Genomic DNA, 140,177 nt, shown 5'->3' with positions numbered 1-140,177 from the left:
CCACCACAACCTAACTGTGACGTGTGCGCATCCTACCCTCACTTCTGCTGTGCACACTTCTCCCACCACAACCCTAACTGTGATGTGTGTGCATCCTACCCTCAACTGCTGTGCACACTTCTCCACCACAACCTAACTGTGACTGTGTGCGCATCTACCCTCACTTCTGCTGTGCACACTTCTCCCACCACAACCTAACTGTGATGTGTGCGCATCCTACCCTCACTTCTGCTGTGCACACTTCTCCCACCACAACCTAACTGTGATGTGTGCGCATCCTACCCTCACTTCTGCTGTGCACACTTCTCCCACCACAACCTAACTGTGATGTGTGCGCATCCTACCCTCACTTCTGCTGTGCACACTTCTCCCACCACAACCTAACTGTGATGTGTGCGCATCCTACCCTCACTTCTGCTGTGCACACTTCTCCCACCACAACCTAACTGTGATGTGTGCGCATCCTACCCTCACTTCTGCTGTGCACACTTCTCCCACCACAACCTAACTGTGACGTGTGCGCATCCTACCCTCACTTCTACTGTGCACACTTCTCCCACCACAACCTAACTGTGATGTGTGCGCATCCTACCCTCACTTCTACTGTGCACACTTCTCCCACCACAACCTAACTGTGATGTGTGCGCATCCTACCCTCACTTCTGCTGTGCACACTTCTCCCACCACAACCTAACTGTGATGTGTGCGCATCCTACCCTCACTTCTGCTGTGCACACTTCTCCCACCACAACCTAACTGTGACGTGTGCGCATCCTACCCTCACTTCTGCTGTGCACACTTCTCCCACCACAACCTAACTGTGATGTGTGCGCATCCTACCATCACTGATGTGCACACTTCTCCCACCACAACCTAACTGTGACGTGTGCGCATCCTACCCTCACTTCTGCTGTGCACACTTATCCCACCACAACCTAACTGTGACGTGTGCGCATCCTACCCTCACTTCTGCTGTGCACACTTCTCCCACCACAACCTGTGACGTGTGCGCATCCTACCCTCACTTCTGCTGTGCACACTTCTCCACCACAACCTAACTGTGATGTGTGCGCATCCTACCCTCACTTCTACTGTGCACACTTCTCCCACCACAACCTAACTGTGATGTGTGCGCATCCTACCCTCACTTCTGCTGTGCACACTTCTCCACCACAACCTAACTGTGACGTGTGCGCATCCTACCCTCACTTCTGCTGTGCACACTTATCCCACCACAACCTAACTGTGACGTGTGCGCATCCTACCCTCACTTCTGCTGTGCACACTTATCCCACCACAACCTGTGATGTGTGCACCTATCAGTCACACATCCTACCCCCAATGCTGCCACCATTCACGCACCCCTCCCCATGAAGCCACCGGTCACACACCACCCCTGCCCCATGAAGCCACCGGTCACACACACCCCTGCCCCATGCAGCCACCGGTCACGCACCCCTGCCCCATGCAGCCACCGGTCACGCACCCCTCCCCCATGCAGCCACCAGTCACGCACCCCTCCCCCATGCAGCCACCGGTCACGCACCCCTCCCCATGCAGCCACCGGTCACGCACCCCTCCCCCATGCAGCCACCGGTCACGCACCCCTCCCCCATGCAGCCACCGGTCACGCACCCCTCCCCCATGCAGCCACCGGTCACGCACCCCTCCCCCATGCAGCCACCCGGTCACAGCACCCTCCCCCATGCAGCCACCGGTCACGCACCCCTCCCCCCATGCAGCCACCGGTCACGCACCCCTCCCCCATGCAGCCACCGGTTCACGCACCCCTCCCCCATACAGCCACCGGTCACGCACCCCTCCCCCATGCAGCCACCGGTCACGCACCCTCCCCATGCAGCCACAGGTCACGCACCCCTCCCCAATGCAGCCACCGGTCACGCACCCTCCCCCATGCTGCCACCGGTCACGCACCCCCCCTACCCCATGCTGCCATCGGTCACTGGGTGACAGGGTACAGGCAGTGGGTGGAAGGGTACAGGCAGGGGGGCGGCAGGTGATGAGCAGGGGGCATTAGGAGAATGTCGGGGGCAGCAGGTGAGGGGGCATTAAGAGAATGTCGGGGGCAGCAGGTGAGGGGGCATTAGGAGAATGTCGGGGGCAGCAGGTGAGGGGGCATTAGGAGAATGTCAGGGGCAAGCAGGTGAGGGGGCATTAGGAGAATGTCAGGGGCAGCAGGTGAGGGGCATTAGGAGAATGTCAGGGGCAGCAGGTGAGGGGGCATTAGGAGAATGTCAGGGGCAGCAGGTGAGGGGGCATTAGGAGAATGTCAGGGGCAGCAGGTGAGGGGGCATTAGGAGAATGTCAGGGGTCAGCAGGTGAGGGGGCATTAGGAGAATGTCAGGGGCAGCAGGTGAGGGGGCATTAGGAGAATGTCAGGGGCAGCAGGTGAGGGGGCATTAGGAGAATGTCAGGGCAGCAGGTGAGGGGGCATTAGGAGAATGTCAGGGGCAGCAGGTGAGGGGGCATTAGGAGAATGTCAGGGGCAGCAGGTGAGGGGGCATTAGGAGAATGTCAGGGGCAGCAGGTAAGGAGGCAGTAGGAGAATGTCAGGGGCAGCAGGTGAGGGGGCATTAGGAGCATGTCAGGGCTAGCAGGAGAGGGGGTATTAGGAGAATGTCAGGGGCAGCAAGTGAGGGGGTATTAGGAGAATGTCAGGGGCAGCAAGTGAGGGGGTATTAGGAGAATATAAGGGCAGCAGGTGAGGGGGTATTAGGAGAATGTCAGTGGCAGGAGAGGGGGCAATAGAAGAATATAGGAACAGTAGGTGAGAGGGCATTAGGAGAATGAATGGGCAGGTGAGGGGGCATTAGGAGATTGTCAGGGGCAGCAAGTGAGGGGGCATTAGGAGAATATAAGGGTAGCAGGTGAGGGGGTATTAGGAGAATGTCAGGGGCAGCAGGTGATGAGGCATTAGGAGAATATAGGGGCAGCAGGGGAGGGGGCATTAGGAGAATATAGGGGTTGGTGAGGGGGCATTAGGAGAATGTCAGGGGAAGAAGAGGGGGGATTAGGAAAGGTTGAGGGCAGGAGAGGGGGTATTGGGAGAATGTAAGAGGCAGGAGAAGGGGTATTAGGAGAATGCAGGGGCAGCAGGTGAGGGGCCATTAGGAGAATACAGGGGCAGCAGGTGAGGGGCCATTAGGAGAATGCAGGGGCAGCAGGTGAGGGGGCATGCAGGGGCAGCAGAATGCAGGGGCAGCAGGTGGGGGGCCATTAGGAGAATGCAGGGGCAGTAGGTGAGGGAGCATTAGGAGAATGTCAGGGGTAGCAGGTGAGGGGGCATTAGGAGAATATAGGGGCAGCAGGTGAGGGGGCATTAGGAGAATGCAGGGGCAGCAGGTGAGGGGCCATTAGGAGAATGCAGGGGCAGCAGGTGAGGGGCCATTAGGAGAATGCAGGGGCAGCAGGTGTGGGCCCATTAGGAGAATACAGGGGCAGCAGGTGAGGGGCCATTAGGAGAATGCAGGGGCAGCAGATGAGGGGGCATTAGGAGAATGCAGGGGCAGCAGATGAGGGGGCATTAGGAGAATGCAGGGGCAGCAGGTGAGGGGCCATTAGGAGAATGCAGCGGCAGCAGGTGAGGGGCCATTAGGAGAATGCAGGGGCAGCAGGTGGGGGGCCATTAGGAGAATGTCTGGGGCAGCAGGTGAGGGGGTATTAGGAGAGGATGGGGGCAGGAGAGGGGGTATTAGGAGAGGATGGGGGCAGGATAGGGGGTATTAGGAGAGGATGGGGGCAGGATAGGGGGTATTAGGAGAGGATGGGGCAGGAGAGAGGGTATTAGGAGAGGATGGGGGCAGGAGAGGGGGTATTAGGAGAGGATGGGGGCAGGTGAGGGGGTATTAGGAGAGGATGGGGGCAGGAGAGGGGGTATTAGGAGATGATGGGGGCATTAGGAGAGGATGGGGGTAGGAGAGGGGGTATTAGGAGAGGATGGGGGCATTAGGAGAGGATGGGGGCAGGAGAGGGGGTATTAGGAGAGGATGGGGGCATGAGAGGAGGTATTAGGAGAGGATGGGGGCAGGAGAGGGGGTATTAGGAGAGGATGGGGGCAGGAGAGGGGGTATTAGGAGAGGATGGGGCAGGAGAGGGGGTATTAGGAGAGGGGGTATAAGGAGAGGATGGGGGCAGGAGAGGGGGTATAAGGAGAGGATGGGGGCAGGAGAGGGGATATTAGGAGAAGGGGTATTAGGAGAGGTTGGGGCGGGAGAGGGGGTATTAGGAGAGGTTGGGGTGGGAGAGGGGGTATTAGGAGAGGATGGGGCGGGAGAGGGGGTATTAGGAGAGGATGGGGCAGGAGAGGGGGTATTAGGAGAGGATGGGGCAGGAGAGGGGGTATTAGGAGAGGATGGGGGCAGGAGAGGGGGTATTAGGAGAGGATGGGGGCAGGAGAGGGGGTATTAGGAGAGGATGGGGGCAGGAGAGGGGGTATTAGGAGAGGATGGGGGCAGGAGAGGATGGGGGCAGGAGAGGGGGTATTAGGAGAGGATGGGGCAAGAGAGGGGGTATTAGGAGAGGATGGGGGTATTAGGAGAGGATGGGGGTATTAGGAGAGGTGGGGGCAGGAGAGGATGGGGGCAGGAGAGGATGGGGGCAGGAGAGGATGGGGGCAGGAGAGGGGGTATTATGAGAGGATGGGGGCAGGAGAGGGGGTATTAGGAGAGGATGGGGCAGGAGAGGGGGTATTAGGAGAGGATGGGGCAGGATAGGGGGTATTAGGAGAGGATGGGGCAGGATAGGGGGTATTAGGAGAGGATGGGGCAGGAGAGGGGGTATTAGGAGAGGATGGGGCAGGAGAGGGGGTATTAGGAGAGGATGGGGGCAGGAGAGCGGGTATTAGGAGAGGATGGGGCAAGAGAGGGGGTATTAGGAGAGGATGGGGCAGGAGAGGGGGTATTAGGAGAGGGGGTATAAGGAGAGGTGCGGCAGGAGAGGGGGTATTAGGAGAGGTTGGGGCGGGAGAGGGGGTATTAGGAGAGGATGGGGCGGGAGAGGGGGTATTAGGAGAGGATGGGGCAAGAGAGGGGGTATTAGGAGAGGATGGGGGCAGGAGAGGGGGTATTAGGAGAGGATGGGGGCAGGAGAGGGGGTATTAGGAGAGGATGGGGGCAGGAGAGGTGGTATTAGGAGAGGTGGGGGCAGGAGAGGGGGTATTAGGAGAGGATGGGGCAGGAGAGGGGGTATTAGGAGAGGATGGGGGCAGGAGAGGGGGTATTAGGAGAGGATGGGGGCAGGAGAGGGGGTATTAGGAGAGGATGGGGGCAGGAGAGGGGGTATTAGGAGAGGATGGGGCAAGAGAGGGGGTATTAGGAGAGGATGGGGGTATTAGGAGAGGATGGGGGTATTAGGAGAGGATGGGGGTATTAGGAGAGGATGGGGGTATTAGGAGAGGATGGGGGTATTAGGAGAGGTGGGGGCAGAAGAGGATGGGGGCAGGAGAGGGGGTATTATGAGAGGATGGGGGCAGGAGAGGGGGTATTAGGAGAGGATGGGGGCAGGATAGGGGGTATTAGGAGAGGATGGGGCAGGATAGGGGGTATTAGGAGAGGATGGGGGCAGGATAGGGGGTATTAGGAGAGGATGGGGCAGGATAGGGGGTATTAGGAGAGGATGGGGCAGGAGAGGGGGTATTAGGAGAGGATGGGGCAGGAGAGGGGGTATTATGAGAGGATGGGGCAGGAGAGGGGGTATAAGGAGAGGATGGGGGCAGGAGAGCGGGTATTAGGAGAGGATGGGGCAAGAGAGGGGGTATTAGGAGAGGTTGGGGGCGGGAGAGGGGGTATTAGGAGAGGATGGGGGCGGGAGAGGGGGTATTAGGAGAGGATGGGGGCGGGAGAGGGGTAATTAGGAGAGGATGGGGCAGGAGAGGGGCTATTAGGAGAGGATGGGGGCAGGAAAGGGGCTATTAGGAGAGGATGGGGGCAGGAAAGGGGCTATTAGGAGAGGTTGGGGGCAGGAGAGGGGGTATTAGGAGAGGATGGGGGCAGGAGAGGGGGTATTAGGAGAGGATGGGGGCAGGAGAGGGGGTATTAGGAGAGGATGGGGGCAGGAGAGGGGGTATTAGGAGAGGATGGGGGCAGGAGAGGGGGTATTAGGAGAGGATGGGGGCAGGAGAGGGGGTATTAGGAGAGGATGGGGCAGAAAAGGGGGTATTAGGAGAGGATGGGGGCAGGAGAGGGGGTATTAGGAGAGGATGGGGGCAGGAGAGGGGGTATTAGGAGAGGATGGGGGCAGGAGAGGGGGTATTAGGAGAGGATGGGGGCAGGAGAGGGGGTATTAGGAGAGGATGGGGGCAGGAGAGGGGGTATTAGGAGAGGATGGGGCAGGAGAGGGGGTATTAGGAGAGGATGGGGCAGGAGAGGGGGTATTAGGAGAGGATGGGGCAGGAGAGGGGGTATTAGGAGAGGATGGGGGCAGGAGAGGGGGTATTAGGAGAGGATGGGGGCAGGAGAGGGGGTATTAGGAGAGGTTGGGGCAGGAGAGGGGGTATTAGGAGAGGTTGGGGCAGGAGAGAGGGTATTAGGAGAGGATGGGGCAGGATAGGGGGTATTAGGAGAGGATAGGGCAGGAGAGGGGGTATTAGGAGAGGGGGTATTAGGAGAGGATGAGGGCAGGAGAGGGGGTATTAGGAGAGGATGGGGGCAGGAGAGGGGGTATTAGGAGAGGATGGGGGCAGGAGAGGTGGTATTAGGAGAGGTGGGGGCAGGAGAGGATGGGGGCAGGAGAGGGGGTATTAGGAGAGGATGGGGCAGGAGAGTGGGTATAAGGAGAGGATGGGGCAGGAGAGGGGGTATAAGGAGAGGATGGGGCAGGAGAGGGGGTATTAGGAGAGGATGGGGGCAGGAGAGGGGGTATTAGGAGAGGATGGGGGCAGGAGAGGGGATATTAGGAGAGGATGGGGCAGGAGAGTGGGTATTAGGAGAGGTGGGGGCAGGAGAGGATAGGGGCAGGAGAGGGGGTATTAGGAGAGGATGGGGGCAGGAGAGGGGGTATTAGGAGAGGATGGGGGCAGGAGAGGGGGTATTAGGAGAGGATGGGGGCAGGAGAGGGGGTATTAGGAGAGGATGGGGGCAGGAGAGGGGGTATTAGGAGAGGATGGGGGCAGGAGAGGGGGTATTAGGAGAGGATGGGGGCAGGAGAGGGGGTATTAGGAGAGGATGGGGGCAGGAGAGGGGGTATTAGGAGAGGATGGGGGCAGGAGAGTGGGTATTAGGAGAGGATGGGGCAGGAGAGTGGGTATAAGGAGAGGATGGGGGCAGGAGAGGGGGTATAAGGAGAGGATGGGGCAGGAGGGGGTATTAGGAGAGGGGGTATAAGGAGAGGATGGGGGCAGGAGAGGGGGTATAAGGAGAGGATGGGGCAGGAGAGGGGGTATTAGGAGAGGTGGGGGCAGGAGAGGGGGTATTAGGAGAGGATGGGGGCAGGAGAGGGGGTATTAGGAGAGGTGGGGGCAGGAGAGGGGGTATTAGGAGAGGTGGGGGCAGGAGAGGGGGTATTAGGAGAGGATGGGGGCAGGAGAGGGGGTATTAGGAGAGGATGGGGGTATTAGGAGAGGATGGGGGTATTAGGAGAGGTTGGGGGCAGGAGAGTGGGTATTAGGAGAGGATGGGGCAGGAGAGTGGGTATTAGGAGAGGTGGGGGCAGGAGAGGATGGGGGCAGGAGAGCGGGTATTAGGAGAGGATGGGGCAAGAGAAGGGGTATTAGGAGAGGTTGGGGCGGGAGAGGGGGTATTAGGAGAGGATGGGGGCAGGAGAGTGGGTATTAGGAGAGGATGGGGCAGGAGAGTGGGTATAAGGAGAGGATGGGGGCAGGAGAGGGGGTATAAGGAGAGGATGGGGCAGGAGGGGGTATTAGGAGAGGGGGTATAAGGAGAGGATGGGGGCAGGAGAGGGGGTATAAGGAGAGGATGGGGCAGGAGAGGGGGTATTAGGAGAGGTGGGGGCAGGAGAGGGGGTATTAGGAGAGGATGGGGGCAGTAGAGGGGGTATTAGGAGAGGATGGGGGCAGGAGAGGGGGTATTAGGAGAGGTGGGGGCAGGAGAGGGGGTATTAGGAGAGGATGGGGCAGGAGAGGGGGTATTAGGAGAGGATGGGGCAGGAGAGGGGGTATTAGGAGAGGATGGGGGTATTAGGAGAGGATGGGGGTATTAGGAGAGGTTGGGGGCAGGAGAGTGGGTATTAGGAGAGGATGGGGCAGGAGAGTGGGTATTAGGAGAGGTGGGGGCAGGAGAGGATGGGGGCAGGAGAGCGGGTATTAGGAGAGGATGGGGCAAGAGAAGGGGTATTAGGAGAGGTTGGGGCGGGAGAGGGGGTATTAGGAGAGGTTGGGGCAGGAGAGGGGGTATTAGGAGAGGATGGGGGCAGGAGAGGGGGTATTAGGAGAGGATGGGGGTATTAGGAGAGGATATTATGAGAGGATGGGGGTATTAGGAGAGGATATTAGGAGAGGATGGGGCAGGAGAGGGGGTATTAGGAGAGGATGGGGCAGGAGAGGGGGTATTAGGAGAGGATGGGGCAGGAGAGGGGGTATTAGGAGAGGATGGGGCAGGAGAGGGGGTATTAGGAGAGGATGGGGGCAGGAGAGGGGGTATTAGGAGAGGATGGGGGCAGGAGAGGGGGTATTAGGAGAGGTGGGGGGCAGGAGAGGGGGTATTAGGAGAGGTGGGGGGCAGGAGAGGGGGTATTAGGAGAGGTGGGGGGCAGGAGAGGGGGTATTAGGAGAGGTGGGGGGCAGGAGAGGGGGTATTAGGAGAGGATGGGGGCATGAGAGGTGGTATTAGGAGAGGTGGGGGCAGGAGAGGGGTATTAGGAGAGGTGGGGGCAGGAGAGGGGGTATTAGGAGAGGATGGGGCAGGAGAGGGGGTATTAGGAGAGGTTGTGGGCAGGAGAGTGGGTATTAGGAGAGGTCGGGGGAGAAGAGGGGGTATTAGGAGAGGATGAGGCAGGAGAGGGGGTATTAGGAGAGGTCGGGGCAGGAGAGGGGGTATTAGGAGAGGTCGGGGAAGGAGAGGGGGTATTAGGAGAGGTCGGGGAAGGAGAGGGGGTATTAGGAGAGGTCGGGGAAGGAGAGGGGGTATTAGGAGAAGAGGGGGTATTAGGAGAGGTTGGGGCAGGAGAGGGGGTATTAGGAGAGGTCAGGGAAGGAGATGGGGTATTAAGAGAGGATGGGGGCAGGAGAGGGGGAATTAGGAGAGGTTGGGGAAGGAGAGGGGGTATTAGGAGAGGATGGGGCAGGAGAGGGGGAATTAGGAGAGGATGGGAGCAGGAGAGGGGGTATTAGGAGAGGATGGGGCAGGAGAGGGGGTATTAGGAGAGGATGGGGGCAGGAGAGGGGGTATTAGGAAAGGATGGGGGCAGGAGAGGGGGTAATAGGAGAGGTTGGGGGCAGGAGAGGGGGTATTAGGAAAGGATGGGGGCAGGAGAGGGGTATTAGGAGAGGATGGGGGCAGGAGAGGGGGTATTAGGAGAGGTGGGGGCAGGAGAGGTGGGGGCAGGAGAGGTGGGGGCAGGAGAGGGGGTATTAGGAGAGGTTGAGGCAGGAGAGGGGGTATTAGGAGAGGTTGGGGCAGGAGAGGGGGTATTAGGAGAGGTTGGGGCAGGAGAGGGGGTATTAGGAGAGGATGGGGGCAGGAGAGGGGGTATTAGGAGAGGATGGGGCAGGAGAGGGGGTATTAGGAGAGGTGGGGGCAGGAGAGGGGGTATTAGGAGAGGTGGGGGCAGGAGAGGGGGTATTAGGAGAGGATGGGGGCAGGAGAGGGGGTATTAGGAGAGGTCGGGGCAGGAGAGGGGGTATTAGGAGAGGTCGGGGAAGGAGAGGGGGTAATAGGAGAGGTTGGGGGCAGGAGAGGGGGTATTAGGAAAGGATGGGGGCAGGAGAGGGGTATTAGGAGAGGATGGGGGCAGGAGAGGGGGTATTAGGAGAGGTTGGGGCAGGAGAGGGGGTATTAGGAGAGGTTGGGGCAGGAGAGGGGGTATTAGGAGAGGTTGGGGCAGGAGAGGGGGTATTAGGAGAGGATGGGGGCAGGAGAGGGGGTATTAGGAGAGGATGGGGGCAGGAGAGGGGGTGTTAGGAGAGGTGGGGGCAGGAGAGGGGGTATTAGGAGAGGATGGGGGCAGGAGAGGGGGTATTAGGAGAGGTTGGGGGCAGGAGAGGGGGTATTAGGAGAGGTTGGGGCAGGAGAGGGGGTATTAGGAGAGGTGGGGGCAGGAGAGGGGGTATTAGGAGAGGATGGGGGCAGGAGAGGGGGTATTAGGAGAGGTTGGGGGCAGGAGAGGGGGTATTAGGAGAGGTTGGGGCAGGAGAGGGGGTATTAGGAGAGGATGGGGGCAGGAGAGGGGGTATTAGGAGAGGATTGGGGCAGGAGAGGGGGTATTAGGAGAGGATGGGGCAGGAGAGGGGGTATTAGGAGAGGATGGGGGCAGGAGAGGGGGTATTAGGAGAGGATGGGGCAGGAGAGGGGGTATTAGGAGAGGTGGGGGCAGGAGACAGGAGGGATGAGAGGACATTACCTGGAGGATGAGGAGGCAGGAGAGATCACACCGTGGACGGAGGAATGTGTACCGGAAGTGGGCGGGGCGATATTTCCGAGCCAACGCCTGCATAGCACATGGGATTATGGGTAGTGACTACCACGGTAACTCAGCAACCATGAGCAGCCCCGCCCACTCACTGCCCATTGGTCGCGGCCTCCAGTCACTGCCTCGCCCTCTCATAGGCCGCAATGATCCGTCACTCATTTACCTCCAGCCCCGCCCACTCAATGTCCATGGGACTCAGGTACTCGTCACTCACCAACCCGTCCTGCCACGCCCACTTTCCCGCCCATTGACCGATGTGTACTGTCACTCTCCTCCCTAATGTCCGCGGGCACGCCCACTCTCCTGCTCATAGGCCACAGCTTCCAGTAACTGTTACAGCCAGCCCCGCCCTCTCTCAGTCCCATAGGCTACAACGCTCCGTCACTCATTTACGTCCAGCCTCGTTCACTCACTGCCCATAGGACGCATCGGCTCGTCACAGAATTACATTGCCCCGCCCACTATCCCGCCCATTGGGTGCCGTATCCTATCAACTGCCAATTGCCGGAGGCCACGCCTACTCTCCTGCTCATAGGCCGCAGCTTCCCGTTACAGTTACATCCAGTCCCGCCCTCTCTCCCTCTCCTAGGCCGCAATGCCCCGTCACTCAACTACCTCCAGCTCCGCCCCCAGCATGCTGCCTCCCTTCTCTTAGCCATCATTAGCCCCGCCTACTCTCTAGGCTGGCTCCCTGTGACGTCATAATCAGCGCTAGCTCAGACTAAGCCAACATGGCGGCGCCCATAGGGAGCCGGGAACATGGCGCCTGCCCCATCCTGATGCTGTGATGTGTATAATAATAATGGGTGATGTGTGGTCACAGCTGCTGTGTTACTGACCGGGCTGCAGCCACCTAGTCTTCATATCCCAGCACACACAGTGCCAGCCATGGTGGAGAGCCAGTGTGGGACTGGGGGGTGATGGGCCCATGGGGGGAATGTGGTGACAGGGGCCCATGGGGGGAATGTAGCGACAGGGGCCCATGGGGGGAATGTAGTGACAGGGGCCCATGCTCAGTGCTGCGGCCGGCCACCACAGAGGCTTGGCGTACATGCAGGATAATGTAGCAGAGTTATAGCAGCAATGCCGCACTACTTTTGCACGCCCTTCACCCCCCCCCCCCCCCCCCCTCAACACCTCAGCGCAGCACAGGGCTACGATCAGGCACACTGACATGTGGGGGGGATGCTCAGCACAGGGCTACGATCAGGCACACTGACATGCGGGGGGGACGCTCAGCACAGGGCTACGATCAGGCACACTGACATGTGGGGGGGATGCTCAGCACAGGGCTACGATCAGGCACACTGACATGTGGGGGGGATGCTCAGCACAGGGCTACGATCAGGCACACTGACATGTGGGGTGGATGCTCAGCACAGGGCTACGATCAGGCACACTGACATGCGGGGGGGGACGCTCAGCACAGGGCTACGATCAGGCACACTGACATGTGGGGGGGATGCTCAGCACAGGGATATGATCAGGCACACTGACATGCGGGGGGACGCTCAGCACAGGGCTACGATCAGGCACACTGACATGTGGGGGGGATGCTCAGCACAGGGATATGATCAGGCACACTGACATGTGGGGGGGATGCTCAGCACAGGGCTACGATCAGGCACACTGACATGCGGGGGGATGCTCAGCACAGGGCTACGATCAGGCACACTGACATGTGGGGGGGATGATCAGCACAGGGCTACGATCAGGCACACTGACATGTGGGGGGGATGATCAGCACAGGGCTACGATCAGGCACACTGACATGTGGGGGGATGCTCAGCACAGGGCTACGATCAGGCACACTGACATGTGGGGGGGATGCTCAGCACAGGACTACGATCAGGCACACTGACATGTGGGGGGGATGCTCAGCACAGGGCTACGATCAGGCACACTGACATGTGGGGGGGATGCTCAGCACAGAGCTACGATCAGGCACACTGACATGTGGGGGGGATGTTCAGCACAGGGCTACGATCAGGCACACTGACATGTGGGGGGGGATGCTCAGCACAGGACTACGATCAGGCACACTGACATGTGGGGGGGATGCTCAGCACAGGGCTACGATCAGGCACACTGACATGCGGGGGGATGCTCAGCACAGGACTACGATCAGGCACACTGACATGTGGGGGGGATACACACTGACATGCGGGGGGGATGCTCAGCACAGGGCTACGATCAGGCACACTGGCATGTGGGGGGATGCTCAGCACAGGACTACGATCAGGCACACTGACATGTGGGGGGATGCTCAGCACAGGGCTACGATCAGGCACACTGACATGTGGGGGGATGCTCAGCACAGGACTACGATCAGGCACACTGACATGTGGGGGGATGCTCAGCACAGGGCTACGATCAGGCACACTGACATGTGGGGGGATGCTAAGCACAGGGCTACGATCAGGCACACTGACATGTGGGGGGATGCTCAGCACAGGACTACGATCAGGCACACGGACATGTGGGGGGATGCTCAGCACAGGGCTACGATCAGGCACACTGACATGCGGGGGGGATGCTCAGCACAGGGCTACGATCAGGCACACTGACATGTGGGGGGGATGATCAGCACAGGGCTACGATCAGGCACACTGACATGTGGGGGGGATGCTCAGCACAGGGCTACGATCAGGCACACTGACATGTGGGGGGGATGCTCAGCACAGGACTACGATCAGGCACACTGACATGTGGGGGGATGCTCAGCACAGGGCTACGATCAGGCACACTGACATGTGGGGGGGATGCTCAGCACAGGGCTACGATCAGGCACACTGACATGCGGGGGGATGCTCAGCACAGGGCTACGATCAGGCACACTGACATGTGGGGGGGGGATGCTCAGCACAGGGCTAGTCCGCCCCGCATGTCAGGCCCGACCCCCCCACTGCAAATGTACAAAAACATCTGAAAATAAGATAATACACAAATAAAAAGACTCAACAGAAATCTTTTGTTTTTAAACTTTATTTCATATCTTTAATACATAGATTTTGCTCTATATTTAAATACTTTACTATGGACAACATGGATAAAAATAGTCGTAGTCCGTAGAGGATACTGGGGTTCCATTTAGTACCATGGGGTATAGATGGGTCCACTAGGAGCCATGGGCACTTTAAGAGTTTAATAGTGTGGGCTGGCTCCTCCCTCTATGCCCCTCCTACCAGACTCAGTCTAGAAACTGTGCCCAAGGAGACGGACATACTTAAAGAGAAGGAAATACACAGTGGTGAGATTTCAACCAGCACTCACATGACCAAAGGAAAACCATGCCAACAAGTCATGAAACATGAACAGCAACAGCTGAACCAATACTTAACCACGTAACTATGCAGGAATACGAAACACTGGGCGGGCGCCCAGTATCCTCTACGGACTACGAGAAAAGGATTTACCGGTAGGTAATTAAAATCCTATTTTCTTTTATGTCCTAGAGGATACTGGGGCTTCATTAATACCCCTTTTACACTCGCAGAAAAATCCCGGGATATTGCACGTGAACGCGCATCATCCCGGGATTCTTCTCAGTGTAAATGGGTACAGGGACAATTTCCCGGGACGACCATCCCGGGATTTCATCCCAGGTCAAAAGCAGGGTTGAACCCGGGACCGTCCCGGGAAGCTGGGTAGTGTGAAAGGGTCCGTCCCGGGATTCACTATCCCGGGATTGTTAAAAGGACTCGGATTGGAGCTTTCTTGGGCTTAGAAAAGCTGATGTCATCTTTTCTGAGCCCAAGGCCATTTCTAATGACATACTAATGCATTTGCAGGGATATCCCGGGATCAGTGTAAATGGGGCTGTCCCGGGTCGATCCCAGGTCTTAGTGCAGTGTGAAAGGGGTCAGTCCCGGGAATGCATCCCGGGAAGCATCCCGGGAGTGCGAGTGTAAAAGGGGTATTAGTACAATAGGGATATACCAAAGTTCCAAGTACAGGAGTGAGAGTGCTGAGGGTCCTGCAGAACTGAGTGACCAAACTTGAAGTCCTCAGAGGCCAAAGTATCAAACTTGTACAACTTAGCAAATGTGTTCGAATCTGACCAAGCAGCTGTTCGGCAAAGTTGTAGAGCCAAAACACCCCGGGCAGCCATCTAGGAAGAACCCACTGAATGAATAGAGTGGGCCTGTACAGATCTTGGAACCGGCAATCCTGCCATGGAATAAGCATGCTGGATAGTAAGCCTGATCCAGCGAGCAATAGTCTGCTTAGAAGCAGGACACCCAATCTTATTGGATTCATAAAGGACAAACAGCGCGTCCGATTTCCTGTGACGAGCTGTCCACTTCACATATATCTTCAAAGCTCTCACAACGTACAAGGACTTTGAAGAAGCCGAGGAGTCAGTAGCCACTGGCACCACAATAGGTTGGTCGATATAAAATGCAGACACAACCTTAGGAAGAAACTGATGACGTGTTCTAAGCTCAGCTCTATCTGTTAGGCGCGGCAGTGTTCGGCCGTGCCCTGACAGAGCAGCGGTCATGGCCGCCGTGCCTCTCTCTCTCCCTGCTTCCGTACGGCGCCTAGCAACGCCGGGACGCCGTGCACGTGATAGCCGCCGGGTCCCTGGCAACGATAGAACGCCGTGCGTGCAGGGCCGACGGGTCCATGGCAACGGGGACGCCACACGTGGACCGCGTTCCCTGTTGCCATAAGATTACTCACCTGTTCTCCCCTGGACGTGCAGCAAGGCAGCTGCACGACATTCATCAATTAGGCTCTGTACTGCCATTGGAGGGTTCCCTGTTATATGCCTCCTCAGTGTCTCACACAAATGCCGGTGATAGCTTCCTGTATGCTGTTCCTGCCTTGTAGAAGTTTGTTCCTTGTCAGCTGCATCTGGTCGATCCTGCTCCCTGCCCTCTTGTATTCTGGAGTTCTGAAGCCAGTCCTTGGAATCCTTCTGGTCCTTGTGAACCTGTTACTGTCATCTGGGGTTCTCGCCCGGTTTCGTGAGTAGCGGCCTTTGCCGCGTGTTGCGGCCTAGGCCGCTTAGTATTTGCGTTTCTTTGAGTTGGTGCTTTTGCGTAGGTTTCCGCTTTCACTGTCCTCCCCGGAACTCGGCGGTGCTGTGTGGTGGAGTGGACAGTGGTATCCTTTGTAGTTCTTTTTCCTTTGGTGGCGTGCCGCACATACGTTTAGTTTTTAGGTAGTTAGTAGCCTCTAGCTTGGTTGTTTCAGTTAGAGGTCTCCTTGTTATTACCCTGTCTCAGTTCACGCTTTGTCTCTCTTTAAAACCTGGGGGCATCGGAGTTGGGCAGACCTAATCCGTCCTTCAAATGCGGCTGCCGTGGGCCAAAGAAACCATAGTCATTCAGGCGTGAATTGACAACACGGGTAAGACAACAAAGGTAGGGTGCTAGGGGCTATTTCCATTCCATTTCCCTATCCCTGCATCACGTCCTGGTGCTCTGGACTCACGGCATAATATCTCCCGTCCTGAGCATCTGGATCGTAACATTATCACCGGCCCACAAAAAGGGGTATCATTTTTTTCCCTTTGTATTGGTGGGCCTAGAACTTCAGCCTCATGAATACGGCAGTTTTAGGGCCAAATCCCAGTCAGATTCAGGAACAAACTCAGATGGTTCAGGACCTTACTCTTCGGGGTGAGATCGCAGGAAGATCTTTTGCGAGCCTCCCCGAGTATGGTTCCAGAACCAAAAATGCATTTACCTGACCGTTTTTCGGGTAACCGAAAAGATGTCTTTAATTTTAAGGAAGCTTGTAAGATTTATTTTCGTTTAAGGCCCCATTCCTCTGGTACTGAGTCTCAACGGGTCGGGATTGTGATGTCTTTACTCCAAGGTGATCCACAGACCTGGGCTTTTGGGCTAAGAGCGGATGATGCTGCCTTGTTATCAGTAGACGCCTTTTTTAAGTCCTTAGGCCTTTTATATGGTGACCCAGATAGAGAAGCATCAGCTGAGAGCCGACTGTGACTGGAATGACCCGTCCCTGCGCAGTCAGTTTCGCTTTCTGTTTGAAGTTATTAAAGACAGTCTCCTTCAGTACCCCGCTCCTGAGACTCTAGACAAACTCATGGAGCTTGCTATTAAAATTGATCGTCGTCTCCGAGAGCGGAGGGCTGAAAGAGGAACAACTTTTAGGCCTAGTCCATGTGTATATACTTTTCCTGAGGACGTCGAGGAGCCCATGCAAATGGGTCTCTCCCGGCTGTCCCCAGAGGAAAGAACCAGAAGGTTAAGTTCTGGTCTTTGTTTGTATTGTGGTGGCAAGGGACATATCGCACGTAGTTGCCCGAATAAGCCGGGAAACGCTCTGACCAAGTGAATTGTGAGGGGGTTCTCTTGGGTCTGCAGTTAATCTCCTCTAATGATTCTTTATTAGTTCCTGTAAAGATTTCCTTTGGTAGCCTCAGTTCGTTGGTGTCGGCCTTTGTCGACAGTGGAGCTGCAGGAAATTTCATGGATTTAGGTTGGGCTAAGGCTTTAGGCGTTCCGCAGATTCCTTTGGATAAACGTATCACCATGCACGGCTTGGATGGTGGTCCGCTTTCCAATGGGGTAATTACTCACCGCACACCTCCAGTACAACTGACACTGGGGGCCCTACATTCAGAAAAAATAGAATTTTACCTTATACATTGTCCGGCAGTTCCAGTAGTTTTGGGTCACCCCTGGCTTGCCTTTCATAATCCCACCATAGATTGGCGGTCTGGGAAGATTTCCCAATGGGGTCCCTTTTGTGTAAAGGAGTGTATTTCCCATCCAGTCCGGGTTGCGGCAGTTACCCCAGAACTTATTCCTTTGGAATATCAGGATTTTGCCGATGTTTTCTCCAAGGGTAATGCGGACGTTCTGCCTCCCCATCGGTCCTATGACTGCGCTATTGATTTAATCCCAGGTGCCACTTTACCTAAAGGGAGATTATATGCCCTGTCTGGGCCAGAAACCACGGCTATGGATAATTATATTCAGGAGAGCCTGAAAAAAGGCTTCATTAGGCCCTTGAAATCTCCATTGAGTGAAGGGTTCTTTTTTGTTGAGAAAAAAGATGGGTCGCTCAGACCATGTATTGATTTTCGGGCTCTGAATAAAATTTCTGTTAAAAACACCTATCCCTTGCCATTGATTTCAGTACTTTTTGATCAGTTACGCTCTGCCGTCATCTTCTCTAAGATCGATCTTAGGAGCTTACAATCTCATCCGAATAAGATCTGGGGATGAGTGGAAGACGGCTTTCAGCACACAGTCGGGTCATTATGAAAATCTGGTGATGCCGTTTGGGTTGTCAAATGCTCCTGCGGTATTTCAAGACCTCATTAATGATGTTCTTCGTGACTTTCTAGGGAAGTTCGTAGTCGTTTATTTAGATGACATTTTGATTTACTCTGAGTCTATGGAACAACATATTATCCATGTGCGACTGGTCCTTCAAAAACTACGGGAGAATCATTTATACGCTAAACTGGAGAAATGTGATTTCCACATCACAGAAGTGTCCTTCCTGGGGTATATTATTTCTCCTAAGGGGTTTTTCATGGAATCGGAAAAACTCCAGGCCATCCTTAATTGGGCGCAACCCACGAATTTAAAAGCAATTCAGCGCTTTTTAGGGTTTGCTAATTATTATAGGCGTTTCATTCATACCTTTTCTGATTTGGTCGCTCCTATAGTAGCATTGACTAAAAAAGGAGCGGACCCTTCCAATTGGTCGCCTGAAGCGGAGTCTGCCTTTCTGGCCTTGAAGCAAGCCTTTGTCTCAGCTCCTGATCTCAGGCACCCTAACCCGGAGCTCCCCTTTATAGTCGAGGTAGATGCCTCAGAGGTTGTAGTGGGGGCTATCCTTTCTCAGGAAGATCCGGAGTCTCAGGAATTACACCCTTGTGCCTTCATGTGCAGGAAATTCTCCCCTGCAGAATCCAACTATGATGTTGGTAATCGAGAATTGCTGGCAGTTAAATGGGCTTTCGAGGAGTGGAGGCATTGGCTGGAGGGAGCTAGGCATACCATTACAGTGTTTACTGACCATAAGAACCTGCAGTATATTGAGTCAGCTAAACGGCTTAATGCTCGGCAGGCACGTTGGGCATTGTTTTTTATTCGTTTCAGGTTTATCACCACCTTCAGGCCCGGTTCCAAGAATACGAAAGCTGATGCCCTGTCACGTTGTTTTCTTCCGGTTCACAATAACCATCCTGCTACTACCCCCATAGTTCCATCATCTGTCATCCGGGCAGGCCTCACACAGGATTTATTTACTCAGTCCAGCTTCAACGGCAGGCTCCCAAACTTACTCCTGCTGATCGTCTCTTCATCCCTGAATTTCTGAGAGGCAATGTTTTAGCGGAATTTCATGACAACAAAGTCTCTGGTCATCCAGGTATGACTAAGACCTTGGAGTTAGTCTTTAGCTCGGTGTGGTGGCCTAATCTTTCTAAAGATATAAGGGAATTTGTCCATTCCTGTCAGGTTATGCACGGCATAAGGTTTCTCGTTCTTTGCCGATTGGGCAACTCATACCTTTAGCCGTTCCTCTCAGGCCATGGTCACATATATCCATGGATTTCGTGGTGGACCTTCCTCTTTCAGCCGGATTTCGAGTCATTTGGGTGGTAGTAGATCGTTTTAGTAAGATGGCTCACTTCATTGCTCTTCCCCGATTACCCTCTGCTCAAGGGTTGGCAGTCTTGTTTCTCCGCCATGTGTTCAGGCTCCATGGGTTGCCCAGGGATATTGTCTCTGATCGGGGTCCGCAATTCATCGCCCGTTTCTGGAAACGTTTTTGTGCCTCATTATATATGAAACTCTCTTTAACATCTGGGTACCATCCACAATCTAACGGACAAACCAAACGAGTTAATCAGTCGTTAAAACAGTATTTACGGTTGTATTCGGCCAAACTTCAGAATGATTAGTCTGAATTTCTTCCTTTAGCTGAATTTGCCTATAATAACTCTTGTCATTCTTCCACCAAGGAGTCCCCATTCTTTTCGGTCTTTGGCTTTCATCCTAGAGCCAAATCTTTTTTCCCTCATTCTCCAGTCTCCTCGTTGACCTTAACCTCCCATCTCAGAATGATTTGGAGAAAGGTGCACTTTGCCCTGAAGAAAGCTGCCTTCCGAGAAAATACATTTTCTGATAGGCTCCGACGTCCTTGCACTTTTAAGGTGGGAGATAAGGTGTGGTTGTCAACTCGCAACACCAAGTTCCGACAACCCTCGGCTAGATTGGGACCCAAATTTATTGGACCATTCCTTATTATTAAGAAAGTCAACCCAGTTGTTTTTCGGCTACGTTTGCCGAGATCACTCAAAATTGGCAATACTTTTCACTGTTCCCTTTTGAAACAGTATTTTTCTTCCAGGAGATTTCCTCGGAGGACTTCCCGGGTTAGACTTCCGATGGATGTTCAGGGGCAACAAGAGTTCTTGGTGGAGAAGGTCTTAGATTCTAAGCTTTCTCGTGGCCGGCTTTATTTTTTGGTCCTCTGGAAAGGTTATGGCCCTGAAGAAAGGTCTTGGGTGTTGGATAAGGATGTACATGCTCCTAAACTTAAGAAGATATTCTTTCAGGAGTTTCCTCAGAAACCCGGCTCTAGGGGTTCTTTAACCCCTCCTCAAGGGGGATGGGGTACTGTTAGGTGCGGCAGTGTTCGGCCGTGCCCTGACAGAGCAGCGGTCACGGCCACCACGCCTCTCTCTCTCCCTGCTTCCACACGGCGCCTAGCAATGCCAGGACGCCGTGCGCACGATAGCTGCCGGGTCCCTGGCAACGCTAGGGCGCCGTGCGTGCAGGGCGGCCGGGTCCATGGCAACGGGGACGTCACAGGTGGACCGCGTTCCCCGTTGCCATAAGATTACTCACCTGTTCTCCCCTGGTCGTGCAGCAAGGCAGCTGCACAACATTTATCAATTAAGCTCTGTACTGCCATTGGAGGGTTCCCTGTTATATGCCTCCACAGTGTCTCACACAAATGCCGGTGATAGCTTCCTGTATGCTGTTCCTGCCTTGTAGAAGTTTGTTTTTGGTCAGCTGCATCTGGTCGATCCTGCTCCCTGCCCTCTAGTATTTGCATTTCTTTGAGTTGGTGCTTTTGCAGAGGTTTCCGCTTTCACTGTCCTCCCCGGAACTCGGTGGTGCTGTGTGGGGGAGTGGACAGTGGTATCCTTTGTAGTTCTTTTTCCTTTGGCGGCGTGCTGCACATATGTTTAGTTTTTAGGTAGTTAGTAGCCCCTAGCTTGGTTGTTTCCGTTAGAGGTCCCCTTGTTATTACCCTGTCTCAGTTCACACTTTGTCTCCCTTTAAGACCTGGGGGCATCGGAGTTGGGCAGACCTAATCCGCCCTTCAAACGCGGCTGCCGTGGGCCCAAGAAACCAGTCATTCAGGCGTGAATTGACAACACGGGTAAGACAACGGAGGTGGGGTGCTAGGGGCTATTTCCATTCCATTTCCCTATCCCTACATCACGTCCTGGTGCTCTGGACTCACTGCATAAGATCTCCCCTGTCCTGAGCATTTGGATCGTAACACTATCTTCATGAAAAACCAAGTAGGGGTTCTGGTGTGACAATGCCCCCAATTCTGACACACGACTTGCTGATGCCAAGGCCAACAGTGTGACAGCCTTCCATGTAAGACACTTTACATCTAGCTCCTGTAAAGGCTCAAGCCAATCCGACTGCAGGAACTGTAACACCACATTAAGATCCCAAGGTGCCATAGGGCGGTTGGATTTGAAGAACCCCTTTCAAGAATGTCTGAACCTCAGGGAGAGCAGCCAATTGTTTCTGAAAGAAAATGGACAAGGCCGAAATCTGGACCGTTATGGAGCCTAGGTGTAGGCCCACATCCACACTAGCTTGCAGAAAGAAGAGGAAACGCCCCAGTTTAAACTCTACCACAGGAAACTGGATTCACACCAAGATACATGCTTAGATGTTACTCCCTTCCTAGCTTGGATCAGAGTAGGAATCACCCTGTTTAGAATCTCCTTCCAAGCTAAGATCTGGCGCTCAACTTCCATGCCATCAAACGTAGCTGTGGTAAGTCTTGATAAACAAACAGCCCCTGTTGCAGAAGGTCCTCACAAAGAAATGAGGCCTCGGATCCTCTATGAGTAATTCCAGAAGATCCGCGTACCAAGCCCTTCTTGGCTAGTCCGGAGCAATGAGGATCGCCTGAAGCCTTGTTCTTTGATTCTACTGAGAATCCTTGGGATGAGTAGAAGTGGAGGGAACACATATACTAACTGAAACAAGCACAGAGTTACCAGCGCATCCACGGCCACTGCTTGCAGGTATCTCGACCTGGAACGGTACCGCCTGAGCTTCTTGTTGAGACGAGAGGCCATTATGTCTATCTGAGGTACTCCCCACTGGCTTGTAACCTCCGCAAACACCTCCAGGTGGAGGCACCACTCTCCTAGATGGAGATTGTGTCTGCTGAGGAAGTCTGCTTCCCAGCAGTCCACTTCTGGAATGAAGATTGACGACAGAGCCAATGCATGTCTTTCTGCCCAGAGAATAATTCTTGTTACCTCCGACAGTGCAGCTCTGCTCTTCGTTCCGCCCTGTCGGTTTATGTAGGTCACCGCCGTTACATTGTCCGACTGAACCTGAATGTCTTGATCTCTTAGAAGATATGCCGCTTGTAGAAGGGCATTGTATACTGCTCTTAGTTCCAGAATGTTTATTGGAAGGATGGCTTCCTGACTTGACCACTTTCCTTGGAAGTTTTCCTCCTGGGGTGACTGCTCCCCAACCTCTAAGGTTTGCATATGTTAGAAGAATCCAATTTTCAATCCCAAACCTGTGGCCTACGATCAGGTGAGAAGTCTGCAGCCACCAGAGAAGTGAAATTCTGGCTTTCAGTGACAGGCGTATCCGCTGGTGCATGTGAAGATGTGATCTGGACCACTTGTCCAGGAGATCCAGCTGGAAGAATCTTGCATGGAATCTTCCGTACTGCAGTGACTCATAGGAGGCTACCATCTTCCACCAGAAGGCGAATGCACTGATGAACCGATACTCGGGCTGGCTTCAGGACATCCTGGACCATTGACTGGATCACCAACACTTTTTCCAATGGAAGAAACACTCTCTGAACTTCCATGTCGAGTATCATCCCTAAGAAGGGAAGTCTCCTTGTTTGCTCCAAACGTGTTTTTGGAAGGTTCAGAATCCATCCATGATCCTGAAGTAGATGAGTTGAGAGAGTAGTACTCTGCAATAACCACTCCCTGGAAGATGCTTTTATCAGTAAATCGTCCAGATATGGAATTATGTTCACTCCCTGCTTGCGGAGGAGCATCATCTCTTCCATGACATTGGTGAACACCCTCAGTGCTGTAGAGGCCAAATGGCAGTGCCTGGAACTGATAGAGACAGTCCTGTAGTGCAAACCTTAGATAAGCCTGGTGAGGCGCCCAGATCGGAATGTGAAGATACGCATCCTTGATATTAAGGGATACCAGGAATTCCCCCTCCTCCAGACCTGAGATTACTGCTCTGAGACTGAATCTTGAATTTCAATACCCTCAAGGGTTCAATGATTTTAGGTTCAATATCGGTCTTACCGAACCGCCCAGTTTCGGTACCACAGATTGGAGTAATAACCACTGTTCTGTAGTTGAGGTGGAACTGGAACAATGACTTGTGTTTGCACCAATTTTTGAATAGCCTCCTGCAGGATTGTACTGTCCTCCTGAGAAGCTGGTAAACCTGATTTGATGAATCTGTGAGGTGGGAGTTATTGAAACTCCTGTCTGTATCCCTGGGCAATATCTTTTACCCAGGGGTCTAGGCATGATGTCGCCCAGATGTGACTGAAATCTTTTAACCTTGCTCCCACCTGCCTGGTCTCCAGGCAATGAGGTCCACCGTCATGCTCAAGGTTTTGAGGAAGCAGAACCTGAGGTCTGTTCCTGGGAACCTGTCACTGCCAGTTTTCTGGATTTTCCTCAACCTCCTCTAAAGGAAGTGGAGGAACCCTGGGACTTCTTTTTAAACTTTGCAGCCCAAAAGAACTGCAGTGTAGGTGTAGGATATGATTTCCTAGCTCGTGTAGTTGCGAAAGAAAGATATGTCGACTTACCTGCAGCTGCCTTGGATATCCACGTAACAGGGCCTCACCTGTGAAGAGCAGGATCTCCACTTTTCTTGGATTCTGTGTTAACAGTCCATTGGCTTAGCCACAGTCCCCTGCATGCCGAAACTGCCACAGTTGTGGCCCTTGCATTAAGCAGGCCAGTTTCCTTCATGGCCTCCACCATGAAGCCTGCGGAATCCTGTATGTGATGTAAAAAGATGTCAATGTCACTCCTATTCATGGACTCTAAATCATCTAGTAAGGTGCCTGACCACTTTACTATGGCCCTAGAAATCCACGCACAGCCACTCCTGTAGCAGTGTATAGTGATTTGAGCGTAGTCTCAATCTTGTGGTCAGCCGGATCCTTTAAGGAGGCTGTACCAGGAACAGGTAAAACAACTTTATTTGACAATCTAGACACAGACGCGTCCACAATAGATGGGTTTTCCCAATTCTTCCTATACTCCTGAGGGAAAAGGAAAGAAATGAGCAGCCTCTTAGGGATTTGGAATTTTTTCTCTGGGTTTTCCCAGGTTCCTTCAAATAGGGAGTTTAACTCCTTTGATGCAGGGAAGGTAACCGAGGATTTCTTTTTTACATTAAAATAAGATTCCTCTTCCTGAACAGGAACCTTCTCAGTTATCTGCAAAATATCCCTAATGGCCGCAATCATAGCTTGTACCCCTCGGGCAGGAGCTGCATCTCCACCCAGATCCACCTCACCATCCCCTGTATCTGAGGCATCGGTATCAGTGTCAGCCTGCATTATCTGGGCCAGTGTACACTTTTCTGGACATGTGGGTGGGGTGAGAGGCGCAGTTGTGGGGGCTGAATCCTTATTCATCAGATCCTCCACAGACTTTCTCAAAAACTGTGTCTCTTTCTCAGTATGGGATAATCTGGTAGAGATATTTGATATCATACCCCTTATGGAGTCCACCCAAACGGGTTGACCCAGAAGCCTGAGGTGTACTGTTTTGAGTACACAGCAGGGATTCCCCTGGAGAAGATAACACTCTGCAGTACAAGACACACAGGGGGTCATTGTGACCCGTTCGCTCGCTGCTTTTTGTCACAGTCGAGCAATTGGGTCCCTACTGCGCATGCACCAGCCAGCCGAAGGCCGTATCAGGGATGCGATTGCCTCTGCCTGATTGACAGGCAGAGGCAGTCGCTGGGCGGGAGGGGGCGGAATGGAGGCGTTTGGTCGCCGTTTTGTGGGAGCGGTCCGGCCAACGCAGGCGTGGCTGTACCAAACGGGTGGTGGGCCGCAGCTGCAGAGCGATGACAAGCTCTCGGCTAAAGCTGTGCTGGCCGGGAGCGATGCCTTTGCACTTCTGTGGGGGGCCGGCAATGACATGCGGGGCGGACTATCCCTGTGCTGGGCGTCCCCCCGCATGTCAGTTTGATTTATCGTAGCTGTGCTAAATTTAGCACAGCTACGATCAACTCAGAATGACCCTCACAGTCCCTTGACATGGTAATGTGGGATATATGCGCACACACACACATGAAAATGTCAGTTTCCCCCAGAGTACCTTCAGACAGTCACAGAGTATGAGGAACCAGCCACACAGCGCCCTATCTGGCTAATAGTATAAAAGCCCGGCGCTGACTAATTAACCTTAATAGGGCAGCCAGTACCATTTAATTACACTCCCCCCTCTATTACTCCCGGGTACTGCAGAGGTATGCTGGAGTTGTCTGGAGGGGCAGCGCTTCTGTCAGCATCCTGTAGTGAGATTTGCAGGGAGAAAATGGCGCTGGTGAGCTGCTGGGTCTGCCCTGAGTGGAAGCCCCGCCCCCCCTCTAATGGCGCACGGCTTCCCACACTTTTGTTTATACTGGCCTTGTGGTATTATGTCTGACAGCGGGACACAGCCCCAGTCAGACCAACGTAGGGTAGTCTTGCTGGCTCAGAACGCCCCTCATAGCGCTGACATACAGTTAATATGTTGCTGAGCCTTCCTGGAGTGCAGCCTGAAACCAGAGCTGCGCTCCCACCATTGTGCCGCCATACCCACCGGCGACCCACTACTCTTCAGTCTTCTGGCTCTGTAGGGGTGGCGGCGTGCTGCTGGAGTGTGCGGTCGCCATGGTGGGGCTTGCGGACATATCCCTCAGGAGCTCAGTGTCCTATCAGCGGAGTAATGGAGCCAGTAACTGTGTATTAATTCGGCCATTCTCCCCCCTAAGTCCCACGAAGCCGGCAGACTGGTGCCAAACAGCCTCCTGTAAAAAATTAGACTCTAGAAAACAATAAAACTAAGAAAACTCCTAGGAGCTCCCCTAGCTGTGACCACTGAGTCTGGTAGGAGGGGCACAGAGGGAGGAGCCAGCCCACATTGTGAAACTTTTAAAGTGCCCATGGCTCCTAGTGGACCTCTATTACATAAGAGAAATATCCTTTAAAGCAGAAACAATTCAGGTTATGTTTCAGTTTTGCAGATAAGTAAAACAAATACATATCAGGAGCCAAAAGCCTATGGGGGTCATTCAGACCAAGCCGCAATAGCGCCGCGCAGCAGTTTGCTGGTGGTGGCAAAATGCACGTGCACAGCGGCTGCGCAGACACACATTGTGGTCGCATCCCTAGGGGTAAATGCGGGCGGGCCAGGACCATTTTCCGGGGGGCTGCGTGATGTCACATCTGCGTTCATCCCTGATTACCCCCCTATAAGCTTCCAGAGTGCACCTCATATCTCATCTTTTCCAAGTTACTACAAATGATATGAGATCGGTAGCAGCACTACTTTCAGGATTATTACACAGAACACACATAAAGGCTGACACAGCAAATAACAGTAACACATACAAGGGATTAGACATAAGGAAGCATAATAATCATTCTCTTGGTGTTTAACATAGCCTACGTTGTATCTCTCTTTCCGGACACAAGTCTGCAGAGGTGGAAAGACCTGCTGGTGAGAAAATTGTCAACTCAAGCGGAACGTGACCCATCAACAGCTCCCCCTTCATTTTCTTCAGCAACTGGGGCTGCGAGGAAAAGGATAACATTTCCGAGCCCACCCACTGGACACAAAAGTAACAATACAAGTGACACATTAACAGGAAATTGTTTCTGTCACCATAGCGACAATTATCTGGAAATAAGATAATACACAGACACATAAAAAGACTCAACGGAAATCTTTTGTTTTTAAACAACTTTATTTCATATCTTTAATACACAGATTTTTCTCTATATTTTAAAATTAAAAAATACTTTACTCTGCACAACATGGATAAAATATCCTTTAAAGCACAGAAACAATTCAAGTAACATTATAGTATTGCAGGTAAGTAAAACAGATCAGAAGAGCCAAAACCCTATGGGGGTCATTCAGACCCAGCCGCAATAGCGTCCTGCAGCGGTTTGCTGGTGACAAAATGCAAGTGCGCAGCGGCCGCGCAGACACACATTGTGGCCACATCCCTGAGGCGTGAACACGGGGGGCCAGGACCATTTTACGGGGGGCTGCGTGATGTCACATCTGCGCTCATCTCTTATTAACCCCCTATAAGCTTCCAGAGTGCACCTCATATCTCATGTTTTCCAAGTTACTACAAATGATATGAGATCGGTAGCAGCACTACTTTCAGGATTATTACACAGAACACACATAAAGGCTGACACAGCAAATAACAGTAACGTATACAAGGGAATAGACATAAGGAAGCAAAATAATCATTAAGTCTAATTATCAACGGATTCTGTACTGGACCCATACACCTCTTTACTGCCTCCAGCACCCCCTGGTACTGCACTGCGACCATCCGCCCTGTCCCTCCCTACTACTTCCATCCGCCATGTCTCACCCCACTACTGCCACCACCCTTTCTCCCCCACTACTGCCACCTGCCCTGACTCTGCCCCCACTAGTACCAACCTTTCTCCCCCACTACTGCCACTCACCATCTCTCCCACTACTGCCATCCACCTGCCTCCCCCTACTGCCACCGTCCTGTCTTCCCCACTACTGCCACCCACCCTGTCTCCCCCCACTACTGCCAGTCCTGTCTCCCCCAACTACTGCCACCCACCCAGTCAAGAAAGCCAGAATTGTATTCTCCTGGTGGCTGCGAACTGTCGCACGCCCTGTCTCCCCTCCCCACTACTGCCACCCACCCTGTCTCCCCCCTGACATCTCAGCACTGCTTGGGGATTCTTGGTAGTACCGTTAAGTCCTTCATCTGCAGGTGGAAGTTAGAAAGCAGGGCAGTAAGGAGGCAGAAGCTGCTTCTGGTACCATGGACCCATGTCATGTAGGGCTGAGTCAGTAAGATTATGTAATAGAGTCACCATCTTACAGGCAGCCGGTGAAGGGAGCAGAGAATGGGTGTGATGTGGCAGGAACGGGCTGGTTAGGTAACAGCCTGGCTGCTACATTCAGTACAAGTCACAAACGGTGCAATTATTTTGCTGGGAGACCCAGGTAGAGGACATTGCAGTAGTCTATGCGTGATGATACAAGTACATGTATGACTGTAGGTAGATCTTCTGAGGGAAATAAGTGCTGGAGTCTGGCTATGTTCTTCGGATGAGGATCTGATTGTGGCTGAAACCTGATGTCTAAGTGTCACTCCACAATCCAGGACACCAAGATTCCACACAGGATCAGCATTTTGTAACTCTGAAACCCCAAGCATTGGTTTGCAAAGCTGAGTTGTAGCCCTGCCCTTTGACGGTGAGCTTCTATCATGTGTACCTGTTTCACCAGGACTGAGTCACAGTCAACTGGCATCACCCATACCTGGAGCTCAACTAGACAACCATTTAGGATTGGTACTGGGTTCTCAGTACCCGGAGCAAAAGACAGGTCATCTGTATAGCTGTAGTAGATGAGGGCATGACATCTGATTATTTCACCCTGCGGTAGCATGTATATTGCAAATAGCATAGGAGATAGGATAAGAACCTTGAAGAACAACACAGGGCAATGATGAGTATACTCCAGAAGATTAAATGGTTCCTCACCTGAGTGATGTCTATTGTGTGCAAAAAGAGCTGATTTACTTCTCAGGGTATGGAAATGGCTTCTCATCTGTGTGACTTCTCTGATGTATAACAAGATGTGATTTACTTAAACACCATTTCCCACTAAGAGCAAGAAAATGACTTCTCACCTGTGTGACTTCTATGATGTTTAATAAGATCTGATTTGTGTCCAAAACATTTTCCACACTCAGAACATGGAAATGGATTCTCACCTGTGTGAGTTCGCTGATGTATAACAAGATCTTATTTCCGTGTAAAACATTTCCCGCACTCAGAGCAAGAAAATGGATTCTCACATGTGTGACTTTTCTGATGTCTAACCAGGTGTGATTTCTGTTTAAAACATTTCCCACACTCAGAACATAGGAATTGCTTCTTACCTGTGTGACTTCTCTGATGTTTAATAAGATATGATTTATGTGCAAAACATTTTCCACACTCAGAACATGGAAATTGCTTCTCACCTGTGTGACTTCTCTGATGTTTAAGTATAAAGGGAAAAGGGGAGTGGGGATTGAAGAAACCGCACTGGGGAACTACAATAACTGCTGTAAGATATGTTATTGATTATTTAACCAACATCTGGCTCCATCAGTATTAGTTACACTTATGCACTTGGTTGGCGGTGCACCCAGATTGTTAGTCCTGGAGACTATGATACACAAAAAGGGGGTACAGCCCTCTCTGTTTGCACAGAGAAAGCTGAAGAAAAAAGAAGACTTTGTCTTTTTCTGGGGCACGCTTTTAATATATTATATTGAATTTAAAATTAATTCTTTATTAGTTCAATATTAAAAATTCAAGGCTTATTCATCAAAAGCAATGTAGGGCATATAATTTGCCAAATGTACAGCGATAATCTCTATGTATTCGCACCCGGGTATCCCTTTTATTGAGGTTGTATCTACAAATAGGTGTACCTTAGGGATATGTTCACTTTATCTCCTTCACCGAGATTTAGGGAAAAAAAAAAAAAATTTTTTTTATATTAAATAAAAATCAAAACTTGATGGAGTTTGTATGTACTCCTGTTGATGCAATTAAGTTATATATCCCCAAAGGGACAAAAAACAAATAAAAAACAAAAAGAACCAAAAAAGAAAAAAACATTATTATATAGATATTTTTTGTTGGAGTTTGTATGTACTCCTTTATTTTGTTCTGTTCGAAAAAAACTTTTTTATAAAAAAATATATTTTTGGAAAAAGAGAATTTGAAAAAAGACTAGAACAGATAGAGTGTTTGTCCCCTCACAATTATGTATGTAAGCGGGACACCTGGTATATGGCTTGTACACATAAATCTGACCACCACCACAATATGCTTAATTAGTCTCCAGCTTTGATACCTATTCCCTTAATTCAATTTTGTTGATATTCCACACCCCTGCACCACTGTATCTTAATGAAAAAGTAACAAACAGTGGTATCTACAGGGTATACCGGTTGAAAAATAATTATTAGAGAGTTAGGTATCTGCTGGATCACTTAGCTCATACATTGATTTTTATAGCATGCATTTAGAAGACATCATTTCTCTCAGATCTATTGTATGTTCAATAACCCATGGGGATAAATCAACTGATGACTTGCCTCTGTATTGTACTAAAGGCACTGCTGTCTGTTGTTAATTGTAAAGACAGAAAAAATAGGCATTCTGTTGATTAACAAATTGTGTAACAAGGTATCAATAATAACTCATTTAAATTTCATATATATACACACATGCACGTATCATTCTATGAGATTTGCTCAATACCCACGTGGGACAATCAGATACTGACTTGCTTGATTTCATATATATACACATATGCACGTTCCATTCTATGAGTTTTGCTCATTTAGCACACGTAGGACAACAATTGGCTTGCCTCTATATTGCAAAAACGTGCTGCTGTCTGCTGTTATTTACAGAGACAGCAAGCAGAGCATTATGAACGGCATTTAAGCAAAAAGATATTCCATGTGCATACAAATACCTTTAGAGTAAACTGGTGAATTATAGTGGGGTCAAAAATATACTTTACATATACTGAGAGAGTGGTCCAGCAATGTTGAATCTCGGTGAAGGGATCGTGATCTCCGGCGTCCGTGTCCGTGAAACCGGAAGTCGGAGCCGGCCCGGGGCGGAAGTGACGTACGTTTCGCTTTCCTAAGCTTGTTCACAGTTGCCTAGTGACTGTTGCCCTGACACCTTTTTATACTGTGTCAGCGCCATTTTGTCAGAGATGTAACCTTCCCTACGGACCAATTTATAGAGCAGAGTATTTACTCTAGTATTTCCACATATATACTGAGTTTGCGGGATGTAATGAAATTACGTTAATTTAAATCCTTCTTTATGCATTTCTTTTATTATTATCCCTAAATTAAATTAATAATATAAGATAATAACATTATAAAGCTCTTTTACCCTAATAGTTAAAAAAATCACATTTGTTTAACGGAGTTGTTGAGGATTCTTTTATATGGTTAATTGCTTAATCATAGCCTTTAACCTTAGTTATTTAGCAAAAGGACCCAACTGACCATCTTAGATAAGTTTTATACGAAATTAATTTTCTTTAAGAGGTAATTAATATTTGAATAGAAAGATCCTGTTCTACAAGTAAATAAAAATAAATATATATATATATATATATAAAGCGAGATATATAGTCTATAGGGGCAACAAATTAGACAATTAGTAGTGATTAATAATCAATTATTTAATAAATTGTGCCCCTGGCAGAGATAGTGCTTGAAATAAGATTAACATTATAAGACCTTTTTTATCCCATCCTTGTGATGAGATTGAGGGATTCGTTACTGGGACTGTATTTACTTATTAAGTTTATTATTAACAAAAGAAAGAAAATATTTCTAAATTAAATTAAATGTTTAATAAGATATGATTTATGTGCAAAACATTTCCCACACTCAGAACATGGGAATGGCCTCTCACCTGTGTGACATCTCTGATGTTTAACAAGATGTGATTTATGTGTAAAACATTTCCCGCACTCAGAGCAAAAAAATGGATTCTCTCCTGTGACTTTTCTGATGTCTAAAAAGATGCGATTTCTGTGTAAAACATTTCCCACACTCAGAACATGGAAATGGCTTCTCACCTGTGTGACTTCTCTGATGTATAACAAGATACGATTTGGGTGTAAAACATTTCCCACACTCAGAACATGGAAATGTATTCTCACCTGTGTGACTTCGCTGATGTTTAACAAGATGTGATTTCTGTATAAAAGATTTCCCACACTCAGAACATGGAAATGGCCTCTCACCTGTGTGTCTTTTAAGATGTGCAACAAGTTGTGATTTTCGTGTAACACATTTCCCGCACTCAGAGCAAGAAAATGGCTTCTCACCTGTGTGACTTCTTTGATGTTTAATAAGATCTGCTTTGTGTCCAAAACATTTTACACACTCAGAACATGGGAATGGCCTCTCACCTGTGTGACTTCTCTGATGTTCAATAAGATATGATTTATGTGTAAAACATTTCCCACACTCAGAACATGGAAATGTATTCTCACCTGTGTGACTTTGCTGATGTTTAACAAGATTTGATTTCCGTGTAAAACACTTCCCACACTCAGAGCAAGAAAATGGCTTCTCACCTGTGTGACTTCTCTGATGTATAATAAGACACGATTTGGGTGTAAAACATTTCCCACACTCAGAACATGGAAATGTATTCTCACCTGTGTGACTTCGCTGATGTTTAACAAGATGTGATTTCTGTATAAAAGATTTCCCACACTCAGAACATGGAAATGGCCTCTCACCCGTGTGTCTTTTAAGATGTGCAACAAGTTGTGATTTTCGTGTAACACATTTCCCGCACACAGAGCAAGAAAATGGCTTCTCACCTGTGTGACTTCTTTGATGTTTAATAAGATCTGCTTTGTGTCCAAAACATTTTACACACTCAGAACATGGGAATGGCCTCTCACCTGTGTGACTTCTCTGATGTTCAATAAGATATGATTTATGTGTAAAACATTTCCCACACTCAGAACATGGAAATGTATTCTCACCTGTGTGACTTTGCTGATGTTTAACAAGATTTGATTTCCGTGTAAAACATTTCCCACACTCAGAGCAAGAAAATGGCTTCTCACCTGTGTGACTTCTCTGATGTATAATAAGACACGATTTGGGTGTAAAACATTTCCCACACTCAGAACATGGAAATGTATTCTCACCTGTGTGACTTCGCTGATGTTTAACAAAATGTGATTTCTGTATAAAAGATTTCCCACACTCAGAACATGGAAATGGCCTCTCACCTGTGTGTCTTTTAAGATGTGCAACAAGTTGTGATTTTCGTGTAACACATTTCCCGCACTCAGAGCAAGAAAATGGCTTCTCACCTGTGTGACTTCTCTGATGTTTAATAAGATATGATTTATGTGCAAAACATTTCCCACACTCAGAACATGGAAATGTATTCTCACCCGTGTGACTTTTCTGATGTCTAACAAGATATGATTTGTATGTAAAACATTTCCCACATTCAGAACATGGAAAAGGCTTCTCACCTGCCTTAGCTGCCTGATGGGTCATAAGCTTTGTGTTCTGTGTAAAACATTTGGCATCTATAGAACAGGGAAACACTGTATCTACTCTCAGAGCTGTAACAGATGCACCAATATCAGAGTGATCAGGAGAACATTTCCCAGGATCAGAGGGATCAGCTGATAGAGCTGGATGTATAATTGGGGTAATGGGGTTATCTCCTGGAGAATCCTGTCTGCTGTCATTATCTTTTATGTCACAATCCGGGGATAACATTAGATGTCCTTCTGAGATATTCCTGCTTGCGTGTCCATCTGCTGGAAATAAAATACATTATGGAAATATTAATTTTCCTGTAACAATATTAATCTTGTAAACAATAGAAGACGACTCTCTGGGACACTTAATTGTAAATGTGTGTACATAATAAAACATAACTTTTAATGTAGGCTTTATAATATTGTGTCTCAGACTATCATTTTGTCCACCCTTCTGAGAACACTCACAATAACAAATGTAATATTATAATAAGACTTAGATATCTCTCTCTCTTGTACTGGTAACTAACCATGAAGTATAAATGGAGATGTAGTCACACACCATGTCCTATGTCAGCACCAATGTAGAACAATGGATGGGGAACATATCGTATGAATTGGAGATTCTAGATGAACAATAACATCAGTCATATGAGCTGATGGATCAGAGAAAAGTCTCCTAACGTTACTCCTGGAAGCATTGGTAATGTAGCATTCCTTTATGTGTGTGCTCATATACTGGTAAGCCTGTACATGTGTTACTCACCCTTATATAAGGTATATTGCTACAGCAGAGTAAGTGTGGAACAAGGTACTTTACATGCAATACACCATATAATACACTGCAATCATCATCTGCTAGGTTATAATCCACTCTTACATCCCCATCATCAGTGTCTTACCTCTATATTCTCAATAGTAATAAGGATGATGTGTGTACAGTAAGTATGATACAGAGAATTACATATCAGGATCTATACAGCTGCCGCCATACTTCTGCTTCTCATACGTGTGCTACTGGCAGCAGTGAACATCTGAGTGAGAGTACAGGGAAGACAGCAGAGTCTGATGAGAGATTGGATCTGCCTTTGCAGGGATGTACCACACTTGTTAGTATATAAAATAATAAATAAGAGGGGCCTGAGTCCATCCAGACGTGCTTTCTGGAGTTCTCCTCACTAAGTGGCTTCTTATCTACCCTACCGGATAGCTCTCAGCCGCCACTGGGACCAAGACCCAATCTATTAAGTCCCCCACTCCTACTGTGCAAAAGCCACTCGCTCCGCTCACTCCGGGCTCTGTTCACTGCCGCAGCCTAGCGACGCTGCTGAAGTCATGGGCTGTAGTCTGGGGCTAAGTGTGCCCAGTCTTTCCTGCACGCTCCGGACACCTAACTTGGAGGAGCTTTTGGCTCAGGAGGAAGCACTTGCTCTCCCGATCACACAGGTGCACAGCTCCCACTACTGCTGGGGACAGAACGGGCTGCCCATAGTCACTGGAGCCCGGGGGTGGTATTGGGAAGTGAGGTGGCTGCCATTTTGGATCCTGGTACCCGGCCATCACATGCTTTGCCTTCTGCTTTCAATAAGGTGTAAAATTTATATAAGCTGCTAAATAAATGTCCTGACGGCTGGACCGGGGTCACTACACTAAATTGAAGCATTTGCCTGGAGGTGAAACTACCTTCTATTTATATGGTACCACTATCATCTACTTCCTCTCAGTCTACATGCAGAGCCTAGTATCAAGTATCGTCTGAGTAGAGCTCATTACACTCTGATTACAACCTCACAGTATATTATTTTGTGGATTTATCCACTGAATATATTTTGCCATTTGTGTCTCTCTGTGCGGAGTACTTCACGTCTGTGATCACGCTGACCTCTAGTGGAATTTCTCGGTCATTACTGTGTTATTTGAGTTGCATTACATCAGGTTTACTTGAAATTTTGGCTCGGATACCCCCGTCATCCAGACTAAATGTCATTTTGAACTGAGTCATCTTGATGTAACCTCCTGACAGCGTACTACTGCTCCTTTTATTTATAGATCGTTTGTATTTTCCTATCTCAGAGAGGTCAGTCTCTCTGTAGTCAGCTTACCATTCCTCCAAAAAAGGTTAAAAGGTACCAAATCGGCCCCGCCTGTCCATCTCTTTGGTACCTCGAATTCAGGTGGTCCATCTGAGACTGCTACAACATCATCTGCTTCTTCTTGTCAGATGCACAGCCCAGCTGTAATGGCTGAAGACGTCTTAAGACACTCTAGATGGTTCTGTTACTCTACGCTCTATACATTCTATGTTATCTGCATTTAAGGACTGAACTAACCTCAGAACTTAACTCTAATATTCAAGCTTTGAGGTCTGATATCAGTGAGATTGGCACTCGTACAGACTAAGATGAAAGAGATTGTTGCGTCTCACAAAGATCTGATTTCAGCACGACACCCTTCAGGAAGACCCGGTCTCTATTCGTGATAAAGTCATTGATTTAGAATACAGGTCTCGGAGAAATAATATCAGAATAATGGGCGTTCCGGATTCTGTTACAAATGCTGAGCTCTATGATTATGCCACGGTTCTCTTTTCAGAAACTTTCACTGAAGGCTTCTGCCACGGACCTTCTTATTGATAGGATACATAGACTCCCAAAGTCCAAATAGGCCCCTATCCAAGCACCGAGGGACACTCTGCTCAGAGTCAACTTTTTTCATATTAAAGAACGCATTCTACAGGCTGCTTTGTCTTCCTCATCCACAGCTGAGTGCCTGGATTATCTGCAGATATTTCCAGATATTTCTCCTGCTATTCTGAAAAAGTGGGATATTCCTGTTGACAGTCCTTCATGATACTTAACCTAAACCAATCCCGTAGGAGTTGTCTTCCGTCTCGAAGTAATATGCTAAAGTAGTAAGACTTTTGCAGACACTCAGAGTTTGTTTCCTACTGTAACATGTGCCAACTCCCAAGTTACTTGCCATGGATATATTTTTGGGCCAGATTTATTTGCTCCTGTTATTAGTTTAAAACATATATTTTTTACTCTTTATTTCCTGTGCTATTAAATTGCTATATGGTCTTATATTCTTTCCACTGTTACGTTTCAGAATACCTTTCTAGAATGCTTAGGTGTTCAGGTAAAGCATGACTGATTCGTCTTTAACATCTTGTTGCTCTTATAACAGTGTTGGTAGTACATAAATTGGATATCAGGACATGTTCTTGGCCTTTACCTCCTTTGGTTACATTGAGATTAAGAATAGTAGTACAGTATGTTATGCTATATTTGATATTTCTTTGTACAATTGTTACTATGATGACTAGATTTTGCACTCTCGTATGGCTACCTGGGGTAGTCGGTGGGTTTCCCTTTTAGGCCCGACCACCACCTTTATCCACCTTTCTGTCACGGTACCCTAGTGACGGAATCTCTAGCTTCTTTATGGACGCTATTTTTGTTTGTCTCCCATTTTTGTTCCCTATTTTATTTCTTCTGTGATTTGATAGTTTGAAGTATGCACACACCCTACAAACTCTATTGGACTTTACACAGATGAACCTAGAGGTTTCATACCATGATCTGATCTCTCTCTATCACGGTGACGTTTTTAAGTCTTAATGTAAAAGGTCCTCATTCTCCCCGTAAGAGACGTCTCGCAATAAAATATTTCGCTGACCAGAAGGCGGCGGTGGTAGCCACTCAGGAATCACATGTTCCATTGCACTCTCCCCCTCAGTTTACCAATAACTACCCAGCATGCTCTATCTCCTGTGGTGTAGCCATCCTTTCTAATAGATCCTGCCCCTTTCACCTGGAAAGCAAGTGGGTGGATTGCAACGGCAGATGTTTGATTCTAGTTGGGAAGATTCATAATATATATGTCCCCCTAACACCAGACATCCCCGATTTCTTAGAGAAATAATAGGATTTTGGTTACCTACCGGTAAATACTTTTCTCATAGTCTGTAGAGGATGCTGGGGTCCATATTAGTACCATGGGGTATAGATGGGTCCACCAGGAGCCATTGGCACTTTAAGAGTTTAATAGTGTGGTCTGACTCCACCCTCTATGCCCCTCCTACGAGACTCAGTCTAGAAACTGTGCCCGAGGAGACTACATACTTCGAGAGAAGGAAATACACAGATAGTGGTGAGATTCATACCAGCTCACACAACAGGCAAATCCGGCTAACATGCCGGAAAACTCAGCAACAGCTGAAACAGTACTGAAACAGTAAAGAATGCAGAACTTACCTAGGAACAGGCAGTACTGAACCAAAAAACCACTGCAGGATAAAGAAGCACTGGGCGAGCGGCCAGCATCCTCTACGGACTACGAGAAAAGGATTTACCTGTAGGTAATTAAAATCCTATTTTCTCTTACGTCCTAGAGGATGCTGGGGTCCATATTAGTACCATGGGGATGTACCAAAGCACCCAGAATGGGCGGGATAGCGCACAGGCTCCTGCAGAACTGTGCTTGACCAAACTTGAGGTCATCAGAGGCCAAAGTATCTAACTTGTAAAACTTAGCAAACGTGTTCGACCCAGACCAAGTAGCCGCTCGGTAAAGCTGAGACACCTCGGAGAGCCGGCCAGGAAGAACCCACTTTACGAGTGGAGTGGGCCTTAACAGATTTTGGACACGGCAATCCTGCCGTAGAACATGCATGCTGGATGGCGAACCTGATCCAGCGAGAAATATTCTGCTTAGTAGCAGGACACCCAATTTTCTTGGGATCATACAGGACAAATAGAGAGTCCGACTTTCTGTGACGAGCAGACCTCTTCACATAGATCTTCAAAGCCCTCACAACATCCAAGGCCTTTGAAGCAATTGAGGAGTCAGTAGCCACTGGCACCACAATAGGTTGGTTGATATGAAAAGCCGACACAACCTTAGGAATGAACTGTTGACGTGTCCTGAGTTCCGCCCTACGTACTATTACAGGACAAAGCCCCCAATTCAGACACACGTTGCACAGAAGCTAATGCCAGCAAAGTGACAGCTTTCCACGTGAGAAACTTGACCTCAACCTCCTGTAGAGGCTCAAACCAATCTGATTGCAGGAAATGCAACACCATGTCCAAATCCCAGGGTGCCGTCGGCGCCACACAGGGAGGCTGGATGTGCAGAACCCCTTCAAAAAGGTCTGAACCTCAGAGAGGGCAGCCAATTGTTTCTGGAAGAAAATGGATAAAGCCGAAATCTGTACCTTGAGGGATCCCAATCTCAGGCCCATATCCACTCCTGTTTGTAGGAATAGGAGAAACCGTCCAAGTTGAAACTCCACCGCAGGAAACTTCATGGATTCACACTAAGATACACATTTTATCCAAATGCGATGGTAATGTTTAAACGTTACCCCTTCCTAGCCTGTATCAGGGTAGGAATAACTGCAATCGGAATACCCTTTCGAGCTAAGATCTGGCGCTCAACCACCATGTCGTCAAACGTAGCCGTGGTAAGTCCTGATAAGCGAACGGCCCCTGTATTAGAAGATACTCCCGAAGAGGCAGAGACACTGGATCTTCCAGCAGTAGATCCAGCAGATCCACATACCAAGCCCTTCTTGGCCAGTCTGGAGCAATGAGGATTGCCAGAACCTTTGTTCTTCTTACAAGCTGTAGAACTCTTGGAATGAGAGGAAGTAGAGGGAACACATACACTGACGGGAATACCCACGGTGTTACTGGTGCATCCACCGCCACTGCTTTGTGGGTCTCTCGACCTGGAACAGTACTTCTGCAGCTTCTTGTTGAGGCAGGAGGCCATCATGTCTATGTGGGGAACCCCCCACCAACCGGATGCCTCCTCGAACACCTCCGGGTGGAAGTCCCATTGTCCTGGATGGAGATGGTGTCTGCAGAGGAAGTCTGCTTCCCAGTTGTCCAATCCCTGAATGAAGATTGCTGACATTGCCACCGCGTGTCTTTCTGCCCAGAGGAGGATTCTTTTCACCTCTGACATTGCAGCCCTGCTCTTCGTTCCGCCTTGTCGGTTTATGTAGGCCATGGTGGTCACGTTGTCCGACTGCACCTGAACAGCCCGATCCTGTAGAAGGAGTGCTGCTTGCAGAAGGCCGTTGTACACGGCTCTTAGCTCCAGGATGTTTATTGGAAAGGATTCATGACTTGACCACCTTCCTTGGAAGGTCTCCCCTTGAGCGACTGCTCCCAAACCTCTGAGACTTGCATCCATGGTTGGATGGATCCAGTCCTGAACCCCGAACCTTCGGTCCTCCGGAAGGTGAGGCAGTTGCAGCCACCAGAGAGTGAAATCCTTGCTTTCGGCGACAGACGTATCCTCTGGTGCATGTGTAGGTGAGATCCCGACCACTGGTCCGGGACATCCAGTTGAAAGGACCAAGCATGAAACCTTCCGTACTGCTGAGCCTCGTATAAGGGAACCATCTTCCCCAGAAGGCAGACACACTGATGAACCAATACCTGGGTAGGCTTCAAGACATCCCGGACCATTGACTGTACCAACGTTTTCTCCACCGGGAGAAACACCCTCTGCACCTCCATGTCGAGGATCATCCCCAAGAAAGACAGCCTCCTTGTCGGCTCCAGATGAGACTTGGGAAGGTTCAGGATCCAACCGTGCTAACAGAGCAGATGCGTCGTGAGATCAATGGACCTTAACAACTTCTCCCTGGATGATGCCTTGATCAGCAGGTTGTCCAGATATAGAATTATGTTCACCCCCTGCTTGTGGAGGAGAACCATCATCTCTGCCATCACCTTGGTGAAGACCCACGGTGCTGTGGAGAGACCGAATGGCAGTGCATGAAACTGATAGTGATCGTCTAACAGTGCAAACCTGAGATAAGCCTGATGCGGCGACCAAATCGGAATGTGGAGGTATGCATCCTTGATGTCCAGGGACACCAGGAACTCCCCCTCCGCCAGACCTGAGATCACCGCTCTCAGAGGCTCCATTTTGAACTTGAACTCCCTTAGAGAAGGGTTTAACAATTTCAAGTTCAAAATTGGCCTGACCGAACTATCCGGTTTCGGTACCACAAAAAGGTTTGAATAGTAACCCTTGTTCAGCTGATGAGGCTGAACTGGAACAATGACTTCTGACATTACCAATTTTTTTATGGCTTCCAGAAGGATTTCCCTGTCAGCCGGCAAGCCTGACTTGAAGAATCGGTGAGGTGGAAGAGTTTGAAACTCCAGCCTGTACCCCCGGTACACAATATCCAGAACCCAGGGATCTAGGCCGGATGACATCCAGATGTGGCTGAAATGTCGGAGTCTCGCTCCCTCCTGACCGACTTCCAGGCTGGGCGGTCCACCATCATGCTGAAGATTTTGAGGCACCAGAAGCAGGCTTCTGGTCCTGGGAACCTGCAGGTGCAGGTTTCTTGGATTTGGCTCGACCACCTCTAAAGAAGGTGTGAGAGGGTTTGTTCTTTCTAGTACTAGCGGGTTGAAAGGACTGTGACGTGAGGTTTCTTCGTAGCCGGTGCAGCGGATGGAAGAAAAGGAGACTTACCCGCGGTAGCCGTGGCAATCTACGCATCCAGCGCCTCCCCAAAAAGAGCCTGACTTGTGTAGGGTAGGTTCTCCACACTTTTCCTGGATTCCGCGTCCGCAGACCACTGGCGCAGCCAGAGACCCCTGTGAGCCGAGACGGACATGGCGGAGATCCCCGCAGCCATGGGACCCAGATCCGTCTTGGATTCTACTAGGGACCCTGCAGAATCCTGTATGTTACGTAAAAACAAATCAACGTCACCTCTATCCATCGTAGTCCAGTCCTCCTGCAGAGTGATTGACCACTTTGCTATTGCTTTTCAAATCCATGCACAGGCAATAGTAGTCCGCAGGATCACCCCCGTCGCCGTGTAAATGGATTTGAGCGTAGCATCAACCTTGCGATCTGCTTGGTCTTTCAACGCGGTGGATCCCGGGACAGGTAAGACCACCTGCTTTGACAGCATGGAGACAGACGCCTCAACTATAGGCGGGGTCTCCCATTTTTTTCTATCTTCCTCAGGAAAGGGACAAGCAACCAGAACCCTTTTAGGAATCTGGAATATTTTCTCCGGGTTTTCCCAGGATTTTTCAAATATAGCATTTAATTCCTTAGATGCCGGGAAGGTTAGCTTACTGTCCGTGAAAAAGGCCTCCTCAACTCAACACATCCCGCATGGCCTCAATCATCTACTGCACCCCCTTGGCAAGTGATGCCGTCCCCCTCGACCCATCACCGTCCGCCATGTCAGAATCTGTATCCGTGTCACCCTGCGTAATGTGGGCAAGATCACGTTTGTGAGAATGTACCGCAGGGGACCCCGAGGGAGCAGGACCGGGCCATACACATACAGCCATAGAGGACTGCAATACCTGAGTGGCAGTTTCAGTCCTAGCAACCCTTTCAGAAATCTGAGAAATAACCCCCCTAAGAGAGTCTGACCACTCCTGTTCCCTAGCCGGGATCTGCGCTACAACAGTGCAATCCTGATTACATGGGATGGGATCTTCCTGAGAAGAGATATCCTCTGCAGCATAGGAGACAGAGTCTCTAGACATGTTTGCTTGTACACCCCACATACACACAGGGTAAAGGGAAGACAGTCTCCCCCCCCCCCCCCCAAGAATGGCAGAGAGACGCAGAGATTGGAGCCAACCCACACACAGCGCTATTACAGGTATAGGGAGACCCCAAACCAGCGCTGACTGTGTCCATTAATAGGTGACCCTGCCTGTGACAACACAGCCAGCGCGTTGTGTCGCACAGCGGTAACAGACACGCAGCTACTTCCCTAGCCCTGGTCTGACCCATGGACTACACTGATTGTTGATTTGTATTTTGGCTATGTACTAGGCAATATTGTATTATATTGTATGATGTTATTGTTACAAGGGTACAGTTATGTTTTCGATGTATATATATATGAATGTATTGGTTATTGTGTTATAGTTTGTAAAATAATGTTCCCCCCAATGTGACTGCGCAGATAACCTGTGTGTTTGCTGTTGTGTAGATACAGCCAGTCTCAGATGTCAGGCCATTCAACCCCCCCTCACAATGGATTCCAGGCCACACAATCAGATTAAGTAAGGTTACTTTAGTTAACATCTATTGTGGCCTAGGGGACATGCCTGGACATGTGAAAGTAGGTTTGCTCTGAAACTGTTCTGGGGGTGTCACCTTATTGTAGGAAAGACAAAGGTTTGATAATAGCAAACATGGGCGGTTGGGAGAGATCTGGACAGAAGGTGAGAGAGTGGCAGGAGACTGACTAAGAAGTAATGTTCTGTCAGGAGTTCCAGGAGGGAATTGTCGTGTAGAATTGGATCACAGAAGTGTGCTGAGCTGTTTATAACCCATTCTGTTCAATAAACCACTGTTGGTTTTTCATCTACCACCGTGACTTAGTGATTTTGAACCCAGTATCCTCACACTGCCTATATACAGCCCCCCCCCCCCCCCCCCTTCTACCGTACAGATAGCTGGAGTTGCTCTGGAGGGACTGCTCTTCACAGGCAGCGTGGATGCAGACAGGAAAATGGCGCTGAACGCTGCTGGGTCCGCTCTGAGAAGCTCCGCCCCCGTAATGGCGCTGTCTTCCCGCACCTGAAGATTATACTGGCCAAAGGATTTTTGGTGCTGGCTGAGATCCAGGGACACCGACAGGCTGTGTGGCCAGTATAGGGTGTAGGCCTCGGCTCAGGGCGTCCCACACAACGCCGCACCAAGTGCTGCTGAGCCCCGGAGTGCAGTTATTACTGCGCTCCCTACCCTGTTGCCGCCATCTTCACATCGGCTCCACGGCGGCTCCAGGGGCCGATGACTTTTCAGCTCTGTAAGGGGTTGGCGGCATGCTGCTGGGGCGAGCGGTCCCCTGCGGCTGGGAGCGATCTATCCCCTGTGGAGCTCAGTATCCAGTCAGCGGAGACAGTGGCTCAGACCCCGCAGGGCGGACATTGCTCCTCCCCTCAGTCCCTCGATGCAGGGAGGCTGTTGCCAGCAGCCTCGCTGTAAAAAAACAAAATCTAAAAAAACTTTTACTAAAGAAGCTCAGTAGAGCTCCCCTAGCTGTGACCGGCTCCTCCGGGCACATTTTCTAAACTGGGTCTGGTGGGGGGGCGTGGAGGGAGGAGCCAGCCCACACTGTTGGACTCTTGGGGTGCCGGTGGCTTCTGGTGGGCCAGTCTATGCCCCATGGTACTAATATGGACCCCAGCATCCTCTAGAACGTAAGAGAAAAGTGGTTTAAATACAGACCGGCGTGTGCTAATAGTGACACTCTCAGGCATGTAATACCATAGGCAGAGGTACTGCTAACACACAGTATGGCTGCTGGAGACACACAGTGACATGATGTGAGGGGGAGAGCAGGAGTATAATAGGGGCTGATGGCTCCTGATGTATGATATACACCAGAGAGTGTGGGGAGGAGACTGGTCAGATCTCTGGGCTGGTAACACACAGTGACATGATGTGAGGGGGAGAGCAGGAGTATAATAGGGGCTGATGGCTCCTGATGTATGAGATACACCAGAGAGTGTGGGGAGGAGACTGGTCAGATCTCTGGGCTGGTAACACAGTGACATGATGTGAGGGGAGAGCAGGAGTATAATAGAGGCTGATGGATCCTGATGTATGAGATACACCAGAGAGTGTGGGGAGGAGACTGGTCAGATCTCTGGGCTGGTAACACACAGTGACATGATGTGAGGGGGGAGAGCAGGAGTATAATAGGGGCTGATGGATCCTGATGTATGAGATACACCAGAGAGTGGGGAGGAAACTCAGATCTCTGGGCTGGTAACACACACAGTGATATGATGTGAGGGGGAGAGCAGGAGTATAATAGGGCCTGATGGCTCCTGACTTCCCACTGGGAAATACATTTTCCTCATTAGTTTGTACTGACAGAGGAGGGTGTAGGATAAGAGATTGCTGTAGTGACTGAGCAAGGAGAATATATGACTCTTTTCTGTAATAATTGTTTATTACTCACCTGTGCCGATATCTGTAGGGATCTCCTCCTCCTTACACTGCTGATCACCCCTCACATACGTCTCTTCTTCTCCCTCTATATCTTCTGCCTTCATATCAGTCACATACTTCGCTTCTTCTCCCTCTATATCTTCTACCTTTATATCAGTCACATACGTCTCTTCTTCTCCCTCTACATCTTCTGCCTTTATATCAGTTACATACGTCTCTTTTTCTCCCTCTGTATCTTCTGCCTTCATATCAGTCACATACGTCTCTTCTTCTCCCTCTATATCTTCTGCCTTTATATCAGTCACATACGTCTCTTCTTCTCCCTCTATATCTTCTGCCTTTATATCAGTCACATACGTCTCTTCTCCCTCTATATCTTCTGCCTTTATATCAGTCACATCCATCTCTTCTTCTCCCTCTATATCTTCTGCCTTTATATCAGTCACATACGTCTCTTCTTCTCCCTCTGTATCTTCTGTTTTAATATCAGATAGACGTTCTACCTAAAAAAAAAAAAAAAAAAAAGGATTTTAATACCTACCGGTAAATCCTTTTCTATGAGTCCATAGAGGATGCTGGGGACACCAAAAGAACTAAGGGGTATAGATGGGATCCGCAGGAGACATGGGCACTTTAAAACTTTCAAAGGGGCGTGACCTGGCTCCTTCCTCTATATCCCTGTCCAGACTCAGTTTGGAACTGTGCCCAGAGAGACGGACATTTCGAGGAAAGGAATTTACAACAACAAGGTGAGCATAATACCAGCTCATGCCATAAACATGCTGTATAACATGGCATTCAACTGAACACATCAACAGACATGAACCAAAAAAGTTCAGCGACTAGCTGAAGAACTCCAACACAACCTGTGTGCAACCAAAACGAAACTGCAGATACAATACGCACTGGGACGGGCGCCCAGCATCCTCTACGGACTCATAGAAAAGGATTTACCGGTAGGTATTAAAATCCTATTTTCTATTTCGTCCTAGAGGATGCAGGGAACACCAAATGAAACAATGGGTTATACCAAAGATCTATAGCGGGCGGGAGAGTGCGGATGACTCTGCAGCACCGAATTACCAAACTTTAGGTCCTCATCGGCCAAGGTATCAATCTTGTAAAACTTAGCAAACGTGTTTGACCCCACCAAGTAGCAGCTCGGCAAAGCTGTAAAGACGAGACACCCCGGGCAGCCGCCCAGGATGAGCCCACTTTCCTAGTGGAGTGGACCTTAACCGAATTAGGCAATGGCAATCCTGCCGTAAAATGAGCCCGCTGAATAGTTTGACAGATCCAGCGGGCAATGGTCTGCTTAGAAGCAGGACACCCAATCTTATTGGGAGCATATAGGACCAACAGAGCCTCTGTTTTCCTAATAGGAGCCGTCCTGGCGACATAAATCTTCAAGGCTCTGACCACATCCAGAGACCTAGACTCAGCCAAACAGCCAGTAGCCACTGGCACCACAATAGACTGGTTGATATGAAAAGAGGAAACCACCTTTGGCAGGAATTGTTGCGGAGTCCTCAATTCTGTTCTATCCTCATGGAAAATCAAATAAGGGCTCTTGTGAGACAAGGCCGCCAACTCAGACACCTGCCTAGCATATAAAATGACCACTTTCCAAGTGAGGAATTTCAACTCCACCTTACGTACCAATGTGATTGAAGGAACGTTAACACCACGTTAAGGTCCCAAGGTGCCACCGGAGGCACAAAGGGAGGTTGAATGTGCAACACCCCTTTTACAAAAGTCTGGACCTCAGGAAGTGAGGCCAACTGTTTCTGAAAGAAAATTGACAATGCAGAAATCTGCACCTTTATGGAGCCTAATTTCAGGCCTGCATCAACTCCATTTTGTAGAAAATGGAGAAAACGTCCAAGGTCAAATTTCGCCACTGGACCTTTCTTGGACTCGCAACAGGAAATATATTTCCTCCAAATACGGTGATAGTGCTTCGACGTTACACCGTTCCTAGCAAGGATCAGAGTAGGTATGACTTCATCGGGAATACCCTTTTTAGCTAAAATCTGGCGTTCAATCGCCATACCATCAAACGTAGCCGCTGTAACTTGTGATAGACGAACGGCCCCTGCTGTAGCAGGTCCTCGCGAAGAGGAAGAGACCAAGCCTCTTCTATTAGTAATGCCCGAAGATCCGGGTACCAAATTCTCCTTGGCCAGTCTGGAACCACAAGGAGTACTGGAACCTTTGTTATTTTCAAGATCCTCAGAACCTTTGGTATGAGAGGAAGCGGAGGGAATATGTACACCAACGGAAACACCCATGGTGTCGCCAGTGCATCCACTGCCGCAGCCTGAGGGTCCCTGGACCTGGAACAATACCTCAGAAGTATCTTGTTAAGGAGAGATGCCATCATGTCTATATGGGGACCCCCCCCCCCAAAGACTTGTCATTTGTGTGAAGACCTCTTTATGGAGGCCCCACTCCCCTGGATGGAGATCGTGACTGCTGAGGAAGTCTGCTTCCCAGTTGTCCACTCCTGGAAGGAACACGGCCGCCCTGACGGTATATGTACACCACAGCCGTGACATTGTCCGATTGGATTAGGACAGGCAGATTTTGAAGAAGATGTTTCGCTTGTAGAAGGCCGTTGTAAATGGCCCTCAACTACAGAACGTTTATGTGAAGATGAGTTTCCTGATTTGGCCATCTTCCTTGGAAGTTTTCCCCTGTGTGACTGCTCCCAAACCTAGGAGACTTGCATCCGTGGTTACTAGGATCCAGTCCTGGATCCCGAACCTACGTCCCTCCAAGAGGTGAGAGCTTTGGAGCCACCACAGGAGTGATATTCTGGTGTGTGGAGACAAAACTATTCTCCGGTGCATATGAAGGTGAGACCCTGCCCACTTGTCCAACTGAAATAGTCTGGCATGGAACCTCCCAAACTGGAGGGCCTTGTATGCCGCCACCTTTTATCCCAGCAACCGAATGCATTGATGGATAGAGACCGTTGCTGGTTTCAGGATGAGTTTTAGCAAACTCTGAATTTCCAGAGCTTTCTCCATGGGAAGGAACACTCGCTGCTGGTCCGTGTCCAGTATCATACCCAAGAACGCCAACCACGTCGTCAGGACCAACTGTGATTTTGGCAAGTTTAGGAGTCAACCATGCTGTTGAAGGATCGGCAGGGACAGTGAAATATCCTGTAGCAACCGGTCCTGGGATCTCGCTTTTATCAGGAGATCGTCCAAGTACGGGATAATTGTGACTCCTTGCTTGCGAAGGAGAACCATCATTTCCACCATCACTTTGGTGAAAATCCTCGGAGCAGTCCTGGATTGCAAATCTCAGGTAACTTTGATGAGGGGGATAGATGGGGACATGTAGGTATGCATCCTTTATGTCCAATGACACCATAAAGTCTCCCTCCTCTAGACTGGAGATCACCGCTGTGAGAGACTCCATCTTGAATTTGAATTTCTTCAGGTAGAAATTGAGAGATTTTAGATTTAGGATAGGTCTGACCAAGCCATACGGCTTCGGTACCACAAACAGGCTTGAATAAAAAACCTTCCCCCTGTTGTGCCAGGGGGACCGGGACCATCACCTGATTGTGACAGTATTTTTGTATCGCTCCACAGACGAGAGCCCTGTCTGGAAACGAAACTGGTAAGGTTGATTTGAAAAACCGTCGAGGGGGAACGTCTTGAAACTCCAGTTTGTACACTTGGGACAGAATTTGCAAAACCCAAGGGTCGAGGCCCGAGCGAGCCCAGACCTGACTGAAGAGCTTTAGACTTTCCCCCACCGGCGTGGTCTCCTGTTGGGGAGACCTGGCGTCATGCGGTGGAAGTGGCAGAAGCCGGGGAGGACTTCTGCTCCTGGGAACCCGAGGAGGCGGGTATTCTCTTACCTGTTCCCCTACCTCTGGTAGCAAGGAAGGAATTATCTCCTATGTTTATTGGGCCGAAAGGACTGCATTTGATAGTGGGGTGCCTTCTTTTGTTACGTAGGAACATAAGGCAGAAAAGACGACTTACCCGCAGTGGCCGTAGACACCAGATCAGTCAGGCCATCCCCAAATAGCTCACCACCTTTGTATGGAAGAGACTCCATATTTCTCCTGGAGTCAGCATCAGCATTCCACTGGTGAGTCCAAAGCGTTCGCCTAGCTGCTACCGACATAGCATTGGCTTTAGCACACAGAAGGCCAGAATCTCTTGCAGCCTCCTTTAAGTACGCAGCCGCGTCTCTGATATAACCAAGCGTCACTAGGATGCTATCTTTATCAAGCGTATCTAAGTCAGAAGATAAACTGTCTGCCCACTTTTCAATAGCGCTACTTACCCACGCTGAGGCAATGATAGGCCTTAGCTGTGTACCTCTGGTTGTGTAAATAGCTTTTATGGTAGCCTCCTGCTTATGATCGGACGGTTCTTTCAGGGCCGTTGACTGAGAGGCCGGGAGAGCTACCTGTTTAGATAAGCGCGCTAGGGCTTTGTCTACTGTGGGGGCAGTCTCCCATTTTTCCCTATCAGCAAGGGGAAAGGGGTACGCCACCGTGATCCGTTTAGGAACCTGAAATTTCTTATCAGGGCATTCCCAGATTTTATCAAAGAGAGCGTTGAGTTCAAAAGAAGGTGGGAATATAACGGACCGCTTCTTTTCTTTATACATAAGGAACCTTGTTTCAGGAGTAATAGGCTCCTCTGTGACATGTAAAATGTCCTTCACTGCAACAATCATATACTGAATACTCTTTGCTAATTTTGGGTCTAATCTAGAATCAGCATAGTCGACATCGGTATCCGAGTCCGTGTCGGTGCCTGTGTCAACTAACTGGTCACTACCACGTTTGTGCGACCCTGAGGGGTCTTGGACCTGCAATAAAGCGTCCTCCATAGATCTCTTCCACGCTAGGTTTTGAGATTCCGTCTGTTCAAACTTCTGATTAAGAAGGGAGACATTAGCATTCAAAGTAGTCAACCAATCAGCAGTCGGAAGTGCCGACAGGGCCACCCCCATAATACTTGGTGTCCCTAACATATTATCCCCCTGAGAGGAATAATCTGCCTCAGACATGTTGCCTATAGGGGACAGATACACAAATATAAGCCTGTAGGGAACACAGAGGGAAATAGCCAGCTCACACCCCAGCACTAAATCACAGGTCTGTAAACACCCGTGAGTGCCTGAGAGCTGCAGCACTTTTATATATATTAATAAATGTGCCCCCCCCTTGTTTTTTAGCCCCCTGGTGCTTGCTGAGCAGGAGAAAGGACCAGCGTGGCTGCGGCTCGAGGAGGGAGGAAATGGCGCCGAGTATAGTGAGCAGTGAGGACGAAGCACCGCCCCCGTAATGGCGCACTACTATCCCGCTTTATTTAATCATTTATTTATCCTGGCGGGGGTTAGGACAGTGCCCCAGGCACTTAATGTCCCCTCTGGCCAGTATAGTGAGGTATATGCTCCCCAGGGCGCGGCCCTCCCCACGTCCTGCACCCAGCGGTGGTGTCTGTGTGGGAGCATGGCGCGCACTGTGCTTTCCTCGCTGTGCGGTACCTCCGAATGCCGTCAGTATGAAGAGATGTCTTCTTTATTCTTCTACTCACCTGTCTTCTGGCTCTGAAAGGGGGTGACGGCAGGCTGTGGGAGCGAGCATCCGAGCATACCCAGCGTTCATCTCCCCTCACGTGCAGATGCATCCTGTCAGCAGCAGCAGAGCCCTGTAACTCATCCGAAGTAGGTCTAACTTCTCTCCCCTCAGTCCCACGAAGCAGGGAGGCTGCTGCCAGCAGTGCTCCCTGAAAATAAAAACCTAACATAAAGTCTTTTCAGAGAAACCCAGTAGCGCTCCCCGAGTGCATCCAGTCTCCTGGGCACAATTCTAAAACTGAATCTGGGGAGGGGCATAGAGGGAGGAGCCAGGTCACGCCCCTGTCAAAGTCTTAAAGTGCCCATGTCTCCTGCGGATCCCGTCTATACCCCTTGGTTCTTTTGGTGTCCCCAGCATCCTGTAGGACTAAATAAAAAATAAGATTTTACTCACCGGTAAATCTATTTCTCGTAGTCCGTAGTGGATGCTGGGAACTCCGAAAGGACCATGGGGAATAGCGGCTCCGCAGGAGACTGGGCACAACTAAAGAAAGCTTTAGGTCACCTGGTGTGCACTGGCTCCTCCCACCATGACCCTCCTCCAAGCCTCAGTTAGGATACTGTGCCCGGAAGAGCTGACACAATAAGGAAGGATTTTGAATCCCGGGTAAGACTCATACCAGCCACACCAATCACACCATATAACTTGTGATCTAAACCCAGTTAACAATAACTATGTACAAGTATTGCAGACAATCCGCACTTGGGATGGGCGCCCAGCATCCACTACGGACTACGAGAAATAGAATTACCGGTGAGTAAATTCTTATTTTCTCTAACATCCTAGTGGATGCTGGGAACTCCGAAAGGACCATGGGGATTATACCAAAGCTCCCAAACGGGCGGGAGAGTGCGGATGACTCTGCAGCACCAAATGAGAGAACTCCAGGTCCTCCTCAGCCAGGGTACCAAATTTGTAGAATTTTGCAAACGTGTTTGCCCCTGACCAAGTAGCAGCTCGGCAAAGTTGTAAAGCCGAGACCCCTCGGGCAGCGCCCAAGATGAGCCCACCTTCCTTGTGGAATGGGCTTTTACTGATTTAGGATGCGGCAGTCCAGCCGCAGAATGCGCCAGCTGAATTGTGCTACAAATCCAGCGAGCAATAGTCTGCTTAGAAGCAGGAGCACCCAGTTTGTTGGGTGCATACAGGATAAATAGCGAGTCAGTTTTCCTGACTCTAGCCATCCTGGAAACATACATTTTCAAGGCCCTGACTACGTCCAGTAACTTAGAATCCTCCAAGTCCCTTGTAGCTGCAGGCACTACAATAGGTTGGTTCAAGTGAAAGGCTGATACCACCTTAGAGAGAAACTGGGGACGAGTTCTCAATTCTGCCCTATCCATATGGAAAATCAGATAAGGGCTTTTACATGACAAAGCCGCCAATTCTGATACACGCCTGGCCGAAGCCAAGGCCAATAACATGACCACTTTTCACGTGAGATATTTTAGATCCACGGTTTTTAGTGGCTCAAACCAATGTGATTTTAGGAAACTCAACACCACGTTGAGATCCCAAGGTGCCACTGGAGGCACAAAAGGGGGCTGTATATGCACCACTTCTTTTACAAATGTCTGAACTTCAGGTAGTGAAGCTAGTTCTTTTTGGAAGAAAATCGACAGAGCCGAGATCTGTACCTTAATGGAGCCTAATTTTAGGCCCATAGTCACTCCTGACTGTAGGAAGTGCAGAAATCGACCCAGCTGAAATTCCGCTGTTGGGGCCTTTCTGGCCTCACACTAAGCAACATATTTCCGCCATATGCGGTGATAATGTTTTGCAGTTACATCTTTCCTGGCTTTAATCAGCGTAGGAATGACTTCCTCCGGAATGCCATTTTCCTTCAGGATCCGGCGTTCAACCGCCATGCCGTCAAACGCAGCCGCGGTAAGTCTTGGAACAGACAGGGTCCCTGCTGCAGCAGGTCCTGTCTGAGCGGCAGAGGCCATGGGTCCTCTGAGATCATCTCTTGAAGTTCTGGGTACCACGCTCGTCTTGGCCAATCCGGAACCACGAGTATTGTTCTTACTCCTCGTTTTCTTATTATTCTCAGTACCTTTGGTATGAGAGGCAGAGGAGGGAACACAAACTGACTGGTACACCCACGGTGTCACTAGAGCGTCCACAGCTATCGCCTGAGGGTCCCTTGACCTGGCGCAATATCTCTCTAGTTTTTTGTTTTGGCGGGACGCCATCATGTCCACATGTGGCCGTTCCCAACGATTTACAATCAGTGTGAAGACTTCTGGATGAAGTCCCCACTCTCCCGGGTGGAGGTCGTGCCTGCTGAGAAAGTCTGCTTCCCAGTTGTCCACTCCCGGAATGAACACTGCTGACAGTGCTAGTACGTGATTTTCCGCCCATCGGAGAATCCTTGTGGCTTCTGCCATTGCCATCCTGCTTCTTGTGCCGCCCTGTCGGTTTACATGGGCGACTGCCGTGATGTTGTCTGACTGGATCAGTACCGGCTGGTGTAGAAGCAGGGGTTTTGCCTGAATTAGGGCATTGTAAATGGCCCTTAGTTCCAGAATATTTATGTGTAGGGAAGTCTCCTGACTCGACCATAGTCCTTGGAAGTTTCTTCCCTGTGTGACTGCCCCCCAGCCTCGAAGGCTGGCATCCGTGGTCATCAGGACCCAGTCCTGTATGCCGAATCTGCGGCCCTCTAGAAGATGAGCACTCTGCAGCCACCACAGCAGAGACACCCTGATTCTTGGAGACAGGGTTATTAGGCGATGCATCTTAAGATGCGAACCGGACCATTGGTCCAACGGGTCCCACTGAAAGATTCTGGTATGGAACCTGCCGAAAGGAATTGCTTCGTAAGAAGCCACCATCTTTCCCAGGACTCGCGTGCAGTGATGCACCGAGACCTGTTTTGGTTTCAGGAGGTCTCTGACTAGAGATGACAACTCTTTGGCTTTCTCCTCCGGAAGAAACACTTTTTTCTGGACTGTGTCCAGAATCATACCCAGGAACAGTAGACGTGTCGTCGGAACCAGCTGTGACTTTGGAATATTCAGAATCCAACCGTGCTGGTGTAGCACCTCCTGCGATAATGCTACTCCTACCAACAACTGCTCCCTGGATCTCGCTTTTATTAGGAGATCGTCCAAATACGGGATAATTAAAACTCCCTTTTTTCAAAGGAGTATCATCATTTCCGCCATTACCTTGGTAAACACCCTTGGTGCCGTGGACAGTCCAAACGGCAGCGTCTGGAATTGGTAATGGCAATCCTGTACCACAAATCAGAGGTACTCCTGGTGAGGATGGTAAATGGGGACATGTAGGTAAGCATCTTTGATGTCCATGGATACCATGTAATCCCCCTCTTCCAGGCTTGCAATAACCGCCCTGAGCGATTCCATCTTGAACTTGAATTTTTTTAGATATGTGATCAAGGATTTCAAATTTAAATTGGGTCTCACCCAACCGTCCGGTTTCGGTACCCCGTCCTTGTTGAAGTAGGGGCACCTTGATTATCACCTGCTGGGAATACAGCTTGTGAATTGCCGCTAGCACAGCCTCCCTGTCTGAGGGAGTATTTGGCAAGGCAGATTTTAGGAACCGGTGGGGTGACGACGCCTCGAATTCCAGTTTGTACCCCTGAGATACTATTTGAAAGATCCAGGGATCCACCTGTGAGCGAGCCCACTGATCGCTGAAATTTTTGAGACGGCCCCCCACCGTACCTGGCTCCGCCTGTGGAGCCCCACCGTCATGCGGCGGACTTGGAAGAAGTGGGGGAGGACTTTTGCTCCTGGGAACCTGCTGTTTGTTGCAACCTTTTTCCCCTACCTCTGCCTCTGGACAGAAAGGACCCGCCTTTTCCTCGCCTGTTTTTCTGGGTCCGAAAGGACTGTACCTGATAAAACGGTGCCTTCTTAGGCTGTGAGGGAACATGGGGGAAAAATGCTGACTTCCCAGCTGTTGCTGTGGAAACTAGGTCCGAGAGACCATCCCCGAATAACTCCTCACCCTTATAAGGCAAAACTTCCATGTGCCTTTTAGAATCTGCATCCCCTGTCCACTGCCGAGTCCATAAGCCTCTCTAGCAGAATTGGGCAATGCACTTATTTTAGATGCCAGCCGGCAGATCTCCCTCTGTGCATCTCTCATGTATAAGACTGAGTCTTTAATATGCTCTATGGTTAGCAGAATAGTGTCCCTGTCTAGGGTGTCAATATTTTCTGACATGGAATCTGACCACGCAGCGGCAGCACTGCACATCCATGCTGACGCAATAGCTGGTCTAAGTATAATGCCTAAGTGTGTGTATACAGACTTCAGGATCGCCTCCTGCTTCCTATCTGCAGGCTCCTTGAGGGCGGCCGTATCCGGAGACAGTAGTGCCACCTTTTTTGACAAACGTGTGAGCGCTTTATCCACCCTAGGAGGTGCTTCCCAACGTGCCCTACCCTCTGGCGGGAAAGGGTACGCCATTAGTAACTTTTTAGAGATTACCAATCTTTTATCGGGGAAAGCCGACGCTTCTTCACACACTTCATTTAATTCTTCCGATGGGGGAAAAACTACGGGTAGTTTTTTCTCCCCAAACATAATACCCTTTTTAGTGGTACCTGGGTTTATATCAGAAATGTGTAACACCTCTTTCATTGCCTCAATCATGCAAAGAATGGCCTTAGTGGACATTAGATTTGACTCATCGTCGTCGACACTGGTATCAGTATCCGTGTCGACATCTGCGTCTGCCATCTGAGGTAGCGGGCGTTTTAGAGCCCATGATGGCCTTTGAGACGCCTGGGCAGGCACGAGCTGAGAAGCCGGCTGTTCCGCATTTGGCATGTCGTCAAATTTTTTGTGTAAGGAGTCGACACTTGCACGTAATTCATTCCATAAAACCATCCACTCAGGTGTCTGCCCCGCAGGGGGTGACATCACTTCTATAGGCATCTGCTCCGCCTCCACATAATTTTCCTCCTCAAACATGTCGACACAGCCGAACCGACACACCGCACACACACAGAGAATGCTCTAACAGAGGACAGGACCCCACAAAAGCCCTTTGGGGAGACAGAGTGAGAGTATGCCAGCACACACCAGAGCGCTATATAATGCAGGGACTAACTGAATTATGTCTCCTATAGCTGCTATTATATTTACTGCACCTAAATTTAGTGCCCCCCCCCCCCCCCCCCCCATCTCTTTTTAACCCTTTTCTGTAGTGCAGACTGCAGGGGAGAGCCAGGGAGCTTCCTTCCAGCGGAGCTGTGAGGGAGAAATGGCGCCAGTGTGCTGAGGGAGATAGCTCCGCCCCTTTTTTTGCTGACTTTTCTCCCGCTTTTTAATGGATTCTGGCAGGGGTATTTATCACATATATAGCCTCTGGGGCTATATATTGTGATATATTTGCCAGCCAAGGTGTTTTTATTGCTGCTCAGGGCGCCCCCAGCGCCCTGCACCCCCAGTGACCGGAGTGTGAAGTGTGTATGAGGAGCAATGGCGCACAGCTGCAGTGCTCTGCGCTACCTTGGTGAAGACTGATGTCTTCTGCCGCCGATTTTCCGGACCTCTTCTTGCTTCTGGCTCTGTAAGGGGGACGGCGGCGCGGCTCCGGGAACAAACACCAAGGCCAGTTCCATGCGGTCGATCCCTCTGGAGCTAATGGTGTCCAGTAGCCTAAGAAGCCCAATCTAGCTGCAAGCAGGTAGGTTCGCTTCTTCTCCCCTTAGACCCTCGGTGCAGTGAGCCTGTTGCCAACAGGTCTCACTGTAAAATAAAAAACCTAACACATACTTTCTTTCTAGAAGCTAAGGAGAGCCCCTAGTGTGCCTCCAGCTCGGCCGGGCACAAAAATCTAACTGAGGCTTGGAGGAGGGTCATGGTGGGAGGAGCCAGTGCACACCAGGTGACCTAAAGCTTTCTTTAGTTGTGCCCAGTCTCCTGCGGAGCCGCTATTCCCCATGGTCATTTCGGAGTTCCCAGCATCCACTAGGACGTTAGAGAAATAGGATTTTAAATCCTTTTCTCCTAGTCCGTAGAGGATGCTGGGGTCCACTTCAGTACCAGGGGGTATAACGGTTCTGCAGGAGCCATGGGCACTTTAGGACTTTTCAAAGGGTGTGAACTGGCTCCTCCCTCTATACCCCTCCTCCAGACCTCAGTATAGGAACTGTGCCCAGGGAGACGGACATTTTTCGAGTTAAGGATTTACTTTTAAGTTAATGGTGACTTATTGTGTAACTACAAAATTAACAACTGCAGGTAAAGTACGCACTGGGTCGGGTGCCCAGCATCCTCTACGGACTAGGAGAAAAGGATTTACTGGTAGGTATTAAAATCCTATTTTCTCATATGTCCTAGAGGATGCTGGGGTCCACTTCAGTACCATGGGGTTATACCAAAGCTCCAGTACGGGCGGGAGAGTGCGGATGACCCTGCAGCACCGATTGACCAAACTTGAGGTCCTCATCGGCCAAGGAATCAAACTTGTACATTTTAGCAAACGTGTTTGACCCTAACCAAGTATCCGCTCGGCAAAGTTGTAATGTTGAGACCCCCCGGGCAGCCGCCCAGGACGAGCCTATCTTTCTAGTAGAATGGGCCTATCTTTCTAGTAGAATGGGCAATCCTGCCGTGGAATGAGCGTGCTAAATCGTTCCTCTGATCCAGCGCGCAAAAGTCTGCTTAGAAGCAGGACCCCCAATCTTGTTGGGAGTATACAGGAACAACAGAGTCTCTGTTTTCCGTAACCTAGCTGTTCTAGCGACATAAATCTTCAAAGCTCTAACCACATCTAGAGACTTTGATTCAGTGAACGTGTCAGTAACTACTGGCACCACAATAGGTTGGTTTATGTGGAAAGAAGAAAACCACCTTTGGAAGAAATTGCTGGCGAGTTCTCAACTCTGCCCTATCTTCATTGAAGATCAGGTAAGGGCTCTTGTGAGACAAGGCCCCCAACTCAGACACCCGCGTTGCGAATGCCAAGGCCAAAAGCATCACCACTTTCCAAGTGAGAAACTTCAACTCTATCTCCTGTAGAGGTTCAAACCAATTTGATTGAAGGAACTGCAATTCCACAGTAAGGTCTCATGGTGCCACAGGAGGCACAAATGGAGGCTGGATGTGCAGAACCCCTTTCACGAACGTCTGAACTTCTGGAAGGGAGGCTAATTGTTTTTGAAAGAAAACTGATAAAGCCGAAATCTGGACTTCGATTGAAACCAATCTAAGGCCCGCATCAACACCAGCCTGCAGAAAATTGAGAAAACGTCCTAACGCAACTCTTCCGTAGGAGCCTTCTTGGATTCACACCAATATACATATTTTCTCCAAATACGGTGGTAATGTTTAGACGTTACTCCTTTTCTGGCCTGAATAAGAGTGGGGATGACTCCATTGGGAAAACCCTTTCGGCTAGGATCCGGTGCTCAACAGCCCTGCCGTCAAACGTAGCCGCGGTAAGCCTTGATACACGCACGGCCCCTGCTACAGTAGGTCCTCGCGAAGAGGAAAAGGAACTCCTGAAGATCTGGATACCAAGCCCTCCCTGGCCAGTCTGGTGCAATGAGGATTGCTCGAACCCTTGATCTTCTTATGATTTTGAGAACTTTTGATATTATTGGAAATGGAGGGAAGACATATCGACCGAAACACCCACTGGGTCACCAGTGCATCCACTGCTATTGCCTGAGGGTCTCTCGACCTGGAACAATATCTTTGAAGCTTCTTGTTGAGACGAGATGCCATCATGTCTACTTGAGGAATTCCCCAAAGACTTGTCACCTCTGCGAAGACTTCTTGGTGGAGGCCCCACTCTCCTGGATGGAGATCGTGTCTGCTGAGGAAGTCTGCTTCCCAGTTGTCCACTCCCGGAATGAAACTTGCTGACAGAGCTCTTGCATGTCTTTCTGCCCAGAGGAGGAACTTTGTCACCTCTGCCATTGCCGCTCTGCTTTTCATTCCGCCCTGACGGTTTATGTACGCGACTGCTGTTACATTGTCCGACTGGATCTGCACGGGTTGAGCTTGAAGAAGATGTACCACTTGTAGAAGGCCGTTGTAAACGGCTCTCAATTCCAGCACGTTTATGTGAAGGCAGGTTTCCTGACTTGATCATTTTCCTTGGAAAATTTCCCCCTGTGTGACAGCTCCAAAGCCTCGGAGACTTCCATCCGTGGTTACTAGGACCCAGTCCTGAATCCCGCACCTGTGTCCCTCTAACAGGTGAGAACTGTGTAACCCCCACATGAGCGAAATCCTGGCTTTGGAGTACAGGATTATTTTCCGGTGCATGTGTAGGTGGGATCCGGACCACTTGTCCAACAGGTCCCACTGGAATACTCTGGCATGGAATCGGCCAAACTGTATGGCCTCGTAGGCCGCTACCATTTCCCCCAACAACCGAATGCATTGATGGTTTCAGAATATGTTTGACCATTCTCTGGATTTCCAGAGCCTTTTCTACTGGAAGAAATACCCTCTGTACTTCTGTGTCCAGTATTATCCTCAGAATGGACGACGACAAGATTGTCCTATTGCGACTTTTGAAAATACATGATCCAACCGTGTTGTTGGAGTATTGACAGGGAGAGTGCAATGTTCTGCACCAACCGTTCCCTGGATCTCGCTTTTATCAGGAGATCGTCCAGTTAAGGAATTATATTGATGCCTTGTTGTCAAATGAGGAACATCATCTCTGCCATCACCTTGGTGAATACCCTTGGTGCCGTGGAGAGTCCGAACTGCAATGTCTAGAACTGGTAACAACAATGCTGTACTGCGAATCTCAGATAAGCTTGGTGAGGAGGATAAATGGGAACATGTAATGTCTACTGACACCATGAAGTCCCCTTCCTCCAGACTGTAAATCACTGCTCTCAGAGATTCCATGTTGACTTGAACCTTTTCAGGTAGAGATTCTGATTTTTCAGGTTTAAATTTGGTCTGACCGAGCCGTCCGTCTTTGGAACTACGATGAGGCTTGAATAAAACTCTTCTCCTTGCTGTGACAAGGGTACCAGGACAATGACTTGATCCGGACATAATTTTTGAATTGCAGCTGTCACTACTTCTCTGTCTGGAAGAGAAGCTGGCAAGGTCGATTTGAAAAAACGGCATGGGGGGGGGGGACCTCTAGAAACTCTAGTTTATATCCATGGGACACTATTTGTAAGACCCATGGGTCCAGGCCAGATTGAAGCCAGATCTGACTGAAAAATTTCAGGCTTGCTTCCATCCGAGCGGACTCCCGCAAGGGAGCCCCAACGTCATGCTGCATATTTGGCAGAAGCAGGGGTTGAATTCTGCTCATTCTATCCTGGAGACGCTGCAGGCTTTTTTTATTTATTATTTTTTTAGCCGAAAGGACTGCATCTGAGAGTGATATTTATTTTTCGCCTGTGCAGGAGCATAAGGCAAGAATGCCGACTTACCTGCGATAGTCGCAGAGACTAAAGCATCCAGCCCAACTGCAAATAAGGCCTCACCTTTATACGGGAGAGCCTCCATATTTCTTTTGGAATCTGCATCAGCATTCCACTGGCGAATCCACAACGCCCTCTGAGCTGAGACTGCCATGTTAGCGGTTTTTGTACCCAAGAGCCCAATATCTTTCATGGCCTCTAGCATGTATGCAGCAGCGTCTATTGATATGACCTAACATTAGGAGTATCTCGTCTCTATCTATTGTGTCAATTTCCGATGACAGGTTATCTGACCATTAATAGCACTACTCACCCATGCGCAATGCAATGGTAGGCCTGAGCAGCGTACCATTGGCCACATAAATAGATTTTAACGTAGTCTCCAACTTGCAGTCTGCCGGCTCCATTAGTGAAGCCGTCCCAGGCGCAGGGAGAATCACCTTTTAGATAACCTTGACAGGGTACTGTCTAACACCGGGGGTGACTCCCATCTTTTCCTGTCCTCTGCCGGGAAAGGATAAGCAACCTGAATCTTTTTGGGAATCTGAAATTTCTTTTTAGGGTTTACCCAAACTCACCCAAATAATAAGAATTTACTTACCGATAATTCTATTTCTCGTAGTCCGTAGTGGATGCTGGGACTCCGAAAGGACCATGGGGAATAGCGGCTCCGCAGGAGACTGGGCACAAAAGTAAAAGCTTTAGGACTACCTGGTGTGCACTGGCTCCTCCCCCTATGACCCTCCTCCAAGCCTCAGTTAGGATACTGTGCCCGGACGAGCGTACACAATAAGGAAGGATTTTTGAATCCCGGGTAAGACTCATACCAGCCACACCAATCACACCATATAACTTGTGATCTAAACCCAGTTAACAATAACTATGTACAAGTATTGCAGACAATCCGCACTTGGGATGGGCGCCCAGCATCCACTACGGACTACGAGAAATAGAATTATCGGTAAGTAAATTCTTATTTTCTCTGACGTCCTTGTGGATGCTGGGACTCCGTCAGGACCATGGGGATTATACCAAAGCTCCCAAACGGGCGGGAGAGTGCGGATGACTCTGCAGCACCGAATGAGAGAACTCCAGGTCCTCCTTAGCCAGGGTATCAAATTTGTAGAATTTTACAAACGTGTTTTCCCCTGACCACGTAGCTGCTCGGCAAAGTTGTAAAGCCGAGACCCCTCGGGCAGCCGCCCAAGATGAGCCCACCTTCCTTGTGGAATGGGCATTGACAGATTTTGGCTGTGGCAGGCCTGCCACAGAATGTGCAAGCTGAATTGTACTACAAATCCAACGAGCAATAGTCTGCTTAGAAGCAGGAGCACCCAGCTTGTTGGGTGCATACAATATAAACAGCGAGTCAGATTTCCTGACTCCAGCCGTCCTGGAAACATATATTTTCAGGGCCCTGACTACATCCAGTAACTTGGAATCCTCCAAGTCCCCAGTAGCCGCAGGCACCACAATAGGTTGGTTTAGGTGAAACGCTGAAACCACCTTAGGGAGAAATTGAGGGCGAGTCCTCAATTCCGCCCTATCCGAATGAAATATCAGGTAAGGGCTTTTATAGGATAAAGCCGCCAATTCTGATACGCGCCTGGCTGAAGCCAGGGCCAACAGCATTACCACTTTCCATGTGAGATATTTTAAATCCACTGTGGCAAGTGGTTCGAACCAATGTGATTTTAGGAATCCCAAAACCACATTGAGATCCCAGGGTGCCACTGGAGGCACAAAAGGAGGCTGTATATGCAGTACCCCCTTTACAAAAGTCTGGACTTCAGGAACTGAAGCCAATTCTTTCTGGAAGAAAATCGACAAGGCCGAAATTTGAACCTTAATGGATCCTAATTTTAGGCCCATGGACAGTCCTGTTTGCAGGAAATGCAGGAAACGACCTAGTTGAAATTCCTCTGTCGGGGCCTTCCTGGCCTCGCACCACGCAACATATTTCCTCCAAATACGGTGATAATGTTGTGCAGTTACCTCCTTCCTGGCTTTGATCAGGGTAGGGATGACTTCATCTGGAATGCCTTTTTCCTTCAGGATCCGGCGTTCAACCGCCATGCCGTCAAACGCAGCCGCGGTAAGTCTTGGAACAGACAGGGTCCTTGCTGAAGCAGGTCCCTTCTTAGAGGTAGAGGCCATGGATCCTCCGTGAGCATCTCCTGAAGTTCCAGGTACCAAGTCCTTCTTGGCCAATCCGGAGCCACGAGTATAGTTCTTACTCCTCTCCGTCTTATAATCCTCAGTACCTTGGGTATGAGAGGCAGAGGAGGGAACACATACACTGACTGGTACACCCACGGTGTTACCAGAGCGTCCACCGCTATTGCCTGAGGGTCCCTTGACCTGGCGCAATACCTGTCTAGTTTTTTGTTGAGGCGGGACGCCATCATGTCCACCTTTGGTTTTTCCCAACGGTTTACAATCAATTGGAAGACTTCTGGATGAAGTCCCCACTCTCCCGGGTGGAGATCGTGTCTGCTGAGAAAATCTGCTTCCCAGTTGTCCACTCCGGGAATGAACACTGCTGACAGTGCTATCACATGATTTTCCGCCCAGCGAAGAATCCTTGCAGCTTCTGCCATCGCTCTCCTGCTTCTTGTGCCGCCCTGTCTGTTTACGTGGGCGACTGCCGTAATGTTGTCCGACTGGATCAACACCGGCTGACCCTGAAGCAGAGGCCTTGCTTGACTTAGGGCATTGTAAATGGCCCTTAGTTCCAGGATATTTATGTGAAATGACGTTTCCATGCTTGACCACAAGCCCTGGAAATTTCTTCCCTGTGTGACTGCTCCCCAGCCTCTCAGGCTGGCATCCGTGGTCACCAGGACCCAGTCCTGAATGCCGAATCTGCGGCCCTCTAGAAGATGAGCACACTGCAACCACCACAGGAGAGACACCCTTGTCCTCGGAGACAGGGTTATCCGCTGATGCATCTGAAGATGCGATCCGGACCATTTGTCCAGCAGATCCCACTGAAAGGTTCTTGCGTGGAATCTGCCGAATGGAATCGCTTCGTAAGAAGCCACCATTTTTCCCAGGACCCTTGTGCATTGATGCACTGACACTTGGCCTGGTTTTAGGAGGTTCCTGACTAGCTCGGATAACTCCCTGGCTTTCTCCTCCGGGAGAAACACCTTTTTCTGGACTGTGTCCAGAATCATCCCTAGGAACAGCAGACGTGTCGTCGGAATCAGCTGCGATTTTGGAATATTTAGAATCCACCCGTGCTGTCGTAACACTACTTGAGATAGTGCTACTCCGACCTCTAACTGTTCCCTGGACCTTGCCCTTATCAGGAGATCATCCAAGTAAGGGATAATTAAGACGCCTTTTCTTCGAAGAAGAATCATCATTTCGGCCATTACCTCGGTAAAGACCCGGGGGGCCGTGGACAATCCAAACGGCAGCGTCTGAAACTGATAATGACAGTTCTGTACCACAAACCTGAGGTACCCTTGGTGAGAAGGGCAAATTGGGACATGGAGGTAAGCATCCTTGGTGTCCAGAGACAACAAATAGTCCCCTTCTTCCAGGTTCGCTATCACTGCTCTGAGTGACTCCATCTTGAATTTGAACCTTTGTATGTAAGTGTTCAAGGATTTAAGATTTAAAATAGGTCTCACCGAGCCGTCTGGCTTCGGCACCACAAACAGCGTGGAATAATACCCCTTTCCCTGTTGCAGGAGGGGTACCTTGATTATCACCTGCTGGGAATACAGCTTGTGAATGGCTTCCAATACCGCCTCCCTGTCGGAGGGAGACGTTGGTAAAGCAGACTTTAGGAACCGGCGAGGGGGAGACGTCTCGAATTCCAATTTGTACCCCATAGATACTACCTGCAGGATCCAGGGGTCCACTTGCGAGTGAGCCCACTGCGTGCTGAAATTCTTGAGACGGCCCCCCACCGTGCCTGAGTCCGCTTGTAAGGCCCCAGCGTCATGCTGAGGACTTGGCAGAAGCGGGGGAGGGCTTCTGTTCCTGGGAAGAGGCTGCCTGATGCAGTCTTTTTCCCCTTCCTCTGCCCCGGGGCAGAAATGAGGAGCCTTTTGCCCGCTTGCCCTTATGGGGACGAAAGGACTGAGCCTGAAAAGACGGTGTCTTTTTCTGCTGAGAGGTGACCTGGGGTAAAAAGGTGGATTTCCCAGCCGTTGCCGTGGCCACCAGGTCCGATAGACCAACCCCAAATAACTCCTCCCCTTTATACGGCAATACTTCCATATGCCGTTTGGAATCCGCATCACCTGACCACTGTCGCGTCCTTAACCCTCTTCTGGCAGAAATGGACAGCGCACTTACTCTTGATGCCAGAGTGCAAATATCCCTCTGTGCATCTCGCATATATAGAAATGCATCCTTTAAATGCTCTATAGTCAATAATATACTGTCCCTATCCAGGGTATCAATATTTTCAGTCAGGGAATCCGACCAAGCCACCCCAGCACTGCACATCCAGGCTGAGGCGATTGCTGGTCGCAGTATAACACCAGTATGTGTGTATATACTTTTTAGGATATTTTCTAGCTTCCTATCAGCTGGTTCCTTGAGGGCGGCCGTATCAGGAGACGGTAACGCCACTTGTTTTGATAAGCGTGTGAGCGCTTTATCTACCCTAGGGGGTGTTTCCCAACGCGCCCTAACCTCTGGCGGGAAAGGGTATAATGCCAATAATTTTTTAGAAATTATCAGTTTTTTATCGGGGGAAACCCACGCTTCATCACACACCTCATTTAATTCATCTGATTCAGGAAAAACTACGGGTAGTTTTTTCACACCCCACATAATACCCTTTTTTGTGGTACTTGTAGTATCAGAAATGTTCAAAACCTCCTTCATTGCCGTGATCATGTAACGTGTGGCCCTACTGGAAGTCACGTTTGTCTCCTCACCGTCGACACTGGAGTCAGTGTCCGTGTCTGGGTCTGTGTCGACCATCTGAGGTAACGGGCGCTTTTGAGCCCCTGACGGTGTTTGAGACGCCAGGACAGGTACTAACTGATTTGCCGGCTGTCTCATGTCGTCAACAGTCTTTTGTAAAGTGCTGACGCTATCACGTAATTCCTTCCATAAGACCATCCAGTCAGGTGTCGACTCCCTAGGGGGTGACATCACTATTACAGGCAATTGCTCCGCCTCCACACCATTTTCCTCCTCATACATGTCGACACAAACGTACCGACACACAGCACACACACAGGGAATGCTCTGATAGAGGACAGGACCCCACTAGCCCTTTGGGGAGACAGAGGGAGAGTTTGCCAGCACACACCAGAGCGCTATATATAATGTATAGGGACAACCTTATATAAGTGTTTCTCCCTTATATAGCTGCTGTATAGATTCTTATGCCAATTTAGTGCCCCCCCCCCTCTCTTGTTTTACCCTGTTTCTGTAGTGCAGGACGGCAGGGGAGAGTCAGGGAGACGTCCTTCCAGCGGAGCTGTGAGGGAAAATGGCGCTTGTGTGCTGAGGAGATAGGCTCCGCCCCCTTCTCGGCGGCCTTTCTCCCGCTTTTTTAAGGAAAACTGGCAGGGGTTAAATGCATCCATATAGCACAGGAGCTATATGTGATGCATTTTTCGCCATCCAAGGTGTTTTTATTGCGTCTCAGGGCGCCCCCCCCCCCCCAGCGCCCTGCACCCTCAGTGACCGGAGTGTGAAGTGTGCTGAGAGCAATGGCGCACAGCTGCGGTGCTGTGCGCTACCTTGTTGAAGACAGGACGTCTTCTGCCGCCGATTTTCCGGACCTCTTCTGTCTTCTGGCTCTGTAAGGGGGCCGGCGGCGCGGCTCTGGGACCTATCCATGGCTGGGCCTGTGATCGGTCCCTCTGGAGCTAATGTCCAGTAGCCTAAGAAGCCCAATCCACTCTGCACGCAGGTGAGTTCGCTTCTTCTCCCCTTAGTCCCTCGATGCAGTGAGCCTGTTGCCAGCAGGACTCACTGAAAATAAAAAACCTAACTTAAACTTTTTCACTAAGCAGCTCAGGAGAGCCACCTAGTGTGCACCCTTCTCGTTCGGGCACAAAAATCTAACTGAGGCTTGGAGGAGGGTCATAGGGGGAGGAGCCAGTGCACACCAGGTAGTCCTAAAGCTTTTACTTTTGTGCCCAGTCTCCTGCGGAGCCGATATTCCCCATGGTCATGACGGAGTCCCAGCATAGACAAAGAACGTCAGAGAAAGAGTATTTAGCTCCTGAGAAGGAGGGAAAGTTACATTAATTTTTTTTTCTTTATAAAACTAAGCCGTCTTCTGAGGTACAGGAGGGGCTTCCGTAACTTTTATAGCAACAATTATGTATTGAATGCTTTTTGCCAAATTAGGATCTATTCCCCTGGGATCACTATCGTCGACACAGGGATCAGAGTCCGTGTCGGTATCAGTATGTATTATTTGAGCAAATGATCTCTTATGTGACCCAGAGGGGTCCCCTGTGGATGAAAAGGCAGAACCATAAAAAAAATCACATCTTCCACTGATTTTCTCCAGCTCTCTGCATGAGACTCAGACTTATCCAACCTCTTACTGATATGATGCACACTATCACGTAATTCTTTCACCCATTCAGGCTCATGGTGTGCCGGCAGCACCACCGCATTACAACTCTGTGTCCCTAAAATGGCTTCCTCAGGGGAAGAACTCCCTGCCTCAGACATGTCACACGAGTGCACAATCACACCACAGACAATCCGGGGCTTATAGGGGACAGACCCACAGTAAAATCTGTCAGAGGGAAACAGATAGGAGCAGCCAGTTCACAACCCAGCGCCAGTAACACAATGTCTGTGAAAACACAAAATGCCCACTGACATGCAGCGCTTTTTATGATGTAAATACACACTATAAAGCACCAATTTCACTGTGCCCCCCGTTTTGCACCCTGATACTTGTATTCAGTAGTGGAGGACCAGCGTTGTCTCTGCAGCCTGAGGAGAGAGAGAAAATGGCGCTGAGCAGTGTGCTGGATGACTGAGGATGAAGCCCCGCCCCTGCAATGGCGCATCTCTCCTCAGCATTTATGAGGTAAATTTATTATACTGGCGGGGGTAGGGCTGTGCCTCGGCATCTTATGTCCTATTTCTGCCAGTTCTGTAGGTTATATGCTACCCAGGGTGCCCCCCCCCCCCCCTCCAGCGCCCTGCACCCTGCAGTTCCTGTGTATGATGCCAGCAGTCCTCCCTGAAAATAAAAAACCTAACATAAGTCTTTTCAGAGAAACTCAGTAGAGCTCCTCAGAGTGCATCCAGTCTGCCTGGGCACATTTCTAAAACTGAGGTCTGGAGGAGGGGCATAGAGGGAGGAGCCAGTTCACACCCTTGAAAAGTCTTAAAGTGCCCATGTCTCCTGCGGAACCGTCTATACTCCATAGTCATGAAGTGGACCGAAATATCCTCTAGGACGTATGAGAAACAAAAACCACTATATTGACATTTGCATACAGTGAGATTATTCAGTATAACATCAGTGTATAAGACACACAGCTTCTCTACAGATCATATAGTGACAGTCACTTTGGTATATTGCTGAGACCCTAAATCCCACCTACCCGATCCTCCTGTGGGATCCTGTGATTCTCCTCTGTACAATCCTGGGAATACAGAGGACGGGGACATCTCTCTGGGGTATCTCTGTTACTGGGCCCATCTGTAGGAGACACACAGTGACTGAGTACAGTGTATATATGTGATTATCAGATGATGTGTGTATATAGGGGGCCCCATACCTGCTCTCCCCTGTACAATACATGACAGTCTCCTCTTACGCAGTGATGTGAGGGGCCGATGATTCTCCATCATCACGTCCTTGTACAGACCCCTGTGTTCCTCTATATACTCCTCCTCCTGCATGGAGACATAGACAGTGACATCCTGACACCTTATAGGAACCTGACTCATACAGTGATACAGTCATCACCCAGACACATCCCCTGGTGTTACTGTATAATGCCCCATTCCCAGCATTCACCTCTCCAGCCATCACCCAGACACATCCCCCGGTGTTACTGTATAATGTCCCATTCCCAGCAGTCACCTCTCCAGTCATCACCCAGACACGTCCCCTGGTGTTACTGTATAATGTCCCATTCCCAGCAGTCACCTCTCCAGTCATCACCCAGTCACGTCCCCTGGTGTTACTGTATAATGTCCCATTCCCAGCAGTCACCTCTCCAGTCATCACCCAGACACGCCACCTGGTGTTACTGTATAATGTCCCATTCCCAGCAGTCACCTCTCCAGTCATCACCCAGACACGCCCCCTGGTGTTACTGTATAATGCCCCATTCCCAGCAGTCACCCAGACACGTCCCCTGGTGTTACTGTATAATGCCCCATTACCCAGCAGTCACCTCTCCAGTCATCACCCAGACACGTCCCCTGGTGTTACTGTATAATGCCCCATTACCCAGCAGTCACCTCTCCAGTCATCACCCAGACACGCCCCCTGGTGTTACTGTATAATGCCCCATTCCCAGCAGTCACCCAGACACGTCCCCTGGTGTTACTGTATAATGCCCCATTCCCAGCAGTCACCCAGACACGTCCCCTGGTGTTACTGTATAATGCCCCATTACCCAGCAGTCACCTCTCCAGTCATCACCCAGACACGTCACCTGGTGTTACTGTATAATGTCCCATTCCCAGCAGTCACCTCTCCAGTCATCACCCAGACACGCCCCCTGGTGTTACTGTATAATGCCCCATTCCCAGCAGTCACCCAGACACGTCCCCTGGTGTTACTGTATAATGCCCCATTACCCAGCAGTCACCTCTCCAGTCATCACCCAGACACATCCCCTGGTGTTACTGTATAATGTCCCATTCCCAGCAGTCACCTCTACAGTCATCACCCAGACACATCCCCTGGTGTTACTGTATAATGTCCCATTCCTAGCAGTCACCTCTCCAGTCATCACAGACCCATCCCCTGGTGTTACTGTATAATGCCCCATTCCCAGCAGTCACCTCTCCAGTCATCACCCACACACGTCCCCCAGTGTTACTGTATACTGTCCCAATCCCAGCTGTCACCTCTCCAGTCATCACCCAGACACGTCCCCTGGTGTTATTGTATAATGCCCCATTCCCAGCAGTCACCTCTCCAGTCATCACCCAGACACATCCCCTGGTGTTACTGTATAATACCCCATTCCCAGCAGTCACCTCTCCAGTCATCACCTAGACACATCCCCTGGTGTTACTGTATAATGCCCCATTCCCAGCAGTCACCTCTCCAGTCAGCACCCAGACACGTCCCCTGGTGTTACTGTATAATGTCCCATTCCCAGCAGTCACCTCTCCAGTCATCACCTAGACACATCCCCTGGTGTTACTGTATAATACCCCATTCCCAGCAGTCACCTCTCCAGTCATCACCTAGACACGTCCCCTGGTGTTACTGTATAATGCCCCATTCCCAGCAGTCACCTCTCCAGTCATCACCCAGACACATCCCCTGGTGTTACTGTATAATGTGTAATTCCCAGCAGTCACCTCTCCAGTCATCCCCCAGACACATCCCCTGGTGTTACTGTATAACACCCCATTCCCAGCAGTCACCTCTCCAGTCATCCCCCAGACACATCCCCTGGTGTTACTGTATAATGCCCCATTCCCAGCAGTCACCTCTCCAGTCATCACCCAGACACGTTCCCTGGTGTTACTGTATAAAGCCCCATTCCCAGCAGTGACCTCTCCAGTCATCACCCAGACACATCCACTGGTGTTACTGTATGATGCCCCATTCCCAGCAGTCACCTCTCCAGTCATCACCCAGACACATCCCCCGGTGTTACTGTATAATGTGCAATTCCCAGCAGTCACCTCTCCAGTCATCACCCAGACACATCCCCTGGTGTTACTGTATAAAGCCCCATTCCCAGCAGTCACCTCTCCAGTCATCACCCAGACACGTCCCCTGGTGTTACTGTATAAAGCCCCATTCCCAGCAGTCACCTCTCCAGTCATCACCTAGACACATCCCCTAGTGTTACAGTATAATGTCCCATTCCCAGCAGTTACCTCTCCAGTCATCACCCAGACACATCCCCTAGTGTTACTGTACCCTGGTGTTACTGTATAATGTGCTGTTCCCAGCAGTCATCCCCCAGACACATCCCCTGGTGTTACTGTATAATGTGTAATTCACAGCAGTCACCTCTCCAGTCATCACCCAGACACATCCCGCGGTGTTACTGTATAATGCCCCATTCCCAGCAGTCACCTCTCCAGTCATCACCCAGACACATCCCGCGGTGTTCCTATATAATACCCCATTCCCAGCAGTCACCTCTCCAGACATGACCCAGACACATCCACTGGTGTTACTGTATAATACCCCATTCCCAGCAGTCACCTCTCCAGACATGACCCAGACACATCCACTGGTGTTACTGTATAATGCCCCATTCCCAGCAGTCACCTCTCCAGTCATCACCAGACACATCCCCTGGTGTTACTGTATAATGCCCCATTCCCAGCAGTCACCTCTCCAGTCATCACCTAGACACATCCCCTGGTGTTACTGTATAATACCCCATTCCCAGCAGTCACCTCTCCAGTCATCACCCAGACACGTCCCCTGGTGTTACTGTATAATGCCCCATTCCCAGCAGTCACCTCTCCAGTCATCACCCAGACACATCCCCTGGTGTTACTGTATAATGTGTAATTCACAGCAGTCACCTCTCCAGTCATCACCCAGACACATCCCCTGGTGTTACTGTATAATACCCCATTCCCAGCAGTCACCTCTCCAGTCATCACCTAGACACATCCCCTGGTGTTACTGTATAATACCCCATTCCCAGCAGTCACCTCTCCAGTCATCACCTAGACACATCCCCTGGTGTTACTGTATAATGCCCCATTCCCAGCAGTCACCTCTCCAGTCAGCACCCAGACACGTCCCCTGGTGTTACTGTATAATGTTCCATTCCCAGCAGTCACCTCTCCAGTCATCACCTAGACACATCCCCTGGTGTTACTGTATAATACCCCATTCCCAGCAGTCACCTCTCCAGTCATCACCCAGACACGTCCCCTGGTGTTACTGTATAATGCCCCATTCCCAGCAGTCACCTCTCCAGTCATCACCCAGACACATCCCCTGGTGTTACTGTATAATGTGTAATTCACAGCAGCCACCTCTCCAGTCATCACCCAGACACATCCCCTGGTGTTACTGTATAATGTGTAATTCCCAGCAGTCACCTCTCCAGTCATCCCCCAGACACATCCCCTGGTGTTACTGTATAACACCCCATTCCCAGCAGTCACCTCTCCAGTCATCCCCCAGACACATCCCCTGGTGTTACTGTATAATGCCCCATTCCCAGCAGTCACCTCTCCAGTCATCACCCAGACACGTTCCCTGGTGTTACTGTATAAAGCCCCATTCCCAGCAGTGACCTCTCCAGTCATCACCCAGACACATCCACTGGTGTTACTGTATGATGCCCCATTCCCAGCAGTCACCTCTCCAGTCATCACCCAGACACATCCCCCGGTGTTACTGTATAATGTGCAATTCCCAGCAGTCACCTCTCCAGTCATCACCCAGACACATCCACTGGTGTTACTGTATAATACCCCATTCCCAGCAGTCACCTCTCCAGACATGACCCAGACACATCCACTGGTGTTACTGTATAATGCCCCATTCCCAGCAGTCACCTCTCCAGTCATCACCAGACACATCCCCTGGTGTTACTGTATAATGCCCCATTCCCAGCAGTCACCTCTCCAGTCATCACCTAGACACATCCCCTGGTGTTACTGTATAATACCCCATTCCCAGCAGTCACCTCTCCAGTCATCACCCAGACACGTCCCCTGGTGTTACTGTATAATGCCCCATTCCCAGCAGTCACCTCTCCAGTCATCACCCAGACACATCCCCTGGTGTTACTGTATAATGTGTAATTCACAGCAGTCACCTCTCCAGTCATCACCCAGACACATCCCCTGGTGTTACTGTATAATACCCCATTCCCAGCAGTCACCTCTCCAGTCATCACCTAGACACATCCCCTGGTGTTACTGTATAATGCCCCATTCCCAGCAGTCACCTCTCCAGTCAGCACCCAGACACGTCCCCTGGTGTTACTGTATAATGTTCCATTCCCAGCAGTCACCTCTCCAGTCATCACCTAGACACATCCCCTGGTGTTACTGTATAATACCCCATTCCCAGCAGTCACCTCTCCAGTCATCACCCAGACACGTCCCCTGGTGTTACTGTATAATGCCCCATTCCCAGCAGTCACCTCTCCAGTCATCACCCAGACACATCCCCTGGTGTTACTGTATAATGTGTAATTCACAGCAGTCACCTCTCCAGTCATCACCCAGACACATCCCCTGGTGTTACTGTATAATGTGTAATTCCCAGCAGTCACCTCTCCAGTCATCCCCCAGACACATCCCCTGGTGTTACTGTATAACACCCCATTCCCAGCAGTCACCTCTCCAGTCATCCCCCAGACACATCCCCTGGTGTTACTGTATAACACCCCATTCCCAGCAGTCACCTCTCCAGTCATCACCCAGACACGTTCCCTGGTGTTACTGTATAATGCCCCATTCCCAGCAGTCACCTCTCCAGTCATCACCCAGACACGTTCCCTGGTGTTACTGTATAAAGCCCCATTCCCAGCAGTGACCTCTCCAGTCATCACCCAGACACATCCACTGGTGTTACTGTATGATGCCCCATTCCCAGCAGTCACCTCTCCAGTCATCACCCAGACACATCCCCCGGTGTTACTGTATAATGTGCAATTCCCAGCAGTCACCTCTCCAGTCATCACCCAGACACATCCCCTGGTGTTACTGTATAAAGCCCCATTCCCAGCAGTCACCTCTCCAGTCATCACCCAGACACATCCCGCGGTGTTCCTATATAATACCCCATTCCCAGCAGTCACCTCTCCAGTCATCACCTAGACACATCCCCTAGTGTTACAGTATAATGTGCAATTCCCAGCAGTTACCTCTCCAGTCATCACCCAGACACATCCCCTAGTGTTACTGTACCCTGGTGTTACTGTATAATGTGCTGTTCCCAGCAGTCATCCCCCAGACACATCCCCTGGTGTTACTGTATAATGTGTAATTCCCAGCAGTCACCTCTCCAGTCATCACCCAGACACATCCCCCGGTGTTCCTATATAATACCCCATTCCCAGCAGTCACCTCTCCAGACATGACCCAGACACATCCACTGGTGTTACTGTATAATACCCCATTCCCAGCAGTCACCTCTCCAGACATGACCCAGACACATCCACTGGTGTTACTGTATAATGCCCCATTCCCAGCAGTCACCTCTCCAGTCATCACCAGACACATCCCCTGGTGTTACTGTATAATGCCCCATTCCCAGCAGTCACCTCTCCAGTCATCACCCAGAGACATTACCCGGTGTTACTGTATAATGTCCCAGTCCCAGCAGTCACCTCTCCAGTCATCACCCAGACACGTCCCCTGGTGTTACTGTATAATGCCCCATTCCCGGCAGTCACCTCTCTAGTCATCACCCAGACACATCCCCTGGTGTTACTGTATAATGCCCCATTCCCAGCAGTCACCTCTCCAGTCATCACCCAGACACATCCCCTGGTGTTACTGTATAATGTGTAATTCACAGCAGTCACCTCTCCAGTCATCACCCAGACACATCCCCTGGTGTTACTGTATAATGTGTAATTCCCAGCAGTCACCTCTCCAGTCATCCCCCAGACACATCCCCTGGTGTTACTGTATAACACCCCATTCCCAGCAGTCACCTCTCCAGTCATCCCCCAGACACATCCCCTGGTGTTACTGTATAATGCCCCATTCCCAGCAGTCACCTCTCCAGTCATCACCCAGACACGTTCCCTGGTGTTACTGTATAAAGCCCCATTCCCAGCAGTGACCTCTCCAGTCATCACCCAGACACATCCACTGGTGTTACTGTATGATGCCCCATTCCCAGCAGTCACCTCTCCAGTCATCACCCAGACACATCCCCCGGTGTTACTGTATAATGTGCAATTCCCAGCAGTCACCTCTCCAGTCATCACCCAGACACATCCCCTGGTGTTACTGTATAAAGCCCCATTCCCAGCAGTCACCTCTCCAGTCATCACCCAGACACGTCCCCTGGTGTTACTGTATAAAGCCCCATTCCCAGCAGTCACCTCTCCAGTCATCACATAGACACATCCCCTAGTGTTACAGTATAATGTCCCATTCCCAGCAGTTACCTCTCCAGTCATCACCCAGACACATCCCCTAGTGTTACTGTACCCTGGTGTTACTGTATAATGTGCTGTTCCCAGCAGTCATCCCCCAGACACATCCCCTGGTGTTACTGTATAATGTGTAATTCCCAGCAGTCACCTCTCCAGTCATCACCCAGACACATCCCCCGGTGTTCCTATATAATACCCCATTCCCAGCAGTCACCTCTCCAGACATGACCCAGACACATCCACTGGTGTTACTGTATAATACCCCATTCCCAGCAGTCACCTCTCCAGACATGACCCAGACACATCCACTGGTGTTACTGTATAATGCCCCATTCCCAGCAGTCACCTCTCCAGTCATCACCAGACACATCCCCTGGTGTTACTGTATAATGCCCCATTCCCAGCAGTCACCTCTCCAGTCATCACCCAGAGACATTACCCGGTGTTACTGTATAATGTCCCAGTCCCAGCAGTCACCTCTCCAGTCATCACCCAGACACGTCCCCTGGTGTTACTGTATAATGCCCCATTCCCGGCAGTCACCTCTCTAGTCATCACCCAGACACATCCCCTGGTGTTACTGTATAATGCCCCATTCCCAGCAGTCACCTCTCCAGTCATCACCCAGACACATCCCCTGGTGTTACTGTATAATGTGTAATTCACAGCAGTCACCTCTCCAGTCATCACCCAGACACATCCCCTGGTGTTACTGTATAATGTGTAATTCCCAGCAGTCACCTCTCCAGTCATCACCCAGACACATCCCCTGGTGTTACTGTATAATGCCCCATTCCCAGCAGTCACCTCTCCAGTCATCACCCAGACACGTTCCCTGGTGTTACTGTATAAAGCCCCATTCCCAGCAGTGACCTCTCCAGTCATCACCCAGACACATCCACTGGTGTTACTGTATGATGCCCCATTCCCAGCAGTCACCTCTCCAGTCATCACCCAGACACATCCCCCGGTGTTACTGTATAATGTGCAATTCCCAGCAGTCACCTCTCCAGTCATCACCCAGACACATCCCCTGGTGTTACTGTATAAAGCCCCATTCCCAGCAGTCACCTCTCCAGTCATCACCCAGACACGTCCCCTGGTGTTACTGTATAAAGCCCCATTCCCAGCAGTCACCTCTCCAGTCATCACATAGACACATCCCCTAGTGTTACAGTATAATGTCCCATTCCCAGCAGTTACCTCTCCAGTCATCACCCAGACACATCCCCTGGTGTTACTGTATAATGCCCCATTCCCAGCAGTCACCTCTCCAGTCATCAGCCAGACACATCCCCCGGTGTTACTGTATAATGTCCCATTCCCAGCAGTCACCTCTCCAGTCATCGCCCAGACATATCCCCTGGTGTTACTGTATAATGTCCCATTCCCAGCAGTCACCTCTCCAGTCATCACCCAGACACGTCCCCTGGTGTTACTGTATAATGTCCCATTCCCAGCAGTCACCTCTCCAGTCATCGCCCAGACATATCCCCTGGTGTTACTGTATAATGTCCCATTCCCAGCAGTCACCTCTCCAGTCATCACCCAGACACGTCCCCTGGTGTTACTGTATAATGTCCCATTCCCAGCAGTCACCTCTCCAGTCATCACCCAGACACGTCCCCTGGTGTTACTGTATAATGTCCCATTCCCAGCAGTCACCTCTCCAGTCATCGCCCAGACATATCCCCTGGTGTTACTGTATAATGTACCATTCCCAGCAGTTACCTCTCCAGTCATCACCTAGACACATCCCCTAGTGTTACAGTATAATGTGCAATTCCCAGCAGTTACCTCTCCAGTCATCACCCAGACACATCCCCTAGTGTTACTGTACCCTGGTGTTACTGTATAATGTGCTGTTCCCAGCAGTCATCCCCCAGACACATCCCCTGGTGTTACTGTATAATGTGTAATTCCCAGCAGTCACCTCTCCAGTCATCACCCAGACACATCCCCCGGTGTTCCTATATAATACCCCATTCCCAGCAGTCACCTCTCCAGACATGACCCAGACACATCCACTGGTGTTACTGTATAATACCCCATTCCCAGCAGTCACCTCTCCAGACATGACCCAGACACATCCACTGGTGTTACTGTATAATGCCCCATTCCCAGCAGTCACCTCTCCAGTCATCACCAGACACATCCCCTGGTGTTACTGTATAATGCCCCATTCCCAGCAGTCACCTCTCCAGTCATCACCCAGAGACATTACCCGGTGTTACTGTATAATGTCCCAGTCCCAGCAGTCACCTCTCTAGTCATCACCCAGACACATCCCCTGGTGTTACTGTATAATGCCCCATTCCCGGCAGTCACCTCTCTAGTCATCACCCAGACACATCCCCTGGTGTTACTGTATAATGTCCCATTCCCAGCAGTCACCTCTCCAGTCAGCAGATGAATGATCTTGTTGTTGAGTTCAAGGATCTTCTGGTCACTGTGTCTCTCATGTATCAGTGAGTGAGGTGGAGGCACCGTAATGGAGCTCTGGGTTCTGCTTAGTCCTTCTGACAAACGGGAATGGCTGCTGGGTGTCTCACACTCATTGGATGTCTTCTTCACTACTGTGCAATCCTGCGAAATAGGGGAGGCATCAATATCCCTGTAATGTCCCTGTATTATCACTATAGATATGTGATGTCACAGTGACATTCCCAGATCCCCCTCACCTCCCCAATCATGTCCCTGTATTATTACTATAGATGTAAGTGATGTCACAGTAACGCTCTTAGATCCCCTCACCTCTCCAGTCATGTCCCTGTATTATTACTAAAGATATGTGATGTCAGTGTGATGCTCCCAGATTCGCTCACCTCCCCAGTCATGTCCCTGTATTATTACTAAAGATATGTGATGTCAGTGTGATGCTCCCAGATTCGCTCACCTCTCCAGTCATGTCCCTGTATTATTACTATAGATATGTGATGTCACTGTGACACTCCCAGATCCCCTCACCTCCCAAGTCATGTCCCTGTATTATTACTATAGCTATAAGTGTAGCTCCCTAGTATGATGCTATGATTTGTATGAGTGTAAATAAAATAAGAATTTACTTACCGATAATTCTATTTCTCGGAGTCCGTAGTGGATGCTGGGGTTCCTGAAAGGACCATGGGGAATAGCGGCTCCGCAGGAGACAGGGCACAAAAAGTAAAGCTTTACGATCAGGTGGTGTGTACTGGCTCCTCCCCCTATGACCCTCCTCCAAGCCTCAGTTAGGTACTGTGCCCGGACGAGCGTACACAATAAGGAAGGATCTTGAATCCCGGGTAAGACTCATACCAGCCACACCAATCACACCGTACAACCTGTGATCTAAACCCAGTTAACAGTATGATAACAGCGGAGCCTCTGAAAAGATGGCTCACAACAATAATAACCCGATTTTTGTAACTATGTACAAGTAATGCAGATAATCCGCACTTGGGATGGGCGCCCAGCATCCACTACGGACTCCGAGAAATAGAATTATCGGTAAGTAAATTCTTATTTTCTCTATCGTCCTAGTGGATGCTGGGGTTCCTGAAAGGACCATGGGGATTATACCAAAGCTCCCAAACGGGCGGGAGAGTGCGGATGACTCTGCAGCACCGAATGAGAGAACTCCAGGTCCTCCTTAGCCAGGGTATCAAATTTGTAGAATTTTACAAACGTGTTCTCCCCCGACCACGTAGCCGCTCGGCAGAGTTGTAATGCCGAGACCCCTCGGGCAGCCGCCCAAGAAGAACCCACCTTCCTTGTGGAGTGGGCTTTTACCGATTTTGGCTGTGGCAGGCCTGCCACAGAATGTGCAAGCTGAATCATACTACAAATCCAGCGAGCAATTGTCTGCTTAGACGCAGGAGCGCCCAACTTGTTGGGAGCATATAGTATAAACAGCGAGTCAGATTTCCTGACTCCAGCTGTCCTTGAAATGTATATTTTTAAAGCACTGACCACGTCCAACAACTTGGAGTCCTCCAAGTCGCTTGTAGCCGCAGGCACTACAATAGGTTGGTTCAGATGAAATGCTGACACCACCTTAGGGAGAAAATGCGGACGAGTCCGCAGTTCTGCCCTGTCCGAATGGAAAATCAGATATGGGCTTTTGTAGGATAAAGCTGCCAGTTCTGACACTCTCCTGGCCGAAGCCAGGGCTAGTAGCATGGTCACTTTCCATGTGAGATATTTCAAATCCACAGTTTTTAGTGGTTCAAACCAATGAGATTTGAGAAAGTTCAAAACAACATTGAGATCCCACGGTGCCACTGGAGGCACCACAGGGGCTGTAAATGCAGCACTCCCTTAACAAAAGTCTGGACTTCAGGAACTGAAGCCAATTCTTTTTGGAAGAAAATCGACAGGGCCGAAATTTGAACCTTAATAGATCCCAATTTGAGACCCATAGACAATCCTGATTGCAGGAAATGTAGGAATCGACCCAGTTGAAATTCCTCCGTTGGAGCACTCCGATCCTCGCACCACGCAACATATTTTCGCCAAATGCGGTGATAATGTTGCGCGGTTACTTCCTTCCTTGCTTTAATCAAAGTAGGAATGACTTCTTCCGGCATGCCTTTTTCCTTTAGGATCCGGCGTTCAACCGCCATGCCGTCAAACGCAGCCGCGGTAAGTCTTGAAACAGACAGGGACCCTGCTGAAGCAAGTCCCTTCTCAGAGGTAGAGGCCACGGATCTTCCGTGATCATCTCTTGAAGTTCCGGGTACCAAGTCCTTCTTGGCCAATCCGGAACCACTAGTATCGTTCTTACGCCTCTTTGCCGTATAATTCTCAATACTTTTGGTATGAGAGGCAGAGGAGGAAACACATACACCGACTGGTACACCCAAGGCGTTACCAGCGCGTCCACAGCTATTGCCTGCGGATCTCTTGACCTGGCGCAATACCTGTTCAGTTTTTTGTTGAGGCGAGACGCCATCATGTCCACCATTGGTCTTTCCCAACGGGTTACCAGCATGTGGAAAACTTCTGGATGAAGTCCCCACTCTCCCGGGTGAAGGTCGTGTCTGCTGAGGAAGTCTGCTTCCCAGTTGTCCACTCCCGGGATGAACACTGCTGACAGTGCTATCACATGATTCTCTGCCCAGCGAAGAATCCTTGCAGCTTCTGCCATTGCACTCCTGCTTCTTGTGCCGCCTTGTCTGTTCACATGGGCGACTGCCGTGATGTTGTCCGACTGGATCAACACCGGTTTTCCTTGAAGCAGAGGTTCTGCCTGGCTTAGAGCATTGTAGATTGCTCTTAGTTCCAGAATGTTTATGTGAAGAGACGTTTCCAGGCTCGACCACACGCCCTGGAAGTTTCTTCCTTGTGTGACTGCTCTCCAGCCTCTCAGGCTGGCGTCCGTGGTCACCAGGATCCAATCCTGTATGCCGAATCTGCGGCCCTCCAATAGATGAGCACTCTGCAACCACCACAGAAGAGATACCCTTGTCCTTGGAGACAGGGTTATCCGCTGGTGCATCTGAAGATGTGACCCTGACCATTTGTCCAACAGATCCCTCTGGAAAATTCTTGCGTGGAATCTGCCGAATGGAATTGCTTCGTAAGAAGCCACCATTTTTCCCAGGACTCTTGTGCATTGATGTACAGACACCTTTCCTGGTTTTAGGAGGTTCCTGACAAGCTCGGATAACTCCTTGGCTTTTTCCTCCGGGAGAAAAACCTTTTTCTGAACCGTGTCCAGAATCATCCCTAGGAACAGCAGACGTGTTGTCGGAATTAACTGGGATTTTGGAATATTCAGAATCCACCCGTGCTGTTTTAGCACTTCTTGAGACAGTGCTAATCCCATCTCTAGCTGTTCTCTGGACCTTGCCCTTATTAGGAGATCGTCCAAGTATGGGATAATTAATACGCCTTTTCTTCGAAGAAGAATCATCATCTCGGCCATTACCTTGGTAAAGACCCGAGGTGCCGTGGACAATCCGAACGGCAGCGTCTGAAACTGATAGTGACAGTTCTGTACGACGAACCTGAGGTACCCCTGGTGTGAGGGGTAAATTGGAACGTGGAGATACGCATCCTTGATGTCCAAGGATACCATAAAGTCCCCTTCTTCCAGGTTCGCTATCACTGCTCTGAGTGACTCCATCTTGAACTTGAACTTTTTTATGTACAGGTTCAAGGATTTCAGATTTAGAATAGGTCTTACCGAGCCATCCGGCTTCGGTACCACAAATAGAGTGGAATAATACCCCTTTCCTTGTTGTAAAAGGGGTACCTTGACTATCACCTGCTGAGAGTACAGCTTGTGAATGGCTTCCAAGACCGTCTCCCTGTCGGAGGGGGACGTTGGTAAAGCAGATTTCAGGAAACGGCGAGGTGGATCCGTCTCTAGTTCCAACCTGTACCCCTGAGATATTATCTGCAGGATCCAGGGATCTACCTGCGAGTGAGCCCACTGCGCGCTGAAATTCTTGAGACGACCCCCCACCGCCCCCGAGTCCGCTTGAGAAGCCCCAGCGTCATGCTGAGGCTTTTGTAGAAGCGGGGGAGGGCTTCTGTTCCTGGGAAGGAGCTGCCTGTTGCTGTCTCTTCCCCCTTCCTCTGCCTCGTGGCAGATATGAATATCCCTTTGCTCTCTTGTTTTTAAAGGAACGAAAGGGCTGCGGTTGAAAAGTCGGTGTCTTTTTCTGTTGGGGAGTGACTTGAGGTAAAAAGGTGGATTTCCCGGCTGTAGCCGTGGCCACCAAATCCGATAGACCGACACCAAATAACTCCTCCCCTTTATACGGCAAAACTTCCATATGCCGTTTTGAGTCCGCATTGCCTGACCACTGTCGCGTCCATAAACTTCTTCTGGCCGAAATGGACATAGCACTTACCCGTGATGCCAGTGTGCAGATATCCCTCTGTGCATCACGCATATAAAGAAATGCATCCTTTATTTGCTCTAAAGACAGTAAAACATTGTCCCTATCCAGGGTATCAATATTTTCAATCAGGGACTCTGACCAAGCTACCCCAGCACTGCCCATCCAGGCTGTCGCTATAGCTGGTCGTAGTATAACACCTGTATGTGTGTATATACTTTTTTGGATATTTTCCATCCTCCTATCTGCTGGATCTTTAAGTGCGGCCGTCTCAGGAGAGGGTAACGCCACTTGTTTTGATAAGCGTGTGAGCGCCTTGTCCACCCTAGGAGGTGTTTCCCAGCGCGCCCTAACCTCTGGCGGGAAAGGGTATAAAGCCAATAACTTCTTTGAAATTAGCATTTTTTTATCGGGGGCAACCCACGCTTCATCACACACCTCATTTAATTCATCTGATTCAGGAAAAACTATAGGCAGTTTTTTCACACCCCTCATGATACCCTGTTTTGTGGTACCTGTAGTATCAGCAATATGTAACGCCTCCTTCATTGCCAAAATCATATAACGTGTGGCCCTACTGGAAAATACGGTTGATTCGTCACCGTCGCCACTGGAATCAGTGCCTGTGTCTGGGTCTGTGTCGACCGACTGAGGCAAAGGGCGTTTTACAGCCCCTGACGGTGTTTGAGGCGCCTGGACAGGCACTAATTGATTGTCCGGCCGTCTCATGTCGTCAAACGACTGCTTTAGCGTGTTGACACTATCCCGTAATTCCATAAATAAAGGCATCCATTCTGGTGTCGACCCCCTAGGAGGTGACATCCCCATATTTGGCAATTGCTCCGCCTCCACACCAATATCGTCCTCATACATGTCGACACACACGTACCGACACACAGCAGACACACAGGGAATGCTCTTAACGAAGACAGGACCCCACTAGCCCTTTGGGGAGACAGAGGGAGAGTTTGCCAGCACACACCAAAAGCGCTATATATGACAGGGATGGCCTTATAATAAGTGCTCCCTGTATAGCTGCTTTAATAATATAGTTTTGCCACAATTTTGCCCCCCCTCTCTTGTTTTACCCTGTTCTGTAGTGCAGTGCAGGGGAGAGCCTGGGAGCCTTCCTGACCAGCGGAGCTGTGTGAGGAAAATGGCGCTGTGTGCTGAGGAGATAGGCCCCGCCCCTTTTTCGGCGGGCTCGTCTCCCGCTCTTTAGTGGATTCTGGCAGGGGTTAAATATCTCCATATAGCCCCCGGAGGCTATATGTGAGGTATTTTTAGCCAAAAAAGGTTTTCATTTGCCTCCCAGGGCGCCCCCCTCCCAGCGCCCTGCACCCTCAGTGACTGCCGTGTGAAGTGTGCGGAGAGGAAAATGGCGCACAGCTGCAGTGCTGTGCGCTACCTTAAGAAGACTGAGGAGTCTTCTGCCGCCGATTCTGGACCTCTTCTCGGTTCAGCATCTGCAAGGGGGCCGGCGGCGAGGCTCCGGTGACCATCCAGGCTGTACCTGTGATCGTCCCTCTGGAGCTAATGTCCAGTAGCCAAGAAGCCAATCCATCCTACACGCAGGTGAGTTCACTTCTTCTCCCCTAAGTCCCTCGTTGCAGAGATCCTGTTGCCAGCAGGACTCACTGTAAAATTAAAAAACCTAAGCTAAACTTTTCTAAGCAGCTCTTTAGGAGAGCCACCTAGATTGCACCCTTCTCGGCCGGGCACAAAAATCTAACTGAGGCTTGGAGGAGGGTCATAGGGGGAGGAGCCAGTACACACCACCTGATCGTAAAGCTTTACTTTTTGTGCCCTGTCTCCTGCGGAGCCGCTATTCCCCATGGTCCTTTCAGGAACCCCAGCATCCACTAGGACGATAGAGAAATGAAATTTATATGGTAGTTATATGCCCTTGAGGGTGATCCTATTTCAATGCACCCTGTACAATGGGATCAGCAGAACAATGGGAGTAGATGGGCATGACGGGACTGGAGAAAATTCTACTAGAATCCCACGCGCCAGGACAAAGTGGTGTTTGCGTGCTGGGGGATGAGGATACAGTGTCCAAGGAGAGAGACCGTTAACTGGAAAAAGAACTGACCGGTAAATGGAGTTTAGAGGCGGTGTGGTGCAGAGGGCGGAGAGTGGACGGGTGGCAGCGGATGAAGTCCTGAGTCCCTGAGCCTGGCCTGAACTGGTGGTGTGACGGCGGCCTGGATACAAGCAGAGGCAGTTCGGCAGAAGAAACGGGGAGTGACCTGACCGCGGAGACCGGAGATTCGGTCGCGCTGCACCGACCGGGCGTACCGCTAGTTAGAGACGGCAAGTGACGGCTCCTCTAGGGTCACTGGGTGTCCCTTTATACATAAGCAGCGGTGGCGGACAGTGAAAGATGTGCCCATCAGGTGGGTGGTCCTACGCAGTACAAGAGGACAGAGTCGTAGCCTACGAAACGGGGGATGTGATACAGGAGGCGGCCAGCGTGCTCAGTAAGGAGGAGGCAGAAGATATGGGGGGAGTAACGGCTGGACATCCAATTCGCATACGAGACATAAGTGAAGCTCCACCCCAGCACTCAGTACATGCCCAAGGAAGGTTAATGGGATTTGGAGCAGCCCTAGGTGTAATATAGGGACGAACGCTGTGCACACACCCCTTAGTACCGCTGCTGCGGAACCCGTAGTGAGACTGCTATTCATATACAGATAGGCCGGCACCATCTACGCTATCTGCGGAACCCGTAGTGAGACTGCTATTCATATACAGATAGGCCTGCACCATCTACGGTATCTGCGGATCCCGTAGTGAGACTGCTATTCATATACAGATAGGCCTGCACCATCTACGGTATCTGCGGAACCCGTAGTGAGACTGCTATTCATATACAGATAGGCCGGCACCATCTACGGTATCTGCGGAACCCGTAGTGAGACTACTATTCATATACAGATAGGCCTGCACCATCTACAGTATCTGCGGAACCTGTAGTGAGACTGCTATTCATATACAGATAGGCCGGCACCATCTACGGTATCTGCGGAACCCGTAGTGAGACTGCTATTCATATACAGACAGACCTGCACCATCTACGGTATCTGCGGAATACGTAGTGAGACTGCTATTCACGTACAGATAGGCCGGCACCAACTACGGTATCTGCGGAACACGTAGTGAGACTGCTATTCATATACAGATAGACCTGCACCATCTACGGTATCTGCGGAACCCGTAGTGAGACTGCTATTCATATACAGATAGGCCTGCACCATCTACGGTATCTGCGGAACCCGTAGTGAGACTGCTATTCATATACAGATAGGCCGGCACCATCTACGGTATCTGTGGAACACGTAGTGAGACTGCTATTCATATACAGATAGGCCTGCACCATCTACGGTATCTGTGGAACACGTAGTGAGACTGCTATTCATATACAGATAGGCCGGCACCATCTACATTATCTGCGGAACCCATAGTGACACTGCTATTCATATACAGATAGGCCGACACCATCTACGGTATCTGCGGAACACGTAGTGAGACTGCTATTCATATACAGATAGGCCGACACCATCTACGGTATCTGCGGAACCCGTAGTAAGACTGCTATTCATATACAGATAGGCCGGCACCATCTACGGTATCTGCGGAACCCGTAGTGAGACTGCTATTCATATACAGATAGGCCTGCACCATCTACGGTATCTGAGGAACCCGTAGTGAGACTGCTATTCATATACAGATAGGCCGTCACCATCTACGGTATCTGAGGAACCCGTAGTGAGACTGCTATTCATATACAGATAGGCCGGCACCATCTACGGTACCTGCGGAACCCGTAGTGAGACTGCTATTCATGTACAGATAGGCCGGCACCATCTACGGTATCTGCGGAACCCATAGTGAGACTGCTATTCATATACAGATAGGCCGGCACCATCTACGGTATCTGCGGAACCTGTAGTGAGACTGCTATTCATATACAGATAGGCCGGCACCATCTACGGTATCTGTGGAACCCGTAGTGATACTGCTATTCATATACAGATAGGTCGGCACCATCTACGGTATCTGCGGAACCCGTAGTGAGACTGCTATTCATATACAGATAGGCCGGCACCATCTACGGTATCTGCGGAACCCATAGTGACACTGCTATTCATATACAGATAGGCCTGCACCATCTACCGTATCTGTGGAACCCGTAGTGAGACTGCTATTCATATACAGATAGGCCTGCACCATCTACGGTATCTGTGGAACACGTAGTGAGACTGCTATTCATATACAGATAGGCCGGCACCATCTACGGTATCTGCGGATCCCGTAGTGAGACTGCTATTCATATACAGATAGGCCTGCACCATCTACGGTATCTGCGGAACCCGTACTGAGACTGCTATTCATATACAGATAGGCCTGCACCATCTACGGTATCTGCGTAACGCGTAGTGAGACTGCTATTCATATACAGATAGGCCGGCACCATCTACGGTATCTGCGGAACACGTAGTGAGACTGCTATTCATATACAGATAGGCCGGCACCATCTACGGTACCTGCGGAACCAGTAGTGAGACTTCTATTCATATACAGATAGGCCGGCACCATCTACGGTATCTGCGGAACACGTAGTGAGACTGCTATTCATATACAGATAGGCCGGCACCATCTACGGTACCTGCGGAACCCGTAGTGAGACTTCTATTCATATACAGATAGGCCGGCACCATCTACGGTATCTGAGGAACCCGTAGTGAGACTGCTATTCATATACAGATAGGCCGGCACCATCTACGGTATCTGCGGAACCTGTAGTGAGACTGCTATTCATATACAGATAGGCCGGCACCATCTACGGTATCTGCGGAACCCGTAGTGAGACTGCTATTCATATGCAGATAGATCTGCACCCTCTACGGTGTCTGTGGAACCCGTAGTGACACTGCTATTCATATACAGATAGGCCGGCACCATCTACGGTCCTACGGGCAGGACACAGTTATATACACACGCGGGGGCAGGACACAGTTATATACACACGCGGGGGCAGGACACAGTTATACACACACGCGGGGGCAGGACACAGTTATATACACTCGCGGGGGCAGGACACAGTTATATACACACGCGGGGGCAGGACACAGTTATATACACACGCGGGGCAGGACACAGTTATATACACTCGCGGGGGCAGGACGCAGTTAGGGGCAAGACACAGTTATACACACGCGGGGCAGGACACAGTTATATACACACGCGGGGCAGGACACAGTTATATACACTCGCGGGGGCAGGACACAGTTATACACACACGCGGGGCAGGACACAGTTATACACACGCGGGGCAGGACACAGTTAGGGGCAAGACACAGTTATACACACGCGGGGCAGGACACAGTTATATACACACGCGGGGCAGGACACAGTTATATACATACGCGGGGGCAGGACACAGTTATATACACACGCGGGGGCAGGACACAGTTATATACACACGCGGGGGCAGGACACAGTTATACACACACGCGGGGCAGGACACAGTTATACACACGCGGGGCAGGACACAGTTAGGGGCAAGACACAGTTATACACACGCGGGACAGGACACAGTTATATACACACGCGGGGCAGGACACAGTTATATACACTCGCGGGGGCAGGACACAGTTATATACACACGCGGGGCAGGACACAGTTATATACACACGCGGGGCAGGACACAGTTATATACACACGCGGGGCAGGACACAGTTATATACACTCGCGGGGCAGGACACAGTTATATATACACGCGGGGCAGGACACAGTTATATATACACGCGGGGCAGGACACAGTTATATATACACGCGGGGCAGGACACAGTTATATATACACGCAGGGCAGGACACAGTGTATACAGTGAGTTGGGGTATTGGGGTCTGCACTATGCACAGTGACGTCACAGTACCGTGTGTGTGTGTGTGTGTGTGTGTGTGTGTGTGTGTGTGTGTGTGTGTGTGTGTATATATATATATATATATATACATACCAGTGTAAGTATATATGCAATAACTACTGACCAGTATTATTAAATGAAAAACAAGTAACTGATCACTAAAAAATAAGCCCAAAACAAGCTCAAACCGTTACTAAAAAGCTTCCAAAAAAGCCCAACTTAAGTTTTTGGTTTCCTAGTTAGAATATATATAGTGTAATTATTGGTGCTATGTCTGGCTGCTGGATGGACTGAAGATAAGTTCTGGATCTTGAAGTCAGGTGGATAGTTTCAGTTTCTTGAACTTTTTCTTCTGGTATCTGGTTCTCCAGTCGGGATGGTAATGATATCCCGGCAGACGGGGTGCCAGGGGTCAATATACCAACAGCGGCATCCTGGCCGCAAGAATACTGGCAGCGGGGCAAGCGCAAAGAGTGCGGTCACCACGGCACGGTGGCTCACTGCACTCACCACAGGTTTTATTGTCACTCTATGGGTGTTGTAGACACACGAGTGGGAAAACCCGCGGCGAGCGCTGACGGCATTCCCGTCTGTCAGGATTTCGGCTTCAGGATCCTTAATGCTGGGATCACGACAGCTGGGTAACTACATCCCCTCCAGTCGGTGGTAAGGGGGATACCGACGGGGGCGATCTTAACATAGACCGCTCAGCACACATTTCTCCCCCCGCTCAGCACAGTGCGATGCCAGGGGGGATGACGACGGGGTCCGCTCACTTCACACAGCGGCCCACTAGATTGAGTCTGCATGCAGGTGGTGCATCGCTATCGCTGTGGGGGAACACACGGCAGATCCCTGCTTACACACTGATCTCTCCCTGTAGACATTATGGGCCTTATTCAGACCCTGACACAGACTGATTCCCAGCAATCTGCGCAGGCTATGATGATGCGATGGCGTGCTGGAAGGATGCATTCCTATCATAATGGACAGGCGACGGGTGTCAGTGGGCAGTGTTGTGACATTGGCGGGGAGTGTCACAGTAAGACGTGTCATGGCATTTCCTGCGATTGGAAACATGGCGGCGGTGCTTATGCATAGGCCGGGGTCAGTCACTATGTGTATTGCGATGGCATGGCGGGGCAGCACCACACTGTTCTGATAAAACTCTGAATAATGTCCATAGCGTGCAGAGAGGCGCCGGTCACTATCATCAGGTCACGTGACAGCCATGTGACACAATGTAACCCCCCCATCTATTCATCAGCAGCGTCTCCCTGTGTCTGTGTGAGGAAAGACTGTATGAAAGACACCTCTGATGGGCGGTGCCAGTAACAACATTCATAAAATAAAATATATAAAAAAAGCCCAAACACAAGCAACCACCAAAGAGAAATAATATAAATGTATATATAGATATAGATAGATAGATATAAATAAAGCAACTTGGGGGAAAAACTATGCTACTGACCTGTATATACTGGAGGGAGCGCATGGGATTATGGGTAGGCACAGCCGCAGTCACTAAGCAACCAGTAGCTCTCCCGCTCATAGGCCGTAGTAACCCGTCACTCATCTTCTAGCCCCGCCCACTCCTTATTTCATACACCAAGGAGTCCATCATCTAGCCCCGCCCACTGTACTCGTCATTGGTCGGACTGTCCCGTCACTCATCGTGACGTGTTTGGGAGGGAGAGGGGGCGGGGCTGCGACCTATGGGCGGGAGAAAGGTGACTGAGTGACTGGACCCTGCGACCAATAGCTAGAGACAGGGGCGGGGCTGGCTGAGTGACGGGTTGCTACAGCCTATGAGACAGTGGGCGGGGCTGGTGGCTGATCCCATGCCTATACGGTGACCCGGAAACAGTGCCCCGCCCCTTCCTGTACACAGAGCTCCGCCCCCGGTCTCCTCCAGGTAATGGCCGCCGCCCCTTCTCCTGCCGGGCAGGGTGTATGTGCTGCAGTGTGTGGTGCATGGAGAGTATATTACCCGTGTCATACACACACACAGCACTGCTATGTTGTTATGTTAATGCGTGTTACACATAGGGGGGCGGTATACACACACATAGGGGGGTGGTATACACACATAGGGGGCGGTATACACATATAGGGGGTGAATACGGTTGCCCCTTGTCTCCTGTCCCTTCCCAGTTGCGCCCTAACTGCCTCTCATACCCCCCTCCCCTGCCTGCCTCCCATAACCCCCTCCTGCCTGCCTCCCATAACCCCCCATCCCTGCTGCCCCTGCCAGCCTCCCATATCCCCGTCCCCTGCTGCCCCTGCCTTCCATACCCCCCCTGCCCTCCTCCCATACCCCTCTCCCCTCCTGCCTGCCTCCCATACTCCCCCTCCCCTGCAGCCCCTACCTCCCAGACCCCCCTCCCCTCCTGCCCCCTGCCTTTCTCCCATAACCCCCCTCCCCTGCTTCCCCTGCCAGCCTCCCATACCCCCTTGCCTGCCTCCCACACCCCCCCTGCCACCCCCTGCCTATCCCCTTCTATCCCCCTCACCTGCCGTCCCCTGCCTGTCCTCTTCTATCCCCCTCACCTGTCACCCCCTTCCTGTCCCCTTCTATCCCCCTCACCTGCCACCCCCTTCCTGTCCCCTTCTATCCCCCCACCTGCTGTCCCCTGCCTGTCCCCTTCTATCCCCCTCACCTGTCACCCCCTTCCTGTCCCCTTCTATCCCCCTCACCTGTCACCCCCTTCCTGTCCCCTTCTATCCCCCTCACCTGCCATCCCCTGCCTGTCCCCTTCTATCCCCCTCACCTGTCACCCCCTTCCTGTCCCCTTCTATCCCCCTCACCTGCCATCCCCTGCCTGTCCCCTTCTATCCCCCTCACCTGCCACCCCCTTCCTGTCCCCTTCTATCCTCCTCACCTGCCGTCCCCTGCCTGTCCCCTTCTATCCCCCCACCTGCTGTCCCCTGCCTGTCCCCTTCTATCCCCCTCACCTGTCACCCCCTTCCTGTCCCCTTCTATCCCCCTCACCTGCCGTCCCCTGCCTGTCCCCTTCTATCCCCCTCACCTGTCACCCCCTTCCTGTCCCCTTCTATCCCCCTCACCTGCCGTCCCCTGCCTGTCCCCTTCTATCCCCCCACCTGCTGTCCCCTGCCTGTCCCCTTCTATCCCCCTCACCTGTCACCCCCTTCCTGTCCCCTTCTATCCCCCTCACCTGCCGCCCCCTGCCTGTCCTCTTCTATCCCCCTCACCTGCCGCCCCCTGCCTGTCCCCTTCTATCCCCCCACCTGCTGTCCCCTGCCTGTCCTCTTCTATCCCCCCACCTGCTGCCCCCTGCCTGTCCCCTTCTATCCCCCTCACCTGTCACCCCCTTCCTGTCCCCTTCTATCCCCCTCACCTGCCGTCCCCTGCCTGTCCCCTTCTATCCCCCTCACCTGCCACCCCCTTCCTGTCCCCTTCTATCCTCCTCACCTGCCGTCCCCTGCCTGTCCCCTTCTATCCCCCACCTGCTGTCCCCTGCCTGTCCCCTTCTATCCCCCTCACCTGTCACCCCCTTCCTGTCCCCTTCTATCCCCCTCACCTGCCGTCCCCTGCCTGTCCCCTTCTATCCCCCTCACCTGTCACCCCCTTCCTGTCCCCTTCTATCCCCCTCACCTGCCGTCCCCTGCCTGTCCCCTTCTATCCCCCCACCTGCTGTCCCCTGCCTGTCCCCTTCTATCCCCCTCACCTGTCACCCCCTTCCTGTCCCCTTCTATCCCCCTCACCTGCCGCCCCCTGCCTGTCCTCTTCTATCCCCCTCACCTGCCGCCCCCTGCCTGTCCCCTTCTATCCCCCCACCTGCTGTCCCCTGCCTGTCCTCTTCTATCCCCCCACCTGCTGTCCCCTGCCTGTCCCCTTCTATCCCCCCACCTGCTGTCCCCTGCCTGTCCCCTTCTATCCCCCTCACCTGATGTGACACCGCAACCCTGGTACTTCACATGCATTCCTACCGTACACTTTCGGTCAAGAACCTCATCTCCTCCCAGTCATCAAACCCCGGTGCCCCTATTCCACTGTCAACTCGCTCCTCTACACACCCCCGCCCCCTCACTCTCAGGGCCGGTTCTGGGGCTTTGCGCGCCCCAGGTGGCAATGGGGGCGTGGCTTCGTACAGGGGACGTGGTCATTTACGCCCCCTGTACAGACTACTGTAGCGCTCTGAAATGTGCCCCCTGCTGCCGTTGGCCGCTGTGAAGCCGTTCGTGGAGAGGTCCTTTAATGTGCGTTGCGCGATGACGTAATTGCGCACTTTACAGTAAAGGACCTCTCTACGAAGGGAAACTAGTTTCCCTTCACAGCGGCCAGCGGGGGGCACAGCAGCAGCGGATCTTGCCCTGGTGCAAAAGTCCTTGCCCTGGTGCAAAAGTCCTGCTTGCCCGTGGCAAGATCCGCTACAGCTCACTCTCTGCTCTTGACTTTGCCACCTACTTCCCATCCAGAATTCACTCCCTATGGCAAGATATCACATCCCACCAGACCCTGAGCAACGCCCTCCTCCATTTCCTGACCCCCCCCCTCCTCTCCTTACCTCCTACCAACTCTGACATCTCTCTTCTTTGTATCTAGTGTGGAAGTCATGGCCCTCAGCCGTTCCTCACCCTCTCCACCTCCCTATTTGACCCTATCACCTCCTCCGCTACCTCTCTTCTTCTGCCTGTTCCCATCTTGCCCATCTCATTCTCTCCCTCTCATCAGACACTGTCCCCTCGGCCTTCCATCATGCTCTTGTCTCCCCTATTCTTATAAACCCCTCCCTTCATCCAACCAACCACTCTCTCCAACTACCGACCATCACTCTCCTCCTAACTCCTGTCTTTCCTCACACTCACTGCTTGTCCCATTCCAGCCTGGCTTCCGTCCTCTCCACTCCACTGATACTGCCCTCGCTAAAGTCTGCAAAGACCTCCATGCTGCCAGATCCAATGGTCACTACTCTCTGCTTATTCTCCTTCACCTCTCTGCTGCATTGGACACTGTGGACCACCCTCTGCTGCAATTACTTTTCTCTAGCATCCATAAGGGATATTGGAGACAGAATTAGTACAATGGGGTATAGACGGAACCAAAGGAGCAAGTGCACTTTAAAAATTCTTCCACTGGTTTTGCTGGCTCCTCCCCTCTATGCCCCTCCTACAGCTCAGTTTAGATAAATTGCCCTCAGGAGAGGATTCTCACTCTGCAGCTCCAGAGTTTCCATCAGTTTTATTTATTATTTCGGTATGCAGTTTGGGTAACAGTATACCTGCTCCGTGGGAGTTAGGGGGGGGGGGGTCACCGGCCTCCTGAGGTGCAGAGCCTCTTCTCCGCTGCAGGACCACCGTCTGTTTGTTCTGCGGGGCATGAAGCCTTGGCTGCCACAGCATGCCGCACACCCCAAAGGGTGTGTACACACGGTGAGATTTTTTCTTCCGATCCTGACGATATAGTCAGTATCGGAAGAAAGGTTAGTGCAGATCGCAAGGTGACAGTCACCTTGCGATCCCGATTCAATGCCGATGCGCGTTCCCACGCGGTCTGCATTGAAAGAAAAAATAGACCGTGCAGGAAAGTCAATTTTGACTATCTCTATAGAAGAGATAGTCAAAATCGGGACTTAGCCAAAATCGCACATAGCAAGTATCGCAAGCGCACTCATTATGTGCGATACTGGCTTAGTGAGGATCGGGCATAGCCCGAATCTCACCGTGTGTACACACCCTAACACTGCCTGAAGATGATCGTCGGTGGTGAGTACCAACCAGGGTCCCCCGGTCAAATGTGCGGCTGAAGCGCGGCGTACGGGTCCTTCCTGGGGAGGACCCGCTATAGCCCCTGCGTGAGACTGGCTAAACACAGGTGAACCAAGCATTTAATTTATGTGAGACATGGCCAGTATAAATATTAAACAGTAGCTCCAGCGCCATAGCGGGGGGCGGAGCTACATTAGAGCTGTCTCAGCAGCATATTGGCGCCTTCCTCTGCATGAGTTGCAGCAGCCTCCACAGCTCCTCCAGAATTGCCCCAGTATACACTGGTACCGGGTATAGGGGGGAAGAGCCGCTATCATTGTGCACAATAATCCCCTGTGGGGTTTTATAAAGAATCTCACTGTGGTTACACAGATGTAACAACCGCTGACAGCCTCACTGGGGCCGGTCACCATTGGGTGCGCTGGCGTCCTCTCTTCTCTGTCTCCTCTCACATGCAATAGGGCAGGCTTGTCATATATCATATCAGGCTGTATTGTGTGTGTATATTGGCCCTCATTCCGAGTTGTTCGCTCGGTATTTTTCATCGCATCGCAGTGAGAATTCTCTTAGTGCGCATGCGTAATGTTCGCACAGCGCATGCGCCAAGTAACTTTACTAAGAAGAAAGTATTTTTACTCACGGCTTTTTCGTCGCACCGGAGAACGCATTGTGATTGACAGGAAATGGGTGTTACTGGGCGGATGTACGGCGTTTTAGGGGCGTGTGGCTGAAAACGCTACCGTTTCCGGAAAAAACGCAGGCGTGTCCGGAGAAACGGTGGGAGTGCTTGGGCGAACGCTGGGTGTGTTTATGACGTCAGCCGGGACCGAAAAGCACAGAATTGATCGCACAGGCAGAGTAAGTCTGGAGTTACTCAGAAACTGCTAACTCGGTTTTGATCGCAATATTGCGAATACATCGGTCGCACATTTAAGAAGTTTAGATTCACTCCCAGTAGGCGGCGGCTTAGCGTGTGTAACTCTGCTATAATCGCCTTGCGAGCGATCAACTCGGAATGAGGGCCATTGTACTGTTTTCTACTACACTATGGTAAAACAGAAGTCTTGCAGTGTGTGTAATGCCAGGTTCTCTCCTAGCACATCCAGCTCAGTATCATGTGAGCAGTGTAGTCAGTCATCTCATGCTGATACTAATGTGGGGGAGAATGCAGAGCCCCCCTGGTTGAGGGCTATAAAAACTATGATGTCTGATATGTCATCTCAGCTCACTGCAACTGCAAACAAGACACAAGAACTGCAACAAGCAGTGGCTAGCCTGACTGCTAAGCGTCCCTCCCTGCCTGCTTCACAGTAACCTGCTCTACCTGCACTCCTATCGGATACTGATGATGCTATACTAGGGATGATGTGGTCCCCATAAGTGGGTATCCCACCCTGATCCAGGGTATCGAACCCCTCATATTGGCTATTAGGGAGGTGTTAAAGCTCCCCCTGGGGGATGCAACTACTCAGCAGTCATTTTTACTCCCTCAAAAGGAACCAAAAGTCACATTCCCGATTCCACGGAATTGGATGATTTATTTAAACTAGCCTGGAAGAATCCAGATAAAAAAATATCATGTTTCTGAATACATTCCCCTTTGCCCCTGAAGGCAGAAAATTCTGGGAAGAATCCCCAGCTGTAGATGTCTTATACCCCTTTTCCACTAGGTTTTTTAAACACGGGTAAATACGCGGGGGCGCGCATTTACCCATGTTTTTCCCTAGTGGAAACGGGTCCCCCGGCAAATTCCCAGATCAAGTGATGTGTTCAACCCGGCTAGCTGTCTACTGTGAACAGGAGCCGTGTCGAGGTGACACGGCTCCCGTTCACAGTGCATAGGGATCGCGGCGCTGGGAGATCATGTGATCTCCCTGCGCCGCCCCTGCCATGACACTAGCGCGTTACCAACCCGGCAATTGCCGGGTTGGTGAGCGCTGTCTGCAGGGGGCTGTAGCAAGGGGTCGCAGCCGTGTCGGTCGACACGGCTGCGACCCGTGCTATGCTAGTGGAAAAGGGGTATCAGCCTCTCGCCTTTCTAAAAAGGCAGTGCTTCCTACTCCGGGCTCCCTTACGGGGAAGGACCCCGCAGATAGGAAAATAGAGACCACTCTAAAATCTATTTACGTTGCTGCAGGCGTAGCACAAAGGCCGGTCATTGCAGGTTGCTGGATGACACATGCAATCCATTCCTGGACTAGTCAAATAAAGGAAGGTCTCTCGGGTAATATGACCTTAGTCGACACTGTTGCCTTACTGACTCACATTCAGGAGACGGCAAGAGTCCTCTGCGACACCTTAAAAGAGATTTGCACTGTTAGTGCTAGAACTACGGCTATGGCTGTGTCTGCGCGCAGAGCCATATGGGTACGTCAGTGGATCGCTGATGCTGACTCAAAACGTAATGTGGAATCTCTTCCCTTCACATGTGAGTGGCTCTTTGGAGGTGACCTAGATTTCGAAGGCTACGGCCTGGAAATTCCACGTTTCTCCCTTTGGGGGCCCCTCCTCCTAGACGTTCCTATCTGGGACCATCTACTCAGTCCTCTCGGTCCTCCAGATTTCGATCCACAGCCAAAGGAGCCTCCAACGCAGCTGGAGGCTCCAGGGGAAAACCTTTAAAACCAGCAGTTGCTGGATCTCAGAACCAGAACACCAGTTCTGCTCCCGCAAACACTTCAGCATGACGGTGCATACCCGCCCCAGGGGGATCTTGTGGTGGGAGCTCAGTTACGTCACTTCAGCCACATCTGGGACGGTTCTTGCCAAGATGCTTGGGTAAGGGACCTTATTTCTCAGGGCTACATGCTGGAGTTTGACGGTTCTTCTCCCCAACGATTTTTCAAAACAGGCTTACCAGTTTTGGAAAGTATGTGTGGTACTCTACTACTGGCCATAGAGAAGTTGGTTCAGTCCCAGGTCATTGTCCCAGTACCACTGTTGCAACAAGGACAGGATTACTACTCCAGTCTGTTTGTAGTACCGAAACCAGACGGGTCTGTGAGATCCATTCTGAATCTGAAGTCCTTGAATCCTTACCTGAAGGTTTTCAAATTCAAGATGGAATCTCTGAGGGCAGTGATCGCAGGCCTGGAACCACAGGAGTTCCTAGTATCCCTGGATATCAAGGATGCTTATCTACATATACCAGTTTGGCCACCACATCAGGCCTTTCTGAGGTTTGCCCTGCTGAACGATCCTTACCAATTTCAGGTGTTTCTACAGCTCCAAGGGTGTTCACGAAAGTGATGGTGGAAAGGATGTTTCAACTCAGGGTCCAGGGGGTCAATGTGATCCCATACCTGGACGATCTCCTGATAAAAGCAAGATCATTGGAGCTTCTATTGCTCCACATAGATCGCACTATCCAACTCCTGTCTCATCACGGGTGGACACTAAATCTACAGAAGTCCCACCTTGAACCGTCTCCGCGGCTCCTGTTTCTGGGCATGCTACTGGATACTGTAGCACAGAAAGTATTCCTCCCAGAGGACAAGGCGAGAACACGCCAAGAAATGGTACGCATAGTCCTCAGACCTGCTCGAGTCTCTGTCCATCTTTGCATAAATTGTTGGGAAAGATGATGGCCTCCTACGAGGCGATACAGTACGGAAGGTTCCATGCCAGACCCTTCCAATTGGTCATCCGGAACAAATGGTCCGGTTCCCATCTTCAGATGCACCGGATGATTCGGCCGTCACCCCGGGCCAGGATTTCACTCCTTTGGTGGATACAGTTTTTCAACCTCTTGGAATTCCGGAACTTCGGGATTCAGGACTGGATCCTCCTTACGACAGAAGCGAGTCTACGAGGATGGGGAGCTGTCGCCCAAGGGGCGCAGTTCCAGGGCAGGTGGTCTGCCCAGGAGGCCCTGCTTCCAATCAACATTCTGGAACTTCGGGCTATCCACAATGCTCTGCTTCAGGCGTCTTCTCTACTAAGGGATCAGGCGATCCAGGTGCAGTCAGACAATGCCACGGCGGTGGCGTACATCAATCGACAAGGAGGGACAAAAAGCAGGGCCTGCATGCGGGAAGTGTCAAGAATACTCCTCTGGGCAGAAAAACATGCAAGAGCGCTGTCCACAATCTTCATTCCGGGAGTGGACAACTGAGAGGTGGACTTCCTAAGCCGCTACAACCTCCACCCGGGGGATGGGGACTATACCCTCAGGTGTTCCAACTGATCATCGACAGGTGGGGTTGCACACAGATCGACTTGATGGCCTCTCATCTCAACAAGAAGCTTCGCTGCTATTGCTCACGGACCAGGGACCCTCAGGCGAATGCAGTGGATGCGCTGACTTCGCTTTGGCCTTACCAGCTGGTCTACCTGTTTCCTCAAGCAGATCAGGCATCAAAGAGTGGAAGCAATCTTGATTGCCCTGGATTGGCCCCGAAGAGCGTGGTACACGGCTCTTCTGGACATGTCTGTACAGGACCCTCAGTGGCGCACACAGGGGGGGGGGGGGGGTTCTGAGTACCTGGAAACCCCCCTTGATGACCCCCAAAAATGTTTTGAGATGGATACACAGCTGTCTCCATCTCAACAAAAGCAAAAGCCGCAACCGCGATCGCGGACGGAGCTGTAGCAAGAGCAGAGAACTATGCAGCTCTCTGCTTAGAGAATGTCCCGGATTCCGGGGGAGCTGCTGGCTGCGCATGTTCAGCCACAGCACCTCCCTCTGTCCTCACGCTGCCGCTGCCGCCCCTCTGTATGGAAGTTTTACATCATTGTTTAAGTGTGTTTTTGCACTCAGCACCTGTTTGAATGCATGTATGTATGTATGTGGGTTTGTGTGTGTGATTGTGTATGTATAGTATGTATGTATGTATGTATGTATGTTTACATGTGTGAGTGTATGCATGTGTGTTTACATGTGTGAGTTTGTGAATATATATATATATATATATATATATATATATATATATAAAACCGGTAATTCTCCTTGGGTCCTGTGATAGGACCTCTATTGAAGAAAAATAGGCAGCACTCCAGGGACTTAAATAAAGTCAAACTGTATTAAAAAAATACAAAAATGTAAGGCTCTACGGCCTCTTCATCTGTTTATGCATTATAGGTGAGGTCAGAAACAATAAACAAAATACCTCTGTTTTTTTCACCTCACCTATAATACATAACCTGATGGAAAGGCCGTTGAGCCTTGAAACGTTTTTTTGCGCCATTACATTTTTTTTTTTAATACAGTTTGACTTTATTTAAGTCCTTGGAGTGCCGCCTATTTTTCTTCAATAGAGGTCCTATCACAGGACCCAAGGAGAATTACCGGTTATATTAATTTCAGGACGGCACCCTGGCACCTTTGCTTTTTATCATCCAGAGTGCCAGACGACCACACAAATATACATACATATATATATATATATATATATATATATATATGTATCTGCAAATTATGAATGGCACTCCTTACTAGTACCGCACAACATGCTCCAGAGCCCGTCAGAATCAGATAATATGTATGGAAACAGGACGGCACTCATAGAGACTGGTAAACCATAGAAAATCAGCACAGGACGCTGTAGCTGTATGTCAACGTTTCAGAGTTAGACTCTTTTAAAGGAGTCTAACTCTGAAACGTTGACAAACTGCTTCAGCGTCCTGTGCTGATTTTCTATGGTTTACCAGTCTCAATGAGTGCCGTCCTGCCTCCGTACATACATATGTATGTATGTTTGTGTGTGTGTGTATATATATATATATATATATATGTAGAATTTAGATCCGCGCACACTGCAGTTAGTCCAGAGTTTGTTAGCTCATGTGGTGCCCGCTCATCCACTCCTGCCAGGAGTCGGGGATTTCTAAATAATATCAAAAATAAGGAGAGCGCACCAGTGAATAATAATAAACGGTAACACTTTACTATGTAAATATCCACGTACATGAAAGTTAAAATTGATGCACTTAGCCAGTTCTCCGATAACTGCCGCCTCGGGCTGAACCTTCTGCTGGCGGAGTATTTTTCATGGAGAAGTCCTCTGCTCTGTTCCAGACGGGAGACCGACTTCGTCTGCAGATGCAAGCCACGCCCAACGCGTTTCGTCACTACGGGACTTCGTCAGGAGCTGTGTTATTGGATGCTCAAAGTTCACCTTTTAACCCATGCTTTCAGCTTCAATAGGTTAATTGCTTCAGATTGTTTTTTAACACTAAAAACCCTTTATTTTTAAAAAATTCATACTTCTTTCACAGAAACTCATAATTTACATAAGCAGCAGTATTTTACAACAATAACTTTGTTGATACTAGTAACATGTCTTAAAACATTTTATATGTCCAAGAAACATATCTGATCAGCCACCACTTAGTCTGTTTTCGGCCCTTTCAGCTGTTATCTTAATTTTACACATGATTCCAATTTGATCTTTCTATATATATATATATTTCTCTGACGTCCTAGTGGATGCTGGGAACTCCGTAAGGACCATGGGGAATAGCGGCTCCGCAGGAGACTGGGCACAAAAGTAAAAGCTTTAGGACTACCTGGTGTGCACTGGCTCCTCCCCCTATGACCCTCCTCCAAGCCTCAGTTAGATTTTTGTGCCCGAACGAGAAGGGTGCATACTAGGTAGCTCTCCTGAGCTGCTTAGAGTAAAAGTTTAAATTAGGTTTTTTATTTTCAGTTAGTCCTGCTGGCAACAGGCTCACTGCATCGAGGGACTAAGGGGAGAAGAAGCGAACTCACCTGCCTGCAGAGTGGATTGGGTTTCCTGGCTACTGAACATTAGCTCCAGAGGGACGATCACAGGCCCAGCCTGGATGGGTCCAAGAGCCGCGCCGCTGGCCCCCTTACAGAGCCAGAAGACTGAAGAGGTCCGGGAAATCGGCGGCAGAAGACGTCCTGTCTTCAATAAGGTAGCGTACAGCACCGCAGCTGTGCGCCATTGCTCTCAGCACACTTCACACTCCGGTCACTAAGGGTGCAGGGCGTTGGGGGGGGGCGCCCTGAGACGCAATAAAAACACCTTAGATGGCAAAAAAATACATCACATATAGCTCCTGGGCTATATGGATGCATTTAACCCCTGCCAGAATACACAGAAAAACGGGAGATAAGGCCGCCGAGAAGGGGGCGGAGCCTATCTCCTCAGCACACTGGCGCCATTTTCCCTCACAGCTCCGTTGGAGGGAAGCTCCCTGGCTCTCCCCTGCAGTCACTACACTACAGAAAGGGTTAAAAAAAGAGAGGGGGGCACTAATTTGGCGCAGTATTAAACATACAGCAGCTATAAGGAGAAAAACACTTATATAAGGTTATCCCTATATATATATAGCGCTCTGGTGTGTGCTGGCATACTCTCCCTCTGTCTCCCCAAAGGGCTAGTGGGGTCCTGTCCTCTATCAGAGCATTCCCTGTGTGTGTGCTGTGTGTCGGTACGTTTGTGTCGACATGTATGAGGAGAAAAATGATGTGGAGACGGAGCAGATTGTCGGTAATAGTGATGTCACCCCCTAGGGGGTCGACACCTGAGTGGATGTACTGTTGAAAATTACGTGACAGTGTCAGCTCTGTATAAAAGACAGTGGTTGACATGAGACAGCCGGCTACTCAGCTTGTGCCTGTCCAGATGTCTCATAGGCCGTCAGGGGCTCTAAAACGCCCGTTACCTCAGATGGCAGATACAGACGCCGACACGGATACTGACTCCTGTGTCGACGGTGAAGAGACAAACGTGATTTCCAGTAGGGCCACACGTTACATGATTGAGGCAATGGAAAATGTTTTACACATTTCTGATAATACGAGTACCACCAAAAAGGGGTATTATGTTCGGTGAGGAAAAACTACCTGTAGTTTTCCTGAATCTGAGAAATTAAATGAGGTGTGTGATGATGCGTGGGTTTCCCCCGATAACAATTGATAATTTCTAAAAAGTTATTGGCAGTATATCCTTTCCCGCCAGAGGTTAGGGTGCGTTGGGAAACACCCCCTAGGTGGGATAAGGCGCTCACACGCTTGTAAGAACAAGGGCTCTACCCTCTCCTGAGATGGCCGCCCTTAAGGATCCTGCTGATAGAAAGCAGGAGGGTATCCTAAAATATATTTACACACATACTGGTGTTATACTGCGACCAGAAATCGCCTCAGCCTGGATGTGCAGTGCTGGGTTGGCGTGGTCGGATTCCCTGACTGAAAATATTGATATCCTAGATAAGGACAGTATATTATTGCCTATAGAGCATTTAAAAGATGCATTTATATATATGCATGATGCACAGCGGAATATTTGCCGACTGGCATCAAGTATAAGTGCGTTGTCCATTTCTGCCAGTAGATTATGGACACGACAGTGGTCAGGTGATGCGGATTCCAAACGGCATTTGGAAGTATTGCCTTATAAAGGGGAGGAGTCATTTGGGGTCTGTCTTTCAGACCTGGTGGCCACGGCAACAGCTGGGAAATCCACGTTTGTACCCCAGGTCGCCTCTCAAAATAAGAAGACGCCGTATTATCAGGCGCAGTTCTTCGCTGGCAAGCGGGCAAAGTGTTCCTCATTTCTGCCCTGTGACAGAGGGAGAGGAAAAAGGCTGCAGAGATCAGCCAGTTCCCAGGAACAGAAGCCCTCTCCCACCTCTGTCAAGCCCTCAGTATGACGCTAGGGCTTTACAAGCTCAGGCACGGTGGGGGCCCGTCTCAATGAATTTCAGCGCGCAGTGGGCTCACTCGCAAGTAGACCCCTGGATCCTTCAGGTGATATCTCAGGGGTACAAATTGGAATTTGAGACGTCTCCCCCTCGCCGTTTCCTAAAGTCGGCTTTACCGACGTCTCCCTCTGACAGGGAGGCAGTTTTGGAAGCCATTCACAAGCTGTATTCCCAGCAGGTGATAATCAAGGTACCCCTCCTGCAACAGGGAATGGGGTATTATTCCACACTGTTGTGGTACCGAAGTCGGACGGCTCGGTGAGACCGATTCTAAATCTAAAATCTTGAACACTTACATACGGAGGTTCAAATTTAAGATTGAGTCACTCAGAGCAGTGATTGCGAACCTGGAAGAAGGGGACTACATGATGTCTCGTGACATCAAGGATGCTTACCTTCATGTCCAAAATTACCCTTCTCAACAAGGGTACCTCTGGTTTGTGGTACAGAACTGTCACTATCAGTTTCAGACGCTACCGTAGGGATGGTCCACGGCACCCCGGGTCTTTACCAAGGTAATGGCCGAAATGATGATACTCCTTCGAAGGAAAGGAGTTTTAGTTATCTCTTACTTGGACGATATCCTGATAAGGGTAAGATCCAGGGAACAGTTGGAGGTTGGTGTAGCACTATCTCAGGTAGTGTTGCGGCAGCACGATTGGATTCTCAATATTCCAAAATCGCAGCTGATTCCGACGACTCGTCTTCTGTTCCTAGGGATGACCCTGGACACAGTCCAGAAAAAGGTGCTTCTCCCGGAGGAGAAAGCCAGGGAGTTATCCGAGCTAGTCAGGAACCTCCTAAAACCGAGCCAAGTCTCAGTGCATCAATGCACAAGGGTTCTGGGAAAAATGGTGGCTTCCTATGAAGCAATCCCATTCGGCAGATTCCACGCAAGAACTTTCCAGTGGGACCTGCTGGACAAATGGTCCGGGTCGCATCTTCAGATGCATCAGCGGATAACCCTATCACCAAGGACAAGGGTGTTTCTCCTGTGGTGGTTGCAGAGTGCTCATCTTCTAGAGGGCCGCAGATTCGGCATTCAGGACTGGGTCCTGGTGACCACGGATGCCAGCCTGCGAGGCTGGGGAGCAGTCACACAGGGAAGGAATTTCCAGGGCTTATGGTCAAGCCTGGAGACATCACTTCACATAAATATCCTGGAGCTAAGGGCCATTTACAATGCTCTAAGCTTAGCAAGACCTCTGCTTCAAGGTCAGCCGGTGTTGATCCAGTCGGACAACATCACGGCAGTCGCCCACGTAAACAGACAGGGCGGCACAAGAAGCAGGAGGGCAATGGCAGAAGCTGCAAGGATTTTTCGCTGGGCGGAAAATCATGTGATAACACTGTCAGCAGTGTTCATTCCGGGAGTGAACAACTGGGAAGCAGACTTCCTCAGCAGAAGTCTTCCACATAATTGTAAACCGTTGGAAAAAACCAAAGGTGGACATGATGGCGTCCCGCCTAAACATAAAATTGGACAGGTATTGCGCCAGGTCAAGGGACCCTCAGGCAATAGCTGTGGACGCTCTGGTAACACCGTGGGTGTACCAGTCAGTGTATGTGTTTCCCTCCTCTTCCTCTCTTATCAAAAGTACTGAGAATTATAAGACGGAGGGGAGTAAGAACTATACTCGTGGCTCCGGATTGGCCAAGATGGACTTGGTACCCGGAAATTCAAGAGATGCTCACGGAGGAACCGTGGTCTCTACCTCTAAGAAGGGACCTGCTCCAGCAAGGACCCTGTCTGTTCCAAGACTTACCGCGGCTGCGTTGACGGCAGGGCGGTTGAACGCCGGATCCTGAAGGAAAAGGGCATTCCGGATGAAGTCATCCCTACCCTGATCAAAGCCAGGAAGGATGAAATCGCAAAACATTATCACCGCATTTGGCAAAAATATGTTGCGTGTTACGAAGCCAGTAAGGCCCGATGGAGGAATTTCAACTAGGTCGATTCCTGCATTTCCTGCAAACAGGAGTGTCTATGGGCCTAAAATTGGGGTCCATTAAGGTTCAAATTTCCGCCCTGTCAATTTTCTTCCAGAAAGAACTAGCTTCAGTTCCTGAAGTTCAGACGGTTGTAAAAGGGGTACTGCATATACAGCCTCCTTTTTGTGCCTCCTGTGGCACCATTGGGATCTCAATGTAGTTTTGGGGTTCCTAAAGTCACAATGGTTTGAACCACTTGAATCTGTGGAGTTAAAATATCTCACATGGAAAGTGGTCATGCTGTTGGCCCTGGCCTCGGCCAGGCGCGTGTCAGAATAGGCGGCTTTATCCTTGAAAAGCCCTTATCTGATCTTCCATTCAGACAGGGTGGAATTGAGGACTCGTCCTCATTTTCTCCCCAAGGTGGTTTCAGTGTTTCATCTGAACCAACCTATTGTGGTACCTGCGGCTACTAGTGACTTGGAGGACTCCAAGTTATTGGACATAGTCAGGGTCCTGAAAATATATGTTTCCAGGACGGCTGGAGTCAGAAAATCTGACTCGCTGTTTATCCTGTATGCACCCAACAAGCTGGGTGCTCCTGCTTCTAAGCAGACTATTGCTCGTTGGATTTGTAGTACAATTCAGCTTGCACATTCTGTGGCAGGCCTGCCACAGCCAAAAATATGTAATGCCCACTCCACAAGGAAGGTGGGCTCATCTTGGGCGGCTGCCCGAGGGGTCTCGGCTTTACAACTTTGCCGAGCAGCTACTTGGTCAGGAGCAAATACAAATTTGATACCCTGGCTGAGGAGGACATGGAGTTCTCTCATTTGGTGCTGCAGAGTCATCCACTCTCTCCCGCCCGTTTGGGAGCTTTGGTATAATCCCCATGGTCCTTACGGAGTTCCCAGCATCCACTAGGACGTCAGAGAAAATAAGAATTTACTTACCGATAATTCTATTTCTCGTAGTCCGTAGTGGATGCTGGGCATCCATCCAAAGTGCGGATTGTCTGCAATACTGGTACATAGTTATTGTTACCAAAAATCGGGTTATTGCTGTAGTGAGCCATCATTTCTAGAGGCTCCTCTGTTATCATGCTGTTAACTGGGTTTAGATCACAAGTTATACGGTGTGATTGGTGTGGCTGGTATGAGTCTTACCCGGGATTCAAAATCCTTCCTTATTGTGTACGCTCGTCCGGGCACAGTATCCTAACTGAGGCTTGGAGGAGGGTCATAGGGGCAGGAGCCAGTGCACACCAGGTAGTCCTAAAGCTTTTACTTTTGTGCCCAGTCTCCTGCGGAGCCGCTATTCCCCATGGTCCTTACGGGGTTCCCAGCATCCACTACGGACTACGAGAAATAGAATTATCGGTAAGTAAATTCTTATTTTATTACACATACCTGCACATATACATACACACCCACCCACGGAAACCCCCTCGCTAAATCCTGCGTTTGCCACTGAGGACCCTTGGCCTCTACCACTAAGAAGGGATCTTCTTCAACAAGGACCGTTTGTCTACCCGGACTTACGGCGGCTTAGTTTGATGGCATGGAAGTTGAGGGGAACATCCTAGCTCACAAAGGGCTTTGCAAAAAGTCATTGCCACTATGGTACAAGCCAGAAAACCTGTGATGTCAAAACACTATCATTATATTTGGCGGAGATATGTCTCTTGGTGCGAAATACGCACATATCCCTCTGCGCAATTCCACTGAGGAAGGTTCCTGCATTTCCTGCAGGCTGGAGTGGATAAGGGCTTATGTCTGGGATCCATTAAGGTCCAGATTTCAGTTCTTTCCATCTTCTTCCAGAAGAAGTTGGCTCTCTTGCCGGAAATTCAGACCTTCTTGCAAGGGGTGCTTCATATACAACCTTCCTTCGTGCCCCCTATGGCACCTTGGGATCTAGATGTTATGTTACGTTTTCTACAGTCCTCCTGGTTTGAACCTCTGATGATGGTAGAAGACAAGTACCTCATGTGGAAGACAGTGATGTTACTGACCCTGGCTTCTGCTAGGCATGTCTCAGAATTGGGGGCCTTGTCGTGCAAAAGTCCATACTTGGTCTTTTACGAGAACAGAGCGGAGCTCAGGACTCGACAGCAGTTCCTGCTGAAGGTTTCCGCATTTCACTTGAATCAACCTATTGTGATTCTGTCAGGTTCTGGCACTGATTCTTTTCCGGAAGCATTGGATGCTTTATGAGCCTTACAGGTCTATGTCAAAAGGACGGCCCGCATCAGGAAGACGGATTCCTTGTTCGTGCTGTATGATACACGTAAAAAGGGTTGCCCTGCTTCAAAGCAGTCCATTGCTCATTGGATTAAGCTTACTATCCAACAGGCTTATGTATCGGCAGACTTACCGGTTCCACAGTCTCTGAAGGCCCACTCTACTAGATCAGTGGGTTCTTCCCGGGCGGCTGCCCGTGGAGTCTCGGCCCTACAACTATGCTGAGCTGCTACCTGGTCGGGGACTAACACCTTTGTGAAGTTCTACAGATTTGATACACTGACCAAAGAGAATACCCAGTTTGGGCAGGCGGTGCTGCAGTTGTCTCCGCACGTTCCTGCGCGTTCTGGAAGCTTTGGGACATCCCCATCGTACTAATTCTGTCCCCAATATCCCTTATGGATGCTAGAGAAAATAGGATTTTATATACCTGCCGGTAAATCCTTTTCTCGTAGTCCATAAGGGATATTGGGCGCCCGCCTCTGTGCGGTGACTTTCTGCAGTTTCTCTGTTATGTGTTACCTGTTCATCTGTTAATGTTGCCAGACTTTGATGGCTGAGTTTATGTTAATGTTGCCAGACCTTGCTGGCTATGTTTGTATTGGTGTGCTGGTGTTTAATTATCACCACACCTTTTATTGTTAAGTTCCTTCTCTCAAGTATGTTATTCTCCTTTGGGAACTGTTTTACTCATTACTGAGCTGTAGGAGGAGGCATAGAGGGGAGTAGCCAGCACACCCAGTGAAGAATTTTTACCTGTCTATACCCCATTGTACTAATTCTGTCCCCAATATCCCTTATGGACTACAAGAAAAGGATTTACCGGTAGGTTTATTAAATCCTATATACTCCCTTGGGCTGCGTGATACTGCCCTCTCCTGGTTGTCGTCCTACGTTTCTGCCGGTTCCTTCCGTCTCCTTCTCCCCCCACCCCCCCCAACTTCCTCTAGCAGTCAATGTCCCCAAGCTTCTGTTCTGGACCTCTCCTTTTCTCTCTCTACACATCCTCTTTAGGTGAGCTCTTTTAGCTCTTGACTTACAAGACTTACAATATCATCTCTGTGCTAATGATACTCAAATCTACCTTTCCTCCCCGGACCTCTCCTCCGCTGTCCTCGTATCTCCAACTGTCACTCTGCTATCTCTTCCTGAATGTCTCAGCTCTTTCTTAAACTTATGTCTAACGCTGAGCTGATCATCTTCCCTCCATCCCGCATAACTTCTCCTCCCACAATTTAATTATCTATTGATAGCACCACTATCTCCTCTAGCCCCCAAGTGCGCTGTCTTGGAGTAATCCTTGTCTCCTACCTCTCCTTCACACCACACATTCAGCACCTCTCACAGTACTGCCATTTCCATCTCAAAAACATTTTCATGCTCAGACCCTTTCTCACCCAGAATGCTACTAAGACCCTCATCCACTCACTGGTCATCTCCAGATTGGACTACTGTAATCTCCTTTCTGGCATTTCTGACATACGCCTCTCTCCACTCCAATCTATCCTCAATGCTGCTGCCCATCTCATCTTCCTCACCAAACGTACTACATCCACCTCCCCTCTCATGCAGGACCTTCATTGGCTCCCCTTCACATTCAGAATACAATTCAAGCTTCTCACATTCACTCTTCTCCCTCTTGCATCTCTGACCTCCTCTCTCCTACACTCTCGCGTCGCCTCTCCTGCCAACTGATTACCTCCTCCCAGTCCTACCTATTTTACACGTGCTCTCCTCTTCTCACTCTACACCTCTCTACAAAACTTCTCTCAAGGCCCACTTCTATACCAACCCCAGCCAATTGTCCTCCCAACCCTCTTATCCGTGCGCAGTCTTCCGCTTCTATGTCATCCTGGTCTGTTAGCTCTATCTACAGTAATAATACAGGGACATGACTGGGGAGGTGAGGGGATCTGGGAGTGTCACACTGATTTTGATGTCTCCCCCATTTCGCTGGGTTGCACAGTAGTGTAGAAGACATCTGGTGATTGTGAGACACCCAGCAGCCATCCCGGTGTGTCAGGTGGACTGAGCAGAACTAAGAGCCCCATCACGGTGCCTCCACCTCACTCACTGATACATGAGAGGCACAGTGACCAGAAGATCCTGGAACTCGCCAACAAAATCATTCAGCTGCTGACTGGAGAGGTGATTGCTGGGAATGGGGCATTATACAGTAACACCAGGGGATGTGTCTCGGTGATGACTGGAGAGGTGACTGCTGGGAAGGAGACATTATACAGTAACACCAGGGGATGTGTCTGGGTGATGACTGGAGAGGTGACTGCCTGGAATGGGGCATTATACAGTAACACCAGGGGATGTGTCTGGGTGATGACTGGAGAGGTGACTGCTGGTAATGGGGCATTATACAGTAACACCAGGGGATGTGTCTGGCTGATGACTGGAGAGGTGACTGCTGGGAATGGGACATTATACAGTAACACCAGGGGATGTGTCTGGGTGATGACTGGAGAGGTGACTGCTGGGAAGGGGACATTATACAGTAACACCAGGGGATGTGTCTGGGTGATGACTGGAGAGGTGACTGCTGGGAATGGGACATTATACAGTAACACCAGGGAACGTGTCTGGGTGATGACTGGAGAGGTGACTGCTGGGAATGGGACATTATACAATAACACCAGGGGATGTGTCTGGGTGATGACTGGAGAGGTGACTGCTGGGAATGGGGCATTATACAGTAACACCAGGGGATGTGTCTGGGTGATGACTGGAGAGGTGACTGCTGGGAATGGGGCATTATACAGTAACACCAGGGGATGTGTCTGGGTGATGACTGGAGAGGTGACTGCTGGGAAGGGGACATTATACAGTAACACCAGGGGATGTGTCTGGGTGATGACTGGAGAGGTGACTGCTGGGAAGGGGACATTATACAGTAACACCAGGGGATGTGTCTGGGTGATGACTGGAGAGGTGACTGCTGGGAATGGGACATTATACAGTAACACCAGGGGACGTGTCCGGGTGATGACTGGGGATGTGACTGCTGGGAATGGTACATTATACAGTAACACCAGGGGACGTGTCTGGGTGATGACTGGAGAGGTGACTGCTGGGAATGGGACATTATACAGTAACACCAGGGGATGTGTCTGGGTGGTGACTGGAGAGGTGACTTCTGGGAATGGGACATTATACAGTAACACCAGGGGTCGTGTCTGGGTGGTGACTGAAGCGGTGACTGCTGGGAATGGGACATTATACAGTAACACTGGGGGATGTGTCTGGGTGATCACTGGGGAGGTGACTGCTGGGAATGGGACATTATACAGTAACATCAGGGGACGTGTCTGGGTGATGACTGGAGAGGTGACTGCTGGGAATGGGGCATTATACAGTAACACCAGGGGATGTGTCTGGGTGATGACTGGAGAGGTGACTTCTGGGAATGGGACATTATACAGTAACACCAGGGGTCGTGTCTGGGTGGTGACTGAAGCGGTGACTGCTGGGAATGGGACATTATACAGTAACACCAGGGGATGTGTCTGGGTGATGACTGGAGAGGTGACTGCTGGGGATGGGACATTATACAGTAACACCAGGGGATGTGTCTGGGTGATGACTGGAGAGGTGACTGCTGGGAATGGGGCATTATACAGTAACACCAGGGGATGTGTCTGGGTGATGACTGGAGAGGTGACCGATGGGAATGGGACATTATACAGTAACACCAAGGGATGTGTCTGGGTGATGACTGGAGAGGTGACTGCTGGGAATGGGGCATTATACAGTAACACCAGGGGATGTGTCTGGGTGATGACTGGAGAGGTGACTGCTGGGAATGGGACATTATACAGTAACACCAGGGGATGTGTCTGGGTGATGACTGGAGAGGTGACTGCTGGGAATGGGGCATTATACAGTAACACCAGGGGATGTGTCTGGGTGATGACTGGAGAGGTGACTGCTGGGAATGGGGCATTATACAGTAACACCAGGGGATGTGTCTGGGTGGTGACTGGAGAGGTGACTGCTGGGAATGGGACATTATACAGTAACACCAGGGGATGTGTCTGGGTGGTGACTGGAGAGGTGACTTCTGGGAATGGGACATTATACAGTAACACCAGGGGTCGTGTCTGGGTGGTGACTGAAGCGGTGACTGCTGGGAATGGGACATTATACAGTAACACCGGGGGATGTGTCTGGGTGATCACTGGGGAGGTGACTGCTGGGAATGGGACATTATACAGTAACATCAGGGGACGTGTCTGGGTGATGACTGGAGAGGTGACTGCTGGGAATGGGGCATTATACAGTAACACCAGGGGATGTGTCTGGGTGATGACTGGAGAGGTGACTTCTGGGAATGGGACATTATACAGTAACACCAGGGGTCGTGTCTGGGTGGTGACTGAAGCGGTGACTGCTGGGAATGGGACATTATACAGTAACACCAGGGGATGTGTCTGGGTGATCACTGGGGAGGTGACTGCTGGGAATGGGACATTATACAGTAACATCAGGGGACGTGTCTGGGTGATGACTGGAGAGGTGACCGATGGGAATGGGACATTATACAGTAACACCAAGGGATGTGTCTGGGTGATGACTGGAGAGGTGACTGCTGGGAATGGGGCATTATACAGTAACACCAGGGGATGTGTCTGGGTGATGACTGGAGAGGTGACTGCTGGGGATGGGGTATTATACAGTAACACCGGGGGACGTGTCTGGGTGATGACTGGAGAGGTGACTGCTGGGAATGGGACATCATACAGTAACACCAGGGGATGTGTCTGGGTGATGACTGGAGAGGTGACCGATGGGAATGGGACATTATACAGTAACACCAAGGGATGTGTCTGGGTGATGACTGGAGAGGTGACTGCTGGGAATGGGACATTATACAGTAACACCAGGGGATGTGTCTGGGTGATGACTGGAGAGGTGACTGCTGGGAATGGGACATTATACAGTAACACCAGGGGATGTGTCTGGGTGATGACTGTATCACTGTGTGTGTCAGGTTCCTATAAGGTGTCAGGATGTCACTGTCTATGTCTCCATGCAGGAGGGGGAGTATATAGAGGAACACAGCGGTCTGTACAAGGACGTGATGATGGAGAATCACCGGCCCCTCATATCACTGGGTAAGAGGAGACTGTCATGTATTGTACAGGGGAGAGCAGGTATGGGGGCCCCCTATATACACACATCATCTGATAATCACATATATACACTGTACTCAGTCATTGTGTGTCTCCTACAGATGGACCCAGTAACAGAGATACCCCAGAGAGATGTCCCCGTCCTCTGTATTCCCAGGATTGTACAGAGGAGAATCACAGGATCCCACAGGAGGATCAGGTAGGTGGGATTTAGGGTCTCCCCAATATACCAAAGTGTCTGTCACTATATGATCTGTAGAGGAGCTGTGTGTCTTATACACTGATATTATACTGTTTCACCTCAGTTTAATCTGACTGTATGCAAATGTCATTATAGTGTTTGTTTGTTTTTTAGGTAGAACGTCTGTCTGATATTAAAACAGACGATATAGAGGAAGAAGAAGAGACGTATGTGACCGATATGAAGGCAGAAGATATAGAGGGAGAAGAAGAGACGTATGTGAGGGGTGATCAGCAGTGTAAGGAGGAGGAGATCCCTACAGATATCAGCACAGGTGAGAAATAAACACTTATTACAGAAAAGAGTCACATATTCTCCCTGCTCAGTCACTACAGCAATCTCTTTTCTCTAACGTCCTAAGTGGATGCTGGGGACTCCGTAAGGACCATGGGGAATAGCGGCTCCGCAGGAGACTGGGCACATCTAAAGACCAGTCTCCTCCCCACACTCTCTGGTGTATATCATACATCAGGAGCCATCAGCCCCTATTATACTCCTGCTCTGCCCCTCACATCATGTCACTGTGTGTTACCAGCCCAGAGATCTGACCAGTCTCCTCCCCACACTCTCTGGTGTATCTCATACATCAGGAGACATCAGCCCCTATTATACTCCTGCTCTCCTCCTCACATCATGTCAATGTGTTACCAGCCCAGAGATGTGACCAGTCTCCTCCCCACACTCTCTGGTGTATATCATACATAAGGAGCCATCAGCCCCTATTATACTCCTGCTCTCCCCCTCACATCATGTCACTGTGTGTTACTAGCCCAGAGATCTGACCAGTCTCCTCCCCACACTCTCTGGTGTATCTCATACATCAGGAGCCATCAGCCACTATTATACTCCTGCTCTCCTTACATCATGTCACTGTGTGTTACCAGCCCAGAGATCTGACCAGTCTCCTCCCCACACTCTCTGGTGTATCTCATACATCAGGAGCCATCAGCCCCTATTATACTCCTGCTCTCCCCCTCACATCATGTCACTGTGTTACCAGCCCAGAGATCTGACCAGTCTCCTCTCCACACTCTCTGGTGTATCTCATACATCAGGAGCCATCAGCCCCTATTATACTCCTGCTGTCCCCCTCACATCATGTCACTGTGTGTTACCAGCCCAGAGATCTGACCAGTCTCCTCCCCACACTCTCTGGTGTATCTCATACATCAGGAGCCATCAGCCCCTATTTCTCTGACGTCCTAGTGGATGCTGGGAACTTCGTAAGGACCATGGGGAATAGCGGCTCCGCAGGAGACTGGGCACAACTAAAGAAAGCTTTAAGACTACCTGGTGTGCACTGGCTCCTCCCACCATGACCCTCCTTCAGACCTCAGTTAGATTTTTATGCCCGGCCGAGCTGGATGCACACTAGGGGCTCTCCTGAGCTCCTAGAAAGAAAGTATATTTTAGGTTTTTTATTTTACGGTGAGACCTGCTGGCAACAGGCTCACTGCAACGAGGGACTAAGGGGAGAAGAAGCGAACCTACCTGCTTGCAGCTAGCTTGGGCTTCTTAGGCTACTGGACACCATTAGCTCCAGAGGGATCAACCGCAGGACCCGTCCTTGATGTTCGGTCCCGGAGCCGCGCCGCTGTCCCCCTTACATAGCCAGAAGCAAGAAGAGGTCCGGAAAATCGGCGGCAGAAGACTTCAGTCTTCACCAAGGTAGCGCACAGCACTGCAGCTGTGCGCCATTGCTCCTCATACACACTTCACACTCCGGTCACTGAGGGTGCAGGGCGCTGGGGGGGGGGCGCCCTGAGCAGCAATATTACACACTTTGGCTGGCAAATAATCACAATATATAGCCCCAGAGGCTATATATGTGATAAATACCCCTGCCAGATTCCATAAAAAAGCGGGAGAAAAGTATGCGAAAAAGGGGCGGAGCTATCTCTCCCTCAGCACACTGGCGCCATTTTCTCTTCACAGTGCAGCTGGAAGACAGCTCCCCAGGCTCTCCCCTGTAGTTTTCAGGCTCAAAGGGTTAAAAAGAGAGGGGGGGCACTAAATTTAGGCGCAATTTGTGTATACAAGCATCTATTAGGGAAAAAATCACTCAGTTATAGTGCTAATCCCTGCATTATATAGCTCTCTGGTGTGTGCTGGCATACTCTCTCTCTGTCTCCCCAAAGGACTTTGTGGGGTCCTGTCCTCAGTCAGAGCATTCCCTGTGTGTGTGCGGTGTGTCGGTACGGCTGTGTCGACATGTTGGATGAGGAAGGTTACGTGGAGGCGGAGCAGATGCCGATAAATGTGATGTCGCCCCCTGTGGGGCCGACACCAGAGTGGATGGATAGGTGGAAGGTATTAACCGACAGTGTCAACTCCTTACATAAAAGGCTGGATGACGTAACAGCTGTGGGACAGCCGGCTTCTCAGCCTGCGCCTGCCCAGGCGTCTCAAAGGCCATCAGGGGCTCAAAAAAACGCCCGTTACCTCAGATGGCAGACACGGATGTCGACACGGAGTCTGATTCCAGGGTCGACGAGGTTGAGACATATACACAATCCACTAGGAACATCCGTTGCATGATCTCGGCAATAAAAAATAAAATGTTACACATTTCTGACATTAACCCAAGTACCACATAAAAGGGGTTTTATGTTTGGGGAGAAAAAGCAGCCAGTGTTTTCTTCCCCCATCAGATGAATGAATGAAGTGTGTGAAGTAGCGTGGGTTCCCCCGATAAGAAACTGGTCATTTCTAAAAAGTTACTGCTGGCGTACCCTTTCCCGCCAGAGGATAAGTTACGTTGGGAGACATTCCCTAGGGTGGATAAGGCGCACACATGCTTGTCATAAAAGGTGGCACTACCGTTTTAGGATACGGCCACTTTGAAGGTACCTGTTGATAAAAAGCAGGAGGCTATCCTGAAGTCTGTATATACACACTCAGGTATTATACTGAGACCTGCAATTGCCTCAGTATGGGTGGTCTGATACCCTGTCAGATAATATTAATACCCTAGACAGGGATAATATTTGGATAACATAGAGCATATTAAAGACGTAGTCTTATATATGAAGGATGCACAGAGGGATATTTGCCGGCTGGTATCCAGAATTAATGCAAGGTCCATTCTGCCAGGAGGGTATTAGAGACCCAGCAGTGGACAGGTGATGCTGACTTTAAAAGGCATATGGAGATTCTGCCTTATAAGGGTGAAGAATTGTTTGGGGATGGTCTCTGGGACCTCGTATCCACAGCAACAGCTGGGAAGAAATTTTTTTACCTCAGGTTTCCTCACAGCCTAAGAAAGCACTGGATTATCAGGTACAGTCCTTTCGGCTTCAGAAAAGCAAGGGGGCCAAAGGCGCTTCCTTTTCTGCACAAGGGAAGAAGGAAAAGCTGCACAGACAGCCAGTTCTCAGGATCAGAAATCTTCCCCCGCTTTCTCTGAGTCCACAGCATGACGCTGGGGCTCCACAGGTGGAGATAGGTGCGGTGGGGGTGCGTCTCGGGAACTTCAGGGACCAGTGGGCTTGCCCACAGGTGGATTCCTGGGTTCTGCAAGTAGTATCACAGGAATACAAGCTGGAGTTAGAGACGACTCCCCCTCGCCGTTACCTCACATCAGCCTTGCCTGCTGCCCTCGGAGATAGTGAGTTAGTACTGGCGGCAATTCACAAGCTGTACTTCCAGCAGGTGAAATCAAGGTACCCCTCCTTCAACAAGGCCGGGGTTACTATTCCAAAATGTTTCTGGTACCGAAACCAGACGGTTCGGTGAGACCCATTCTAAAATTTAAATCCTTGAACACTTATGTACGAAGGTTCAAATTCAAAATGGAATCGCTTAGGGCGATTATTGCAAGCCTGGAGAATTTTCCGGGTATCACTGGACATCAAGGATGCGTACCTGCATCTCCCTATTTACCCTCCTCACCAGGAGTACCTCAAAATTGTGGTACAGGATTGTCATTACCAATTCCAGACGTTGCCGTTGGTCTGTCCCCGGCACCAAGGGTATTTACCAAGGTAATGGCCGAAATAATTATCCCGTACTTGGACAATCTCCTTATAAAGGCTAGGTCCATGGAGCAGTTGTTTGTCAGAGTAGCACTATCTCGGGAAGTGCTACAACAGCACGGCTGGATTCTGAATATTCCAAAGTCGCAGCTGGTTCCTACGACGCATCTACTGTTCCTGGGTATGGTTCTGGACACAGACCAGAAAAAAGTGTTTCTCTCGGAGGAGAAAGCCAAGGAGCTGTCATCTCTAGTCAGAGGCCTCCTGAAACCAAAACAGGTGTCAGTGCATCACTGCACGCGAGTCCTGGAAAAAATGGTAGCTTCATACGAAGCAATTCCATTCGGCAGGTTCCGTGCAAGAACTTTTCAGTGGGACCTGTTGGACAAGTGGTCCGGATCACATCTTCAGATGCATCGGCTGATAAAACTGTCTCCAAGGACCAGGGTATCTCTGCTGTGGTGGCTGCAGAGTGCTCATCTTCAAGAGGGCCGCAGATTCGCCATACAGGACTGGGTCCTGTTGACCACGGATGCCAGCCTTCGAGGCTGGGGGGCAGTCACTCAGGGAAGAAACGTCCAGGGACTATGGTCAAATCTGGAGATTTCCCTACACATAAATATTCTGGAACTAAGGGCCATTTACAATGCCCTAAGTCAGGCAAGACCCCTGCTTCAAAACCAGCCGGTACTGATCCAATCAGACAACATTACGGCAGTCGCCCATGTAAACCGACAGGGCGGCACAAGAAGGATGGCATGGCAGAAGCCACAAGGATTCTCCGATGGGCGGAAAATCACGTGTTAGCACTGTCAGCAGTGTTCATTCCGGGAGTGGACAACTGGGAAGCAGACTTCCTCAGCAGGCACGACCTACACCCGGGAGAGTGGGGACTTCATACAGAAGTCTTCCAACTAATTGTAAACCGTTGGGAAAGGCCACAGGTGGACATGATGGCGTCCCGCCTAAACAAAAAGCTAGAAAGATATTGCGCCAGGTCGAGAGACCCTCAGGCAATAGCTGTGGACGCTCTAGGGACACTGTGGGTGTACCAGTCGGTTTATGTGTTCCTTCCTCTTCCTCTCATACCCAAGGTACTGAGGATAATAAGGAAAAGAGGAGGAAGTACTATACTCATTGTTCCGGATTGGCCAAGAAGAACATGGTACCCGGAACTTCAAGAAATAATCTCAGAGGACTCATGACCTCTACCGCTCAGACAGGACCTGCTGCAGCAGGGTCCGTGTCTGTTCCAAGACTTACCGCGGCTGCGTTGACGGCATGGCGGTTGAACGCCAGATCCTGAAGGAAAAGGACATTCCGGAGGAAGTCACTCCTACGCTGATTAAAGCTAGGAAAGAAGTAACCGCAAACCATTATCACCGCATTTGGCGAAAATATGTTGCGTGGTGTAAGGCTAGGAAGGCCCCAACAGAGGAATTTCAGCTGGGTCGATTTCTGCACTTGCTACAGTCAGGGGTGATTATGGGCCTAAAATTGGGTTCCATTAAGGTCCAGATTTCGGCTCTGTCGATTTTCTTCCAGAAAGAACTGACTTCACTACCTGAAGTTCAGACATTTGTAAAGGGAGTGCTGCATATTCAGCCCCCTTTTGTGCCTCCAGTGGCACCTTGGGATCTCAACGTGGTGTTGAGTTTCCTAAAATCACATTGGTTTGAGCCACTTAAAACCGTGGATCTGAAATATCTCACGTGGAAAGTGGTCATGTTATTGGCCTTGGCTTCGGCCAGGCGTGTGTCAGAATTGGCGGCTTTGTCATTTAAAAGCCCTTATCTGATTTTCCATATGAATAGGGCAGAATTGAGGACTCGTCCCCAGTTTCTCCCTAAGGTGGTATCAGCTTTTCACTTGAACCAACCTATTGTAGTGCCTGTGGCTACTAGGGACTTGGAGGATTCCAAGTTACTGGACGTAGTCAGGGCCTTGAAAATTTATGTTTCCATGACGGCTGGAGTCAGGAAAACTGACTCGCTTTTTATCCTGTATGCACCCAACAAGCTGGGTGCTCCTGCTTCTAAGCAGACTATTGCTCGCTGGATTTGTAGCACAATTCAGCTGGCGCATTCTGCGGCTGGATTGCCGCATCCTAAATCAGTAAAAGCCCTTTCCACGAGGAAAGTGGGCTCATCTTGGGCGGCTGCCCGAGGGGTCTCGGCTTTACAACTTTGCCGAGCTGCTACTTGGTCGGGGTCAAACACATTTGCTAAATTCTACAAATTTGATACCCTGGCTGAGGAGGACCTTGAGTTCTCTCATTCGGTGCTGCAGAGTCATCCGCACTCTCCCGCCCGTTTGGGAGCTTTGGTATAATCCCCATGGTCCTTACGGAGTTCCCAGCATCCACTAGAAAATAATAGAGAAAATAAGATTTTACTCACCGGTAAATCTATTTCTCGTAGTCCGTAGTGGATGCTGGGCGCCCATCCCAAGTGCGGATTGTCTGCAATACTTGTATATAGTTATTGCCTAACTAAAGGGTTATTGTTGTGAGCCATCTATTGAGAGGCTCAGGTTATAGTTCATACTGTTAACTGGGTATAGTATCACGAGTTATACGGTGTGATTGGTGAGGCTGGTATGAGTCTTACCCGGGATTTAAAATCCTTCCTTATTGTGTCAGCTCTTCCGGGCACAGTATCCTAACTGAGGCTTGGAGGAAGGTCATAGTGGGAGGAGCCAGTGCACACCAGGTAGTCTATAAGCTTTCTTTTAGTTGTGCCCAGTCTCCTGCGGAGCCGCTATTCCCCATGGTCCTTACGGAGTTCCCAGCATCCACTACGGACTACGAGAAATAGATTTACCGGTGAGTGAAATCTTATTTTCTCTGATCCATCAGCTCATATGACTGATGTTATTGTTCATCTAGAATCTCCAATTCATACGATATGTTCCCCATCCACTGTTTTACATTGGTGCTGACATAGGACTTGGCGAGTGACTACATCTCCATTTCTCTAACGTCCTAGTGGATGCTGGGGACTCCGTAAGGACCATGGGGATAGATGGGCTCCGCAGGAGACATGGGCACTTTAAGAAAGAATTTAGGTTCTGGTGTGCACTGGCTCCTCCCTCTATGCCCCTCCTCCAGACCTCAGTTTGATACTGTGCCCAGAGGAGCTGGGTGCTGTTCAGTGAGCTCTCCTGAGCTTGCTGAGAGAAAGTATTTTGTTAGGTTTTTTTTATTTTCAGGGAGATCTGCTGGCAACAGACTCCCTGCATCGAGGGACTGAGGGGAGAGAAGCAGCCCTACTCTCTGAAGCTAGTTCCTGCTTCTTAGGCTACTGGACACCATTAGCTCCAGATGGATCGGTAAGCAGGATCTCACCCTCGCCGTCCGGTCCCAGAGCCGCACCGCCGTCCCCCTCGCAGAACCGGAAGACAGAAGCCGGGTGAGTCTGAGAAGCAAGAAGACTTCACAGGCGGCAGAAGACTCCGTGATCTTCACTGAGGTAACGCACAGCACGGCAGCTGTGGGCCATTGCTCCACACACCTACACATACTCCGGTCATTGTAAGGGTGCAGGGCGCGGGTGGGGGCACCCTGGGCAGCATTTGGGACCTCTTTTGGCAAAGTTAAGCATAAATACAGCTAGGCACTGTATATATGTATGAGCCCCCACCAAAAATTGTATATTTAAGCGGGACAGATGCCCGCCACCGAGGGGGCGGGGCTTTTCCCTCAGCACTCACCAGCACCTTTTCTTTTTCTCCACAGCTCCGCTGAGAGGAAGCTCCCCAGGCTCTCCCCTGCAGACACACGGTAGAAGAGGGTAAAAAAGAGAGGGGGGCACATAATTAGGCGCAAAAACAATATTAACAGCAGCTACTGGGTTAACATTAAGTTACTGTGTTATTCCTGGGTTTGATAGCGCTGGGGTGTGTGCTGGCAAACTCTGTCTCTCCAAAGGACCTCGTGCGGGAACTGTCTTCGGAAAGGACATTCCTTGTGTGTATGGTGTGTCGGTACGCTTGTGTCTACATGCCTGATGTGAAAGCAGAGCAGAAACAAATTACTGTGGTGTCTCCGCCGACGGCACCGACACCTGATTGGATGGATATGTGGAAGGTTTTAAATGATAATGTTAATTCCTTGCATAAAAGGTTAGACAAGGCTGAAGCCTCGGGACAGTCAGGGCCCCAACCCGTGCCTGATCCTATGTCGCAGAGGCCGTCAGGGTCTCAGAAGTGCCCACTATCCCAAATTGTTGACACAGATACTGACATGGATTCTGACTCCAGTGTCGATTACGATGATGCAAAGGTTGGCTAAATCCATCCGTTATAGGATTATAGCAATTAAGGATGTATTGCACATCACAGAGGAAACCCAAGTCCCTAACAAGAGGGTGCATATGTATGGGGAAAGGAATCCAGAGGTAACCCTTCCCCCCTCACACGAGCTGAATGAGTTATGTGAAAAGGCTTGGGAATCACCAGATAAAAAACTGCAGATTTCCAGAAGGATTCTTATGGCGTATCCTTTCCCGTCAACGGACAGGTTACGCTGGGAAACCTGCCCTAGGGTAGACAAAGCTTTAACACGCTTATCCAAGAAGGTAGCCCTGCCGTCACAGGATACGGCTACTCTCAAAGATGCTGCGGATTGCAAACAGGAGATTACCCTGAAGTCCATTTATACACATTCAGGTACCTTACTAAGGCCGGCGATCGCGTCGGCCTGGGTGTGTAGTGCTGTAGCGGCATGGACGGATACCTTAACTGAGGAAATTGATACCTTAGACAAGGATACTATATTGTTGACCCTGGGGCATATTAAAGACGCTGTCCTATATATGAGGGATGCTCAAAGAGACATTAGTCAACTGGGTTCTAGAATAAATGCAATGTTGATTTCTGCCAGAAGGATCCTGTGGACTCGGCAATGGACAGGTGATGCCGACTCAAAAAGACATATGGAGGGTTTACCTTACAAGGGTGAGGAATTGTTCGGGGAGGGTCTCTCGGACCTGGTCTCTACAGCTACAGCTGGAAAGTCAAATTTTTTGTCTTACATTCCCGCACAGCCTAAGAGAGAACCGCATTATCAAATGCAGTCCTTTCGTTCACAAAGGAACAAGAAAGTCCGAGGTGCGTCCTTTCTTGCCAGAGGCAGGGGCAGAGGAAAGAAGCTGCACAACACAGCTAGTTCTCAGGAACAGAAGTCCTCCCCAGCCTCTACAAAATCCACCGCATGACGCTGGGGCTCCACAGGCGGAGCTAGGCCCGGTGGGGGCACGTCTTCGAAATTTCAGCCACGAGTGGTTTCACTCCCAGGTGGATCCCTGGGCAATAGAAATTGTGTCTCAGGGATACAAGCTGGAATTCGAAGAGATGCCCCCTCAATGATACCTCAAATCGGCCCTACCAGCTTCCCCCCACGACAGAGAAATAGTGTTAACTGCAATTCACAAATTGTATCTTCAGCAGGTGGTGGTGAAAGTTCCCCTCCTACAACAAGGAAGTGGTTATTATTCGACCATGTTTGTAGTTTCGAAATCGGACGGTTCGGTCAGACCCATATTGAATTTAAGATCCCTGAACATGTACCTGAAAAGGTTCAAGTTCAAGATGGAATCGCTGAGAGCAGTCATCGCAAGCCTGGAAGGGGGGGATTTTATGGTGTCTCTGGACATAAAGGATGCATACCTGCATGTCCCCATTTATCCAACTCATCAGGCGTACTTCAGATTTGTGGTACAGGATTGTCATTACCAATTTCAGACGTTGCCGTTTGGTCTCTCCACGGCACCGAGAATATTTACCAAGGTAATGGCAGAAATAATGATGGTACTCCTGAGGAAGCAAGGGGTCACGATTATCCCGTACTTGGACGATCTCCTCATAAAAGCGAGATCGAGAGAGCAGTTGCTGAGCAGCAAATCACTGTCTCTGGAGGTGTTACGTCAACACGGTTGGATTCTAAATATTCCAAAGTCGCAGTTGGTTCCTACGACTCGATTGTCTTTCCTGGGCATGATTCTGGACACAGACCAGAAAAGGGTTTATCTCCCGATGGAGAAAGCTCAGGAACTCATGACACTGGTCAGGAACCTATTAAAACCAAAACAGGTGGGGCGTGGCCTAACGGGACATGGAGTAGCAGCTCGGCGTGAGTGCTCTCCGCTCCCGTATATCCGTTTTGACATCCTGAGTGGACCCCCCGAGCCCAAATTACCTTGGCGGACAGGGGAAGGTCTGGGGCAGCTGGGAGACCGTCGGGAGCCGCCGGACGGGCGCGGACTGAGGAGACTCGGAGCGCCGAAGTTTCTCCTTTCTGGCCTCCCTCTGCATCTAAAATGGCGCCGTGACTTCCGGTCCCGTCTCTCTGTCGCGGCCCCTGGAGAACGCGCTGTGCTGGAGCTGAACACACGGGGAACGGATTAGTGACCCTGCCGGAGCCTGCAATACTCCTTCCAGCTGCTGTGTGCTGTACTACCCGCGTCCCCCCCCCCTCACCTGGGGGAATAAGGTACTTGACTGCTGGTCCCTGTACACCATTCTCCTTGCTCCCTCCAGTGCTGCAGTAAACCGTGATACCCTCAACCCCCCCTCATATCTTCTGTGCTGCCTGAGTGCTACATAGCCCTGGGCTGAGAAGCCCATATACTATAGGGGTCGGGTATCCTCCTCAGTGGTCTCCCCTGCATGCTTCTGAGGAAAGGCACTGAACTGCTATATATAGTGGTCTGAGGAGCTGAGACTGTGTTCTGCTGTTTCCAGTGTGTGCATACTTCACTGTCATTCTGAACCACATAACCTCTGGGTTGCTGATTGATACTCTCTGATGTACTGATTCTGCACTACTATACGATATCTACAAAATGGTGAAGAATCATCATAAATCAGCTGCGGCCCGTCTCGCACAATACTCGCATACCCCCAGAGGGCGCGCGGCGGCGTCGGATGGGGGTGGAGACGCCCGACACCGGGGTCCCCCAGCCACTCGACATCCTCCGGCGATGCCTCAGATGATGTGCTGCATAAAGTGTTGGAAGCCCTGGCGGCTAGCGAATCCCGTCTCTCCGATAAGATAGGCCAAGTACAAGCCGACCTGACCATAATCCACCACGATATCCAAAAGATTAGAGAGCGGGTCGGTGAGGTCGAGACACGAACATCCACGCTGGAGGATAAACTCCCCCCGCTTAGCTCCCGTGTCACCGCCATGGATGGTCAGCTATCCGATATTAAAAGCAAGATGCTAGACATGGAAGGCAGACTGAGAAGGAATAACATCCGTTTTGTGGGGCTCCCGGAAAAAGAGGAGGGCAGCTCCCCTGAGCAGTTCGTGGAATCTTGGCTGAAAAATTCTCTTGGAGCTGACTCCTTCACGCCATTCTTCTTCCTGATGTGGAATGGCTCCAAAATTTCAGTGTTTCCGGACTTTGCGCTGGAGGTACAAAAGGAGCGTGCACAATTTGTTCCGATTAAAAGACGCCTCAGGGAACTCAATCTACAGTATGCAATGCTGTTCCCCTCTAGGCTGAGGGTAGTGGCGGACGGAGAATCAAGATTTTTTGCTACACTTCGGGACGCTGCTCTGTGGCTGGATCGATGGGCCCCGGCCAGACGGGCGCTTGCTCCTGATCCTTAATGTGTGATGTAAAGTCCTAAGTCTAGGCTGGTACTTCTTACTGTTATCCATATCGCAGTGCATTACTCGGCTAACACTGCATTGCTCCTGCCAAGTTTACTTTCTGATTTTGTTGATGTCTCAGTTTAGGGCTCGGGGTGGGATCCCCTCACCTTTTCTAGTTGAGGGAGGGGGACCTACGCTTTTTGTCTTTGGGTCATTTTACTCATTGCCCTCACATGTTAGGCTAATTTTTGTTTTTTCTCTTTGTTGTAAGGGAACAGGTTAATGGGGGAAGGTATGCCTCAGTTCGGGAGGGTATACAGGGTGGGGGGGGGGCAGGATGGGAGGGAATGTATTTTGTTGTTTGTTTTCTTTTTTTCATTTCTTGTATGTGTTGCAGACGCTATGGGTTTATTGATTTTTACTACTGCATCTAGTTTTGAAGTAGAGGGTCTGGCGGGGATACGCGGGACCGACCATATCTTGTGTTTTGTCCTGACTTATGGCCTCTAACCAACTCAAATTATTATCCTGGAATGTCCGGGGGCTAAACGATAATGTCAAGCGTTCATTAGTGCTTCGACATGTGAAACAATATGCTGCAGATATTATTTGCCTCATGGAGACCCACTTAGTGGGGGCAAAAGTACTTGCTCTTAAGAAACCGTGGGTGGGATGGGCTTACCACTCCACCCACACGACACATTCACGGGGTGTGTCAATCCTAGTTAGAAGGTCGGTCCCGTTTGTCCTCGATCAGGTCCAGTTGGACCAGTGGGGCAGATATGTCTTTATAAAATGCCAAGTTTATGCTATGTCTGTACTTATCCTGGCTGTTTATATACCACCCCCTTATTCCCCGGCGGTTCTTAGGAAGGCAGCTGAGTTTATCGCGATGCATCCGAATGTTGCAATAGTCTGTCTTGGAGACTTTAATAATGTCCTCGACCATGCTCTAGATCGAACTAGAAGGTCCCCTGATGCTCCTGTGATGCGGAGGAGGGACTTTGCGCTACTGGTGGACAGTCTGGGCTTGGTCGATGCGTGGAGGGCTCGTCATCCTGGTACACGACAGTATACATGTTTTTCTCCTACCTACTCATCCTTTTCCAGGATAGATCTGGCCCTCACCTCTAGGGGCCTGCTGCCGCGGGTGATTGATGTTCACTATGCTACTAGGGGCATATCAGACCATTCCCCGGTAATCCTTAGTCTAGATATGGGAGTTGTTAGGGGGGCACGGTTTTGGAGGTTTAATCCCTTTTGGCTGACCCAGATGGGCACCGGTGCAGAGTTGGAGGAGATATGGGAGGTCTTTTTGCGGGAAAATCAAGGTTCGGTGTCTGACACAATACTATGGGATGCCTTTAAGGCACATGTCCGTGGCACCTTGATCAAGAGAGTTGCAGCTTTGAAATCTGGCTATGCCCGGGATGAGCGTAACCTGGAAGCAGGATGTAGGAAGCTGGAGCTGCAATACATGACTGATGGTCTGGATACTAGGAGGGAGAGGTGGCTGCTTGCGCAGGCTGAGTGGCGTGAATGTTTGGCTGAGAAGGCTAAATACCGCCTACTCTATGCTCAACACACGTATTACGCAACGGGCGATAGGGCTGGTAGCTTCATGGCAGTGTTGGCGGGTGCGGATAGAGCATCTAACACGGTGCCGGTAATTTGTACCAATGACAATACTACTCATTCTAACACGCCTGATATTGTGGGGGTCTTTGCAGATTACTATAGACGGCTGTACAGCTCTAGGCTTACCCACTCCGAGACCGAAATAGAGGCGTATCTGGCTGATATTTCATTACCCAGGCTGTCCCAAGATGCTACAGCTTTTCTGGACTCCCCCTTGACACTGACTGAGGTGGAATCAGCGATTAACTCATTTCCTGGAGGGAAGACCCCGGGCCTTGATGGAGTTCCCTTGGAACTTTATAAAAAGCACTTATCCTTTTATGGCCCTAAACTCCTTACTTTATATAATACTCTGTTCGTACAGGGTCGGCTGCCTGACTCTATGGCTGAGGCCCTAATTATAGTCCTCCTTAAGCCAGATAAGGACCCAACACGGGTCGAATCTTACCGCCCGATCTCCTTGCTAACAACTGACATTAAGATTTTAGCTAAAATTCTAGCAACAAGGCTCAGTGAGGTGATTCTACAACTGATACACGAAGATCAATCAGGGTTCATGCCGGGCCGGTCCACTTTACCTAATCTGCGTAGACTTTACACGCATCTCCAGGCACCTCGCGAGGGGCCCTGCTCCTCAGCTATAGTCTCCCTGGATGCAGCTAAGGCATTTGATTCTGTGGAGTGGGGCTTCTTGTGGGGGACGTTGGACAGATTTGGGTTCGGACCTATTTTTAAAAAGTGGGTCCAGTTGCTTTATTCTGCACCCCGGGCTAGGGTATCAGTTAATGGCCACATATCCTCATCTTTCTCCTTACAGAGAGGGACGAGGCAGGGCTGTCCCCTGTCCCCGATCTTATTTACTCTAGCAATAGAGCCTCTGGCCGGCATTGTTAGATCTTCCCCGCGGGTGGTGGGCCTCCGGTTGGGTGGCAGGACAGACAAAATTGCTCTTTATGCAGACGACATATTGTTGTTTGTACCTGATTATTCTGCTAATATGCCTTATATTCTGGAAATTATTGTCACATTTGGGGGATTCTCTGGTTTGTCCATCAATTGGGACAAGTCCTGTGTCCTTCCGCTAAGAGGCCCCTGTCCTGTCTGCCCCCCCGGGGGCCTGCCGCTTCGCTGGGTGGACTCTTTCAAATACCTGGGGGTATGGGTTACTAATCAGTCCACGCAATTTATTGAGCTGAATATACACCCACAAATAGACTATCTACGGTCTCGTGTCAGGGTGTGGAGTAAACTGCCACTTACAGTTACGGGTAGGATACATCTAATTAAAATGGTGGTATTACCTAAAATGCTATATGTCCTCCAACATTCCCCCGTCTACCTCCCCCAGAAACTATTTGGTATCATAGATGGTATCTTGTCTTCACTGGTGTGGTCTAACCGTAGGGCTCGGATTGGACTGGATACCTTAACTAGGCCCCGGGACTCGGGTGGTCTGGCTCTCCCGAAACTTAGATTTTATTACTTAGCAGCTCAGCTGTTCCACCTAATTCCTTGGGTATCTGATCCGTCCAGGGACCTTTTAATCTCTAACGTCTTACTAGCGCTTAACATAAATCTGACACCCCTTCAGCTCCTACTTAGTGATAATGTAGCACTCCTAAAGATACCGTTGGTCAAACAAGCGATTATGGTTTGGAGACAGATACATTCCATGTTAGGAGGAGAGGGATGGGATCCTGACACCCCATTGATGCACACTCGGGCTCTCACACACTTTACACCCCTACATGTAGGTTCGGTGTGGGGACGCTGGGGGGTTTACTCCATTAATCACTTATATTCCTCGGGTACATTCATTTCCTTTGGACAAATGCAAACTGAGTTTAATATACCCGCATCCCACTATTACAGATATATTCAGCTTCGCCATGCTTGCACGTCTCAGTTTGGGGCTGCTCCGCCTCTCCTTCGGAAGTCTCCGGCCCACCTGCTCCTGACCGATAGCCTAGGAAAGGGGTCTATCTCCGCTCTCTACTCCACTCTGCTCGGTGCCCATCATTCTAACAGTCTCTTACACCTTAAAGCCAAATGGGAGGTGGATGTGGGACCGATCTCCCTGGAAATATGGGAGGAAGCCCTGGGGTCTGCGCGCGCAGCTACCACATCGGCCCGTTTTCAACAGATACACCTGTTTATATTACACAGAGTTTACATCACTCCCAGACGCCTTGTCAATATGGGGGGACGGAGCGACTCTAGATGCCCGAAGTGTGCCTCTCTTGACGGTACCTTCTGGCATCTATTATGGACCTGCCCGGTGGTGCAGGACTTCTGGCGGGAGGTGATACAGATTATAGCCGCTACGGGAATCCCCCTAGATGTGTTTACTCCCCTTGTGTGTACCCTCGGGGTCATAGACGAGGAAATATTGGATGCCCATTCCAGAAGATATACTCTTAACCTATGTGCTCTGGCAAAGGTACTGATAGCACGCTCATGGATGGCAGCTGCTGGCCCCGACGTTAATAAATGGATACCACTAGTGAATTCGGTTGCGTCCCACGAAAAATTTGTTTACATTTCTAGGAAAGCCCCGGTAAAATATTACAAGATATGGGATAGGTGGCTATCGTCACCATGGTGCCAATATACTCATGCCTCTCCCCACTGATAGCCTATGTTGGTTTCTGATCAATTTATATAATACTACTGCATGACCTGATGTGATGTACTAATGATGCCTAGTGCGGTTATAAGGTAGTTGTCTGCAACTCTCGTTATATGTTTATGTTGGTATGTAGCTCTTTACAATAACCGTTGAAACAATAACGAATACACAGAGCACATGCTTTGGTTTCTCTCATTTCCTTTTTTATTTTTTTTTATTCTTGTATTGTTAATGTTATGTCATGTATGTTTGCCAGAAAATCAAATAAAAACACATTGAATTTAAAAAAAACAAAAAAAAAACAAAACAGGTGTCAGTGCATCAATGCATTCGAGTCCTGGGAAAGATGGTGGCATCATACGAGGCCATTCCATTCGGCAGGTTCCATGCGAGGACCTTTCAATGGGACTTACTGGACAAGTGGTCTGGATCGCATCTTCAGATGCATCGGTTAATCACCCTATCCCCCAGGGCCAGGGTGTCTCCCCTGTGGTGGCTGCAGAGTGCTCACCTTCTGGAGGGCCGCAGATTCGGCATTCAAGACTAGGTCCTGGTGACCACGGACGTAAGCCTCCGAGGGTGGAGAGCAGTCACACAGGGAAGAAATTTCCAAGGGCTGTGGTCAAGTCAAGAGACTTGCCTTCACATCAACATCCTGGAACTAAGGGCCATATACAACGCTCTGCATCAAGCGGAGAACTTGCTTCGCGACCAACCGGTTCTGATTCAGTCGGACAACATCACCGCAGTAGCGCATGTAAACCGACAAGGCGGCACAAGGAGCAGAGTGGCGATGGCGGAAGCCTCCAGAATTCTTCGGTTGGCGGAGAATCACGTAAGCGCACTGTCAGCGGTGTTCATCCCAGGAGTGGACAGCTGGGAAGCAGACTTCCTCAGCAGACACGACCTCCACCCGAGAGAGTAGGGACTTCATAAGGAGGTCTTCGCACAGATTGCAAGTCAGTGGGGACTGCCCCAGATAGACATGATGGCGTCCCGCCTCAACAAAAAGCTACAGAGGTATTGCGCCAGATCAAAAGACCCTCGTAGCTGTAGACGCCCTGGTGACACCGTGGGTGTTCCAGTCGGTCTATGTGTTTCCTCCTCTTCCTCTCATACCCAAGGTGTTGAGAATAATAAGAAAAAGAGGAGTGAGAACAATTCTCATTGTTCCAGATTGGCCACGAAGGACGTGGTATGCGGATCTGCTGGAAATGCTCACAGAGGACCCGTGGCCTCTTCCTCTAAGACAGGATCTGTTGCAACAGGGGCCCTGTCTGTTCCAAGACTTACCGCGGCTGCGTTTGACGACATGGCGGTTGAACGCCGGATCCTAGGTGAAAAGGGCATTCCGGATGAGGTCATTCCTACGCTGATAAAGGCTAGGAAGGACGTGACATCTAAACATTATCACAGAATATGGCGAAAATGTTTCTTGGTATGAGGCCAGGAATGCTCCTACGGAGGAATTCCAGCTGGGCCATTTCCTTCACTTCCTACAGTCCGGAGTGAATTTGGGCCTAAAATTGGGCTCCATTAAAGTCCAGATTTCGGCCCTATCCATTTTCTTTCAAAAGGAATTGGCTTCTCTACCGGAAGTCCAGACATTTGTAAAGGTAGTGCTGCATATTCAGCCTCCTTTTGTGCCTCCAGTGTCACCTTGGGATCTTAACGTGGTGTTAGGCTTCTTGAAATCCCACTGGTTTGAACCACTTAAAACGGTGGAGTTGAAATATCTCACGTGGAAGGTGGTCATGCTATTAGCCTTGGCTTCGGCCAGGCGCGTGTCAGAGTTGGCGGCTTTGTCACATAAAAGCCCCTATCTGGTTTTCCATATGGATAGAGCAGAATTGCAGACCTGTCCAAAATTTCTGCCAAAAGTGGTTTCATCTTTTCATATAAATCAACCTATTGTCGTGCCTGTGGCTACTAGTGACTTGGAGGATTCCGAGTTGCTTTATGTGGTCAGGGCTTTGAAGCTTTATGTAGCCAGAACGGCTAGGGTCAGGAAAACAGAGTCGTTGTTTATCCTGTATGCATCCAACAAGCTGGGTGCTCCTGCATCAAAGCAAACTATTGCTCGCTGGATTTGTAACATGATTCAGCAGGCTCATTTGGCGGCTGGATTACCGCTGCCAAAATCAGTTAAGGCCCATTCCACCAGGAAGGTGGGCTCTTCTTGGGCGGCTGCCCAAGGGGTCTCGGCATTACAACTTTGCCGAGCGGCTACTTGGTCAGGTTCAAACACTTTTGCAAAGTTCTACAAGTTTGATACCCTGGCGGAGCAGGACCTTTTGTTTGCTCAATCGGTGCTGCAGAGTTATCTGCACTCTCCCGCCCATTTGGGAGCTTTGGTATAATCCCCATGGTCCTTACAGAGTCCCCAGTATCCACTAGGACGTTAGAGAAAATAAGATTTTACTTACCGGTAAATCTGTTTCTCGTAGTCCGTAGTGGATGCTGGGCGCCCGTCCCAAGTACGGACTTTTCTGCAATATAGTTATTGTTTCAATAAGGGTTGAGTTATGGTTGCATCTGGGTTTGACCTGATGCTCTGTTTTTTGTCATACTGTTAACTGGTTGTTATCACGTGTTATACGGTGTGATTGGTGTGGCTGGTATGAATCTTGCCCTGGATTATCAAAATCCTTTCCTTGTACTGTCAGCTCTTCTGGGCACAGTTTCTCTAACTGAGGTCTGGAGGAGGGGCATAGAGGGAGGAGCCAGTGCACACCAGAACCTAAATTCTTTCTTATTGTGCCCATGTCTCCTGCGGAGCCCGTCTATCCTGACAATTACTAAATTCCTTTGTCGTATAATCAACCCTTTATGAAGCTAAGAACACTGTACGCTGTTTGCTTAAGAAATACCGTAATGATACGCTATTTGCGTAACGATCGCTCAGCGGTAAGCGAGACGCTCAAGCGTCACGTTCGCTCACGGCCCAGTGATCACAGGACACGTTATTGGTTATGTCTAGGGGAAAGATTCGCTGTAACGTAGCGTACGCTAGAGACCACGAGGAGGTCACCAGCGATGCAGACGCTCACAACACTATACCTTTATGTTAAAACCTTATACCGATGAGATACACAGAATACCTTAATGTGAGTACAGGGTGTAAGTGCAACCTTGTGTAACCTGACTACCTACAAAGCTGCTTGAGCGTCACCGACGCTCAAGTGAACACTTAACACTATAGAAAATACACAGATCCTGGTTTAGGTTTCCAAAGCCTATTAACTGTATTATATCTAATATACTTGTAAAAGGGAATAACAGTACATATGATACACTACAATATAACAGAGACCTCCTAACCACAGAACTAAACAATAAATACAAATAGACAATACTACGCTGACCTAAATACAATACAATACAATACTATAATACTATGAGGTATTTAAGAGAAAAGAGGAGAGAGAGAGATAGAGAGAGAGAGAGAGAAATTGGCTCGCAGAAAGACAATGATTATGGAGAGAACTTACGCACAAAGGGTATGATCGCCAGCGCCTCGATATCCAGCTCCCGATTATCAGCAGATAACCGTTGATGAGAGAGTGAGAGTTGGATATGGTCGGCTTGCCTATTTATGCCCCACACACAATGCAATCTCCTAGTCCCTACAATCCCATTGTCCATTGGCCGAAGGAATTCGGCCCTGCATCATAACAAAAGGTCATAGGGTGATTCATACAGGTGGGCTGTGACGATTTCCAACAGCTCAGGTGGGTGGGAAACTGGGTTTCCCGCCGCATACCTGAGTATGTGTAAATCATAGAAATGGACATAACTTCTTATGTCCATAACTATTCGCACGAGCGATTAATACGCTCCAAACCAACACCGGAATATTGCTAATTAAATACTCTTCCGATGGGTACCAAACACTGCAGTATGATTCCTGTTAGACCCTTCGTACGATGCAAAGAGGGATTCCTCAGCTCTGGGACATTGTACTTTAATCAAACTTTCAGAATCTATCAAAGGGATCATGATCTATAAACTACATTAATTGTGAACTTTTGTAACGAATGAGTCGCACGCTACGATCACATAAACTCTACCGTAAATGCGCATACTGCGCGTGCGAGTGCACGCTATTGCGGGTATGCGCTTCCACGGGAGAGCGTACGCATGCGCAGCACGGACCAGTGTGCGGTGCAAATATGGCAGTGTGCATTAAGACATTTTTCTGACTTTGACAGTTCACCCTTTGGCAGTCAATAATAACTGCCACAAAATATTTAAGGAGAAAAATGTAAGTCAGGGGTTAATTGATTTCCATGGTGGGGTAAGGAAGAAGAGAGGAGTAGGTGTGAAAAGGGTATGACCTAGTGAGAAAGCAGAAGCATGTGTGTATGAGTCCATGTTTGGAGGGTCATGTATCATCGTGCCGTACGTGTGGTAAATCAAGCTTCGAGGTATTGCGAAGTATACATTTGAATTCCTTCTTATCCCGTACTAAGGGTCTGTGGATGGGCTGTCAAACTCTACCGAGCTCATTTCGGCTGTGGTTGCAACAAAATGGGGATGCACATTTTAGTTGATGATACATGAATGGGGGAGGTATGTGGTTGCTGATATCTGTGCCTGTATTCCCTATCGACTATGTGTGTCATTACCTGAGGGTTGTAGAGATGAAGATAAAGAACACTTATGGAAAATGCAATGATATTCTATGTCAGGGAAATGTACATCTGTCGATTGAGGTCTTGATTGGTGTCGGTTGATTGGAGTCTTCTTCTTTGTGCTTTTGCTCATAAATCGTGAGTAAAGCAAACAACGTCCATGGATTTACAAAAAATGTTGGGCTAGCGTGATTTTAAAGTTCCTAGGGAAACTGGGGTACCCATGGCATTGTCCATCAAAATCTTGTATATCAGGTCGTCTGCTCTTCTTCTTTCCATCTTTCCGTTGTCGGCCCCTTGGCTCATCAAATCCTTCGTCTACGTGGGTCTTTGTACCTCGGAGGAAAAACATAGAAATGGGTGAAAGACGGACCGTATACTCATTACATCATTACGTCATGGTTTCTAGCATTGGGTCATAAATCAAATCCAGGTTAATTACAGTTTCCTCACTCCTTAAGCTCATCACTTTTGTACTTTGCTTGCACCTCATCAAAGCCTGCCCGCATCTAAATATCAATCCAATCGATATAACGACACCCAAGATACACAGTAGAAACTTTCCAACATCCATTATGACTCCTTGAGCCCACTCTCCCAAACCGGAGAACCAATTTCGCGGGTTCAACCATGACACCCAACCAGTCAGCTCATTACCTACAGCAGCAAGGGTGAGATTGTGTTTTCGACGAAATTCCCATTTTAATTGCAGAATATCATCCATCTTTTGGTCTATGACCTCTACCGGATCCTCGGTGCTATTGGTGATATACGTGCAACACTTTATGCCGTACTGTGTTGCCAATGTAACACAATATCCGCCTGTTACTGCTGTAAGGTAATTAAGAACCATCCTATGCTGAACTAGTTCTGTTTTGTAAGCTTGAAGTTCTCTTCCAGTGTATCTAAACGTGTCATCATACATTTCAGTGATATTATCTAACAAATTGGCGAGTGCGGAAATGTATCTATAATTCATCACTCCTCGAGCGGTACGAGTGAAATCTAACGCTACCAGAACCTGAATCCCGGTGGATTCATGGATAAGATCAGAGGCCGGATGCTCTAACCTTTCTGACAGTTGTCTTTTAACTCGGTGTTCGTAGTGAGTGTGAGTATAAGGAGCTTGGGCACCACGGTGTATGTCCTTCATTTTGTCATGTGTAACAGTCATCACTTCAGGCAATACTTTTCCAATATAACACAATCCTTCAGAGTTTGGGGCAAGCCACTTGTACGCCTTTCTCCCGCATATGAAATATGCATCATCGGGGAGAACATAAGGGACGGAGAAGGACATGACCATGTTACAAACCTTCCAGGTGAAATCTCCTGACCCTAATTCTTCCATCTGCTTAATACACGTATCAGTTTGTACGATATGTGCACAGTATCCTGGTGATACCTCTCCAACTTTAGTAATCCTATTTCCTAAGGTATATCGATACCGGAAAGATTTTCCTCTACTGGCTATGTGGCGTACGAGCTCTGTATCTGTAGGCATTCTATCTGCTCTATGTGAAAAGGTCATGGTTTGGTTGCTCCATGACACTTCCCAATTTCCCGGTTTTCTAGGATTGGAGATGTTAAAACATAAGAGGGACCTATCCACATGGTATTGGTGGAGCTTCAAACTAGGAGGGCTGGAGATGTTAAACCTCCGGTCCACCGGTCTCCCACCACTTAGCTCAAGTACCTCCCCTAACGTTAAAGGAAATGGTACTAGCCCTGATTTGCTGTGACCCTGAGGTACTTGAGAGCATACCCAACAATCTGTTTGGTTCAACACGTTACCCACTAGAGAGTGATAGTCACTCAATGGATGCCGGTCCATATGGATATTAAAACTAGATTGGCATTTCTTTATGCATCCATCTTCAACCAGATTATCACAGAGCCTACAGATACAATTTTCCTCAGCTAACAATCCATCACAATTTCTTCTATCGGATCGTTTTCTGATACTCGCCTTTGCTCGTTGGTTTGGTTGATCTTGGAAAACTACGCCTCCATCATCATAATCGGAACCCATTCCAGAACCTCTCTCGACCTCTATGGTACTCTCGCCGGAACAGACTGCTCTGGTCAACATCATGGTTAACATCAAAATCCGAATTACAGTCTCTTGGGGCAAGTCCATCTTTGAGGAGGAAATAGAGAAGAATGAGAAGGGGGAAACAGAAATTTTAAGGGAGAGGGGATGGGAAGTGGAGAAAAACAATAAAAGGGAGAGGGGAGTCGACAACTGCTTCCGGTCTTCAAGGCTCAGGTGCCGCCTCAGTCCTCCTGGAACAGACACTCCAGTGATACAACCTCTACCGTCTGTTCCTTATCACGGGACTTCTCGGGATCAGCAACCTTTTTGCAGTGGGATGAATGGACCCAAGTCTCTCTCTCAGCAACCTTCAATGCTGTGGTGCTAGTCAATAAGACCTGGTATGGTCCTTCCCATCTATCAATAAGACAACCTGAGCGTAGAAAATTTCGTATCATTACATAATCCCCAGGTTCAATGTCATGACAATTACTATCTGGTAAATCAGGAATCACCAACTTCAGATTATCATTTTGATTCCTCAACTGCTTACTCATATTAATTAAGTACTTTACAGTTACTTCATTGTTACATTTCAAATCATCCTGAGGGTTAATCATGACATGCGGTTGTCGACCAAACAGAATTTCAAAAGGAGACAGATTAAGAGGGGACCTGGGAGTGGTTCTGATGCTATACAAAACAATGGGTAAAGCTTCTGGCCACGTCAATCCTGTCTCTGCCATTACTTTACTCAATTTATTTTTAATAGTGCTGTTCACTCTTTCGACCTTCGCGCTCGCCTGTGGACGGTACGGAGTGTGCAGCTTACTATCAATTCCCATCAACTTACACATTCCTTGAAAGACATCACCTGTAAAATGAGTACCCCTATCACTTTCAATGATTCTAGGGATACCATATCTACATACAAATTCCTGTACAATTTTCTTAGCTGTAAACATAGCGGTATTTGTAGCTGCTGGAAAAGCTTCGACCCAATTCGAGAAAACATCTATACAGACAAGTACATACTTTAAATTTCTACATGGGGGCAATTGAATGAAGTCAATTTGTATTACTTGGAAAGGGCCGCCGGCAGGTGGGATATGGGATGGTTCTGTAGGTATTGCTTTTCCAATATTCTTTCTCAGACAGGTAAGGCATGACATTGCTCTTTTACTAGCATGAGAGGAGAATCCTGGGGCGCACCAGTATGCTCTTACCAATTTGCACATCCCCTCCTTGCCTAGATGAGTCAGCCCGTGAGCTGCTTCAGCCAGACATGGGAGGTATGCCCTGGGGGCCACTGGTTTACCATGTCCATCCGTCCAGAGCCCTGAGGGCTCCTGGCCATATCCCTTTGCCTTCCAGACTGCTCTCTCCTGATTGGAACACAAATTCTGCATTTCACACAATTTTTGTGTGTTGATGGTATTAAATACCATCAGTTGTGTGGTATCTGTCCGTATGGGGGTAGCAGCTGCAAGCTTTGCAGCTTCGTCTGCTCGGCTGTTACCAAGGGATACTGGGTCTTGGCTATATGTATGTGCTTTACATTTGATAACAGCCACTCTGTCGGGTTCCTGTATCGCTGTTAGAAGCCTTTTTATATGAGCTGCATGCGCTATCGGTGTGCCAGCTGCCGTCATGAAGTTTCTGAGCCGCCATAGGGCTCCGAAATCATGGACTACCCCGAACGCGTATCTGGAGTCGGTGTAGATATTGGCAGACTTACCCTTAGCCAATTCACATGCTCTGGTTAGGGCGACCAGTTCAGCAACCTGGGCTGAGTGAGGTGGGCCTAGCGGTTCCGCTTCTATGGTGTCTTGGTCATCTACGACTGCGTATCCAGTACACAAGTCTCCCGAGTCTGACTGTCTGTGACAACTACCGTCCGTGTAGAACGTGAGTTCCGCATCTTCCAGTGGATTGTCACTGATGTCAGGCCTTGCGGTAAAATTTTGGGTCAAATATTCCATACAATCATGTGTATCTTCCTTTGCATTAAATCCTCCTTCCCCATCACTCTCACCTCCCACCCTTTGTGCCTGTCCAGGCACACCTGGGAGAAATGTTGCAGGGTTTAATGCACTGCATCTCCTTATGGTGATGTTTACTGGGGCCATTAATGCCAATTCCCATCTCGTAAACCTTGCTGATGAGACATGTCTGGTTTGGGCAGAATTTAATAAGGCCGATACTGCATGTGGCGTATGGATTGTGAGGTTGTGGCCTAGCACGACATCTTCGCTTTTCGTCACTAGCAATGCTATCGCTGCAACGCTACGCAAGCATGTGGGGAGGGACCGCGCTACCGTATCTAGCTGAGCGCTGTAGTATGCAACTGGCCTGCTGGCGTCACCGTGTTTTTGTGTTAGTACACCTGCTGCGCACCCAGCACTTTCTGTTCCGTATAGTTCAAAGGGTTTCCCATAGTCTGGCATACCTAGTGCAGGTGCCTGCGTTAGACACTGTTTGAGTCTCTCAAATGCTGTTTCAGATTCGTCTGTATGCGAAATCCGATCAGGTTTGTTTGAGGAGACCATTTCCTGCAAAGGTAGTGCCAATATGGAAAACCCTGGGATCCAATTACGGCAATACCCACACATTCCTAAAAACGTCCTTATCTGTTGCTGGGTTTGTGGCAGTGTCATGTCTCTAATGGCTTGGATTCTATCAGCGGTCAGGTGTCTCAGTCCTTGTGTTAGACAGTGTCCCAAATATTTTACCTTAGTCTGGCATAATTGCAACTTGTCTTTGGAAACTTTGTGACCTGTGTCTGAAAGATGAAACAGGAGCTGTTTCGTATCCTTCAGGGAAGCTTCCAGTGAATCTGAACACAGCAGTAAATCATCCACATACTGTATCAATACTGATCCACTCTCTGGTTGAAAAGACTGTAAACAATCATGCAAAGCCTGAGAAAATATACTTGGACTATCTATGAAACCTTGGGGTAATCGAGTCCACGTGTATTGGACTCCTCTGTATGTGAATGCAAACAAATATTGGCTGTCAGGGTGCAGAGGTACCGAAAAGAAAGCGGAGCAGAGGTCAATAACAGTGAAAAATTTGGCAGTGGGAGGAATTTGCATTAGGATGACAGCTGGATTAGGCACTACGGGGAACTGACTCTCGACTATTTTGTTAATCCCCCTTAGATCCTGCACTAGCCTGTAACCCCTCCCCCCACTCTTTTTAACAGGGAAGATGGGACTATTTGCTGTGCTGGACGTTCTTACTAGAATGCCCTGTTGTAGCAAGCGCTCTATTACGGGAAAAACTCCTAACTCCACCTCTGGCTTCAGAGGATACTGTGGGATTTTTGGAGCTATCCTACCATCTTTTACTTGTACTACTACTGGAGCTACATTTGCCATTAATCCAGTGTCCTGTCCATCTTTTGTCCAAAGCGACTCTGGTATCTGAGATGTCATCTCTTCTACCTGGGATGGGTTCCTATTTGTCATAATGGTGTGTGACATTAATTTTGATGGGGAGTCTAACATGTCTCGTACTTCCTGAGCGTGATTCTCAGGGATGTCCAAGAATACACCTTCAGGAGTACAATAAATGACGCAACCCATTTTACATAGTAAGTCTATTCCCAGGAGATTGGTTGGTGCCGATGCAGCCAGCAAAAAGGAATGCTTGGTATGCAAAGGCCCTATTGTAATCTCGGCTGGTTTGCTAACAGGGTAGTGCTGGACTACTCCTGTTACTCCTATGGCTGGAACTGTCCTACCAGTGGTTCTCATGCCCACTGTCGAATTGATCACTGACTTGGCCGCCCCTGTGTCTACAAGAAAGTTTAAAGTTTTACCAGCCACATTGATTGCAATCTCTGGTTCGCTTCCAAGACTGGCAATCAATTTAACTGGTTGCAGATTACAGGTATGGCCACACCCCTATTGGGTATGCTGACCTCCCTGAATCCCATTGGCAGCAACTACTTGTGCGGGGGTTAGCTGGGAACTACCAGAGGCATGCCAGTCTCTGTTCGGGGGATATCTTTTTGTTTCCCCTGTATGTGGCTCAAAACTCCGCCTCTGTGGACCCTGCTCCCAATGTCGTGTGTTGTGTTGTTGTCTAGGGGGTTGAAAAGATCTTTGTACATTCTTTGTTCTACATTCTCGTGCAAAATGTCCTGTTCAGTTACAAGAAAAACATGTTATTCCACTTGCCTTACCCACAGGATTCGGTGGTACATACGCAGGCTGCCTTGTGGTCAGCGCCTGTATACTTACGGACATCAACTTATCACTTTGCGACTCCCTGTGTCTAGTGATGTTTTTGTCGTGATCAACAGCAGCCTCTCTCAAAGTGGACACTGACAGACCTCGCCAGCATGGCTGCGTGGTCTGTACCCTAGCCTTTAATGTTTCTTTCAAACCATCCATCAGTACAGATACTGCTACTTCTCGATGGTTTGGGTTGGTCTTTATGTCTTCTATACCAGTGTATTTTGCCATTTCTGATAGTGCCCGGTGGAAATATTCTGCTGCCGTTTCAGACTCCTTTTGTTTAATGGAGAATAGTTTATTCCATTTAGCAACGGCTGGGAAATATTCTTTTAGCTGCAAATTTATCCTTTTTACATTATCCTGGTCGTACACATCTGTAAGCGGTACATCTTTATCTAATAGACAGTCAGCTAAGAATTTAACTGAGTCGACACTGGGAGGTAAGCAAGCTCTTAGCACTATCTGCCAATCCTTATTATTGGGCTCTAAAGTGTTTCCTAGATCCCTGATGTATTTTTGGCTTGCCACCAAATCCTTTCTGGGGTCTGGGAATTCAGACACTATGGTCCTTAATTCCATTCTAGTTAACGGGCAATACATGGCAATGTTCCTGACGGGTGTGACTCCTGATGCATCTGTTTTCCCATTGGGAACTACTATCACCTTAACTGGATTAACTCTTATAACTTCATTCTGTGTAGATTCTACAACTTGTGGTACAATTGTTTCAGTGTAATGCATGGTGCCGTACTTACCCGTTGACACGACCTCACCTATCCCTCCGCTAGGGGCCTTCACTAATCTCGTGGGTGGTGCTGTGCCTACTGTGGTCTCTGCTATGGTGGCCGCTAGAGAGAGCGCTGAAATTGTTGCCGAATCGTCTTCTTGTTCACACTCCTGAGGAAGGTTCAAAACAGGGTACAACTTGCACGGGTTAATACTTGCATGAGTTATTTGGTTAACATCATTAACATTTACATTGTTACTAAGAGTTTGTGTTTTACAACCCAGTGCGTTTCTCTCCGCAATCAACTTCTCTCCTGCAATGTATGGTGGAGGAGGAGCTGTGGCAATCAACTTCCTGACTGCCCCAGATCCTGCTGCCAGAGCCAAACCTCTCTGTATCTCACCTTCCTGGTGCCATAACTGTAAATAATCATGATGTTGAATTCGTCTCTTTGATGATTTTACGAGACATATCCTCCTCCTTAAATTTTGTAACACCTCTGGACTGAAGCTACCTATTCTTGGGAACTTGTCCCTGTCTTGTACAGTCATTCTCTCCCATTCATCACATAAAACCTCTGTGTGACTACCGTATTTTTCACACATTACATATCTTGCCGACCCGACTGGTCGGTTCTCCGAATCAACCTGAACCTGGGTTGATCGCCCCCTACCTGAGCAACTGGCCCCCATAGTCTGTAGGTGTTGCTTAGTCCTCCTTGGATTTCTGTATCAAGGTTTTCAGCAAGCCTTTACAGACAACCAAATTACTCCACAGTAGGCCGGCGGTGGCGGTTTACCGAGTACCCCACTCACTCGCCCACCTCGACCAATACGACCTGATCACACCGATATGGTGCTGGCGTACTCGATACAGGGCCCCTATGGAACCTTCAGTTTACTGGAACATATGAGGGATACCCGCAGGACACTTTCTCTTTCCAGTAAACGTTGGGGTTGTTAGATAGTTCCTGAGTGACCAGCGAACTTCTCTTCCCGAAAAAATAAAAAATTACACAAATCACGTCAGAGTGTACAAATAGCGTTTGTGACCAATTTACTCTTATGGTATCAGGTCAGATTACTAACTACTGCACACAATTACGTGCGGTCCAATCGTTCAGTACACGAGCACTACTTGTCATGTACTGAAAGATCAATGGAATCTATGTTTCCGGCTGTGATTCCTTCAGCCAGAGCTTGTATGGCCTATATGGGTTCTGCACCAACACCCCAGGCGTTGTGCCACTGGACTTTTATAGCGGACCTTGTTACCTTATGACCTCCTGGTCTTGTTACCTTATGACCTCCTGGTCTGTTACCTTTACCTTATGGTCCGCTATACTCTAATGCTCAAATATTATTTTAACCAGGGATGCCTCCCTAGCCACCGTATATGTCACTTACACGTATGTCCCTTGACGAGTACTCGGCTTTCCTTTTGGTTCCACCTTTAAATTGTATAAACACACTCACTCAACACATGTATACTTTGTTTCTATGTCTATTTCTGCGCAGAAATTGTCTTTAGGCCAAAAGTGTTACCAATTAGGAGCAGGATCTGTTAAACTAAATTTCAGATTTTTTTTTTTCAAAAATAGATTTGCGTTATTTACCGCGTCGCGTTATCTATCGCTGTGCGTTACTTATCGCCTTTGCGCTAATTATCGCTTTTGCGCTAATTCAACTTTATCACAACTTGAGCTACGTGGGCGTAACCAGACGCTACGTTGCGTAATGTACGCTGCGTGCGTCTGCCTTTCGGATTGCGTACGCTAGTCTTTGTTAGTGACACGTGTACGCAATGCAAAGGATCCACCGTAACACAATATATATTTTATCAATGTAGACGATCCCTGATCATCTACCGCAATCCACACTGCACACTGGCTGCCTCGTCTCTCGGACAAGCCGTGTGTTGTTCTATACTTTTAACTATCACTTCTACTATTAAATAACAGCAAATCTCCTTTTAGCCCTTTCTATCAACTATAAAATTGGCAAACAGGAATAGTGATATACGAAAAATGAAATACACAAGTGAAAAGAAATGCAGGTATATGCGTGCGTACGCAAGACAAAAGAAAAATAAACAGTTTTAAAAAGACACAAGCGTTTTGTTCTTACTTCCGGTTACCGGATTCCTTCAGCACTCTTTACCTAAGCGACGCAGACGCTTATCCCATCAGCAACTGCGAGATAACCTCCCACCCTTTGCTGGGGGATAATGTCTGCTGATCTACCTAGTGCAGATATGAGAAGGACCGGACGAGCCCCCAATTGACAATTACTAAATTCCTTTGTCGTATAATCAACCCTTTATGAAGCTAAGAACACTGTACGCTGTTTGCTTAAGAAATACCGTAATGATACGCTATTTGCGTAACGATCGCTCAGCGGTAAGCGAGACGCTCAAGCGTCACGTTCGCTCACGGCCCAGTGATCACAGGACACGTTATTGGTTATGTCTAGGGGAAAGATTCGCTGTAACGTAGCGTACGCTAGAG

The 140,177-nt window shown here is 49.7% G+C and overlaps 1 protein-coding gene across 2 annotated transcripts; it reads right to left on the bottom strand.

Annotated features, from left to right (window-relative positions):
• Positions 1-31,363: 31,363 nt before the first annotated feature.
• LOC134983501 (zinc finger protein 271-like) lies at positions 31,364-88,046 on the bottom strand. 2 transcript variants are annotated; one of them, XM_063949165.1, is made up of 6 exons: positions 87,702-88,046; positions 75,865-76,056; positions 66,958-67,075; positions 66,781-66,878; positions 44,217-44,709; positions 31,364-33,508 (listed from the first exon to the last, which is right to left on the bottom strand). In XM_063949165.1, exons 1-6 carry the CDS (start codon positions 87,804-87,806, stop codon positions 31,680-31,682), a joined length of 2,835 nt encoding a protein of 944 aa, XP_063805235.1. In that variant the 5' UTR covers positions 87,807-88,046; the 3' UTR covers positions 31,364-31,679. The 2 variants fall into 2 exon arrangements, with proteins under 2 accessions (XP_063805235.1, XP_063805236.1); XM_063949166.1 differs by having other exon boundaries at positions 31,364-33,505.
• Positions 88,047-140,177: the final 52,131 nt, after the last annotated feature.

Source organism: Pseudophryne corroboree (genome assembly GCF_028390025.1).
Source record: "Pseudophryne corroboree isolate aPseCor3 chromosome 3 unlocalized genomic scaffold, aPseCor3.hap2 SUPER_3_unloc_16, whole genome shotgun sequence".
NCBI classification, from domain to species: Eukaryota; Metazoa; Chordata; class Amphibia; order Anura; family Myobatrachidae; genus Pseudophryne; species Pseudophryne corroboree.
Note: the sequence above shows the minus strand (reverse complement) of the source record. Positions and strands in the feature narration are given on the sequence as shown.

Bases quoted from the DNA above. Each gene is read 5' to 3' on its own strand.
- LOC134983501 (XM_063949165.1), bottom strand. From the start codon at position 87,806: ATGAGTGACGGGTTACTACGGCCTATGAGCGGGAGAGCTACTGGTTGC. The intron at 67,076-75,864 runs GTGACTGCTGGG...GTCTCCATGCAG, and splicing joins TTCATCTGCTGACTGGAGAG to GAGGAGGAGTATATAGAGGA. The intron at 66,879-66,957 runs GTATGGGGCCCC...TGTCTCCTACAG, and splicing joins TATTGTACAGGGGAGAGCAG to ATGGGCCCAGTAACAGAGAT.